At 43.6% G+C, this 142,155-nt stretch overlaps 13 protein-coding genes and 2 pseudogenes across 15 annotated transcripts in view; 8 read left to right on the top strand and 7 right to left on the bottom strand.

Annotated features, from left to right (window-relative positions):
* The window catches only part of LOC133887256 (phospholipase A(1) DAD1, chloroplastic-like), a 1,191-nt gene extending 91 nt beyond the window's left edge, over positions 1-1,100 (bottom strand). Inside the window, exon 1 of the mRNA XM_062327197.1 lies at positions 1-1,100. This exon is cut by the window's left edge and continues 91 nt beyond it. Within this exon, the coding sequence (XP_062183181.1) occupies positions 1-1,100 (1,100 nt within the window).
* Positions 1,101-4,603: 3,503 nt separating this feature from the next.
* LOC133887532 (structure-specific endonuclease subunit slx1-like) lies at positions 4,604-6,971 on the top strand. The gene is made up of 3 exons (XM_062327517.1): positions 4,604-4,888; positions 5,671-5,777; positions 6,335-6,971. The coding sequence occupies exons 1-3, from the start codon at positions 4,722-4,724 to the stop codon at positions 6,496-6,498; spliced, it is 438 nt and encodes a 145-aa protein (XP_062183501.1). The 5' UTR covers positions 4,604-4,721; the 3' UTR covers positions 6,499-6,971.
* A 10,419-nt stretch (positions 6,972-17,390) lies between these two features.
* Positions 17,391-19,782, bottom strand: LOC133887354 (ubiquitin-like protein 5). Its single transcript, XM_062327285.1, has 2 exons — positions 19,397-19,782; positions 17,391-17,562 (listed from the first exon to the last, which is right to left on the bottom strand). Exon 1 carries the CDS (start codon positions 19,653-19,655, stop codon positions 19,434-19,436), a length of 222 nt encoding a protein of 73 aa, XP_062183269.1. The 5' UTR covers positions 19,656-19,782; the 3' UTR covers positions 17,391-17,562; positions 19,397-19,433.
* Positions 19,783-22,093: 2,311 nt separating this feature from the next.
* On the top strand, positions 22,094-25,379 carry LOC133887255 (cyanidin 3-O-rutinoside 5-O-glucosyltransferase-like; annotated as a pseudogene).
* Positions 25,380-43,389: 18,010 nt separating this feature from the next.
* On the top strand, positions 43,390-45,111 carry LOC133887479 (cyanidin 3-O-rutinoside 5-O-glucosyltransferase-like). The gene has a single exon (XM_062327447.1). The coding sequence runs from the start codon at positions 43,461-43,463 to the stop codon at positions 44,904-44,906; it is 1,446 nt and encodes a 481-aa protein (XP_062183431.1). The 5' UTR covers positions 43,390-43,460; the 3' UTR covers positions 44,907-45,111.
* A 15,150-nt stretch (positions 45,112-60,261) lies between these two features.
* On the top strand, positions 60,262-64,519 carry LOC133886063 (uncharacterized). Of its 2 annotated transcripts, XM_062325795.1 has the most exons (5): positions 60,262-60,548; positions 60,835-61,424; positions 62,652-62,890; positions 63,847-63,970; positions 64,079-64,519. In XM_062325795.1, the coding sequence occupies exons 1-5, from the start codon at positions 60,409-60,411 to the stop codon at positions 64,408-64,410; spliced, it is 1,425 nt and encodes a 474-aa protein (XP_062181779.1). In that variant the 5' UTR covers positions 60,262-60,408; the 3' UTR covers positions 64,411-64,519. The 2 variants fall into 2 exon arrangements, with proteins under 2 accessions (XP_062181779.1, XP_062181778.1); XM_062325794.1 differs by having other exon boundaries at positions 63,847-64,519.
* Positions 64,520-72,273: 7,754 nt separating this feature from the next.
* Positions 72,274-76,499, top strand: LOC133887081 (L-galactono-1,4-lactone dehydrogenase 2, mitochondrial). The gene is made up of 6 exons (XM_062326996.1): positions 72,274-73,014; positions 73,493-73,743; positions 73,842-74,024; positions 74,634-75,036; positions 75,909-76,049; positions 76,231-76,499. The coding sequence occupies exons 1-6, from the start codon at positions 72,427-72,429 to the stop codon at positions 76,399-76,401; spliced, it is 1,737 nt and encodes a 578-aa protein (XP_062182980.1). The 5' UTR covers positions 72,274-72,426; the 3' UTR covers positions 76,402-76,499.
* A 5,872-nt stretch (positions 76,500-82,371) lies between these two features.
* Positions 82,372-86,407, top strand: LOC133886713 (DNA-directed RNA polymerase V subunit 5A-like; annotated as a pseudogene).
* A 192-nt stretch (positions 86,408-86,599) lies between these two features.
* Positions 86,600-89,043, bottom strand: LOC133886714 (two-component response regulator ORR9-like). The gene is made up of 5 exons (XM_062326508.1): positions 88,565-89,043; positions 88,383-88,471; positions 88,202-88,279; positions 88,023-88,093; positions 86,600-86,996 (listed from the first exon to the last, which is right to left on the bottom strand). The coding sequence occupies exons 1-5, from the start codon at positions 88,665-88,667 to the stop codon at positions 86,741-86,743; spliced, it is 597 nt and encodes a 198-aa protein (XP_062182492.1). The 5' UTR covers positions 88,668-89,043; the 3' UTR covers positions 86,600-86,740.
* Positions 89,044-95,313: 6,270 nt separating this feature from the next.
* Positions 95,314-97,602, bottom strand: LOC133886084 (cold shock domain-containing protein 3-like). The gene has a single exon (XM_062325810.1). It carries the CDS (start codon positions 96,942-96,944, stop codon positions 96,546-96,548), a length of 399 nt encoding a protein of 132 aa, XP_062181794.1. The 5' UTR covers positions 96,945-97,602; the 3' UTR covers positions 95,314-96,545.
* Positions 97,603-98,236: 634 nt separating this feature from the next.
* On the top strand, positions 98,237-99,065 carry LOC133886228 (uncharacterized). Its single transcript, XM_062325964.1, has 2 exons — positions 98,237-98,345; positions 98,509-99,065. The coding sequence occupies exons 1-2, from the start codon at positions 98,341-98,343 to the stop codon at positions 98,849-98,851; spliced, it is 348 nt and encodes a 115-aa protein (XP_062181948.1). The 5' UTR covers positions 98,237-98,340; the 3' UTR covers positions 98,852-99,065.
* A 1,250-nt stretch (positions 99,066-100,315) lies between these two features.
* Positions 100,316-103,466, top strand: LOC133887162 (cytochrome P450 90A4-like). Its single transcript, XM_062327105.1, has 7 exons — positions 100,316-101,120; positions 101,248-101,526; positions 102,221-102,307; positions 102,457-102,535; positions 102,622-102,728; positions 102,832-102,968; positions 103,114-103,466. The coding sequence occupies exons 1-7, from the start codon at positions 100,428-100,430 to the stop codon at positions 103,214-103,216; spliced, it is 1,485 nt and encodes a 494-aa protein (XP_062183089.1). The 5' UTR covers positions 100,316-100,427; the 3' UTR covers positions 103,217-103,466.
* Positions 103,467-111,026: 7,560 nt separating this feature from the next.
* LOC133887254 (uncharacterized) lies at positions 111,027-111,802 on the bottom strand. The gene is given in 2 exon segments (XM_062327196.1): positions 111,027-111,432; positions 111,434-111,802. Coding segments are annotated over 2 exon segments (531 nt in total). The 3' UTR covers positions 111,027-111,270.
* Positions 111,803-111,989: 187 nt separating this feature from the next.
* Positions 111,990-117,597, bottom strand: LOC133886812 (2-isopropylmalate synthase A-like). Its single transcript, XM_062326659.1, has 12 exons — positions 116,651-117,597; positions 115,819-116,032; positions 115,661-115,741; positions 115,436-115,525; positions 115,246-115,332; positions 114,808-114,908; positions 114,195-114,228; positions 114,018-114,092; positions 113,640-113,723; positions 113,421-113,555; positions 112,488-112,633; positions 111,990-112,367 (listed from the first exon to the last, which is right to left on the bottom strand). Exons 1-12 carry the CDS (start codon positions 117,367-117,369, stop codon positions 112,226-112,228), a joined length of 1,908 nt encoding a protein of 635 aa, XP_062182643.1. The 5' UTR covers positions 117,370-117,597; the 3' UTR covers positions 111,990-112,225.
* Positions 117,598-125,051: 7,454 nt separating this feature from the next.
* On the bottom strand, positions 125,052-130,151 carry LOC133887369 (protein STRICTOSIDINE SYNTHASE-LIKE 10-like). Of its 2 annotated transcripts, XM_062327302.1 has the most exons (4): positions 129,690-129,825; positions 127,782-128,148; positions 126,472-126,741; positions 125,052-125,906 (listed from the first exon to the last, which is right to left on the bottom strand). In XM_062327302.1, the coding sequence occupies exons 2-4, from the start codon at positions 128,042-128,044 to the stop codon at positions 125,330-125,332; spliced, it is 1,110 nt and encodes a 369-aa protein (XP_062183286.1). In that variant the 5' UTR covers positions 128,045-128,148; positions 129,690-129,825; the 3' UTR covers positions 125,052-125,329. The 2 variants fall into 2 exon arrangements, with proteins under 2 accessions (XP_062183286.1, XP_062183285.1); XM_062327301.1 differs by lacking the exon at positions 127,782-128,148 and having other exon boundaries at positions 129,690-130,151.
* Between the last annotated feature and the right edge of the window lie 12,004 nt (positions 130,152-142,155).

Here is a 142,155-nt window from a genome sequence, read left to right as displayed (position 1 = left end):
AGCTCGCGGCCCACGTCGCTGTACGCCCACCCCATCTTGGTGACCAGCCACCTCGGCACCCTGGGCTTCCTCTTCGCCGACCCGCCGTCTCGGCTGCTGCTGCTCCTGCTGCTGCAGTCGTCAACCGGGAACCCCGGCACCTTGGTCACGATGTCGTTCGAGTTCACGATGCGGAGCACCTTGCCGCCGCTCTCCTCCAGCCTGCGCCGGAACGCCGCGTTGCCCACGCGCGGGCAGCCGAACGACACGGCGGTGACCATAGGCGCGTCGTCCTCGCCGCATTGATGCACGATCGCTGTCGTGATCTCGTAGGCGGTGAGCACCGCGAGTGCGGCGCCGAGGCTGTGGCCGGTGACCGTGATGCTCAGCGGGGGCATGCCTTTGCCTCCGTATTCGCGGATGATTCTCTGCACCTCACCGCGCACCTGGTCCTGCAGGCTGCTGTGCGCTTCGCCTGGTCCGGTGAAGAGCCTCCAGAACCCGCTCTCCACCATCGGCTCCTCCTCCTCGCTGGCGTCATTGGACCGCGGTCCGGCTGCCGGCAAGCGGGTCAGAGTGGACTGGAAGTTGTCGACCCACTCGCTGCACGTCGTGGTGCCGCGGTACGCGATCACGACGTCGCGGCGGCCGAGCCGCTCGATCTCGTCCTCGTTGTCGCACACCGCTACGAAGCCAATGTAGCTCGAGCTGCACGACGACAGCCAGCCCGGCGCCGAGGCGGACGCCGCGTGGAGGAGGCAGGTGACCTGGTAGCCGGTCTCGGGGAGACCGGCGCGGCGCAGCAGGGAGCGGCTCGGGAACCGGCAGGATCCGTACGACGATGCGCGGCCGTCGAAGTCGAAGCTGGCGTACGCCGCGCGCACGAACCCGCCATACCGGACGAGCTCCCCGCGGAGCGCGCCGTCGAGCGGGCTCAGCAGGCCGTCCCAGACGCGGGCGCCCTGGAGGTCCGCCCACTTCGTGCCGATCCGCAGGGACGTCGAGTGCTTGGACGCCGGCGAGCAGGGCGCGAAGGAGCACCTGATGGTGCCGCAGCTGCCACGGGCACGGACGACGCTAGTAGGGTAGCAGGTGCGGGATCCAGAGATGGACGCCGCCATGCCTAGCTGGTCAGTTTGCTCCTTGGATCTCTTGACTTGGTTCTGACTTGTGAGCAGCAGAAGCTCCTCGTATATATATCAGGTGGAGGAACTTGGGAGCTGCGTCGTCGTGCGATTTGAAAACGGCGGGAAGCTGGCATGCAGGCACTGCGTGTCTTTTGTCGCTGCGCGTTCGGGAAAGGCAGCCGGGTGGGACGGATTATTTGATCTATTTATGTTTCTTATCTAATATCAATTCATCTATTGATTCTCTTATCTATCTTATAATTTTTTTACCTATTCTTCTGATATAAATCTGAACACAAATAAATAATTTTGATAGACTATAAATCCATAATAGATAGTGAATTTTTCCTTTCCCCGTGCGTTCTGCTTGATGTTTTTCAGGTAATGCAGTGTTCACCATCCTCGTCTTCAATTTCGGTTGCACCACGTACCACCCTGAAACCTGAACTCGAAAGTTGCGGCCAAACCTCCCAAATGCTATTCTTTTTTAGGCTGATCTCTGCTCTTAGATCGGAGGCATAATACTAGCATGTTTTTTGTTAGGGAAAATGTTTTACAGCAGAATGCAAGCTGTGAGTGTTAGTTCGGTCTTGGGTGTTGCATTTTGCACGTGAATGTACTGCAACTCCGGCAGCCATTTTTTTTTTCAGTTGATCGTTGCAAGCCAAAATTAACACTCCGACAAGTATTTTCGGGCTAAATATTCCATCTTACAATTTCTTTACGAAGAATGCCGGATATAAAAGTAAGTGAGACCAGACCAGTGATGGACGGCAATAAAAACACCTCCAACTGTTGGTGTAGGAGGGCGGTAAGCTAATGAGCAGAGTCAGGACGTGGGTGTCATACCGATTATGTTAGGAGCCGCCGGTGGTGAAAGGAGACAAAAATACAAGGGGGCATCCATAACGTCAATGTCCCATTCGTGATACAATGGTTGCAGGGGTAATGATGAAGGGGTTAGCCGACGCTAGACCAAAGGTCCATGGGTCTATGCCTGTTAGCCCCACCTCTCTTCATGCGCATAAAAAATCCATTTCCGCTAAGCATTGGAAGAGAAACAACGGGTAAAAAAAAAGGACAACTTTGTCATTCTGTGTCATGTGATATTTGTTTTCTGTTATTTTTGTGAAGAAAAACAATGAGCTAAGGCTGAGTGAAAATAGTGGCAAACGGAACCAATATATGCTTACGTTTTAATGGCAAAATTGCAATTGGAATTTTTTTTGGAAAATTCTAAATTGAGGCTCAAAGAAGTGGTCAATATGCATTTTTTTCAAAGATTATACATGAGTCGTGTAGCAATAATTAATTTCCTTAGTAATGGCACGACTTGGCAAGAACCAAGCATGGTCGTAGTTACTCACGGTGTAGAACTATAGACTATAGGAACATGATGTCATGTAAGATGCATTATACTTTGCATGTCCATTCCATCAGTTCAGTGTAGTTGCATCAAATGGATGAAGTTGCAAATATGGGTGTATTTTGTTTCGGCCTGATGTGAGCCAAACTTTGATTGCTTGATCAAATTTTGGCAACCTTAATTTTTGTTTGAAACTAAAATTGGTAAGGTTCCATCTCCTTACCTCTCTAGTTCAAGTTTTGAGTTACTATTGTCCAAAAAATGGGCACATTTCGCTGACACCAAATTTTAACTTGGTTTTCATATTTCACATGCTTGCTTGGTACATATGGTGCAAATTAAGCTGCAAATCGAATAGGCTCGATTTCCAAAATGCATATGCATATTGTCCTCTTCTGAAAACCTGATCATATCGGGCACGTGTTGCTGTGACACGCGTATGCATTTCCTCACAAGGCAATTAAGCACCTAATCATCCTGGACTGAGTGAGCTTGCATTCCGTAATTGGAAAGTCTATCCAGGACTGCACTGCCTAATCGCTCTCCCTGGCCCCTGCTGCCTAATTCTTCCATCGGCCTCTTTTCCTTTTCTGATGCATGGCCACAAACAGGTGCAGGGCTTAAGAGGCTATGCCTTGCATGGTCATTTTACACGTGCAGTTTAATCTAACCCGGCACGTGCGAATCATGACTATTTCATTGTTAGGCACGTTTTCCAATCACGTGCATAGGCTCAACGTGGTAATTTTTTTTTGCGAAAGGGGGATAATATTATATTAAAAAGACAGCACAGTACATCCCAAAATGCATACAACACCCTGAAAATGAAAGAAAATACAGAAGAAAAACAACACGGTCCTCCTCGCATTCATCCTCCACTTCAATGCCCTTCGCTGGTCCACCCGCACGGTCTGCCGCAGATGAGCAAGAACAGAGCAGCCCAGATTGACAAAAGCAGGGAGCACTCCCCACTCCACTCCTCCTTACGGTGTTGACGAAGAAGCTGCAATATCTAGTACCCCAAAACCTCCGCTCGGAGCACATCTTCACGCTGAACGAACAACAACACCTTCCTCACCCAATCCGAAAGAGACAATGGACCACTAGCACCTCCACCCTCAGCACCAAAGATGGAGACCCAGAAAAAGCTTCGACGCCACCGTACCACGTGCCAACGATCGAAAGACCAACAAACTGCAGCATATGGGATAAAGAACATCCCCCAATCGGATCCACAACACACACACAAACCTCCCGCAGCTGACCTTGGAGATCACGTCAGAGAAGGCATCATCACCGAAGCCAACTCAGAGAACCAAAAGCCCCCATGGTGTCGTCACCGATGGCTCCACCGAGAAAACCCAACTAGGAAACTATAACCTACCAACTACTCACTAGCTAACCTACGGCCTACTCCGGACGTCAATCCGCCGAAACCCCACTTCTCCAGAGCTGGAGAGGCCCCGGAGGAGGGGAGACGACAAGATCAACACCCGATTTGGAAATCAACCTTTTTTTGCCTGTCTATACCGTAGATGGGGAACGAGTTCTTTGGACACAACGTGGGAGTCCGAGATGGACAGCTCAACGTGGTAATTGGTAGTATTATCAACATAAAAAGAAAAGGATAATGGTTATGGGCTAATAGCTTATGCCACCCCGATGCCTTATTTCTTAGTGGTATTTTAGAGGAGAGAGATAGTAAAAAATTAGTGTTAAGAAATAAGCTTATAATGCATTGTGTCTATATATTGTTTCTTTAGATCTCCTAAAATAATTAATAGTTATATGTATTATGATCAAAACTATCATTTTGATCATATGAACACTTGTATTGCTTTACTGGAGATGAGGGGTGATCAGTACTTTGCCATGGATGTCGCAGGATTAGTTGTGGAGGGGAGAGAGCAAACTGCAGCAACCTAATACAATGTTTTACATCTTAGATGGCTCAAACAACTAGTTTAGTCTACAAGAAATAAGTTTGTTATCTCTTCTCTTCAAATAACTTGCCACGTTAACTTTTTATTTAGATAGACACATAGTTAATATTTAAGAAACCAGTCACTTGGAGCCCCGTGAGAGACCTCGTGGGCTGCTACGTATTAGGCCCGTGACTAAGCTCTGCCACGGCCGAAGGAAAAAAAAAATTGTTTCCCTTACGGCCCATTCAACCCCTGACATCATCAATTCCCCAAATCGAACTTCGTCCGTGGATGCGAGGCCTCCGCCCGCCGGCGAGGTGAGAGATGAGCCTCACGGCGGCCTTCCGGGCCGCGAAAACCCCCCGCACCCTTCGTTCCAAACCCGGCGAGGCCGCGAAGAAGAAGGCGGCGCCACCGTGGTGCGTCTACCTTATAGCCTCCTCCCGGATCCCTCGCACCTACGTTGGCGTCACCACCGACTTCCCTCGCCGGTGATTCCCTCATTCTCCCCTACCTCCCTGTTCCAGATTTGTCTCAGGTAGTTGTGGCGGCTAGGTTTATGTGTAGCATTAGGCGGAACCATCTGAAATTATTTAGCCACTGAAACCAACCACTAGGATTGTTCCTTGCAGAAAAAAAAACAAGGTTTGAGGAAGGCGGAATTGACCTGAGCTATTGCCTTACTTTGGTGGCAATTGTTGCAGAACACTGTGATTCGATTGTATTAGGACTGAAATTCTGCTGCTTTTGCATATTATTTGGGTACTGCTTACTGACTTTTAGTTGTTTTTGGGACAGCAAAAGGAAGCTCTGGTTAGTGTGCGGTTCCTTTGTTGAAGAAATTAAGAGTAGGCGCTAGACCCAAGATTCCTTCTAGTTAAATAAATATCTTGGACATGTGCAGTTGGAATGCATCTTCTAATCAAACTGTTATGTGCTTTTGTTTCTGCTTAGCTTCACCATGCACATTGCCGTGATGTATATTTTTGCCAGTGTGATCGATGCCAAAATTGGCTTACTCTTGCTGTATACCAGTAGGTTCTTTCATCACTGAATGGCATTGCTGTTGCCTTGAAATATTTGAGTTTTCTTCCTTGGGCATCTAGGGTATACATGTTTGAATACACAAAAGTTTATCCACATGTTTCTTGTTTGTATATATTAACAGTTAGCAATTGGAGGAAGTATGCTGTCGATAATGAATTTAAAAATCTTTAGTCACACCACATAGAAGTTGTATTTTTGTGTTAATGAAAGGAGCTTTCAATTGTAGCTTGCGACAACATAATGGCGAATTAAAAGGTGGTGCAAAAGCTGCCTGTGCTGGAAGGCCATGGAATCTCGCATGCCTTATTGAAGGCTTTGTTAGCAGAAGTGAAGGTTAGTAACTATAACTATCACATTTTTTACTGGATGTTACTAGAATCGGACGGTCACATACCATTCTTGAGTTTGTGTATACAACTTTCCTCTATACCTATTTAGTTCGGAATAAAAGTTACTAAGTTACTTTATATTGGAAGTTGGAACTAAGTTGTTACTCATCTTTTTTCTGTTAGCTCACACTTTCAGTTACACTATGAAGCTATGTTTATCTTACTATACTAAACAAAATGTCTGGTCGTCTGTCCTGATGTACAATTGAGTAGTTCACCAATCTTCTCCAGCTCTTTATTTTGTTTAGTATAATGGTAATTTGTTTAATGATTCTAGGTAACTAATCCTTCGCACCTAGCGTTCAATTTTTGTTTCCCTCCTTTTACACAGAAAAATGTTCATATTATCCAGCTGGAATGTTTGAATCCATAATGTTTCTGAATATAATATGCAGCTTAATGTACACTAGCATATGTGATTTCTGCATCAAAAAGGAAATTATCATTTCACTATTTGATTTTGAACCAATATGTCCTATTTATCAGATTATCTTTTTGCAGCCTGTGAGTTTGAATCGAGATGGAAGAACATCTCTCAGAAAATGGCACGGAAAAGGAATGAGCCTAGAATGAAGTCAGTGTTGCAGCATCGAGAAGCGGCGTTGAGCAGAGTGGAGACCCTTATGGATTGTAGCCACCTAAATATCAAATGGCACTCAAGTTGAGGTTGTTTATTCACACTGTTGTATGCAGAGGCATCTAATTGTGCAAAAAATCACCAATTAACCATAAATTATTTTAAAAAAGAATTCTCATGTCTTCCACTCATAGCAAAGAGAACACTTTGACTTGCTACCAATAAGATCAAGATGACTATTGTATTTTTTTTCTATAACACTAAGACGCCAGAAGAGGCAGCTGGGGCTTCAATTGTATGTTTTATTTCATTTGTATAGGCATTGTTTCACCAGGGTAGATAGTCTTCCAATACAGGAGCCATGTCTCGTGTGATGGACCTCTGTTTATATGTAAATGACACTTATGTACTGTAATCATTTGTATTTTCTTAGGGCATGCTTGCATAGAGGGATATAGTCAAATCCGTGTATTTCACGTGTGATTAGGAGGGAAAACAGATAACTTACTTGCCAATTCAAGGGGGTATTGGATCAAATCCGTGCCTATTCATTTCTCTTTATATTTTACCTTTTATAACCTTCAGTTAACTTCACACGAATGGAATTTGCATTCTTTTTTACTATGATGAAGATTTATGTCTATTTCAACAAAAGATGCTGAAAAGTATTCATTTCTAAAACATTTTCAGCATTTTGGTATTTCTTGTCATCTCTTTACTTTCGGTGTTTCTTAGACCTTTGTCGATTGCCATTTGAGAGAAAGGTAGAGCTAATTTTTTGTATGGTGCCATATGAACATGTAGGCCCCCGACTTTCACAACCTATTATTACTTCCACTAGACCACAAGCTACAATATAAGATTACTTCTTCTAGGTGATTCTCATAGCCTAAAGGAAAATTTACTTTGTTCTACAATTGAACTACTAGATGGGGCGTTGTCCATCAGAAATGGCATAGGATGATAGGAATAGTCCATATTAAGGAAAATTTACTTTGTTCTACAATTGAACTACTAGATGGGGCGTTGTCCATCAGAAATGGCATAGGATGATAGGAATAGTCCATATTATGTGTTCTGTCCCTTTATGTGTTCCACACTCCTCCATTTTCTTTCATTATTTTACTTCAGTTTTAGTTACTGCATGACCAGTTTCTGTTGATTGGTGTACATCTTCGTAAGCAAACAAATGATAACACTCCCTGGATCGAGGTAACTGCTTATTCAACCTTATAGAAGGATTGCATAATAGTAAAATAAAGGAATATCTAAATAATTCTGTTGATCACATTGTATGCAATTCAAACGGAAACCAGCCAGATTTCACAATTATAGAGAAATATTGGCAAAGTCCACTTGGGGAATTTTTTAGCCCTTTTAAAACTAATGTTTTAATAACAGCATGTGCAAAATTAAATTTTCAAGAAGTAGCCTATTTTGTCACGTTAAGATCCTTGGCGCGGCAAAACAACATGATCGCACCATGTGCAGTGGCGTGACTCAGGCCGCCACGCTGGTGGGAGCCGAGGCACTTTACATGTTGCGCCTATGCAGAAATTTTGGCTTGTTTCATCCTGAGGTAGAGCACCGTGCTCTCCCCTTCTTCTTCTTCCCATTCCTTTCCTCCTTCTCCCTGTCGAGTCCGAGCTTGAGCCCAAGAAGTTCCTCGTCATCACCACCGCTACCCCCTCAATCGTCCACCAAATCCTTTTATTTTTGGCATGAATCGAAGGGGATTTCATGGGGGATTGGCCTAAGAAGGTAACTCCTGAATTCACTCCATCTAGTTTTGGTTGATTTCATTGATTTTAGAGGAGCTAGGGTTTAGGTGTTAGATGTTGAAATATTGTTTAGGGCTAGATCGGAGGTCACATTACGTCATATGAGTGGACAATTATGAAGTGTAGATAAGGTCGCACGTTGTACTTATGGCATAAGGATCGAAATAATGTTAGTAGTGTTTTGGGTTAGTTTTGTGCAAAATTACGTAGTAAGAATATGTACAATTGGTAATGAATTTAGAAAGAAAATGTTGTATTACTAGTCTAAGCTTCCATTATTCTAATGTGGCTACCATTTTTGTAATTTGACGATTTTGTTGAATATGGTGTTATTGGTATAGGGATGTAAATGTTGTTTGATTCATTGGATGAATGGAAAGTGTTTGATGTTATCGTCCATTCGTTGTTTTCATGGTCATGTTGTTGTTAGCATGTGATGATGCGGCAAATGGTGCACTAAGATAAAGTGGCTATTCTTGCATCAATCACTCTGCTTATTCTTCTTGTAATCATCAGATGATGTATTCATCAAGGTAAAAAAAAGGTGCGGGTGATGATATTGAGGTTTCTTGCTTGTGCCACTTTGAGTGCACATATATGATACATATGATAACTTGTGCGGAGGCCTATGATGTTCTGAATGATGTCTATAGAGACCATCCGTGGTTACAGTTATTTTAAACATTGTTGTTGTGTTTTGAATTACCAGAGCTCAAACAATGTTGATTTTGTTTGATGGTTGCACAATTTTTAATGACTTGGTAATTATGCAGTTGCAGGGCATGGTGGAATTGGGAGGGATATGGCGTCGCCAAAAGTGGGTGCACCGTCTGAAAGAAATTAAATGTATCCAGGTGTATCTTGCAAGGATGCTCTCGTGCACGTGTGCGCCATCACGCACATCAGCCATGGCGGTGGTTAGAGCAGCACAAACTCGTGAGTGTATTCGAGTTCCGCACTCTCAGTTCGGTTGTGTGCGTGCATGTTAATTGACCGGAATTGCTGATAATTGGCATCAGAGGCTTGTGCTTGCCTTACGTGTGTCAGAGACGATGTCGAGGGAAGGACAAAGTTTGTCTCAACTGAGCGGGCAACATCTATTGCAAGGTGATCCATCCGCCATTTCGGAGATAAGGGGCAGGGTCATGCCGCCCCTATGCATCATGCAGGCATGCATGTACTTGTGAGATGATCCCATGAGATAGACCTCATGCACGCATGCATATACATCATGAGTGTACTTACAATAACAACTAATGCAATGTTCAGAGGTTCTCCATCGCTTGTATCTTGATCAGGAATTATAGTCTTGTTCAATTATCAAAAGACTCATCTAATTAATTAAGGATCAAGAGATCATTACAAGTTTATACTAAAAGATAAATATATTTTGCATCAAGCGGCGAAAACAAAGGAAAGAGACGATCGGCGGGAAACGCCTGCTTCCAAGTCATGCTAAATATATATTGTTGCCTCATTGATCGTCATATATAGTGCATGGATCAATCCCTATATGACATCGACATGTACGTAAAATATTACAACATCTGTTTATCGTTTCATCACATATATGTCCAGCGTGCGATAGCCCATAAACATGCGACGAGACTTGAGCAAAACTTAGATCCACGTTATAAATGCTTGTAATAAGAAATGTCATACATTTGTTATTGTGGGAAAGATCTACATGATAGATATCATACATTTATTACTATGAGCAAATTATAATAAATAATGATATCAAATCCACAAGATAGATATCATCGTTCATTATATGAAATATCATATATTTGTTACTGTACATAAGATCCACATGATAGATATCATACATTTGTTATTGTAGGCAAATTATAATGAATGATGGTATTAGATCCACATGATAGATATCATAATTCATTATATGAAATATCATATATTTGTTATTGTGGACGAATTTTTATATGAATAAGAAAAAAGATGTTTTAAGTTGATCATGGAACATGGATCCATTGTAAGAGGGAGAGTAGTGACGATGTCGTATCAGTAGCTCACCCGCACGAACTACATAGGTTGGGCAATGAAGATTTGTATCGCTCTTCAGGCCTTAAATGTGTGTGAAGCTGTGGAGCCTGGTGCTGCAGAGTACCATAAGGATCGGATGTCATTGTATGTCATCTACCAGTCCATGTCAGAGCAAGCGATATCTTCCCTCGTTGAGAAAGACACGACAAAGGTGGCATGGGAGGCCATCAAGACGACACACATGAGACACAATCGTGTGCATGAGGCCAACTTGCAGACCCTCGAGAAGGAGCTTGAGGGGCTGAAGATGGAGGAAGACGAGACCGTGGATGATACCATAGTAGGAGAAATTGATGTTGTTTGCATGTTTCTTCGTGCTGGCCCGACGCGCTACATGCAGCTTATCATCTCCATCAAACAGTGCATGGACTTGAAACCCTCACCATTGAAAATCTCGTTGGGCGGTACAAGGCCTATGATGAGCGCGCATGAATTAGTTTCGGTGACCCAAGGAAAATGAGCATTTTTTGCTCACGCACACACAGTGGGAAACTCCTTCCAGAGAGAAGAAAAGTAGAAAAGTGCCTAGTAGTAGCGCAAGAAACCAGTACCGTAGCGATGACCACGACAAAGCTGGTGGCAGCAGTGACAACGACGATGACAACACCAGCGAGCACAAGTCGGACAGGAAGAAAGATAAATGCTACCGCCGTAGAGTTTGTGGACATTTTGCCAAGAAGTGTCGCAAGCCAAGGAAGGACAAGACGCTCCTAGTGACGGCCGACGACAAGTCGTGTCTTCTGTGATAAAGTCTGGAGAATCAAGTCAAGATTAGGGGAAAATTCGCTAGCACTAATCTTGACTAGAGTTTGTTTTTATTAGTTGCATGCATGGTTGGTTGGTTAGTTTTTGCACGACCAAGCTGTGGTCATATGTAGTTAATTAGCTTTCTGTTTTAAGTAGAGCGCGGCACGCGTAGGACATGCGTGATGGCACACGTCATGGCGAGTGGCGTGCGATTAGGGAGACCTTAATGGCCACTACATTCTGTTGTGTCTTTAATTTAAATAGCTGAAGTAAAACAAAGAAAAGCTTTGGCGGTGGTTAGAGCAGCACAAACTCGTGTGTGTATTCGAGTTCTGAACTCCCAGTTCCCAGTTCGGATGTGCGCGTGCATGTTAATCGGCCAGGATTGCTGACAGCCCTAAAAAGAAAAGGATATGCGACTTTGGGCCGTGCATTATTTGTTGGAGACTATATCATCTGTAACCTTAACCTACATTCTACAAGATCATCGAATAAGATGGATCCACCCAGCCAATCACACCTAAGTGCTCACTTGTTAGAGACGGACTGGGAACTTTTAGTTAGAGGATGCAGAGAGGGTACTTGTAGCATCAAAGTTGATAGACATATAGGCAAGCCCGGTATAGGGATGGGCTGGAACGATTCGATTTATTTTAGTTAAACTCAATCAATTAATTAGTTATTTTAACTAAATCAAAATAACTAGTTAGTTAACGGATATCTATTGGTACTTCACGCTCACCTTTGGTCCAGTACAGTGTCGAGGCAGCAACTTTGCCAAACCTAGGGGAGAAAAGCCACCGTTGCCGAGGTTTAGCACGTTGTGTTTTGTTGAATCAGGTTTTAGGACTTTGAATTAAGTCATCAAAGAAAAATGAGGAAGAAAGGATGGAAAAAGGAAGGAATAAGGCATTATTTTATAAAGAAACCATAAAACTGGAATATCTCAAATGCAATGCTTTTAAACGCACTCATCCGTCAAAGGGAATCATCAGTTGCATCTAAAAAAGGATTTTATTTCTTTTTTAAACAAATGCATTTTGTATTTGGAAAAAATAGCCCTTATAGCACTCATTCCGAAGGGACTTGCAAGAGTTAGCTTTGGTAGCTGATGGTGATTATTGTTACAGCTGTTGTAAATAAAGCAGCTCGGCAATGCTATGCATGAATGAAATGTTGAAATTAACAAGTCCGATTTTATTTTTCTATCATTTACGCAACAAAGCCTACGAAGAACAGCCCATCAAATTTGCAGATATAATCTAATTGTCATATTTCTCATACTGGATCGCCAGATTTGCAGATGCTCGAGACGTTTAGAGTATAGGTTTGCATCTTTAACTGACAATCCATGCTCTAGATGTGTCAGTCTCTTGCAATCCTTCACTACATGATATAATCTAATTGTCTCAAATGAGCAACCCATCAAATGCAATGTATCCAGGCTGCTGTAATCAAAGCAATACAAATCCAACTTTGACGTGCCAGGATGCTTATCAAGGATGTCAGTAATGACGTGTTATGTCGTGCAGTTCGTCCTGCGGGGCTAAGAAGGCCATAAGCTGCTTGCCATGAATTTGTAGTGAAGGGTCGTAGGAGGCGGTGGTCAGATCATCTCTAACTATATTTTTTTTATTTTTTTATTTTACTTCTTGTTGATATTCTCTTTATTTTCTCTTATCTCCGACAGTTTCTCTTCGAAGGAATTCGTGAAGGAAAAAGAGAGAATCCTGTTCTGAAGGGAATAACTTTAGAAATCTCTTTGTGTCGGGAACCGTGAAGAAAAACTATTGGAACGTCGAAGGAAACGAAAATCCCTTCGTAAAGGGATTATGAGCCATAACGGAAAAATGTTAGAGATGATCTTAAAGTAAGTGTTGTAGTGGATACTCATTGATTCGGGATGAGCGTGGAGCACCAATATATATCCGTGAATCCACACTAATATAACTTAATTAATTAACTAGTTATTTTAATTTAATTAAAATAATTAGTTAGTTGATTAAATTGAATTAAAATAAATTTACGGATCGCTTCACGCACATTCGTTTATTGGCGTTGAGCCGCTGCCCCAGCAAGGTCAAGGCGAAAGGACATAGCATCAGGAAGTCTTGCAGTGGTCATCGGAGTGCATGGGGTCTCCCGGCCCATGGCTAGCGGTGCTCGTCTGATAGACATGATGCAAGATGATGCCCGCCGGAGTGGATCCGATAACATACCCACCTCTGGTTGACAATGGCTGGGAAGAAAACCAGTAACTTGTTTGTGAGCAGGCATAAGCTGTGAGGTACATTGAAAGATAATATTAGAGTAAATTTCATAAAACTATTATTATTTGTATCTGTATCAGTTTTGCAGAACTACAGCTATACACACCTCTAGTAACAAAAATACAAAATTTACACAAAACAACAACTATCTTGCTATGTTTCTCACCATACAAAGTTGTAATTTTGGGTTACTAGATGAGTAATGTAAGTTTTGTATTTTTTTAATCATTAGATCGATCCAAAACTAAATAAAAAGAACTAAAGATCCACTCACACCTAACTAAGCTTTTAAAAAATAACTGAATAGTGAACTAAAGATCCACTTGCATCCCTACTGCCTGCCCCTGTTCTGTTCCCCATCGTTGCTCCTCTTCTCCGTAGCGAGTTTCAGACTTTTCCGAGCGAATTTGACGTGATTTAGCCTATCTTGGCGCCCTAGACATGAAACTTTGGCCCGCACGTTATTTGCTGGAGACTAGCTAAGTCGTAACCGTAGCTTACCCAGGGCCGGTCCGGAGAGGGGGGGGGGGGGTTTCGAGTGGTGCGACCGCCCCGGACCCCTAAAATTTAAAGACCATATATGTATATGTATATTGTGTTTTATCGGTTCAAAAGTAAATTGAAAAAATTAGATCTGAGCGATTTATATTTAATAATATGGCCTCATTTTTAATCTCGCCTCGGGCCACCGAAATATCAGGGTCGAACCTGAGCTTACCAGACAAAAAAAGATGGATGCCACTAGCCGGTTGCGGCTAATGTTTCAGGAACGGGAGAACCTTTGCTGCTGTTCCTTTTCTTTATTTCTTAGATATATGGGGATGAGTCCCCGACTTCGATTAGTGAAGCAAAAGAAACGCTTACAACTCAGAGTCCACCTAGAACTCTGCCAACAGATGTAAGCTAGGATAACTCTACTACTAGAAAGTTTCTCAACAAGAGCCTCCGTGCTCCTGGTACTGGGTTTTCCCACATTGACCCTCAGGTGTTTGGGCTGCTTCTTCTTCATCTTCATTTTGCTATCGCCCCCGTTCCAACCTGCTTGCACTTCCGCCATCTTTCTTATCTATATCTATACTAATATAAAAAAGGACGAGTTTGACAAGAAAATTAGATCTCGGCCCTCCATCACCTCTGATTAAATGGTCGAGATGCAAAGTTGTTCCACCCTTAATTTGTGAAACTAATAAATTTCTGAATTATGTAAAGTAATCAATTTCCTTAGATCCCTAAAAACATGTCACGTGAATTAGAGACTAATTAACTCTCTCATCTAGATTTAGATTTGTTTCGCCGTAAAATCACATATGCATTTTTTTGTTGTTGACACACAATCATGATAAGATCCTCAAATTAGGACAGACATATATGGGAATTGCTTTCCATGTATTTCTGTGATATCAGAATATATTTTTATGAAAATCAATTCAATAGAAGAGATCAATTTTAGATGATTAGTGGGCTATGATTTACTTAATACAATGTGAATTTCCTTTGTATGACGGTGGTGCGACTTTATTGAAGGGTTAACTAATTTAAGAAATTTATATCCTGATGGTTTCATATGCTTAGTCAAACTTTTAATAAGGTGTCAATTTAATGTTGTTGAAGAATTGTTTAAAAAATGGCTGGATGTGACTACTATATATTAAGGAGGTGTGTTTGTTTCACCTAGTTTTTTTTTACAAAAAACATAAAACACAACCAAGTGTTTAAGCCCTGTCCAGCACTCGATTTATTGACGGCACGATCTGTCACCCGATTCACGCTCAGATGGTCTTCTCCAACTCCGGCGAGCCTCCGACATGGTTAGGGTTGGGATTGGGGTTCAGGGAGCAAGGCTTCTCCGATGAGGATATCTCAATCCCAGGCTTAGAGGGAAGGCAAGGGTGATAGGTGGGCCCGGTGGCAATGGTGGACGCAGGGGTGGGGGCAGGGAGGCGAGGCGATAGGGACACCGCCGACCGCGGGAGGCGGAGGACCGTTGGTTGGGCGATGCTGGAGTGGGGGCGTCATGGTGATGACCTGACAAAGCCGTGTTCATTGGGTTAGCGTGGCGTCTGGCGTGGATCCGGCGGCGGGGATGCTACCAGAGACAGGAGGAGGAAGGCGAGGCGGGGCGGGGGCGTCACACATTGGATGGGTGGGTCATCGATAGGAAAAGCATCGAGAGGAGGAAGAAGAGCCTAGGACCCAGTGGGAGGTAGAATAATGGCGTGGACCATTGGATTGAGATCCAACTGCTACAAAAATCGAGCGCTTAGGATTCCTGAAACACTCGGACACTATGTAGATGGACCCATTTTTATAGCAAATTTTAGTTGTAGCTCTTATATGGAATCAATTCCTTTATTTTCTGCATAGAGATGAAAAAAAACAAGTCCTCCTTGATCACATTTGATTTAGGATATGCATCAAATGAACAGTGACTCCTCTTTTTGGTTCAAGGGTTGATTGGTAACTACTTCAAGTGTAATGAGTTCTAGATCCCATTAAATATTCAGATTGGCTTATACTTCTATTATATTGTATTTTAACTTTACAATTATATTTTTTTAACAAGATCTATTCAATTGTTTTTTCACAAGTTCTAATGGTCAACCCAAATCCTGCTAGGCAATATATAGAAAGAGGTAACTCAACAATCCTAGGTGCTTGTGTATAGTGTGAGGTATTCTATATTCAATATTTCTTTGATATAGCATGTTCAATGGCAGCTGAGTATACTCTTCTAACAAATTTTCCTTTCATAAATCATTTGATATGCTGGCGGTTGAGATCCTATTTGGCAGAGCTCCCACCTTCCAGTTCCACATCAGATTTGAAGTTTGTAAGTTAAAGTAAAGTAGTTTGAGTTTCTATTTTTGTCTAAAATAGGAATAAGATTGCTCACACAAATACCATCAATGTACACATAGCTCCAGGTCTATAAATTTCTAAAGCTAGAAATAATTCTTGAAGCTGGAGGCACTACCAAACAGGTCCTGAGAGAAGTCTAAATCAAATGATTTATGCCAGGAAAATGATTGCTTTCCACACAATTTGGTCTCTATGGTTTCTACTTTGAGATAATAAACGAAACAATTTCTTAAGTTGTGTATCCTTCATGTGATTACCTAACATTTAGTTACTTTGATTGGTTCTTAAAATCTCTCCGTGCATGGCTAAATTGTGCTTCATTCACTAAAAATTAGTATCACATAATTTTTTTGGTTCACAATTTGTATTCAGAATTGAGCTTCTAGACATAGCTTTCATGTCCATGTTTGAAGTAATTTTACAATACTTTTATATCATTGTATATATATTATAACCATATTACATATGGAAAATTTAGTGTATGTAAGATCATCGCAAATTTTGATTGTCACCATCTGAGTGAACCAAGATATTATATTGTTCCTCGGTATAAATTATAATTCTTTTATATTTTTTCCAAAGCAACCAGTATGTAATATTCTGTGAGTTTTTTATTGCTTATAACAAAATTGAGGTCCTACATGGTTAAATCGAATACTTTGCTATGTTCAATTTCTTTAGATCACATGAGTTTCACGTGCATGATTACTAAGTGATGCTATAGATCCTCGCCGTTCCTTCTTAATCACCTCCCGATTTTCTGGTTTCTGTAACAAGGTCCAGTGATCAATCCAATGCCATGCTGCAAATAAAAGTCCAGTGATCAATCCAATGACAAGCTGCAAATAAAATCGCTGTAGGGTTCCTTGGCATCTTTTTCTCAAAACATGCAGCGTTCCTGGTTTTCCAGATTGACCAGATTACCTCTGCACATCCTACTATAACCAACATCTTGTGCTCCCCCCCCCCCCCCCCCTAAAAGCCATGTATCCAAACATCAAACAGATATTGCTGTACTACTGATACCAAATCTTTCCTGCTGTTCCTGGACTTGAAGAAGCTAGTGTTCCAACTTTGTTTCTTTCTAGTCTCATCTGCCTCTGGGGAGTAATATGCTTCCTTAGCCAAATGCGTGTCGAATGAAGTACAAAGCAGAAGCAGAATAAAGGACTTGACATAATTGCATGACATAGGATTGCGATTGTCACAACCAAAGTTAAGCACTATGTTAACTAAAGCCTACCGAGTAGCAGCACACCAAGTTTGCAGGTTGATCATATAGCAATATATGCAAGCTGTCAATAGTCATTGGTAGTTTGGCACAACCATGTAGTACTACATAGCTCAATAGAGTTGCTTATATATGAGCTTAATACACTGCGACTGGAATAGCACCAATGAGATCGTACCCATGACCAGATTATTCAGATCAACCTGCATTGCGATTGAACAATGATTAGTGGAGGCAAATAGAATATGTCGCAGAAAATCATAAACATAAATGTAGAAGTGAACTATTCTAGCAAAAAGAGCACAATTACACGACAGCATAAAATCTACAACAAATTCACTGCAGCGTTCTGGAATTCAAGCATCAACTAGATGGCCAGTAGTCTGAAGTGTTCAGATCCGTGGATGTCCACAGCACAACAATTTTGTGAACAAAAAAAGCAACCAGTGATCAAGTTTTAAATCCCAAACTCCAGCACATGATATGATGCGTTGCTCAGTCAAATGTGATCGCTAAACATGTCATCAAATGCTGACAGCCTGACATTCAAGCAAAGCCAGCCAGATTTCTTCTGTTAGAAAGACCAGGACATTATCACCACCATGTTCAAATAGGAATAAACTACTGGAACACGTGAGATGCTAGTCTGGTACATACCAAAAGGAGGCACACAACATAGGGTTGAGCCGTACCACCAGAATTGAAGGAACACAAGATGGTAGACGACTAGACGGTAGACCGATGTTGTAAGGCTCGTATCACCCTATCCAATTACTTATCCGCATTTCAATTAGTTCCAAGCCCCAACTCACAAAAAATGCCAAAATGGCAATTGATAATTCCTGACTTACAACTCAATAGGTGATAACCTAATGATGTAGCAAGCGATCGATCACAAAACACAACTAAAGAACAGGTGGAAACTAATCCAAATTATCAGGCCAGAATAGAATCATGTAAGCAGATTCTTTCGCTATAGTATTTCAAGTTTTATTTACATCTTATGCCATATAAATGAGCCATCTTTTAAAGTACCATATTGAACGAGGCATGATCGCTAATCAAGTTTTTCTGGGACAGGCTGCCAGGATCCCCCCCCCCCCCCCGAAACTAGCTAGACATGATTATATATTAATTGGTACTACTCAAACCATGGCTCTAAATTATCAGTTCATACGTGTCTTGGGTTAACTAATCTGCTTGCTTCACAAATCTAGCCATTTAGGCTATCAGATCACCAAACAGCAGAAGGTTTCTTGTGGCAAAACAATTGAAGCGGATAATATTCCAAGGAGCCAACAAACCAGAGAAACCCCCAACAAAGATTCACTCAAACCTCTCAAATTAATATTCATAACCTGCAAATTTTACACAATGGTTGGTCCTAGCAGAACATTCAGAAAAAACTGGGTAGATATTGTAGACCAAAATACCAAATTGTAAAGGTAAAAGCTTCAGCTAAACAATCAAGTATATATATCCTCAGCAATTGCTAAAGCACTATGCGGTCAAAATAAGCATGATGTGAATTGGATCACATCGACATTATGTGCCCATAAATAAGCACTGTCAGGGTTTTAAAAAGTTGCATGCACCAATCAATCAATTGAATTTTCACGATGGTTGAGAGTTTCAGGTATATCGAGAAGCAGCTATTGAATACAATCCCAGTGAAAAAAAAATGCACCATATGACCCTTTCTAAGTACCAGCAATAACACGCCCCCAAAAGCTGCAGAATCCACTAGCAACTTTGACACAACAAGTTACCTGCTTTTAATCACTAAACATTTCCATCCCTGTCCCCAAATGAAACCCTCCTAACCAGTAGGCCACCCTAACACATCGACTACAACATATCCACGCACAGGGACTAAATTAGAAGAAGGGAACTGAAATTAGTACGCAGCCACGTCTAAAATTAAACCCTCACTATAAGATGCTCGCGGTGATCAACCCAGGTTCTAGCGTACCCAACGGAAAACTAGGTCCGGCGAGCAGGAACGAAGAGGAGGAGTCAGAATCAAAGCGGAATTACCAGCAAGCAATCAGGGGCGAGTAGAGGCAGAGATCATCTAGTTGTAGTAGAGCTCGAGTCCCATGCCGTCGTGGATCTCGTAGTCCTTGAGGGTGATGTGGTCCTTGTAGATGTTGTACCACTTCTGGATGCGGATCTTCTCGGGCCTGGTCCCCGTCTGCGCCGCCACCAGCTTCTTGAGGTCGCCGATGGTGTCGTCCTCGTTGCACTTCACCCGCACCTTCTTCCCCAGCCGGTCGTTCAGCACCACCTCGATCATTTTCTCCTTCCTGGACTCCTCCCTGAATCCCTCCCTTCCAAAGATCAAACCCTAGCTTTCCCTCACCCCGGAGAAACTTCGGTTGGGAGTTTGGTAGCTCTTGTATTTATTTTATTATTTTTTAGGGAATATTTTTTTTTTTTTTGGTGGAAGGGAAGACTGCGCCACCCCCTTCTTTTCACAGAAACGGACGGTTGTCGTTCGCTGTACCTAACCGTTCATCCGAAAATTCACGGTTCAGATTCCACTGCAGCCCATATCACCAAGTCTCCGAAGAATCCGGTTAGGGATGACCAGAGATGGTCAAATAGGCCACTCGGATCAGCCCGTTACAGACCCGGCTATTGTAACGGGTCTTGTCATGCCGGCCCGTGTGCCTTCCCCTCGGTCCATGGCACGATCCGTCGGTCACCGTACCATACCGGGCCGGTCCGGGCACGATTGCGGCCTGATGGTATGGCCGGTCTGACGGGCACGATAGGCACGGCGGGCACGACAGGCACGGGTGGCCCAACGGCACACGGGTGGCCCGTTAGCACAGCCGGCCCGATAAAATAAAAAATAGCTATAAAAATAAAAAATAGCTATAAAATTAAAATATATATAGAAAATAGATAAAAATATGATAAAAAATATAGAAAATAGATAAAAAAATAGCTAAAAATTAAAAAATATATAGAAAATAGAAAATAGCTGCGCCCATGCGTATCGGGCCGGATCGTGCCTAGTTGGGCCGGCATGGGTCCATACCGTGCTAGCACGCCGTGCCACGTGCTCGGCCGAGGCACGGCTCGTGGCCTCGTGCCGTGCCGGCCTGGCCCGTCTCGGCTCGGGTCGTGCCTACAATGTCGTGCCTCAAGCCGGTCCAGTAGGCACAGCCCATTTGGACATATTTAGGGATAGCATTGGGTACCGTTACTTGGTACCCACGGGGTATTGAGCATTTTTCTTATTCACAGATCCGTTAACAAGAAATAAGTTCATGTCTATTCTTATAGTACTTAAACCCGTTTACACATGGGTCTCTCACCTCCTTATAATCTGTTACAAATCCGACCTACACAAATAAAATCCTAGTCACCCTAGTCAAATAACCTTTACCGCACAAATGAAACGGCCTTGCCGCCGCTTAGCCACTCACCCAATCGCCCTGGTTGCCCACGCCCAGTCGCCATTGCCAGTTCACCACTCGCCTGCTCCCGCCTCCCGTAGTTGGACTCCCGATCGCCGTTCTGGCCGTCACCCATCTCCTGGACCCCGGTCGTCGTCGCCGCCAGATCCTAACGGTCGCCATGACCTTATCCTCTCAGATCTAGCTGTGAATCGCGTGAGGAGAGAAGGGGTGTCCAACCGCTCGGTGATGTCTACAACGGCGACCGCTAGGGTTCCGGACGGGTGGCGGTGGAGCAAGGGCACACGGTCTTCATCGCCGGTGATGGACGACCATCTTCCTCTTCTTCTTCATCGTCGTGATTGATGTCCTCATGTCCGCTTGTTGGTTACCACCATCGTAAGTTATCCCTTTCTCATTGGCATCATGGCTTAATCACATTCTCAAGTGATATTGGGTGTAGGTAACTCGTCGGGTACTCGTTACCTGCACAAGTACGGATATATGGAGAAACTTCGATTGGGAGTTTGGTAGCTCTTATATTTATTTTATTATTTTTTTAGAGAATTTTTTTGTGGTGGAAGGGAAGAAAGACTGCGCCACCCCCTCTTCTTTTCACAGAAATGGGCGGTTGTCGTTCGCTGTATCTTACCCGTTCATCCGAAAATTCACGGTTTCAGATTCCACTGCAGCCCATCACCAAGTCTCCGAAGAATCCAGATAGGGATGGCATTGGGTACCATTACTTGCTACCCATGGGCATTGAGCATTTTTCTTACCCGCATATCTGTTAACGAGAAATAATATCATAGAGTGAAGAAAGTTCATGTCTATTCTTATATTACTTGAACTTGTTTACATATGAATCCATCACCTCTTACAGTCTGTTATAAATCCAGCCCACATAAATAAAACCCTAGTTACTCTAGTCAAATAACCCTTACCACACAAATAAAACGGCCTTACCGCCGTTTAGCCACTCGTCCAGTAGCCCCGGTTGCCCACGCCCAGTTGCCATTGCCAGTTCACCACTCGCCTACTCCTGCCTCCCGTAGTTGGACTCTCGGTCGCTGTTCTGGCCGTCAGCCATCTCCTAGGCCCCAGTCGTCACCGCCGCCAGATCCTGACGGCCGCCATCGCCTTATCCTCTCAGATCTAGCTGTGAATTGCATGAGGAGAGAAGGGGTGTCCAACCGCTCGGTGATGTCTACGGCGGCGACCGCTGGGGTTCTGGACGGGTGGCGATGGAGCAAGGGCACACAGTCTTCATCACCAGTGACGGACAACCATCTTCCTCTTCTTCTTTATCATCGTGATCGACATCCTCATGTCCGCTCTTTGGTTCACCACCACCGTAAGTTATCCCCTTCTCATTGGCATCACGGCTTAATCACATTCTCAGGTGATATTGGGTGTAGGTAACTCGTTAGGTACTCGTTACCCACATAGGTACGGATATAGGTAAATATTATACCCGTGTACATGTATAGATATTATAGCGGGTGTGTTTGTTTGAAACGGATACATGTATATAATAATATTACCAGGTAGATCTAGACCCATTGCCATCCCTAAATCCAGATAACCCTGGTAGCTGGCACGCACACATCAAAGCAATTGTCTTCTTTGATGAAACACGTCAGCACTGATGTCACAAGTTGACAAAGTCTAAACTTAGCAAGCAGCCTACCCCAGATACTTACCGAACACCACTTCCTCTTGTCTCTCCTTGATCCATGGCTGACGCGGACCATCACCACCAGGAACACGACGACGGTGGCCGTTGCGACAGCCATGATCGGAGCCATTCCTCGTGGTCGCGTACGGCCTCCAAGGCCACCTCAACCTAGATCGCGCCCTCGCCTGCTGCCTCACGCGCGTCCACAGCGGCCCCGCTCGTGCCACACTCTCTGTGACAATCTCCGTGCACGGGCGTATGTTCCCCTCGCTCGTCGCCTCCCCCGACGAAGAGGAGGCCTCCGACGGCCGCATCTCCTACGTCCCCTACTCCGATGGGTTCAGCTTCTGGACAAGGCCGAGCAGCTCCTGTCCCCCATCGTTCGCTACCTTGCATCCGTCGGGCAGCCCGTCACGTGCATCGTGTCGGCGCTCTCGTTGCCCGCGGCGAATGTCGTGGTTGAGCACGGGATCCCACTCGCCGTCTACTGGATCCAGGCAGCCACCGCGCTCGCCGCCTACTACCACTACTTCCACGGCTACGAGTAGCTCCACTACTACAGAAATAGGCTTATATGCCGGTCCATCACTGTCGATTTCTTACGAGCCGGCACGGTTCGTATCATGGACTGGTACTAAAAGGCCATTCAAAAAGAATCGGCAATGAAAATCCACTATCACTGCCGGCTCTAACTACGAGCATAACTGCCGGTTGGTGGTTAGAGCTGACAGTGATAGTGGATGATAACTTATTTTAAAAAATTCATAATTTTTCATACGAAGTCGGATGGGGACAAACTTTATATTAAAATTGTAGCACTCGATGAGATATACAACTTTGTAGTTGAAAACTTTTTCATTTGATGTCATTTAGATATCCAAATAATCGTTTGAAGTTTCAAACAGAAGCTGTCAAAAGGATTGCATATGCTAATATTATCACTATTACTTATGTGGTGGGATGGTGTGACTTGTGACTTGCGACAGCGCGGCCAAGGGGGTTCCTCGGGTGCAAAAAATATATTTATTTTAAATTTTTTCAGCCCCAAAAAATGGATTCGGCGCCCGACTATCACTGCCGGCTGAAGCCTTCAGCCGGCAGTTATAACCCCTTCATTGCCAGTTCCAAACCGGCAGTGATAGTCGGAGACTATCACTGTCTGTTGCCCACTGCTGGCTCCAAAACCAGCAGTGAAACCCCTTTATGGGCCTCACACATCGCCGGCGACCAAACGTTCGAGGTGAGCCTCCCCGGGCTACGCCCGCTCCGGATCCGTGACCTCCTGTCCTTCCTTGTGGGCGCCATAGGTAGCGAGCATTCTAAGGCCAGCGTCGAGTGGCTGCGAGCACTCTTCAAGCACATCGGCCATGAGAAACCGACGAAGGTGTTGGCGCGGAATTGGGTAACAACTCGCCAACACGGGTCCATCAAGGATACTTATCGCTTTTCGCAGTGACGCGCGACTTGTTTACAAGCAAACAAGCAAAGGTTTCGACCGGCAACCTTGGGGATTGTCGCCCGGATGATTTACGAGCAAATCGACAAAGAACTACCACCCGAACCATAGGGATTCGAAGTAGCAGCGAAGAACTAACCCTAAATTGCAGGAAAGTAAAGGAAAAACGAAAAATAGATGCGATTAAATGATAGATATGCAATCGGCCTCCACCCCTCGACTATTTATAAGGGGGGTATGGTCTTGACCCTAGGGAATCGAAGTAGGACTCTATTCCAACCCCAAACACGCCCTGTTCGGCCAAAATCGCAAAAGAGATCCGAACAAATCCACGAATCCACTTCGATTTAGTTTTGGACTGAACACGGGATGGTCCGGTGAGAACAAACTCTAGAACACCGGACCATCCGGTGAGTTCACTCGGCTAAAACTCTAAGACTCGTTATTACACACACCGGATATTTCAACGTCACATTTATACTCACCGGAGTATGTCACCGAACCAATATTTACATAGAGCAAATTTTTTGCAAAGTTTTCAGTTTGAACGCACCGAACGATCCGGCGATCATCAAAGACCTCACCGGATAATTTTCACCAGAGAACATTTTTTCAGCTAAGAATCTTCTTCTTCTCACCGGATAGTCCGGTGATACCCCAGAATCTCCACCGGATCATTTTTTCCAGAGAGCAAGTTTTTGGCGCAAATTGACCTTCTACACACCGGATAGTCTGGTATTTTCACTAGATCATTCGCTGGACTATTTTATACAGAGAGCATGATTCGTTGTACCAAATTCTCATCCCATTCTCCGGATAGTCCGGCGTTCAATGAGCCCCTCACCGGACTATTTTTTCCAGAAAGTATGTCTTCTGGCTGAAATCGAACTACAAGCACCGGATAGTCCGACGATGACACGGCATTGATCACCGGACTATCCGGTGTATAAAAAAAATCTGGCCATGCCATTTTTTGCTATCAACAGAAGGTTATCATGAACATGCTCGATCTGCTGGAAGCCACCGCGCTGCAAGCAATGCAGCAGCACCTGGACGTGTTCACGGCGGGACCGATGGTCGCTCGCCTGCGACAAACTGATGCAACTGAAGAAGATCGAGTATGCCACCTGTACAAGCACGACGACGAGGGCTACGTGCATGGAGTGGCTCAACACGCAGCCAGACAGGTCAGTGGTCTACATCTCACATGGGAGCATGCTGACTTACGACATGCAGCAGGTGGAAGAGATGTCGCGAGGTCTGCGCGAGTGTGTGCGGCCATACCTGTGGGTGGTTCGGAAGGACGGGCGCGACGAAGAGGTGGAGCCTGGAGTGTTGCTTGCTGGTGGACAATGGCAGCTCGGAGTAGTCTTGCAACTTGGGCTGGCCCGGCCCAAATATTGTGTCGTGCTTAGGTCTAGGGTCTTGGCACGGTGGGTGGCACAATCCGGCCCAAATATTGGGCTGTGGCTGGGCTAGCACAGCACAAAAATGACACGTAGGCATGGAAAAGGCCTTCAACACGGGAACAGCTCGACGGCACGTACAGAGCCTATCAACATAAACAGCTCGTCGCTCATATTTGAATGCGTACCAACATCGCTCTCATGCTGTCATCCATGCATGAGCATGCATATACGCATGCAACTAAGTGAAAGCAAAAGGATTGGGTACATGTAGAGGCTAGGTGCATGCAATGCAACTATGCCACTTCCTTTCACTTGCAGCATCCCAATATGATGAGCCTATATACTAGCAGTGCTAACATGATTAAAGACGGATGGGCCTGTATGCTAGCAAGGACTAGGAGCCCACAGAAACTCGATAGCAGCACCAACTAGAGGACCCAGAGATCACGAATACTATGGCCAATCTCGAGCTCGAAGACAAGGAATAATTATCTTTGTAATAGTATATTATACTCTTTTTCTTACCGGAAGAAACCTCACACTGGGGTGTAAGGTTTTTAACGAGGCAATGTACTAGCATGTATTTGCAATTAATAAAGTTCATGTTCCCCAATTACATCTTTTTCCCCAAATTATTCCTTTTTGAAAGTGCATCTAGCCCTTATATGTGATTTTGGTAATTAATAACAATACCTATGGACTAACAATAGTGTTGAGTTTGTTAGTAGGTTGTTCTATAGATAATGCATTGAGAGACATGCATAAGTTCTAGGTGAATGGGAGATTGAAAATGCATCAAGATGAATGAGCTCTTAAGTGATGTTCGGGTAAGTGATGATAATACTTATGGACTAACAATTATGTTAAGAATTGTTATTATGTTATTCCATAGGAGATGCATAAGTGATGAATCATGGATTTCCTGAGAAATGCCATGAGAACAAAAGAAATGCATCGTTATCATCGATATCTTAGTGATGCTCATAAGGAGAAGGAAAATCTCAATAAAATTGGCAATAAACTTGAAGACTAAGTTACTTATGGAGATCAAGTAACTAAAGGTATGACATTATCAATAGAGTTTTATGGACTAACCCGTGTGCTATGTGCTTAAGAATGAGTGGGGTTATGTTCTATATGAAGATTGAGAATATGCATAAAGGCTAGTAAGTTATGTGTGGATATCAAGTAACTTAAGGTACAAAAGTTGTCAATTAGGTTTTATGGACTAACCCATGTGTTTTGTGCTTGAGAGTGGGTTGGGGCTAGGATCCATAAGAAGGCATAAGTTGAATTGAAATCATATATGACAAGAGTGAAGAAAAAGAGTGAACTTCATATTTGATAAAATGAATTCCTTGGAGATGTCGAATACAAAATGGTTTTCTATGGTAAGACGGTGAAGGGCAAGCAAGACTCGGCTGCGATGGACCATCCAGTGGTGAAGGGCAAGTAAATGGCTTGGCGCTAAAGGACCAAGGCGGTGGTGAAGAGCGAGTGAAGGCTTTACGCTAATGGACCATGTGAGACCACGAGAATTTATGAGTGATTCACATCAATCATATGAAGAATCAAGAAGAGATGGAGTGAAAAATATATGAAAGTTGGCAACCCTCACGGTTTGAATGAAAGAAGCGATACTTGAAAGTTATTCAAATGCTCAAAGTGGTTCAAACGAGTTTTACATTTGAATTTGAGTATAGGTATGTCGCACTATTAAGAGGGATGCAATGTAGAGCTAATTGTCGTGTCTCAGTGCTCAAGAGTTTCTAACCAAACCCAAGTGAGAGTTCTTTTTAGAAATTCCGGTGCGAAAAGTGTGGAAGCGTACGAATTTGGTCCAATATGGTTGAGGTCATGAATTCAGTTGGGATGTGTAGCCCTCTGAATAAGCTTGCCATAGAGTCCATCAAAATTGGACTTCGGGATCAAAAGTTATCGCCGTTTTCAGGGGGTCGGCCGTGCTAAACTCGGATACTCCGGGTTGTTTGCAGTCTTCGGGTGAGGTTGCGAGCTGAGTGGTTTGGTACGGCCTTTTTGGTTTACCCAGATACTCTGGATTGACCCGGATACTCTGGGTTCTGGATACTTTGGGAGAGATTCCGAGATGGGGTCTCGGTTTGGGCTTTTTTAGTTTAACTCGAGACTCCTTGTTGACCTGGAGATTCTGGGTCAGTAAAAAAAATGTTGTAACAGCTAGTTTTTAGGGGTTGGGTATTTATACCCCCTCACCTCCATCCTTTGGAGCTGCTGCAAGGGCACGAAAGAGAACACATTTATAGTCAAAAGAACTCCTTCCCACTCTATTTTAGTGAGAGATTTGAGAAGAAAAGTGAGTTGGGTTGAGATATTGAAAGATTGGGTGCAAGTGAGCTAAAATCCATTCTTGAGCACTCGAGTTCATCGGCGAGAAGTTTGCAAAGCGTTTGTTACTCTTGGAGCTTTGAGCTCCTAGGCGGCTTGGCGTCACCGGCGAGCACCCAAGGTTGTGGTGTGCCGTGAGAAGTTTATGAAGGCTTCGATTTCGCCTCTGCAAGGGAAGAAATCAAGAGTGGAAGCCAAGCTCAAGTGTGACCGAGCTTGGAGAGAAAAATGGTTGAGGGAGACCCGACTCAAGTGTGACCGATCCACTCAACAGAGACGTAGGAACCTCTAGAGAAGGTGTCCGAACTTCGGGAAATAAATCACGTGTCTCCTCTCTTATTTTCATGTTCTTGTGTTCCTGCTTAATATTTGTGCATTTTGCTTGATCTACTTGCTCCTGTAAAATTGATTATAGGTTCTTCGTGGATCTACTTGGAATCATCACTTGGAACACATGACTTCATTTGGTTTGAGCTAGAACTCTTTAGCCGTACTTTAATTTCAATTTTGAGCACATTCTATACAGAACCCGGAGGTTCCGGATTTAACCCGGAGATTCCGGATATTGTACAATCTGCTCTCAACCTAGATACTCCGGGTTGACCCTGATACTCTGGTGAACAGTGTTTTTAAGGTTTTTCAATTAATATTTTCTTGCATATCTTTTGTAAGAATTGAATAATTTTTGTCACCCGAGGATTGTAATTTTCACACTTATTTAGGGTGATTGTGCACTAGTTGAGCCTAGCATATTTAGGATTTTAACTTGTGAAAAATCTGTTAGTTTATTTTCCGTTGCAAGTTTAGGCCAACGGTAAAAAGGGATGAATTTTTGCAAAAATATCTATTCACCCCCCCTCTATGCGACATCATTGTCCTTTCACTTTTCCCCTACTCTTAGCATTGTCTTTATTTATTCATTTTCATTTGCATCCACTTTCCTGTGCTTATCCAATTATATTATCCGGTCTTGTCCATCTGCTGACTGTTGCTATGCGGTAGTACTACTGTGCTACATTATCCACTACTGCTACGAGCGTGCAAGTTGAAATTGAGAGGGAAAAGGCTACAAAGAACTAGCAGTGCACTTCGCATGGGTCAAGAAAGCTAACATCGACTTGCCGAAAGCAACCAGCATACGTGTTGTGCGAACCATGTGGTGACCAGACGAGAGTGTCGTGGCTGGGCTGACACGGCATGGTGGTGGCACGGTGTGCCATGGGCCATGCTTGGGCCTGGCTATAAGCTTACCGTGTTGGCATGGCATGGCTCGGCGGGCTGAGCGGACCGAGCCTGCTCGGCACGAGGCACGAAGGGGCCATGCTGTGCCAGCCCGGCACGGCCCAAGTCCCAGGACTAGCTCAAAGGAGCAAGGGATGGTCTTGGAGTGGTAAGACCAGCTATAGGTGCTCTCTCACTCGTTGGTGGGGTGCTTCATGACGCACTTCGGGTGGAATTCTATGCTAGAAGCTACGGCACTAGGCATTTACCATTTAGAGTTGATATAATTGTTTATCTAGCATCTATATGGCATGTCAAGCTAATATAAAGCTCAATCTCGTAAATATCCATTAATTGATCCACATTTGATTTTAATTGAAACTTGAGATTCTTGGTACTTCTTTAGTGATCTATTTAATCTCAAGATTTTAATTTGACTCATTTTCTCATTCGGATCAAATCAACTATGACTTTTTTTATGTGTTTACTTGAAATAGTTGACTCAGTGAAGAATGCATTTGAAGTATGGTGCTTAATTTCTAAATCTTCTTCACATGCTTCTTTGAAAGAATGTTGATCTATGCCTTGTTGCAATTACCAACTTGAAATATCTCCATATACCATTGTTTTCTTACAATTGGTAGAATACAAATGGTAATCCTTGTTGATCATCTTTGTTTCAATTTTTTCTTCTAGTGACTTCTTTCTTTGTGAAAGACTTCCTTTTACTCTAAAAGGCAAAGAAATGGGTCTTTGTAAACTTGTTATCTCAATGCTTGAATCATTACCCATATACTTGCTTGAGATACGTTTTTGAGCATATTTGTAACTTATTCATTTCTCTATATGCTCAATATCTTCACTTCATTCATTTATTGAACTTTGTGAATGATCATTTGTTGATCTTTTGTCTTAGATATAATTTGGACAATATTTTGATTTTGTGCCTTTCTTTGGTATCTTCATGTCCTATATGCTATATTTGTCCAAATTGTATCTTTATTGGATCTTGAAAATGGTAAGAACACTTGCTAAATTTAATTATTAATATCTATAGCATGTTTGTTTTCTTTGATCCAACATATATAGTAAGCCTCTCTCAAGATCTCTAAATGGTTAAAAGGTGCATATAATTTTTATTTGACTTTAATTGATATATAGTTTCAATGCTTTCAATCTATCAATTGTTACGAATTTTAATTGGTATCAATTTCTTGTTAGTATGCACCATTTATCGAGGAGTTTACTCTATGTGGTCCGTTTTTGCTAACTTTTTTGGACCCAATGAGTTTAAGGACTATATTGTACTTAAATGAGTTTTAGGTACAATAGAGAAGCATTGGAAGCTTGGGTTAATTATAATAAAGGTTCTTCCAAGTAGAAGATCATTTCAATTGGATTTTCATGAAAGAGGTCTCTATCTTAATTGGTATTTATAAAGAAGATTGTCTTCTTCAATTTCAATTGGAATCAAAAGGAAGGGTCATATCAAAGTAATGCCAAGTAAGGATGAACAAGTCACCGAGATTAGGGAACTTGTTCTAAATTAATACAACATATACAAGATTCAACTTTGCATCATAGCATGAATATAACTTGCTTAAATTTGTCTTTCATACAAGTGCCTAAAAACCTCGGTATTGCGAGCAATTTGAAGTAGTATATTTTTGTGAGAACTCTGTAATCATGTTTATGATTCATCTAATCCCAAATATGCAAAAGAATTCATATCAATTGCTTGAGTTGCTCTTATATGCAATATTGATGAAAATAGCAAAATCTTTGCTTGAGATTTATTGTTTTCAAAGTGGACTATTAGAGGACAACTTTGAATGACTTTATTGAACATGTAAGCTTATGAGATGTTGATATTTTGTGATAAATGAGATATTCGTTAGAATATCAACTATTTTGCTATATTCAACTTGAAGCCTAATCCAAAACACAAGTGCATTCTCTTGAAGGTATCAAATTGATATGTTTTGGATATTAATTTTGGACTCATACTTGACTTGCCTTTAATTGAATTTGTTTCAATTGGAATCTTTTTGAATTGGTATGCCTTGGATTTTCAATTGGTATCTCCTGTAGATATTCAATTGATATCTTTTTGGAATTTTAAATTGGTATCTTTTGCAATTCTATTTAATATATTTTTAAATTGGTATCTCTTTGAAATCTCATTTGACATATCTTTAAACCCCTTTGACCTATTGTATAGCATGATATCCTCACATAGTTCATAATTGGATAAGTGTATTCGGTTTCGCTCAAATTATGAGAAATGCACATATCATGGGGAGCTCATATCACACATAGTCATGCACTAGCTTCCGATGATTCCTTTGTGGGATACGGCTAATGTGCTTTGAAAGAAAATTTCTCTTTTTTAGCAAGTCATCCATAATTCCTTCCAATTTGATGTCAATTGGGGAAGAATTCGTTTCGATGATTCCATTTTAGCATTGATGTCAATTGGAGGAGAATTTGGACTAGATGCTATATTTTGTAAGAGGGCTTTGCTTATGGGGGAGAATTTGTAATAGATGTCAATTGGGGGAGTTTCAAAAGCAAAACCATGCAACTCATTTTTTTTTGGAAGTTGTTTTGCTTTGCATTACATATTCACTTTTGATATATACATTGTCATGCTTGCTTCATATGTATAAAGGAAACTCCATCTAAAATTTGAGATAGACCATATATGCAATGATATTCAAGATTCATTCACACATGCATAGATTGTGAGCAAGTTTACTATATACATATATTGGTTTTTACTAATATCAAAAACTTTGTAGTGTTTGATGCTAGTAAAGCTAGTTTTGGTAACCTCAAATATCTTTGTGATATTTGATATTTCCAAAACTTGTTCTTAATATACATTTTATTTTCAGATTAGATGTATAGTAAAAACTTTAAATTTTAAAATATAACCATCTAGTGAGATTGTCATCAATTACCAAAATATGGGAGATTGAAAGTGTATCTAGCCCTTAAGTGTGGTTTTGATAATTAATGACAATACCTATGGACTAATAATATTGTTGAGAATTGTTAGTAGGTTGTTCCATAGGTGATACATTGAGAAGAGATATGCATCAAGATGAATGAACTCTAAGTGATGCTCGGGTAAGTAATGATGATACCTATAGACTAATAATATTGTTAAGAATTGTTAGTAAGTTGTTCCATAGGTGATGCATGGACAAGAGATATGTATCAAGATGAATGAGCTCTAAGTGATGCTCGGGTAAGTGATGAAAATATCTATGGACTAAAAATTATGTTGAGAGTTGTTATTAGGATTATTCAATAGGAGATGCATAAGAAATGAAGCATGGATTCGTTGAAGAATGCCATGAGATCGAAAGAAATGCATCGTTGTCATTGAGCTCTTAGTGATGCTCATGAAATAAATGAGAAGTTAAAGAAAATTAACAATAAGAAAAAAGACTAAGTTACTTGTGGAGATCAAGTAACTAAAGGTATGATATTGTCAATTAGGTTTTATGGACTAACTCATGTGCTTTGTTCTTGAGGGTGAGTTGGGGTTAGGTTCCATAAGAAGGCATGAGTTGAATTGAGATATTCAATATGCCAAGTCAGAAAAGCAAGATCAAGACAAGCTCAGCGGAAAACTATGTGCTTGATTATTGTGGTTCATTCCTAAGTGGTGAACCGAATGAAAATGATGAAAAGAGAGAAATCTTCCATGCTTGGTGCATGGGAAGCAATAAAGTAAACTTCATCAAGTTTTCAGAAGATCAAGTGAAGATCAAAATGGATACGAGGATGATCATCGTCATTAAGAGAAGAGGAGTTGATGATGAGCCTTGAAGAGCTATGAGAAGTATCGTGGCTTGCATGATGTGTTCGTCAAGTGCAACGAGATTGCTTAAGGCAAAGATATAACTAGAATAGGTTTTTCTAGTTTTGTCGATCTCAAGGAGTTTGGTGGGAGACCAGGTTATAGGATCGATAGCCGTACTATCAAGAGAGACTGCCACAAGCGTTGCTCGATTGTTGTGTCGAGTCCTCAAACCATGTGCTTAGTGTGGGATCGGATTGTGTTGAGAGTTCGCTTTAGAAGTCTGGTGCCGAAAGGGTGGAAGTGTCTGAATCGGTCTTCAAAGTGTTCCTATCTTTGATCAAAAGTGTTTGAGATCATGAATTCAGTAGGGATGTGTAGCCCTCTGAATAATCTTTCTGTAGAATCCAAAATCGTCAAAATTGGACTTCGGAACCAAAACTTATCGTTGTTTTCAGAGTGTCAACTGTGCTGAAATCGAAAGTTCTGATGTGTAAGGTCGGAAGTTCTGATGTCAGTCAAAAATTCTGATGTTTTAGGAATCTGGGCTCTCGGGTTTGGATAAAGTTTAATCGGAAGTTTTGATGTGTGAGTCGGAAGTTCCGATGTTGTTTGGACTGGTCCAAACATTTCTTTGGGGTTCTCGGGTCCGGATGGATTTTTGGATCGGAAGTTTCGATCTAAGCATCGAAAGTTCCGATGTGGTTTTTCTTAGATTTAGGTTGGTCCGTGTAGATCAAATCTGTTGTTTCGAACTGATCAGAAGTTCCGATATGGATATTGTCGGTGTATCAAGTAAAGGGGTACCCCGGCTAACATGCCCCATGAAGGGTGCAAACAGCCAGGGGATCATCTCCTAAAAACGCTAATCGGTCGATGAGCTACCCCGACCAGTGCAAGGCCTCCAGCGACCAATCTCACTACGCCTTCACACAAACCCATGACCAGCCCCCCTGGTCGCAAGACTGGATTGGACACTCGCCCGACGCTTCTCTTCACAAGGCACCGACCCCGACGGATAAGGTCGTGGGCGGTGCAAGGGGGCGTTGCCCCATCCCGTAGTAATAAAGGCTACGGAGTGAGACTCTACAGATGGGATGTTGTCAGCCATCCGGCAGGGCAAGTGGACGGGGACGGCGCAAGAGGCAACTGGACGAGGACGGTGCAGAGGCAAATGGACGGGGACGGCGCGGAGAGGCAAACGGACGGGGACAGTGCAGAAGGGCACCGTTCCATCTCGTCGCATTAAATGCAGCAAGATAAGGCTCTACGGGCTAAGCAAAGACGGCGCGCAGCAGCACGATATACAATGCCGTCAGAGCAAGTTGCATGTTTGGTACTCCGTAATGATGATTTGAGTTAGATATTAGAATGAGCAGAGGCCATCTGTATAGAGCCCGCATGTAAGTTCTCCCTCTCCCTACTATATAAAGGGATGAGGACCCTGTCTGTAACTAAGATAGATTAATTCTAGCAAACTGCTAAAACACCGTTGTAACCAAGTGAGATCTACTATAACACAAAACATAGGACGTAGGGTTGTTATCCTCCGGGAGACCCGAACCTGTATAACCCCTGGTGTCCCCGAATCCTTCATTGACACACAGACACACTCAATCCCTGAAACACCGTTCACGCACCCACTGTCCGACATACCCCGGAATCACTATCAGGGATTTACCCTCGACAGATATCGGAACATCCAATGTGTGCTGGGAATAGGTTGTAACGGCTAGTTTTCGACCGTTGGTTTCTTGAGATCGAAAGTTCCGATCTAGAGGATCATATGTTCCGATCTGTGCAATCTGAGTCCAACGGCTAGTTTTTCATAGTGGGGTATTTATACCCCTTAGTCTTATTTCGTGGGGCTGGTTGCTTAGAGGGCTTTGTGCTGCTCTTGTGAGATTTTTTGAACTTGGTGTTCCACCTTGAGTGCTTCCCTTCCCTCTTTAACAAGATTTGGTGAAAATCAAGGTGGCGTAGTGAGTAGAGAGGTGTGAGAGGGTGTGGTGCTTTGATAACCCACAGATTACCGCATAGGTTGCATGTGTTTGAGCACTCAGTGTTGATCGTGTGTGAGTTTGGGAGTTTGTTACTCTTGGAGACCACTGTCTCCTAGATAGCTCAGTGATGGATGGCCGGCGATCTCCTCAAGTGAAGATTGTGAGGAGGCCTGGAAGTGGTTGCGGAACTCACCATCTCTAGAGTGGAGGAAGAGTTGACCATAGTAGAGGCGAGGAGTGCATGTGTGCATTCTTGTGAGAAAAAGGGTTGAAAAAGACCCGGCTCAAGTGTGACCGAGTTTGCTCAATGAAGACGTAGGATATCGGTGGTGTCAGAGGGTGAACTCCTCAAGCGGGTATTCGGAGGGACCCCCTTTGAGATTCGGCTAGGGGGATGATTCTGAATCCGCTTCGTAGATGAAATTAATGGGAGTAAATGAGATGCAGGTGGAGGTGGAATGATCGGATGCAGGAAGTAGTAAATGCTTAGGGGATTTTTAGATAGGTTCGGGCCGCACTGAGCATAACACCCTACTCCTGTGTGTATGCTATAAATGTTCTGAGAATGTTTCTCTGAGTATCTGCTGGGTTACAAGAGTATTTGTCTGGTCTAGAGCTTCGGTGATCGTCAAGGCTTCTAGACTTGTCCTCTGCTGAACTTGACTTCCACTTCTACTCCACTTAACCCCCATTCTCCGGGGAGCCCGCCCCGCTTATATACCCGCCGGGGCGGTAGCGTGCCCAGAAAGGATGGCACGAGTTCCGAGGCGTCATAAATGGAAAGCAACCATCATGGGCTGCTACGCGAGGTAACAGGGAGGGTTGAAAATGCGTCCCCGTCCGGTCTTGTTCGTCATCATGCCGTTTTTCAACGGGCGCCGCAGGGAGGGCCCACCGGGCAGCCACTGAGCAACCCAGCGCGCCCGCCTGGTCAGAGCAGGCCTGACACAGCAGGGCGGCAGGCGGGGCACCTCGAGCTCTGCGACGTTATCTCGATGGGACCCGTGTATTAAATGTCCCCACGCCTCCCTGCCAGGCCGTGGCAGGGGATGACAGCAAGTGTGGGGGGAGCAGTTGGAAGTGACAGGCCACGCGCCCTCTTAAATGCAGTATCGGGCCTCTCACTAGTTGACACCTCACCGCTGGGCCCTTATGGGGGCCACCGGCGCAGGACTTCTCGGGCCCTCGGGGAACTGTGAGTGCTCGGGGGCTACTGTTCGCAGCCCCGAGCACTCTCTCCCGGATATGCCCTCTCTTGGTCCTCAGGGAACCGAGTGCTCAGGGGCCACTCGCGGCCCCGAGCACTCTCTCCCGGAACTAACTGTTCGGGTCCTCGGGGAATCGAGTGCTCGGGGGCCACTGTTCACAGCCCCAAGCACTCTCTCTCGAAACTTGGCTTTTCTTTATCATCGGGAAACTTGGGTGCTCGAGGGCCACTGCTCGCAGCCTCGAGCACCCTCTTCCCGGCACTTGGTCTTCTCTGGTTATCGGGGAACTCGGGTACTGGAGGACCACTGTTCATGGCCCCGAGCATCCTCTCCCGGAACTTGGTCTTCTCGAACCTCGGAAAGATAATCCCCGAGGGAGGGCGCCACGTGGCACTCTGCTGTTCTGGCTTCGGGACTCGGGGACCCCTGTTTCCTGTGTCACTGACAGGTGGATATCTGAACTTCGGTAACAAATCATTACTCTCCGTATTTCCTTACTCTTGTGTATTACTTTGATATCTATGCTTGTACACTTGTTTGTATGTGCAGAGAGTTAATTTCGTGATTCTGATATCTATTGTTTTGAGCTAATCGGAACTTTCGATTTTAGAAATCGGAACATCCAATGAATAGTAAAATCGACCTTTTGATGAACAGTACCGGAACTTTTGATGAACAGTGATTTCATAATTTCATATTAGAGTTATCTTGCTTGATTTGAATAATCTTTGTCTCACCCTAGGATTGTAAGCTTCATATTGGTTTAGGGTATTTGTACACTAGTTGAGCCTAGTATATTTAGATTTTTCACTTGTAAAAAATCCATTAGTTTATTTTCGCTGTAAGTTTAGATCAAATAGTAAAAGGCGTGAAGTTTTGTTAAAACGTCTATTCACCCCCATTTAGGCAACATCATTGTCCTTTCAGGATGTTCGCTCCATACTGTGAAGTCCATTAAAGGCCTTTCCAACAGTTTCTTCTGCAGACTTAGGATAGGTATGCACTGATAACTTTCTGAATCGCTGCATACTTCAGGACAACATGAGCAATGGTAATCTCGGCACTACCACCTCTAAAGTCTTCAATCTCAAAGGTTAGAAGAGTTGTTAAACATGCCATGTAAGTACTCAAACTAATTAAAGAGTCATCTATGCGCTGCTTAAATAAAAAGGAAACCAGATAAGGAGAAAGAATCCACCATTAAGAATAATCTGAATTCATTGTAAAAAGACCACAACATGACATTAAACACCCACCCATACCAGCAGTTTTTCCAAGCCAGAAGCACATTGCAGATATTCACACATCAATGCCCTCTGTGAACAATTAGCCATTTGAATACTCAACCAAACTTTCTTCAAACTTTTCATCTAGAATTGATTCTGTGTAGACAAGCACAATTTAATAAAAAAGAACATACACAACATACTAGATATTGAAATGGTACCCTTACCTCAATTTTATGACATGGCAACTACAAATATCAAAATTTCTGCAGTAGAAAGGTGTCTTTGACCGTGACCAACACAAACTTCTCTCTAGGTCAAAGACTCATAACAATACAATCATGTGCAGTCTTAGTCCAAACTCAACAGTCAAATTTCTCACTCTGCATCTCCAGATCTGCAAATGCTCAAGGCTTTCGGAGGACTATAACTTTACATCTTTCGGGTGGTAGAGTCTACCAACAGATGAAGCCGGCTTTCAATCTACTTAGTATGTACTAAAAAGTTAGAAACTAATGTCCTAATCGGGAGACTACTACTTACAAAAAGCAGACTCTTTATTACAATATCATAACTGTTGGTACAACAAAACTCACACTTTTCTTAGTTGCTATGTATCTCTTCTAAAGGCCTTCTCATGATCATACCTAAGAATCACACTCGTGGTACCTCACTCTTCTTCATGGTACTATCTTACTTCATGGTGTGGTATATTATATGGGAGGGGTTGCACCCCTATTTATAGGATTACAACACTGATGGATGCATGAAAAATGCCATCATCCTAACCATCCTACTAGAAATACTATATTCTAGAGTTATATACAAAATTATTCAAGTTTTAGATATTTTCTTACTTCACCACAAAGAAATTTCTCTACCATCTTCCTTGGTAAATATCCTTGTAGTCATAAAAACTCTCAAGAATTCTAGAATGTTCCAATTTTATCATGACAAAATACTTGCCATTTTCTAGGACCCTCCATGCAAACATCTTCGTCTCTTGTAATACCCATAAATCTTCCAGAGTATTCCAATTTGACCATGGCAAAATACTCCTTGCAAATATCTTCACCATGCTCTTTCCAAAAAAAATTAGAATACTCCATCTAGTATGATTTGCATTTTCTCAACATTTTCCTAGAAATTTAGCTATTATTTAGTGGTTTTGCTTCTTCATTTCGATTCAACTCAACTCAAAATTTAGGATTAAACCTGAATTGTTACAGGCAACCTTATATAGCTTTACACAAGTTTCAACACCCACTGAAATGAAATACTCCATCTGTCCACGAATGTAGAGTGTATCTTGTTTTGAAAAAAGCCAAACTCTATAAGTTTTCATTGGCAATTAGTCAAATTCTATTTATTTTAGTATACAAAAGTTGTTTCAATAGATATGTATTTCAAAGTACTTTTAATATGATATTGATTTTGTAGCAATTGACAACATATTGTAAGAAAAATTAATGGTCAAAGTTTACTTTTGATGACAACAATATACGCCCTACATTTATAGACGGAGGGAGTATTCCATGGCAGAGTACTCAAGTTTCACCATTTCAAGCGGATTTCCAATCGGCATTGTATGATACAATAAATATTAGATGCAGTGGTCAGTAGTTACAATATTCCATTAAAAAATTCACACTAGCCATGAGGCAACTGACAAACAAATAACCCGGTATTACAACCTTTACAAACCCTTCACATTGTACTCGATTGGTACAATGTCTTTGGTTGATTTTTTTTCACAGCGGAGGCTCACACGCACACAATTGCAAAGGAGTTGAGTGAGCGCCTCCGGGGGTGGGCGTCGGGGCTCGAACCTGGATCGCCCACCTGGGAGCTATCTCAAGGAACCACTCGGTTCGGTAGCCCCCTTATGTCTTTGGTTCATTAATGCATGTTTCTTCTAGTTGTTCAAACTTCAAACACCATCATCATGTTTGCACTTCATGCCAAACTAACGATTAATATTCAATTTAGAACAAAGAGACTTTCTTTGTTCTTCTATAAGATTCAAGCCCCCCCCCCCTTAATCACCCATGGAGACAAGATCTTCAACCTAACATAATCAACACTGGCAACTAAGGAAGGATGTTTCACCCTGCAAAAGAATATTCTAATTAAATTTATCAAGCATAAGTTTAGTGAAAATACAGTATGATGCTCATTCGCTAAAAAAGTTACACAAATACATTTATATTCTCAAACAAAGAAATGGTTATAACAGTTACAGCATCAACAGTTGTAAATGTAGCTCCCCACGCTGCTATGGAGGAGGGGCATGGGCTAGAGGAGGAGCAAGAGGAGGCATTCGGGCATAATTTCTTCAACGGTATCCCAGCCTCAGGCAAGACCGTCACGGGTTTGCCAGAGATGAGGAGTTTTTATATATATTTTTCTATTAAATATTTAAATAAATAGACTCATGTTGGTAAGATTTGCAAAAATAGACGCCTACCGCTATCTGAAAAGGCTGCAGCCCTTTCATAGGACGGTAAGGATGTCACGATGGCATCGTCACCCCTTACCACCCTCCCTCTCAGATGGTGGGTGGGGCCCACCCCAGCGCCCACCGCCCTAACCGCTCTCTCAGAGGACGGTTAGGGACCTCCCCCGTGCTCGACACCCTTACCACCCTCTCAGAGGGCGGTTATCCCCCTTACCCCCTCTCAGAGGGCCGTTAGGGGCCACCCCCACTCGCCCTCCACCCCTATATAAAGGCCAAAATTCAGGGAAAAACTTTATTTTAATCTGGAAAAAAAGAAAGAAAGAGGAGAGGAGAGGAGAGGAGGGAGAGAAGAGAAGAGGAGAGGAGAGTAAAGGGAGGCAGCGCGGCGAAGTCTTACTGTTTTTATCTGCGGATTTTGGATCTCGCTTTATGGTAATTTTTTTATACTTATATTTTTATTAGTAATTAAAGTACCACTAGATCTAGAGTTTAGCGGTATAACATTAGTTATATTAGATACGACCTAGGGTTTAGAAATGTAGGATATGCTGTATTTTGTAGTATATTGTAATATTAATTACGACATGGTAGGATAGCCATCAAATGCATAGTAGTATTTAGAGTATGGTAATTTTAAATATCTAGATTTTACAGAATAATGATGTAAGTAATAATTATACCTAATATGAAACTTTATTAAATAGACAGAGGATTAATTAGTTTAATTTGGTTAGTTTGCTTAGGGGCAATATTAAATAACCCTATTGTTAGGTGATCATCGGTGTTGGTAATTTTGTTAGAGTTTCGATAATCAGAAATATAGTTTTTCGGTATTAACATTGGATATATTTTTGGATGTTTCCACGGATGTCAGATAAATTATATTTTCAGATATATTATGGTGAAGGTCAAATTAGTTATGGTCCTAGCAGTGTAGATCTCTCTGGATTTCTGTATGTCGTTAAGGGACTTAGTAGAGCCAATGAGAGGACCATAGTGGGCGTGTGCAAGTGGCTGATGCACCATTTTTAACTGGATCCCCAGCAACATGAGCTTAAGCTGAGAGTTGTGCTAAGCTTTGCTAATCAAGGGTACTTTGGGAGCTCGTCCCGATCAATGCGACATCTACTTGGAGGCAGTATGTAGATATATCATGTGACCGTGGTCTCCCTCTTGTGCTGTTAGCTGATGCGTACTAGAAGGATCCAACAGAGTTTATCTCTGTGGAAGCAGTAGCAGGAACAAGTCAGGCAGTGGTGGATGAAGCAGACCCGGCAAATGTCAGGGACGAGCAAGATGTTGGGGATATACGTGAGATGCAACCGAGGGGTGTAGCCAATGAGGAGGAGCACATCCCTAGCATAATTGAAGAGATGGAGATAGAGGATCAAAAGCTGGAGGAAGCCATTACCGATGAGGATTCATCCGACGAGGAGGAAAATGCTCCTGTTCCTGCAGAGTGAAGGAATCAGGAATTTTCGAAGCTAGTGGTCAGTGAGGCTAGTCGAACACCGTGGGAATATCATGAGAACGAGGTGTCCCAGGGTGCGATGTACCCTAGTAAGGAGGCTGTTATTGATGCAGTTAAATTCTGGTCATTGTCTCTTCGGAGACAGTTCAAGGTTGTGAAGTCGAGTAAAAGGGAGTATGACGTCAAGTATTTGGTGCCTGATTGTCCTTGGCGAGTGCACGTATTTAGAGGGAAGTGGGTTGACTACTAGGAGTGCTTAATAGCCAGGGAGCATAATTGTTACATTGAGGAAATAGAGTTCTCCCACCGGAACCTGTCATCTGTTTTTGTTGCCAATGTTATGTATGGGGAGATTGTGGATAACCTGAAGTATGAGCCACGATCAATAATCTGTGCTATTGAGGAAAGGTTTCAGTACACAATAAACTAAGCCGAGGTATGGAAGGCGAAACAAAAGGCTATTGAGATGAGATTTTGGACATACGAAGATTTATATGACAATCTACTGCGTCAATTAACCACAATATGTGCAAGGAACCCTGGAAGTTACTATGACATCAAGCATTACCCTTCGACTAATGTGAAGTATAGCGGGAAGCGAGTATTGCAGCGTGCTTTCTTTGCATTTGCGGCAACCATCAAAGCATTTAGGCATTGTCGACCCATCATTTGCTTGGATGGGACATTCCTCACAGGGAAGTATAAAGGACAGATATTGTCTGCAATTGGGGTAGACAGGAACAACCAAGTCTTGCCACTAGGGTATGCCTTTGTGGAGAGTGAGAACGGGTACAACTGGTATTGGTTCTTTGAGCGGGTGAAGCATGCTATTGTTCTGGACCGGCCTGATATTTGTTTAATTCATGGTAAACATGCAGGGCTGTTGTAGGCTTTGTTGGATATGCAATATGGCAGTGTTCGATGGTGTGTTACAGTAAAGTGGTCTGACTTGAAGAGCAGGTGGTGCATGAGGTATATGGGTGCAAACTTTTACAGATAATTCAAAAACAAGGACTTGATGAATCTTTTCAAAAATTGTACAGTCACAACCAGCAGAGAAAGTTTAATGCCCTATGGGCAAGACTAGACGAACTAATCATAAAGCAGACATCTGAGTTAGAAGCCATAGGAGATGAACCGATTGCTCTTGGACCACTCCCAACAAATACTCCTCATATAGTAAGGAGGTCAGGGTCAGCTATTAGGAACTTTTCGCAGTGGATACAAAATGAACTAAGAGAGAAATGAGCTTTGATGTACGACATTGGATGGGCAAGGTATGGGATAATGACAATTAATCTTGTTGAGATCTACAACTGGGTCATGCGGGGTATGAGGTCCCTCCCACTTGTTGAAATTGTAGAAGGTATTATGCATGGGACTTGCAGATATTTTATTGATCGCTACGCAGCTGTTTCGAAAGCAATGGAAGATAATCGTATGTTGTATGGATCAATGCTATGTGAGTACATGGAGAAGGCTACAAAGAAGGCACATATGCAACGCGCCAATCAGGAGGGAACTGCGGAGCACAGGTTCAATGTCTTGTGCCGTGATAAGGGTCGTAGGGGTAGCAGACGTGAGCGCTATGTGCAAGAGTGCGTGCTTAGGATTGGAACATGCATCTGTACATGCTAGAAGCCACAATTGCTACATAGGCTGTGTACACACGTCATAGCTGCATGTGGGGAGCACAATATGCTACCCAGGTAATATGTTTCTAAGTACTTTATGAATGATCAGATACTGAATATATGAAACCATAAGCTGTATGGCTACGATATTATTGATACGTTTACAAGTAATTTAAGTCTATCACAAATCTATGTATCAGACTTTGAGAGGATGAAGAATACATCAGGATGTCGACAAATTCGACGGATTCGAAACGATATGGATGAATTCGAGATGGGTTCCAGAGTGAAGCGATGTAACAACTAGTTCAATAATTAAGGGTCGGCAACAGACCCTACTTGCTGGTACTGGTACTGATTAGAAAATGTGGGTAGGTAGAGGTCAGTGCTAACGTCACAAAGTAGTGGCTCTCCAAAAGAAATCCAGCGAATCTTAGATGCACTACTACCTGACAAGTAGATTACCCACTTCACCCGTTGAGTTGCGTGTAGGAAAATATAACTCCATTTGCATACACGTGATATATATTGATTATCTATTCTTTCCTCTGATATTTATTTATCTATTAATTTTTTTATATACTATATAATTTTTACTTAACTTTTAATATAAATAAATACAGTAGAATTATCATGTTTATTGCGTGTATATAAAACTTGGTAGACATCGAGCATCCACGCTCACATAATTTTCACCTTCTTGTGATATCATCCACACACACACTCTCAGCCACACCAAACACTCTCGTCTCTCTATGGCCGACGAGGAACGCCGCCAACAACACAACAGCGGCCACCATGAGGCCCATAAGGGCCACCGCAGCCACCATTTCCTGGTGGTGGCACACGGAATCCAAAGCCACGTGAACCCCGGACGCGCCCTTGTTCACCGTCTCACGCGGCTCAGCGTCGATGGCTCCATCCTCGCCACGCTCTCCGTGCCGATTCATACCCACCGCCGCATGTTCCCCTCACTGGATGGCGCCGAGGAGACCACCGACGGCGTCATCACATACGTCCCCCACTCTGATGGCCTCGACGACGGCTCCACGCCCAAGGACGCCGAGGGCACGGCGCGCAGGCGACGCGCGAGCGCCGAGAGCCTCTCCGCCGTTGTCACCCGCTTCGCGGCCCGTGGCCAGCCGGTGACGTGCATCATCTGCACGATGGTGCTTGGCCCGGTGCTCGACGTCGCACAGGAGCACGATATCCCTCTAGCCTTTTACTGGACCCAGCCGGCTATCGTTCTTGCCGCCTACTACCACTACTTCCATGGCCACGGCGAGCTCATCGCTTCCCATGCCGCCGACCTGGCGTACGAGGTGAGCTTGCCTGGGCTAAGCCGTCCTGTCCGGATACGGGACTTCCCGTCCGTGTTGGTCGACACGACAGGAAGCGAGCTGGCCAAGGCCATCAACGAAATGGTTCGAGAACTGTTCGAGCACAAGAACCAATGGCGGCCTAAGGTGCTCGTGAACACGTTCGACGAGTTGGAGGCGACCGTGCTCGCGGAGGTGAAGCGGCACTTGGACGTGTTTGCCGTTGGTCCCATGGTTGGGTCCTCGACGGAAGCGCGAATCCATCTGTTCAAGCACGACGACGCCGACAAAAAGAGGTACATGGAGTGGCTTGGAGCTCAGCCGGAGATGTCAGTGGTGTACGCCTCGTTTGGGAGCGTATCAAAGTACAGCAAGCAACAGATCGATGAGAGAGTTGCAGGGCTGCGGCAGTGTGGGCGGCCATACCTGTTGGTCGTGCGCAAGGATGGACTCGAGGAGGATGCAGGCCACTGCTTGGAGACTGTCCAAGACCAAGGGATGGTGGTGGAGTGGTGCAACCAATTGGAGGTCCTATCGCACCCAGCCGTGGGGTGCTTCGTCACGCATTGTGGGTGGAACTCAACAATGGAGGCCGTGGTGTCGGGCGTTCCAATTGTTGGTGTCCCAAACATGTTCGACCAGCCAACGAATGCATACTTGGTGGAGGAGGAGTGGGCGATTGGCACGAGAGGGGAGCGTAACAGCGACGGCGTTTTAACTGGCACGGAGTTGGCAAGGTGCATCGAGTTGGTCATGGGTGAAGGTGCCAAAGCAATGGCGGTAAGGGCAAGAGTAAAGGCTTTGAAAGGGATAGCGCAGGAGGTAGCAGATGAAGGCGGGCGTGCTGAGAGAAACCTTCGAGATTTCGTCACAGCAATCTAAGATCGTGATACAGTTGGTGGCGCGAACAATACCGTTCAGCGTGGCAAAATATAATACCCGATAATAATGATAATAATGTGATCTTCTAAACCGTTGCTCGGTTGGATGATTGGAATCGTGGATGCATAGATCTCGTTAAGACGAATCCGTTTTGCTATCTAATGTCGAGTTTTGATACTTAGTGAATTCGTGATGAATCCAATAAATTTAGACCGTTGGTTAATATAAAAACATTAAAGGATAAGGCTTGGTTGTATCGGCTCCTACTCGATCCCAGCTACACTCGCCTCGCCCTCATCTCCTCAGGGCCGATGCCGCCGCCTCCGGCAGCCGCCGCTAGAGTCGTCCCGGCCTCCCTCGTCGCCGCGTGCCTAGTCCCCCGTCGCCGCACGCCCGGCCGTCGATCGCCGGCCGGGGCACCGCCGGTCGGTGGTATGGGGGGAGCTGGGTGTAGGGCATGGTGGGGAGGAGGGAGCAGGGGGGCTGGCTGGCCGGTCCACCCGAGAAGAAGAGAAGGAAGGAAAAGAAAGGAAGATGGAAGAGAGGGAAGGAAAAGAAAGGAAGAAGGAAGAGAAAGAAAAAAAAGAAGAAGAAGAAGAAGGGAGGAGGAGGCAGTCTACAGGTTTGTCGGTTTTTTCTCTCCGGTTTGTGGTTCCACTTCAAATGTGACTCCTGTGTAGTCCTTAGATGCTTGTAGGAGCTGGAGTTTAGTCGTCCGCGTTGTCGGATAAATGTATTGTTGGTCCGGTTAGTGAGTAGTGCGTCAATTAAATTTAAGGACTAACCGGTGTTGGATGCGAGTGTATGTCTATAATGAAAGTTGTATTTCATGTTATAGGTGTTGTTTTTGGGTAAGCGGTTTAGGTGCTTTGGCTTTTTGGTGTCAGTGTCCGGCGAGGTTTAGCCGTATGTTGTGGCTTATTCTTCGGTCTTTGACTGAGTTTGGGGGGGGGGGGTCTTGCTCGGTGTCTAGCGAGCTAGTTGGTAGATGTCTTTTTGAAGCCTTCGGTTGTCGAGAACGCTGGGATTTGGGCGTTTAAACATGCGCCTTCTTTTACTTCGTCATTGCGACATCTTTGTGCTAATTGTGTGTTTGTTCAGGTGGTGCCGCCTCACATCGCGGCTAGTGCCCGTCTTCATCGTCGGTGAAGGCAAGTGAATGTAGCGAATGGCTACGCTTTATCATGTTATTTGATTACCTACATTCTTTTAACTTTCAATACATTTATTTAACCTGAATAATAGATTATGAGCTGGTTACTATGTTGTTTACCTTCCAGAAGTTTACTCGATTATTGATTTATGAAGTGCAGTAAGTATGACTTGCCATTTGCGGTTGTTCATTACTGTTTTATGCAATTTTTGAAGTCTCAAGCATGTTCTGGAGGTTATGTTGTTGGTTATGCATGAAGCATGTCATACATATACATTGGAAGTTTGTCGTCGTCTTCTAGCCATGACCGTACCGGTACAGCAACGTATGTTACCCGAGAATGGGTACGGTGCACACCCTTACGTTACCTGAGGAGGGGTAAGGACGAGGAAGAGTATGTCATGTGCATGGTTATGTATTCATATGAAGTTCATTGATTTATTCGCATCAAGGTCTTACTTACTTTAGTTGGCTTGTATATATGATGCGGCTATGAATGTTTATGCCAACAAAATATTAAAATAGTTAATGTTATTATTGGACTTGCTTAGCCATATTTGTTTATCTTGATGTAGATAGTCTGTTTCGTTACTAGTTTCTATCTAGAGATGATTGCTTATTCAACTGTGGCTAAATAACTCTTTAAAGCAAATTTACTTGCTAAGATTTTTGAATCTCACCCGTGTTTTCTTTCCAGGTTCTCTTTGATGTGTCAATCGTATGCGGGATGGGTAGCTGCACGTCGCCTGCGCGTTCACATTTTCTTTTGGGCTAAACTTGATGTGTTGTCTGATAATGACTATTTGCCATGTGATGTATATAGTGAGTCTGTAGTGGTTAAGTTGTATGATCGAGACTTGTTCCTTGTTTGCTAGGATCTTTATATTGCTAGTGTGATAATCTATAATCTGTTCTGTCTGTGTGTGTTTGTTGCCAATTATACCTCCACTTTCTGGAGAGGTGCTGCTGAAATTTTTCCTGTAAATTTCGGCTGATCTGAGTGATATTTCGGACTTGTTTTGATCCCCAGTGTGTTACACAAAATCAACGAAGTCATAGTAGAAAACTGAGCCTCGTCCATTCATGGAAGTAACTTCTTTTGGTGCTTTGTTGTGCCATAACTTCAATCCAGCAAAACTAAATTAGCTGGAAGATGTGTTCGTGGACTGGGCATATTTCTTCAGGGAATTAATCAAGGTTTATGAAGAAGGGTTTTTCTGTTGAGAGCTTGACAAATCCAAGACAGCACCACAGCGGGCATGTGGCCATCTGCCCACCTCCTGATCTCCTCAGGTTACAACCTTACATTACACGTTACTAGTGCGTCGTCGCCACGCCGGCCCGGTGCCTAGAGCACAAATAATTTCTTAGATCAATGTGATTATGTTTATGTGATTTAGAGCCTGGCGCCGACCGGTTATATCATGATTTACGATTAGATTATCATCTGTAATTCTATATCAGTTTGATTATATGATTTAGTTTTCAGTTTGTGGCTTTGCGTATTTGTTTATTCGTAGATTAAATGGAGAAACGAACATTGCATTCATTTTTTCAAGTAGCACAAGTACCTCTCGTAGGAACGAGCTCCCGTAGGAACGAGAACAGTGACCAGAGGAAGTGAATAGACGTCTCAATAAATTTTTTTTAAAATAGATGATTTTTTTCTATTTCTCACCCAACGCACCTCAAAACGTTCAAACGGAAACAAAAGAATTAGAGAGACAAAGCAATAAGACTAGTTCCATGACAACATGACTCCACAGATAGAATATGAACCATAGGTTCCATTCAAGACCATTCAATGTGTCTTTGTGCATAAAAACTCATAACTTTCAAAGAAACTAAAGAAGATGGATACCGGATAAGTTTATCCTCTAAGATGATAGTCTAGTAGTAAAGGGACTCAAGACCCGCCCAAATACATGAGTATGTGAGTGTTTAAGCTACCAGCATCAAGAAAAACAACCCTGCAAAGGTGAAAAATTGCAGCTCAAAGAAAAGATCTCCGAGCAAGGATCCTCTCCAAGTTGATGATCTAGAGGCAAGAGTACTCAAGACCCATGAGCATATACTCGTATGTGAGTTTTTATGCCTCTAGCAATAAGAAGAATGATCTCACAAGGTGCTGAAATTTCAGCCCAAAAACTAAAACAAAAATTAAAACCGAAAACCGAAAAACTTGCAAACTTGCAAGGCAACCAATAGAGGGAAACTAGAAGGAGGGGAATTCAAGCATATGCAAAAATATAAACTTAATTACTCAAAGAGGTCAGCCCTATTTTAGGCGAATTACAAAGATTTATCTTTCAAAACTCTCACCTATTACATAGGCTAAGACTCATCCTTCTCTCCTCTAAAACCCTAGCTCTAAGGCTCTCAAATGGGTGGTACAAGGGGGCTCAAGTGGCTGGTTCAAAGCTCTCTCTAGCCCTACCCCTCTATTTATAGGCCTAGAAATTTTGGCTCTTAAGTTTCGTAGCTTTTCCCCAATATACCCCTCTTTTGTAGTGCACTCCTACCTACCATCGAGGGTATTTTGGTCTATTTTCTTCTTCATTCATCGGACAGCCGCGGCGCCTTTACGACTTAGCTTCGCCTCGACGCAAGCTTTGCGATGGTGCCACATACTCCTCCAGTCTTCCCACGCTTTTGAGGTCAAAACCGCCTGCACACTTCTCAAAGCGTGACTCACCGCCTTGCTTACACCTTAAGCAAGCGCCTCGATATTGACGCGTGTACTCTGTCATGCGATCCTGACCGCCGGCAAGTATCTCCCTCTCCCGATCCTTCGGGCCGCCTTGTCACTTACACCAGCATTCCCTTCGCTTGACTTTGTCAATACGCCGTCTCCATCCGTCTTCAATGCTTTGCTTGACCTCCACGTGTTCAACTCGGATCACCCTTGACTCCGTCTGGCCTCCTTGATCGTTTGGCACCAAGCACTCCGCTTGGCCCCGATCATCCCGTCGTCGACCGCCAAGTTGCATCTATCACCTGCACACCATGAGACAAGCAAACACATATTTCCAACTCCAATTTCGATTAGTCCATAATCATTATGCTCAAATAAAATCTTAAATCAATTTAAATCACATCAAAACTCATGCAAAACCGAATATCATCAAACTAAATAAATGACAATATCAATCACTCATCATAAGAAAACTAAGATACATTTTAACTTGGTTTCTCACCTCTCATCAGGCCAATGAGGATGCAATTCCGCCAAAAAAAAGTCTTGGGTAGAGTTGGAACCCAAAGAAATCATCCTTGATCCAGGAAAACACAAACCTATTCAATGCAAGGCTACAACCTTACATTGCATGTTATTTGATGTTGTGCTACATTAAGAAGGATATTTTCAGAAGTATTATCAAAACGCTTCCAAGAGATGAAAATTCGAAGAATAATATTTCCTCTATAGTGGTATGTTGCATTTTCTCTCATGTTATCTTTTAAAATGTATGACTTTATATGAAAAAATAATTATAATTATATTTGATCTATTTGCCTTATGTTAGCACGTATAATTAAGACCCCCCCCCCCACCTCCTCCCCGGTTTGAATTCCTGGCTCCGCCTTTGAGTATGAGGGTAACTAAATTTAAGTTGATTTTGACGGTATTGGCTCAAAATATTGCTGCAAGCATACCTGTTTTAGACGTTCTAACAATAATCTAAGGTATCTGATAGATAGAGGGTTCTTCTGTAATTCGCTTTAATCTTGTGTTCACGTTCACTTAGAGTTTCAACCTTCTTTTGTTGAAATTTCCACATTAGGACTGTACTTTTTTAAATTAGTGAAACCGAAGGAGTTTTCATTTCTACTTGGTAAACTACATGTATCTATGATGTTAATGGTACCAGATAATTATGGTTGCGGGTCTGCGATGAGCAATTTATGGTAGCAGCTAATTATCGAAGTAGCGCAATGAGGATCTGATACCTCAAAATGTCTATTCAGTTCACGAATTCCACGTGTGCTAAACACCTCATTTGTAGTGGAAATTCCACTTGATGCAGTCTTCTCCGCTTCCTAAGTTGTGTGACCTTCGCATCTAAATAAATACTTTTACCGTCATCAATGTGCTTGAAGGACCTCTTGACTATTGCGGCTTACCCCGTGCTTGTCGTAGACCTTAACTTTTCCTTTCCAGCAGGTCAGAATCAGTCAGTCAGGAGGCAGTATTATTATCAAATTCCATGCACTCTTCTTGTTCCCTTGACCCTTGTTCAATCTCTTTCTGGACATATGCCTGCCCAGTAGTTCTTGCAGACTCTCAAGTCGAGAACATGTCTCGACATCTTCAGCAGCTCATACTTTCGGAATTTTTCACTCATGGAGAGTGTGTCCCCTTTTCACTCATGTTTTTTTCTCCAATGTGTCCCCTTTTCACCAGTGTTATCTGGACATCCGTGTCTAAATTTATTTGCCGAATCGGACACCCTGAATCCTAATCGGATTCCGACACTCGTGTCGAATTCCGAGTTGTATTTCGCGTGTCCAAATTTTCTTTGCCGAATCTAACACTCGAGTCTGAGTCGGATTCCGACACCCATATCCGTGTCGAGGTAACACTGCTTTTCACTCTCCAGACATGTTTCCTGCAGCCAGTTAATATGCTATTAGATTGTTTCTGATTTACTGGGCCTGTAAACAGTAATTATCCCTTTTGTATATGCAACGAAGAGTAGTCAGGTCTGGAACTTGTAAGACGATCAAATCGTTTACCGGTGATATTTCAGTGTACACGAACATTGTGGCGCCGGTCAGAGATTTTTTTTGGTCAGTTAGGTGATATTGCTTGTCACATTGTAGGTGTAATAGGGATCTGAATATTTTACACTGACCAGTTATTCCAATTTGTAAGTCACGACATCATTACAAATAGACCCACCAGCTGAGACCAGGTGATTGTTAATTAGTCTAAGCTTCTAGTTCCGGCAATCTCCACATACAGACAAATGCCCACACATAGTAGCCTATCACAAAGAAATATTTACTGTTTGACTTGCAGAAAAGCTATAACATACCCGAGAGTTTCTTGCCTCCCCCCCCCCCCCACTCAATTTTTTTCATCCACTTCATCTGAGCTGAGATCCACGCCCCCCACCCTCCCCACACTCGATTTTTTTCGTCCACCTAATCTGAGCTGAGATCTGCGCTGAGGAAGGTCTTCTCTACCTTTGATGAGCCTCTATCGTCGCTAGGGTTAAGGTTTGAGGGTTTTAGATTAGGATTTGGAGATTAGAGTTTGTAATGATAGTGTTATCTGCCTACTGTAACAAAGCTACTCCTTGAGGTATCAGATGGGGAACTAATCCCTCAACTAAGCCTCTTTGTTGTGCTCTTCTAACCATAGCAGCTAAGCCATCAGCAACAATATTTGAAACGAACCGACATAAGAGTTGTCCGTTATATTAATAAATGATGCTCGGTTGGAGAAGACTATACGAAGGTCAATGAAGCTAAAAATTACAATGAACACGAAGCGTCCTAGGTCGCGTTGTCCTCAGTTGATTGCCTGTGGTGTGCCCTGAAGTTTTTATTGGAGTTTCCTCTTGTTCTTCCGTCGTTGTTTAAACTCTGGTATTTCTTTCAATAAAATTGTTTCTATTCGATATAGTATTGTTTATCACTGATGACATCACTATATGTACGATAAAACTGATTCTGATATGTATGTAGTTTACATCCAATTTAGTCTTGTAAAATCAGGTGCGACACTGGGTTGCAGCTGCTTCGCGTGGCAAGACTCATCATCGTCGCTGGCGTCTGTGCCATTGCTTTCGATGCTAGTGTCACTGTCTTCCCCATCGTCGTCGTTGTGCCGATAGATGGTGTTGGGCGTCGATGAGCTGACGGAGAGGAGGCTGGGTGTGATGGGATCGCTGGCGACGGCGACACCGTCGCTGGGCACCGCAGCGGGCACTATGGAGCAGCCGTGACAGATGGTGTGGAGCTTGCAGATGCTCGCCTCCCACAGCCAACTGGCTGGGGTAGGGAGCTGGTTCGTCTTCCTCCCCGATGTTGTCATGTTGTCATAGTCACTTTTGAAGAGTGTGGCAACGTCAACACGACCGAGCTGCTAGGATGAGCCTGTGCATGATGGTGGAGCGGGGAAGACCAAGGCAGGCTGGGTTTGCTCGTTGGTTTTGCCTTGGATTGCGGGTTTTGGGTGAGGATGGACGTGAGTTGGACGCTACGAGGAGTTGTCGGGGTGTGGAGGCCGACGAGAGCTCGGGAGCACAATATTTGAAGGGACGGCGCATGCTCTGCACATGCACAGTCTATATCAATCGTTTATCTCTTCCATTTAATACTTATTAATTAATTCAATGATTCTCTCATCTAACGTATAATTTTTTTATATACTCTTTCAACACGAATCTTAACGCAAACAAACAGTCCTTATAAGCAATATGTATGCACGTTTTAATGAAATTTTCGTTTTCGTTGAGGAATTTTACATTTATACTATTCCTCCTGCTTCCGCTAAAGAATGGGGGACACTCACACGGGCGGGTTGAAAAGGCTCGCACTTTTGTTGGGCGCTGCAGAGTAGGCTGTTGTTTCCTTGGTTCATGGGCCAACAAGTAAATTTTCAATTCTCTCAATGGCAAGGAATCATTTGTCTTCCCAAGACCGGCAGCTAGTTGACCTTAGCTTCGGGGTTAGCCCTGTGCAAGATGGGCCCGACTAGAAGGCACCCGCATATTTTAGGCCCAACAAATACCCGGGTTTTGGGCCGTTCATAAAAAAATCCAACCGTCCAGGATGTCCACCCTTCTTCATGGGAAAAAAAATTCTATGCACCATGTTGTAGAAGCTTTCTTCTGCATCACTATCTGGATGGCCATCACTTGTCTCTAATATGGATCTCAAAGTGGATGAGATATACTCAACGCTAATTATATATGTCAAATAATAAGCATACAAAATAATTTTTTAATTGGACGAGATCTACCGTTTTGAGATCCACGTTGAGAACATATGGTAATCATCTAGGTAGTGTTGCAGGAGAAGGTGTCTGCAGTATTGCTGCATAGAAATTTTTTGCTCTTTCTCACCTCCTTCTTTCTCTCTCCTGACTCCCTTGTTGTCGTCCTTCAAACTTCTAACACTTGCAAGCCCCTCCATTGCGTCCTCACCCCCTCCCCGCCATCCTCCTACTATCACCGGTAGCTCCCAACACTGCCGCCGGCTGCCACACTAACCCATCGGGTTGAGTTGCCCCCACCACCAACCCCTCTCACCGCCCTCTTGCAGCCCCGATAGAGGCTGCTATGGTTAGGAGAGCACAACAAAGAGGCTTAGTTGAGGGATTAGTTCCCCATCTGATACCTCAAGGAGTAGCTTTGTTACAGTAGGCAGATGACACTATATTAGCATTCAAAGATGATTTGGAGATGACAAGGACAATCAAACTTATGTCATATACTTATGAACAGCTGACTGGTCTTAAAATTAATTTTCTCAAAAGTGATGTCATATATCTTGGTGAAGACAGTAACAGGGCAGCTCAACTAGCTCAAATGTTTGATTGCAATATTGGATATCTGCCAATCAAGTATCTAGGTGTCCTAGTTTCTTCAAGGAGATCGAGAATTTCACAGCTGCAGTATCTATTAGATAACCAACATATTTTTTTTAGATAATGGAAGTACAACTTCCGGCCTCTGTACCAATAAGATTGTAAGACGTCCAAGATGCACACAGTCATTTTAAAAAAAATAGGCACTCAAATTCGCGTCCAAGAGGACTCGAACTTGAGTGGTCTAGGCGTACATCCACACCCCCAACTAACTGAAGTGATGAGTAAATGGTTATTCAAAAGCATGAATGGTACAGGCATTTGGAATCAGATAGTTGAGGCCAAACACTTAAGAAGTAAATCATGTTTTTAGGTTAAGCACAAAGTGACTGATTCTCCATGTTGGTCAGATCTATTAGAGTTGATTCATGAAGGTTGCAGTTGGAAATTGGGGCAAGGCACTAGAATAAGATTTTTGGAAGATTCTTGGATTGAATCCAAACCTATTGCACTCCTTTATCCTGAATTATACCACATAGCTTTGAATCATTCCGATGTGATTTGACAGAAAATCAGATACAACAGCTATATCAGATAGTTCAAGCAGTGTCATAACAAGAGATAACTGATGAAGCAGACCGTATGTATTGGCAATGGGAGTCCAAGAAAAGATATACTGTCAGGTCAATGTACAAGAGGATGCATACCAATGTTTAAGTTCCTAGACCGGGAGAATGGAAATACAGGCTGCCTATGAAAATAAAATTCTTTCTCTGGTTGGTATCTTGAACTCTATTTTAACCAGGGGTAACTTGACTAGAAGGGGATGGCAAGGAGTTAACAGATGCCCAATGTGTGATCAACCAGAATCAATGAATCACCTCTTCTTTGAATGTCCTATTTCATCATGCATCTGGAGTATTTTGTGTCAATGTTTTGGCCGCCTTACCAAAACAAGATCTCTAATGGAATTCCTGGAAAGGGCTCCAACTCATTTACCAGGAAATGATCAGAATCATTGCATTGAGATGGCAGCGCTTTGTTGGTCCATTTAGACAACAAGAAATGCCATTGTGTTTGATAAGTTCAAACTAAATGACCCTACTGTGATCATATATAAAAGGGAAACCTCCAAATCACCCTGAACTTCGCGTTGATCTTCAATTTTCGTCCTGAACTATGAAACCAGATATTTTTCACCCTAAACTTTACAATACCATTTAAATAACATCCTAACCGGTTTTGGAGGGTGGTTTTGCCTGAGGCCATGTGGGTTTGCCATGCATTGGCACCGCTACTCCGATGCGCTCACAGACATGACTTTGTGATGCTTTGAGTGAAAGGAATCGGAGTTGGGGAAGGAGGAAAGAAAAGAGGGAGAGAGAATGATAGGTGGGGCAGGGTCTTTTTGTGTCTCCTTTTAATAAAAGGAGACACATGGGAGTTCCCTTGGTCGAAAAAAAATCTCACGATTCGTGCTTTGACAGCAAGTTGGAATCACATACACTAGCTCAGAATATTCATTTTCAGTAGCCTACTCAACAACAAAATGAGTACTGAGAGCATTTTCTGAAATCAGTACATGTGTCCCGTAATCCCTCACCGTCGCGACAGGTCGACCAAGCATTGTATAGACGCCACCTCCTCTCGGGAAACAAGGGAGAAACTAAGCTGACAGATTCTATCCTTGACGGATACTCTATCACCACGCAATGAAACGACGCCAGCTACGTCCGACGGTCTCGTACCAATGAAATTGAAACCTGACGGCCCCGAGGCGGTGGAAGAAATCCTCAAGGCTGATGAAGCAGTAACGCACCTGGTCTTGAGCACGAGAAGCCATAGATTGGATTGTGTCGTAGATAAAGTAGTTGGTTTGCATACCTTAGTTATTGATGCTTGAGTTTTTATAGAGAGGGGGATTGCTCGCCCACTTCAAGGGCGAGATTTGATCCGGGCAAAAAATCACCTGTTGGGCGGGTGATTTTTCTAAACACCGCCCGCCCAATGGGTGATCCATTCCCCGCTGGGTCCCACTAGGGCGGGCGTGCATCATAGCCCTCTTATCGTCTGCTGTGAGGGAGATTTTTTTTAAAATCACCCTCACAATGGGTGATTTTACTGGGCCACCGTGGCAGGCCGTGTAGATATTTCTCGCCCTTTCACTGGAAGATCAAAAATATCACCCTCTATGTGGTTAATCCATATGGATCGCCCATTCAATGGGTGATCTATATATAGATCGACTACTCAACGGGTTATTTTTAAGGATCAGGCTAACACCTGCACGTGCGTCCTAGTACCCAAGAGCCCGCACACCCTAATTAGGAAAGGACTAGATTAGGTGATTTCCTAATCAAGCAAGCCAGCCAAAGAAGGTATCCTGCATGCGGGAGCTCGGCCACGCCCACACCAACGCGGAGCGTGCGCGGCAGCGCCATTATCTGCACATATGAAGAAGCAATTCCTTGCCTAGGAAAAACTCATAGGTATGAAGTTAGATCTAGCATCCCCTCCCATCCGTCTCTTTTTGATGATCCATATTTTTTGGAGAAAAAATGTGAAGAAAATCAAGTCAGATCTGAACAGAAATATGCCTATGTGTTTCAAATCAGATTTGAATAGAAATGTGCCTTTATGTTTCACCTATTCTTCTAGAAAAAGTCAAAATATTGCAATTTATATGCATCATAGATTTACATGATATGAATCACACATGAATAAGATACGCATCCTATATTTTGGAGAAAAAGAAGCAATTTTTCATATATTGCACCATGTCATCGTAGATGAACGTGCTGATCAGTTACCATAGAACACATATTTCTTACCCGATAGCTGCACATATCACATAACTAATTTATGATGCATATATCACAAGAGTTTGAATACATGTAAAAACACATGATATGAATGTAGCTAAAAATGGAGTTTCAACTAGAAACATATAAGATGATCATAGAAATCTGCACGATAGCTTGGTCACACATGAGATCATTCTTTCTGATAGAATGTATGCATAATAAACATAGTACTGACCATTTGAGTACCTCGAGAGCAAGCAGATAAATGGTATGAGCAATTAACTCTATCATGTATTGATTCATTTTACTTTGTGCTACATTTGTCAACTTATGTGCTTATCATAAACAGATTAAGTTATATAGTTGCTTATCATAAACACATTTATCATAGTTTGGAAAAAAATGCTTATCTGAAATGGTTAAGTAGCCTAATTGAATCAATAAATTTGCCTGACAGTAAGTAAGTTTTTGGTTATCAATTCTAAAAAAATATGCTTTCCCTAAATTGTTAAATAGTCTAATTGAATCAATAGATTTGCTCATAGTTCACAAATTTTTGCTTATCAGTTCACAAAAATTAGACTTGGCAAAAATAGTTAAGTGGCATGATTGAATCACTAGATTTGCCTGACAGTGAGCATAAAAAATGATTCACCTTACATTTGGATGTTACCTTGCATGGAAGCACATTGGATCTCCAAAGAAAAAGTAGCATGCATAATTCAACATTTTTGTACCATTAGTTTATACAAAAATATGTAAATGTGTGTTCATGTGTCTTTCATCTATATATTTGTTTCAATTTTTCTGTAAGCACTAACAAAATTATTGATCTAAACCAACTACCACCTGATATTGATTTTGATTTCATTTGTGGAGCCAAGGAAGATACAGTTATAAATATCTAACTATTTTCTCTCAACCGGCTCCTGTTGAGCACCAACATGATCCTAGCATATCTGATGTAGCATGTTCAATTGGCTAGACTACATGTAATAAATTATTGGATGAAAAACCTATGGAGAAAAACTATCAGCTCTGTGTCCCACTAATGGTACTCCTAACTAACCCAACCTTCCTAATTCTCAAAAAACTATCCACTTTTCCTTAAAAAAAACTATAATACCTATAGATTAAGTAATATAACTGAACTGCATGCTGGCATATAATAATTTGCTTGAATATCTAACACAAAATGCTGAAAATGCGCACAAAATTTACCCTAATAACATTAATAGTTTAAAATTTTCCCTAGAAACATTAATAGTTTAACAAAGGTAAATCACTAGTTTGGAGCATGCACACATACTAGATCGTGAGCAAAAAAGAAAAAGAAAAACCAATTCGTGAACTAATCTACATCATCACAAACTATGGCAGTTTTTCATGTCTTATATTTTTGCCTATATCAGCTAAAGTTGCTTACGCATATAATATATATATCTGCCTATATGATGTAATTAGTCTGCCCACATACTACAATTAATCTGCTTACGTAATGTAATTAGTTTGTTTGAACACTGCATAAGATGAAACAACAGTGCATCATCAAAGGTTAAAAACATGCAGTGCATCGTTCTCTCCACCTAAACAAGCACATATGCTATGACAGTATGCCTTGGTGGATCATTCATTCAATCAGCTATATGACCAAATCACAAAAAAAAATGCAGATATTTAAAATGAACAAATTCACATAAGTTTAAAAAAGCTAATATTTGTAAAAGAAAAGGGTATGAATAAACAAAAAAGGACATGCAGTCCATATGTCATCAGCGTCAAATCCAATGCACAATTATATGGGTAAGGTAACAGAAAGTAGTATATTAACTAGGCATCTTTCCATAATCAAAAGTAAGAAACTCGTGCAGATTCCCCATATATCAAACCACAAATCAAATTTGTGAAAGGCATCAAACCATAATCAAAAGTAAGGAACTCGTGCAGATCCCCCCATATATCAAACCCCAAATCAAATTTGTGAAAGGCATCAGACCATAATCAAAAGTAAGGAACTCGTGTAGATCTCCCAATATATCAAACCCCAAATCAAATTTGTGACTGGCATCAGACCATAATCAAAAGTAAGGAACTCGTGCAGATCCGAATAGAATAGCACAAAATCGTGAGGAAAAAATAGTAGATCCTGAACTAAATTACATAAACAAATAAATCATCAGGGATATGAGCAAATAAATATGCACTCACCTTACTATCATCGTCTGATTTCTGCCTCTACCTCTCAGATCGAACGTCGACTTGATCTATTGCGCATGTGCTCAACTGCATCAACCACAGAACGACGAATACACATTCCTGTGCAACGTCCCACTTCCCACTGGATGAAACACCAAAAATCAAAATCAAATCCTATTTCAAATTGATTTAGGAAGGGGGTGGAATGAAATCGCGCGCCAACCGGAAAGAGAGATAGACGAACCTGGAGATAGAGAGGGGATGGCAGTGAAATGAACCGACTCGCCTTCATGCACGAAACCTCTGCTTCTGCTGAATCAAAGCACACCCACGGTGTCAAAAATAGCTCAAACTCCCAAATCCAAATTGATTTTGGGAGAAGGAAACCGAATCGAATACAATCACAGAACAACAACCTCACCTTCCATTGCGCCCCCTTCCTCTGCTTCCGATTTCCACTTCCCCCTGATTAGCTATTATTAGTGACGGATAATAACTATTATTAGTGATGGGTTCTGTACCCGTCACTCTTATCATATCATTAAAAAAATATTTTTTCATCCAAGCCATCTCAAACGCAGACCCATCCTATATGCCTTTACGTTTTTTTCACATTGTTTTCAAGTTTGCATTCTATAGGAATCGAACTCACGACCTCCTCACGTATGTAGTCATCTTACCACCTCTGCTATCACATAGTTGTGATAGAAACCGAATATTTTATTATTTTAATCTTTTTTGCCGAATGTCATTAGTGACGCATCATAATTATAATCTGTCACTAATGACTAATTTTGTCAAATTTCATCGAGGGTTATAATTTGATAGGTGACCCAAAGTACATTCGGTAAAACAGTTATAACTTTTGCATACGGACTCCAATTTTGACGTTTTTTTTTACTCTACGGATATCTACAGAAAAAGTTACATTCGTTCCTCCCCAACTTTATTGGATTCAGAAAATTTTTCGAGGCAAAAAATAGCTTAGAAGATTGAGTTCTCGCCCCCGAAAGTTTCTGTACCGTTTTTGAAACGTGCGTTTGTGTCCATAACCGCCACACCTTACATTAAACTTGAGCAGAAATGTACGATGGTTCCTATTCTAATACTGCTGAGGTAAGAAAAATAAAAAATATACAATGGTCACTAATAATTACTCCCTCCGTTTCGCAATGTTTGTCCACGCCCACCATTGCGTACAAACCAAGAAATACTGAAATCGAGTGAAAAAATACACTGAGATGACCATGCTACCCCTAATTAATGTAAGGATGAGAGCAAGTAACTCATTAGCGTTAGAGTAAATGCATGCATGCACTCAAGGGCATAACAGGAAAATGGATCATAAAGCATCCTCGGTTACCGCAATGGACAAATAATTTAAGACAGATACTCCCGAGGTCATGGACAAATATTGCGAAACGGAGGGAGTAGCATAGGATAACACGCTAACTCTATGGATGCAAAGCGGTGGCCCCATCGAGATTTCATGCGTGCCACCCGAGGAATGCATGCGCGCTTGGAGATAAGTCTTTACCTATTTTTAAATATCTACTTTCAATGGGTGAGAAGCGCCTATATCTGTAAATTTTAGAAATAACAATCTGGTTTTGCTAAATTAATTTTAAAATATATATAAATAAATAAATTTTGCTTGTAGTGGAGGTCGGCCCAGCAGGTTGGCGCACCCTAGAGAGACGCTAGTGCCGCCGCGCGCTCATCGCCCGCGATCGAGGGGGAGCAGATTCAAATCCTCTCACGCTCGATTCTTCTTCTCCTCCGAAGCCCTAACATCGCCACTCTTCTGCCCCAATGCACCGCCTGTCCGCTCCCTCGCGACTTCTCTTGTTCTACAGGGCCTCTGCTCCGCCGCGCTGGTGGCCACCAGCGCTTGCGCGACGAGACGCTCCAGTCATGGCGGCACCCAGTCCACTTGCCCATCGTGTACCACGGTGTGTTTTCTTGTTCTGATGCTAAAGCTTGCGCCTTTAGTATGTTGCTAAAGTTTTGGATCTGGATAGTGACGACCTTTGGGTTTTATTGCGAATTTTTAAACTTACTGTTCTTATGTTGATTTTGAAGGCATGTTATGTGACTTCCGAAATAGAGAAAAAGGGCGAAAATTAGAAATCGATTTCAGATAACTATAATATTACACCACGATTTCAAACCTGACTGATGATACAATCTTATTTGACTCAGATGCTAATATTGGCTTTTTATGCTCTTTGGTGACAGACTTCCTCATGGATCTCGGAACATGGCCATAAGCAGCAGAGTAAAAGGCGAGTTGGGTAAACCAGACAGGCGCCGGCTCATCCCTTCTGCCGTCGACCCTATCCATGCCTCCAATGATACCAGGATTTCCCTGGGCAAGCACTTTCCGGTCACCCAAGGCATGAATAATGAAGAGAATAGGGGCGCAATTGAGGAGTTCATTGGTCCTTATGGCTATGGCTGTCCTGCCAATGGTGAACATGCTGGGAGGAAAATTGTGCATGTCATTTATGGTGATGAAGATGCTTGTAGGATAACCGTTGAGGTCACCGATGGCAAACAAGATCCAAGGGAGGCAACTGAGGATGTCATTGCTTTGTGTAGTGATGGCCGTCCTGGCAACGACGAAGAAAATACGAGGGGCCAAAGTGCCAGCGAGGTCAGTGATGATGAAGAATGTTTGAGTTGGACAGCAGAGATGCCTACTTGTTACCCCCGAGACGGTGTTCCCCGTGCGCTTCCACTTTTATGGAGTAGCCACCGTGATGGTTCTATATACAGGGACAACTGTCATTGGAAAAAAGAATTTCGTATTGCGGACCGTAATGAGAGTAAGTGATCAACATCTCTTTTCCTATTTTTATCTTAGGACATTTGTCAAGCCATAGGGTTAACTAATATATTCTCTGATGAAAGGTTAATGTGCATTATCTTGTTTACTTTTATAAGGATAAAATACACCTTGTGTACCAATTAGCGGACAAGTTGCAGAAAGCCACATGTATAAGAAAAGATCTCACTTAACCTCAGTTATTCATGCCAATCACTCCATCGCCGACCTATTTTGCAGAGATGGTATAGAATAGCAGTCTAAGGAATTCCGGTGTAGCTGCTAGAGATGATGAAGAAGAAAGTAAGGCAACGACTAAATGGACAAGTTGGTTCTGTGAATCATTTTGTCATGAATAAATGGGGACACGAGACTTTTCAATAGGCAGTAGTTTTGTACAGCACAAATACGTTGGGAAAAGGTATTTACTTTTGGAAAAAAGTCCTTCTTAACTCCGCCAAAGTTTTTAGTTGTTTGGATAACCCTTAAACTATTGTTCGTCTCATTTTACCACCAAAACTACTAAATCCGTGTCACTTCACCCCTGACCTCACTTTAAGTTGAAATTTTGTACTATAATATGGCACTGTACCCTATGTTATGAATAGTTTCGTGATTTCTCATGATTATCTGCATACATTTTCATATCTCAGGGGCTAAATAGATGTCAGGTATGCTAACTGTTATGGGCATATCGGCCCAAGGCCCAGTTAGGGCAGCGGTGTGTGCCCGCGGCCATAGGCTGGCGCCCTAGGGTTGCAGAAGTGGCATAGAAATGATTCTTCCATAAATGTAAGGATAAAAGCTCCTCAATTATGAGGCAAGAATTGAAGAGGTTCTCGCGCGCCCAAACTGCCGCCGGCCATCCCTTGGTGCCCTCGGCCTCCTCCCCTCATAGGTCGGTCTATCCTAGGGCACCACGCCAATCCCTCCCCCTTAATCTGAGACTGTAGCACCAACCTACAAAAATATTCATGAAAAACATTTAAATGTTTTAGAACATAGGATATGATGCCGTCTATCTGCCGGCATGAAGTGAGCCGGATTTAGTAATTAGGTGGAGGGTAGGGGTGGGGGGATTAAAGTGGGATGGAAAATAATATGGGGTTATCCAGACAACTGATTAACTTGAGTAAAATGAACTATCTTCCTTCCTTTTACTAAACCATGCATGTATTTATCTACTGTTAATTTCCCATTTCAATTTAACATGTAATCTTTGATGAAGCTCGGTTGGAGGCAATGATGCTATCAGATCCCAGCAAACATTGCATTCTGAATGGTGAAACTTGCGTAAATCATAGACCATGTGCCATGTGGCAAATTTTCTCATTAAAGTTGGCCAAAATTCTCGTGGACGGCGGGTCAGTAGAGTTATATGGATACATTGCAGCGCGTGATAATCTGGATCAATTACTTAATTATGTTGTCAATATTAGCAGGGATGATCCCATCATTGTGGAACAGGTGCACATCAGTACCTACACTTATTTCAAATTACTTTATTCGTTTCACTATATAAGGCCAAACTTATCACATGCATAGAACAAATATGATTGGAGCATACATTTGTTAGTATATTACAACCACTTCATTTCTTTTACATCATTGAAGTTGGGATAGCGAGGAAATGTTGTAATAACTGTGCTCTTATTTATTTAATAGGCGTAGGCTCAGTTTGCATTGTTGACCTCCTTAATAGTTTGAAATAGGATTAGTCTATGGTTGTTGTGCCATGTATATTTATTATGTGACTGTTCACCTTTTCTTTTCTGAACCGAAACACAGGTTCCTACTGTGACTTTTCATTTTTAGAAAAGGGATATTATCTACAAGTAGAAGAAAGAATACACATGTCCAAAAGGGCAGCCAATATTTAGTGATATTTTTGTTTTATAGCTGCAAAAGATGACTTCAAGTGATTATTTTATCCAAAATTAGCAAAATGATATTGTGGATTGTATGAGCCCTATATAAAGTACTGTATTTCGAACTGATGATCATGTTGAGAACAGACCTAAGTTAATTATGGTACTAAGTGCAGGTGAGCATTACGTATTCCAAACAAAATCAAAAGAATAGTTTTGGACCCTTGGTTGCGGCTTAGTAATACAGAAAATTGATTTTCTATAGGCATACGATGATGCATATCATGAATGATCCCATGGCAACAGTCTTTTTCTTCTCTCTTTTCATTTCACACAAGCATATAAAATTAATATTTTGGTATTCGAAATTAACTCAAATTAATGCATTTTGTAATCATTCTGTTTGATACATGACAAAGATCTTAGCCATCAACTGTAAAAATATCCTGTTTGACTAGATAATGTTATAAGTGAAATGTCATAGGGGAAATATTTAGCTTTAGATATTTCTTATGTTGCTATACTAAGAGCCACTAAACAATAATAATTTTGTAGGGTTCCCTCATCGAAATGACTGGCCCTAAGCGAGGGATCGATTTGTCTAGCAATGTGCTAATTGAATATGACATCAGGATCAAGAGAGGAGATCGAGAAAAAGATGACCTGCAGCTGATAGATGGTACATCAATCATTAATGAACTGATCTCATCGCCTGAACCATTCACAAAACGCATTCATGGAAATTATGGCGCAGTTGACATGAATCAAATGTGTCTTTACTACGCAGTGGAAGCAACGGTAGAAGTCATCATATCAGAAGTGCAGAGTAGTTTCGATTTGTGTCTCAGCTGTTTTACCAGTGGGTTGCATGAGGAAATTCGACTCTTTGATGGCTCGATTGGTGAGTCATGTGGCTTAAGGAGGCATGTGGTTGCTGTTCAGATGGGTACCTCTATGGATTTGATGTTCAAGATAGGTTCAGGGTCTTACTGTTCCGCTGAACATTGTTGTTCCTTCAAAGCGGTGAATCATGGATGTGCCAGTCAACAAATAAAGATCGAGTTGGCCTCAATCTTGGTGAAGGTGACTTGGTCGACTTTGAATTTTTTCCTACTGTGATACGTCAGTCTGTCTTGTGCTTGCGTTTGGTTTGTCCTTGGTTGATTTTCTCAATGTGCTCGAGCTTAATTTGTTACCAACATATTTGTGTCAGAATTTTCTCTTCCTCTACTCTCTTAGTTTATTTTTTCGATTCGGTTCTGCAGTCTTGCATGCTCCACAGTCCATACTGACATTGTGCAACGTTGGGTCTGGTGCTTCATGGCAGCCGCAGCTCGAGTGTCTAGAAGAAAAGAACAATGTCGAAATAGTTGTGGGGTCGAAACGAGTAGCATATCAAAATTGTTACTGCAGATCCCTGTACTTGAGAACATAAATCTCGTCCAAATCATAGTCCTGGCATATGCATAGAGGTACCTCTATTGCTGTTCAGATGGGTACCTCTATAAGAGAACGTAGGTGAGCCTGGCGGCAATGCGAAGCTGGGTGACCGGGTCTGACCCTATTGTCGGCAAGGCGGGCAGCGGCCGTCGAGTACTGTCACTAAATCATCCGTGCAGGCTGCAGCCTTGCTTAGAGAACGTGCCTGGGCATTCATTTTATTGAGGAGGAAAGTATATTACAGTGACCCGAAGCCTCAACAGAGTAGCTGAGATGGTTGCTTAGCTTAATATTGTACGATAAAACAATGAGGACCGAGAGTAAACTACCGACAGCATATTAGCTTCTACTGAAGCTAGAACAACCACTGCTTTGTTGCCGGCCTGAACGCAGCAATGGCCCTCCTCCTGAATCTTCTGGCAGGTTCTGCAGGTTGCACTGCCGCACGATTGAATTTGAACAGCAGTTGATTCCTCTCCTTCCAAATCAGCCAGTTGGCCAGGAAGAAGTAGACGAAACCAAACCTCGTGACTATAAACGCAGCTGAACAAGTGTTCGTTAGTCTGGGTAGACTGTGAGCATAGAGGAGCACATGGTCTGCTGTTCTGCAGGCTGTGTCGTTGCAATCAGTCCGATGTCCAGCACCGCCCGTACAAAGAAAGGTAAGGGAGCCAGAAGAAGTTACGCCGAGCGGGATGCCGGTTTGGCCTTGGAAGAAAGAACGCCGACGAAATTGAGTATTGTTGGTGTCTGACCACCGCCCGCCATTTGAACTTGTCTGGCACCCCGTTGTGAAGGTTGATGAGCTCCACGCGATCCCTGATACGCAGATAGTCCAGTAATACCTGCACTGTCAGAGCGTCCTGAACTCGTCGCGACTGTCTGATCTTCTGTTGGGATCGCCTGAAAGAGTGCGGGTGGCAACTGTTGAATGGAGTTGCCGTCAAGCCACCGATCCGACCAGAAGAGCACCGATCGTCGCAGCTGTTCTGAGGCAGCAACTTTAAAAGTCTAATAAAGAAGTTGAAGTAGATTAAAAATGGTCAAATTAAGTTACCAATCTGATCAGGAATTCCCATTACAGTAGTTTGATTTTTTAGCATAGCAGTAGAGATATCATAATCACAATTCTTATTATTAAGTAATGCACAAAGAATTACAATACTTGAAGAGGAAATCCAAATGGCAAAAACTGCTTGGCTGACTTATCCTAATGCAAGAAGAAGGTCCTTTTCTTCTTCCAAGATGACGTGTATCAAGAATGCCAGAACAACAAATTCTCACTTCAATTAATACATCCATAGGGGCAATCATATCATATAATTACTAATTAGAGGTCCGTCAGGAGCTCCACGATGATCCTGGATGAGATGCACTGAGAAAATAGAGAAATACAACAAAATCTCAAAAAAAAAAAAAGCAAAACATCGGATCCTTAATTTTGTAGTCACAGTTAGATCTACGGCTAATATTGAACGGTTGAGGAAGTCCGACCCAAATCGCAACAATCTGTTCTTATGTGAGAGATCTATCGGCTTACGTGAGAGATATGAAGATAGATTTCAAACGTTCATCCGACTATTAAAAAAAAGATTTCATCCCTTGTTTCCAAAATAAAGAAGAGACAGAGAAGAGATATAAGAGGCTCCGCCAAGAGCTCCACGATGATCCTAGATGAGATGCACTAAAAAAAATAGAGAAATACAACAAAATCTCAAAAAAAAAAAAAAAGCAAAACATCCGATCCTTAATTGTGTAGTCACAGTTAGATCTACGGCTAATATTCAACGGTTGAGGAAGTCCAACCCAAATCACAACAATATGTTCTTACGTGAGAGATCTATCAGCTTACGTGAGAGATATGAAGATAGATTTCAAACGTTCATCCAACTATTCCAAAAAAAAAAAAAAGATTCTGTCCCTTGCTTCCAAAATAACGAAGAGATAGAGAAGAGATATAAGAGGCTCCGTCAGGAGCTCCACGATAATCGTGGATGAGATGCACTAAGAAAATAGAGAAATACAACAAAATCTCCACACAAAAAAAAAAGCAAAACATCCGATCCTTAATTTTGTAGTCACAGTTAGATCTACGGTTAATATTCAACGATTGAGGAAGTCCGATCCAAATCGCAATAATCTGTTCTTACGTGAGAGATCTATCAGCTTACGTGAGAGATATGAAGATAGATTTCAAACGTTCATCTGACTATTCAAAAAAAGAAAAGATTTCGTCCCTTGCTTCCAAAATAAAGAAGAGATAGAGAAGAGATGTATCTATATATAAGAAGAGTCTAGTGGAAAAACGAATTAGCATCATGGTATGTGACATCTATTAGAGTATATTAGAGTGTGAAAAACACTTGTATTCATTAACTGAGTGAATGTTTACATATATAGCAAGTGAATGGACGGGATATGCACCTGTTGGGGAAGTGGTAACCTAACGAGTGTCTTTACATTGATTAACTGCATAATGCAGTTATTGTCTAATTGATCACACTTCTACAATTTTGGAATGTTGGTTTGTAACACTCCCCCTGATCAATTATCTCGAATGTAAACTTCTTGTTAGAACTCTTTCAAAAATCCTGTAGGAAAAATATGAGGAGAAAATAATATATTGATATACTACTAAAACTTCTTTAAAACCCAATGAGAAAAGTAAGGAGAAAATGATAGCATATATTGGTTATTGCTTCATTAAGGCTCGTATGAGAAATCTAAATAGGAAAAAATTATTAGTGAGCTTAGATAAATATAACTATGATCTATGGATCATATTAAAACCTTCGAAAAACCTTTTAAAAAAATAGAAGGAATAAAGTAGATATACAGAAAGCAATGTGTGTACCCTACATCACTGTGGCTTGCATGCCATGGGAACAGATTATGAGATAGGCCCCAGCTTTCATATTAAAACTAATAAACAGTCACTACAAAGTCTTACAGAGATAAACTAGCAGCTAAACAAAGAAAGCAGGAAAGATAGCTGCCAACCCGACAAGACTAACATCAACGTATCTTCAGTTTCTAAAGACTGATGCCAACATCACGAGCACCTCATCAGCAACCATTCAGATTACATCAATTTTCAACCTCCGAGGATTTAGAACTTGGACACAGAAAAATCAAACATCATAACATAAACAAGCAACCTGCCCACCCGAACTCTTTTTTCACCCATCAGCAACGTCACGTTTGGGAAACAAGATTAATCTGCATCTGCACCTATCTATATGCCTTTGACAGTGGCTTTGGGATTATTTGGGCACGGGAATGTCTTCAAATCCCCATAAGTTAGCTTTCTTTAGTTGAAGATAATAACTTATCCAGAATTCATAGCCCATTTGAAAGATTGAAAGAAACATATTGCAAAACTTGGCAAGCTGCAAGCAAAAAGGCAAATCACTTCAGCTAAACAGCCGAGGTGGTGGAATGGCTGCGTCCACGCTTTACCGCGGTCTGCTCGATGGCGGGGTGGCCGGGAACGCCCTCCTCTGTGGACGGTTGCTCGACCGTGATGGTGGAGGAGCGGCCGCGGGTGTGCTCCGCTGAAGGAACCTGCTCGATGGCGGAGGTCTCCGAGTGGCCGCAGACGCGGTCCCACGCTTGCACCTGCTCCACTGCGGATATGGCGGGGTGAGCGCGGCCGTTCTTGGAGGGGCATGCTTCAGGCGCCTCCTCGTTCTTGGAGGGGCCGGAGTGCTCACGGGCAGGCTCCACCGTGGACACCTTCTCGACGGCGGAGGTCTCCGTGTGGCCGTGGGCGCACTCACAAGCGAGCGCCTGCTCTGCTTCGGAGGTGGGCGGGTAGCCGCAGGCGCGGGCGCTATCTGCCGCGGCCGCTTCCTCGACCAGGAAGGTCGGTACCTGCAAGCCAGAAGCGATTGATTTTCTTTCAAGAAAATAGAATGTTGAGCAAGAAAGGGGCAAGAACGGGAGGGGAGGGGAGCAAGAACAGAAGGGGAGGGGGAGCAAGAACGGGACAGGAGAGGGAGCAGAATAGGCGACGAGCTGGGTACCTGAACTAGCGCGGATTCTGCGGCGTGACCGCGGGCACCTGGTCAGCCGCGGAGTTGGCGGCGGAGTCACCGGCGTGGCTGTGGGCGCGCCCCGCCGCGGGAACCTGGTCGTCCGTGGAGGTCGAAGAGCGCTCACCAACGGGCAGTGCGGTGCGCACCGTTTCTTGGGTGAGGGGGCGCCATGGCTTGTGCTTTGAGAGGAGGAAGGGGAGGGAGGAGGGGCGCGAAGATACCCGTTTGACTCGTGTCTCTCTCCTTGGACCCCCTCTTCTCCGGTTAAAATGATTACGACGAGTCGACGACTACCAGGGGGCGACGCTGCGTAGGCGTGGCTTGTGGCACAAGGGCCGGCGAGTAAAAGGCCATCCATTTGGGCCCGATTAAAACCCTTCCGCACGTCGGGGCCAGCCGAAGGTTGCACCATTTAGCAGCATAGTGCTTCTTTATTCTCTCTTCACGAGTATTTGTAATTGATGCATGATGTGAGGAAACTATCGCTATAACAGGAGGTTGGTACTGAAAAGATAAAGCTTGTGCGAGGTAACTCTGATAATATCAAATAAGATGAGTAAAAGATAAATACATGACATAACATATTACTGTTGAAATTATGGTAAAACTGAATCATTTCTTTCAGTACAGAAAGTAGCAACAGAAAATCAAGGTATGACATCCAACAATAAAATTAAGAAACATGCAACTTCTATAAGAAAATCTAGATGACTTGACTTCTATACAAATAGACAGGCTTCTTTTGCTACCAATCCATATTTCGGCTTCTTTAGAACCCTGACTTCCAAAGCATCATGCAATCAAGTCATAAATTATCAAGGGGAAAAAACAGCAATGAGTGAATCAAATATGGACATTATATAGTACAACATATGGACTTCTCTTGGTGACCGGTATTTGTAGCTGGACCCATCGGAAAATTCTTTCTCAGACTTAGCATGTGTAGCAAGTACAACAATCAGTACAAGCTGGATTACCTAATTCGTGCTTCTTCTTTGAGTTCATTTCTTGAGCAAGAATAGTACCAATTGATGCCACATGCAAATCAGGTATGAGCTGCAAGCATTAAATGAAAAGCATGTCAGGATTAAAACAAATAGCAGAAAATAGGCAATTTCTTAATTCAATGACTCCAAAAGATGTAAAGCAATTTGAAAATGTAATGCAGACAAACATATTTTAAGAAAAAACAAGTTCATATAGTGAATTCGTTTATTCACTGAAGCCAATCAACAGGGCTGCAGGTGAAGCATGTGCAGAAATTTTTCGTATATGAACTATACACTAACTCAATCAAATGCTGCTCAAATATAACATTTATAGTGCCATTCCCCTGAAAAAGGCCATGTTACTATGACCAATACGCGATACCTACTCAATCCGATAGATTCAACAAACATACCGATTACAGCGCCTTCTGCTCCTGGGGAAGAACAAGTGACCTGGCAGTAAGCATAAACTCCTACAGTGTACCGGATCAATGTTCCTGCAAAACAACAGACACTTGAATACATACACCAAACCGAAGAGGGAGTGATGAAGTATACAAGGAATGATGAACTTGGATACATCGAGTTACTGGGGTGCAATGGGAAGTCGTACCTGAACGCAAGCTCCCCACGGGCTCCCGTCGGAGGCACTCTATCATTCAGCGTCCACCAGCTCCCACAACCTATCCTGTGCGAACCGTACCACAGGAGATCGAAACTTTCAGTAAACAGCCCTCAAATCAATCGCCGAGCAGGCGCCGATCGAACGAGCCTCCGAAAAAAATTCACGGGAAAATGAGGGGGACCTTGAAGAAGTTGACGACGTGGGCGTCGAGGAGCGGGCGGTGGCGACGGAGGATGGCAGCGAGGGCCTCCATCCACTCGCGGGTCCGCGCCGCCGTCTCACACTTGTAAGTGTTGCCGCTCGCTGGAGTCGCCACCATGGTGCTCCTCCCCAACACACCCAACCACCGAGGCCGAGGGCGAGCGCGAAATCCAGATCCAACACCACCGTCCATGAACTCGACGCGGCCCGCGTAGGCGTCTTTTCGCAACCGCACCAATGACTTCCGCGCCGCAGTCGAGAGCGGAGAGCGCACGGGCGAGCGGAGAGCGCATGGGAGGACGTAGCTGCAACCCGGTCATGGCCGACTGGAGCGGCGCACAAGCGGCGGCGCGGTCGTGGATGACTAGAGTGGCGCAAGGGCGGCGGTGCAGAAGAGAGTCTGGTGAAGGAGGAGAGGGGATCGTCAGAGGAGAAGGGTGATGGGATTGGGGGATCAAACGTGTTTCCGTCAGAGGAGAATGCGGGGGGAGCGAACAAACGAAGCGGAGGAGCGGAGGCGTTGTGTTCGGGAGTCAGGAGAGGAGCGGCGTGTTCGGGACTCGGAGAGGAGGAGAAACAATCGTGGCCCGTGAGGGTTGAATGAACCGGGCATTTTAGATCATTGGATTTGATGAAGCCATACGAGAAGAGGTCTAAGCGCTTTATTTTAAAGAAGCAGGATTTCTACGTGCATAAATTAGGATGGATAGAGGAAACATTATCTATGTGGGGGTAGAGGTTACGTGGATGTAGAAAAGAGTATAACTGATACATTATATAGAGGTATAGATTCGGATCAGAGACGATCGAATAGAGGTGGACAGGTGCCGGTCCGAATTTGATCGGTAACATAATTCGACTTGGAGACGGGTCTGGTCGTAGAGTAGTCCAAGTACATGCATGGGAACTGGAAGAAAAGAGGAGAGTACAAGAGATGTTTGACGCCTTGATCCTATTACAGGTAAAGATGGCGAAACTAGTGCTCGAGACATAGCGTTTCTTCGATGTGCCAGCCTGGAGCAAGGCGATTGTGAATCTGCCTGCAGCGAAGGTGGGCGCGAGACGGTGGAGCAGCGATCATTTAGGTGACACAGACAGAGGCAGCGAACAGGGAGAAGCAGCCGCTGCTACTACATTCCAGCAGAAGTTAGGAGCATCATTCGGTCTCGGGAGCTTTTTTATTTTTATATTTTGAAAATAAAAAATTATAAAAATAGACCACCATTTGAAAAAAATTAAAGAATTAGACTACTGTGGCTCTTACGACATGCCATATATTTAAAAAATAAACATATCACCCTTAAAAATAAAAAGTGATACGTTTTATGACTCTCAAAATTTAAAACACTGTCAAAATAGTCATGAATTTTTTTAAACAAAATGGTAGTGTAGAGGATACTATAATCTATCTCTCTAAAAAAATTCAACTCAAACAATTACATGTACAATGAGAAAAAAAAATCTTTTGTTTCTCATTGTACATATCATATTTTTTAAAATTTTAAGAGTAATGAAACATAATATTTTTTATTTAAAAACCTATCACAGATGGAAAGACGACAAGTTTATTTTTTAAAACGAATCGTCCGTCTTTTTTTGCAATTTTTCAGACGGACACATATTTTTGCAATTTTTATTTTCGAAATATAAAGATAAAAAATCCAGGTCCCGGTCGACATGTTGGCCTCCAATGGGCCACGAGCCCATCAACCGCAACTAATCGCTCCTCACGATCCGGTGCGGTGGCTGCTGCCGGCGCCGTCCGTCCCGCAAGGCCATCGCCACTGACTCCACGACGCTCTCCCCGCACCGCGCCACCGCCGCGCACTCGCCCAAAGAGACGATGCGGCACCTCCTCCTGTCCCGCCTCCTCCGCCGCAGCCCAGCCTCCCACCACCTCCCCCTCCTCCGCGCCCTCTCCTCGGGCCCGGTCTCCTCCGACGCCGACCTCCGCAAGTACGCCGGCTACGCAATCCTCTTCCTCGGCTGCGGCGCCGCCACCTACTACTCCTTTCCCTTCCCCTCGGACGCGCTCCACAAGAAGGCCGTCCCCTTCAAGTACGCGCCGCTCCCCGAGGACCTCCACGCCGTCTCCAACTGGAGCGCCACCCACGAGGTCCACACCCGCGTCCTCCTCCAGCCCGACTCCCTCCCGGCCCTCGAGGACGCCCTCGCCACCGCCCAGAAGGAGCGTCGCAAGCTACGGCCCCTCGGCTCGGGGCTGTCCCCCAATGGGCTCGCGCTCTCCCGGGCCGGCATGGTGAATCTCGCGCTCATGGACAAGGTGCTTGATGTTGACGTGAAGAGGAAGACCGTCACGGTGCAGGCGGGCATTCGGATTGCAGAACTTGTTGACGCGCTCCGGGAACATGGCCTCACGCTGCAGAACTTTGCGTCCATCAGGGAGCAGCAGGTCGGAGGCATCATTCAGGTCTGTTGCAAAAAAACATCAGTCTTGTTAATTCCAAGCTCCAAGGAGCCTCTTTTCTTAGTGCCTTTGATTAGTAATACTAACAATTTGAGACTACAATGATAATTGACTTGAGAAGTTAGCACAAATTTGTTTGAGGTTGGATTCACCACTTCAACGAAATGTTCCAAATTGTCCACAATCACTAGGGTGTTCAGATAGTAGTGACCTAATGCAATCACATAGCCTGTTAAGGGGATTGAAACATGGCTGAAGGTAGCAATAAATGAGTGTTCCAGAAGCCAACAGTCATTTAACCAGTAGTTTTGTAGGATTGTTCTGTATCTTTTTCTATACTGAAAAAAAACTCTTCTCATCCTAATGCTTGAGCCATCTAATCGTAGCCAGTCCCATTATTCCTTTGCAAATTGTATAAATGTAACTTACATACTGAGTTCAGGCCAAATTAACCTATAGTTCTATTCATGATTGTACGCAGGTTGGTGCCCATGGCACTGGTGCAAGATTGCCTCCAATCGACGAGCAAGTCATTAGCATGAAACTTGTTACCCCTGCCAAGGGGACAATAGAGTTATCAAGGGAAAAGGATCCTGAGTTATTTTATCTTGCTCGTTGTGGACTTGGTGGCCTAGGAGTCGTCGCAGAAGTTACTCTTCAATGTGTAGAAAGACACCAGCTTGTTGAACATACATTCGTTTCCAATGCAGATGAAATCAAGAAAAACCACAAGTACTATTTCCTTGAGTCAATCTTTATGTAGCTATTTAATTTTTTTGTCTATGCAGTTTTAACATCCTCGATTTTATTTCCTTTCTCCCCTTTTGCAGGAAATGGCTCTCTGAAAATAAACATATTAAGTACCTGTGGATTCCATATACTGACACAGTTGTTGTTGTCCAATGCAATCCTCCTTCAAAGTGGAAAACTCCAAAGTTGACATCAAACTATGGAAAGGATGAAGCTTTACAGCATGTTCGTGTCCTTTATCGTGAGTCGCTGAAGAAATATAGGTTCGGACACTTGTGATGATTCTCTACCTCAAATTCTAACACTGCCATGGTTTTTTGTATGCAAATTGCATCTTGCTCTTGCTAGGTTAAATGCTATTCTTTCACCGAAAAATCAGCTGAAAATTCCTCTGCTTGGAAGTTAGAAATTGAACTGATATTAGTAAATATTTTATTCTGGTGAACGTTGTATCCATTTAGACTTTAGCTCATTCCTATACAATTTCAGGCTGAGGCTGTCTTCTCGTTTTGAGATTTTCTTCCCTTTGTTGAGTCACATGTTGAAAAGAGAAGTTATGCTAGTCGGAGAGTTGTATAAGTCACAACTCATAAGTGATACAAGAACTGTAAGTCGGGGCTGCTAGTTAGGTAGTTAATATAAAACAATAGAATCTTCAAGCATTCATTCCTATCTTAAAGTAATATTTACGGAAAAATCAAATTATAGGTATATGGAGCCAATGGGAGTACTAAAATGGTGTTGGAGTCATTTGTAGATCTACTCAAATGTAGCCATTTTGAATTTATGTGACTGTGTACTGAACTTTCTAGCTTCACTCGCAATGGTATTTCTTTGGTTTTTAGCTTACGCCATTTTATATATTTTTTCAGAACTGAAGCAGAAAGTAATGATCCAGAAATAGATGCACTTTCATTTACTGAGTTGAGGGATAAGCTACTTGCCCTTGATCCTCTGGATAAAGATCATGTTACCAGAATTAACAAAGCGGAAGCAGAGTTTTGGAAGAAGTCTGAAGGCTATCGCATGGGTTGGAGTGATGAAATACTTGGGTTTGATTGTGGTGGGCAGCAGTGGGTTTCTGAAACCTGCTTCCCTGCAGGAACCCTAGCAAAGCCAAGTATGAAGGATCTGGATTATATAGAGGAGCTGCTGCAGTTGATTGAAAAGGAAGATATACCCGCACCTGCACCTATTGAGCAGCGTTGGACTGCCCGCAGCAAGAGTCCCATGAGCCCAGCATCAAGCTCTGAAGAAGATGATATATTTTCATGGGTAATTTTTTCTTATTCAACATTTTTTCTTGTATGTTTAATTTATGCTGCTGTTTCCACTTGTCATCACCCACCTAAATGCTTGTTTGCAACTTTGCATCTTATACTAATTTATTAGTTGCTGACTGCTGTACTGGATACTACCTCCGTTTCGCAATGTTTGTCCATGCCCACCATTACGTACAAACCAAGGAATACTGAAATCGAGTGAAAAAATGTATAGAGATGACCATGCTACCCCTAATCAATGCAAGGATGAGAGCAAATAACTCACCAACGTTCGAGTAAATGCATGCATGCATTCAGGGGTATAGCAGGAAAATAAACCATAAAGCATCTTTGGTTACCGCAATAAACAAACAATTTGAGACAGATACTCCCGAGGCCATTGACAAACACTGCGAAACGGAGGAAGTAACTTGGATCAAAAAGTGATGTTTGGCAATTCGTGTACAAATTGATGAGAAACATTGTTGTTTTGAACATTGTCATGTGAACATAGCAACGGTAAATACAGAATTCAGTAGTTCTTGTAATCTATAGGTGCTATTTCTGATAACTTCTGCTAAATATAATGGTGGAATGTGCTCTCTTGCTTCCATCTACTTTGCCAAATATATGGGGAAATCCATTCGCTGTACATGATTTTATAAAAAATGTTCCACTGTAATTGTTATTATCTCCCATTTTTCTAAGATATAAATCACAAACATTCTGAAATGACTACATGATACAACTCTTAACTGCTTTGGAGAGTTCTGCTACTCCATCTTTTTATAAATCTTTTGTCATGCTCGTCCTGTAAACACCTGGTTCACTTCTGTACCAGGTTTGAATTTACTGTCAGTGACCAACTTACTGGAATTTATGCAGGTTGGTATTATAATGTACTTGCCAACAGCAGATGCTCGTCAAAGGAAGGAAATTACAGAGGAGTTCTTCAATTACAGGAGTCTGGTGCAAACAAGTCTCTGGGATGATTATTCTGCATACGAGCACTGGGCTAAAATTGAGGTACACACCTTCTACACAAGCTGCAAGATAAGATATTATCTGTTCATTGCAGACATGATTGAAAATTGACATCAGTCTTTTGAGAGAACGTCCTCTTCACTTGCACAAACATCATTTTCTGAGCTGCTTCATTTGCAACAATTTCATACCCACTGATTATTTATTCTCCATTTCTCCCTAGGTTCCAAAGGACAAGAACGAACTTGCTGAACTCCAAACCAGGTTGAGGAAACGATTCCCTGTAGATGCGTATAACAGGGCACGCATGGAGCTGGACCCCAACAAGGTTCTCTCAAATGCAAAGCTAGAGAAGCTGTTCCCAGTGTTGGAACCTGTTCAACAGGCCAAGTAAGGGTGCGCTGACCAGCAGATCCATGGACATGCTGAAGACACAGAACTTGCCATTGTGTTTGGTTCTTTTTTTTTCTCCGGGGGGGGGGGGGGGGGGAGGGAGGGAGGGGATACTACCATCGGTCCATCTTAGCGCTGTTAGCGGTTTACAAACATGCAGGGTCATGTTCTTGGTTTCTTTGTAGAACCTGTATTTTTGGTGCCTCGGTAGAGATAAGTTTTGGATTTAACCATCTCTTGGTTCGCTTCTGAGGTGATACGTTTGTTGCGGGTGGCATATTCCTTATTCACACTTGAAACTGTGCTATCATGTTACTCTATGATCGTGTCAAGCGAAATGGTGATGAACATTTGGCAGTTGAAATAAAGGCCTGTGCAATCATGCTGCAGTTTTTTTCTTTAAGAACCTACTCTGCTGCTGTTTTTTTAGAACCAGTTGTGCTGCAGTTAGCTCTGCAGTCAACGCCTGTCGTAAATCCAAGCTTAATCAGCCTTTCTAAGACCGAATTCTATTTAGCTAATCTGGAGACATCGAGTAACATTCTGAAACTACCATGTTCTGTGATACTAATTTTAGAAAACCCTGGGTTTTGTGGCATTTGTGTCACTTAGGAACAACAAATCCTGCTCAGAGCAGAAAGTCGCAGATAAGTAGATACCGCTCTCGCCCAACTAGCTAGATTGAGAGCAGAGAACTCGATGTGGCCGTGTCAGTACAGAAACAGAATTGAAGCCGTGGGCTCCTCTTTCCACGGCACTTGCTTGCTTGGTTGCCGTGAGCCCGTCGGGTCATCGGTACTGAAATTTATCTTTTTTGTTTTTTATTAAAAAAAAATGAGCACCGAGTGAAGGACGTTCCGATTTCATTAAGCGGGTGAGGCGCTCGAACGCTGACCGATAGGGTGCGACCGTGCGCCCCTACCATTGCACCAACGAGAGCTTCTCATCTTTTTTGTTTTTTATTGTACAAGTTATATTTCTATCTAAATTTTTTTAAGGACCAGATGTTAGCATCTTCTACATCATATAATTTTTTATTGCTATTTTGATAGTATTTTGAATTTTGAGAGTATTAAAATGCAATTTTTTTTTATTTTTAACCTATCATCCGTTGAAAAGGGCCAGAGGTGATAGGAGAATAGATCTTTAAAATTTTAAAATAAACATATATATTTGTAATTTTTTGATTTAAAATATAAAATAGAAAAACCTCTCTCGTAATTATGCTGGAATGTGACCCATCCCCCACTTTCCATTTGTACAATTGTGCACCAGTGAGGTCTTGAAGTAAATTTCCTTCTAAATGAAGCGTAATTAGCAATTTAATAGCGGTTTCCAATCAGCTAATCTTGATGTAAAGAAGAATAAGAGGTACATGTCACGACTTTGGAGTCAACAACATCAATGTGCTACAGAAGTGCATTTACATGTCGTAGAGGAGATATTGGAGCTGTTACAAGGATCGGGGACGCTGTTCAAGGTATAGAGGGCCCTCGTACTCTTTGGTTATTTTATTTATTTTTTTGACGGTGAGATTGATTTCTACAGTTTTTATTAGAGGCACCGTCGAGTGAACCACTCCGTGCCAGCCTGCTGAAAATCAGGAAAATCCTATACATACCGCACGAGCATAGCACTCGAACACAACTAGCTCGGAACGGGAGCTCCGTGCTTCCTCCGTTATTGCCAACCGAGCTACGGCTCGGATGCAGATAGAAGTGATTTTGGTTATAGGGGATGATAGAAGTGATTTTGGTGGAGTCTAGGAATTCACACAACTTCATCAACACACAACTAGCCAATCAGCCGAAGCGGAGCAAGACCCTTATTGCACCCAACTCGGTTAGGATTGCTAACGGTGGCGTTCTATTCTGCAATGGTGGGTTCAGGGAGTGTCCTTCAGTATTAACTTCCGCATTCTCAAACACGGGTGCTATGATGTTATCTTGGCATGAAATGGCTAGAACAACATGATCCTATGGTTACATAATGGAAGAGTGAACACTCATATTTTGAGTACAAAGGATCTCTGATATCCCTCCGAGGAGTTCAACCAAGATTGCAACCTTGCACTGTTCTATAAGGAGGGTAATTGCAACAGCTGTTGAAGCGAAATGTAGTACATCACCTTGTCCATTTGAGTGAAAGCGACACTGATAATCCTTATCAGGAACTCATGCCAGCCGTGATACAAACTCTAATTCAGCATAACGCCAAAGTGTTTGAGGAACCGAAGCAGCTAGCCCCACATCGCTCTTGGGATCATCAAATTCCCCTATTGCCGGGTACAAAGCCTGTCGATGTTAGGCCGTACCACTACACACCTACTCAGAAGACAGAAATAGAGCAGCATGTGTCAGAGATGCTAAAAACAGGACTCATTAGACCGAGCTCGAGCCCGTTCTCATCGTCAATGCTATTGGTAAAGAAAAAGGGCGGGTCATGGCGTTTCTGTGTGGACTTCCGTCATCTCAATGCAATCATGGTAAAGAACAAGTACCCTCTCCCTGTTATCGATGAATTGCTTAATGAGTTGACTGGAGTGTGTTTGTTTACAAAGTTGGATCTCTGAGCCAGTTATCATCAGTTTCGCTTAGATGAGAAAGATGAATTCAAAATGACATTTTATACACATCATGGACACTTCGAGTTTAGAGTCATGCCTTACGGGCTTTGCAATGCGTTGGAAACGTTCCAAGGAGCGATGAATGAAATTCTAGGGCCACCGCTACGTGTTTGTGTTCTAGTTTTCATCAACGATGTCTTAATCTACAATCCATCACTGGCACAGCATGAACAGCATGTGGCAGCAGTGTTGTAGTTACTCAAGCTTCATGGTTTAAAGGCAAAACTGTCAAAGTGTTCCTTTGTGCTCCAAAAGATTTCATATCTTGGCCATGTCATTTCAGCAGAAGGGGAATCCCTGGGAGATAAAGATCATAGATGTGAGAGATCGGCCAACACCGATGAATACAAAGGAATTACATATATTCCTTGGATTGACAGGAAACTATCGCAAGTTTGTGCGGGATTATGGTCTCATCAGTAAACCACTCACGGATCTTCTGAAGAAACATTCTATTTTCGTATGGACTACAGTAGAAGACCATGCTTTTCAAGAGCTGAAATCATGCTTAACGTAGTCACCGGTCTTGGCCTTGCCGGATTTCACAAAACAATTCATCATTGAAATTCATGCCAACGATAAAAGGTATCAAGCAGATGAGCACACTCAACACATTCTGACAACATTGGCAGTGCCGAGCGGCTCTTATTTAGGCTTTATCTTTAGAGACGACATTCTTCACTGCAAGGGCCATGTATGGGTCGGTTCAGATAATACTACACATAATCACATCATCAGAGTCTTGCGTAACAGCGCATTGAGTGGTCATTCCGGTTTTATGCTACTTACCATCGAGTGAAGCATTTGTTCAACAATGTTCAGTCTGTCAACAAAGCAAAAATGGAGAGTGCCCCATGCTGGCCTCCTTCAACCATTGAACATCCTTGATCAAGGTGGTGCAGCTGGATTTCATCGAAGGACTTCTAGGTAACCTAATCATGATACCATTTTAGTGGTTGTTGACCACTTTTCTAAATATGCCCATTTCTTAGCACTTACTCATCCATTCACCACCTTGCAAATGGCCAAGCTTTAGATCGACCCATCTTCCGACTCCATGGGCTATCGCAGGCAATCATGTTAAACCGGGATCGCATCTTCACCAACTCTCTGGCAAGAACTATTCAAGCTCTCCCACACCCAACTTCGTCTCAGCTCTTCCTACCATCCTCAAACGGACTACCAAACCGAACATGTCAATCAGTGTTTTGAAGTGTATCTTCGATGTTCAATCCACTCTTGCTTGAACAATTGGTTTCACCAACTTCCTTATGCATAGTATTGGTACAATACCTCTTACCATATTGCCTTGAAGATGACAACATTTGAGGTCTTGTATGGCAGGAAGCCACGGGACTTTGGAGTAATTCAATTGGATGAAACATCAGTCCCTGATATCATATCATGGTTGAAAGAGCGCGAGGTCATGAATCAATTGCTTCAACAACAGCTGCACATAGCGCAATTACGCATGGAACAGCAGTCGGAGATCAAGTCTATCTGAAATTGCAACCGTACATCCAATCTTCAATGGCTCAACGACCCAATCAGAAGCTTTCATTCATATATTATGGCCCTTATCCTATGGAAGCTCGTATTGGCTCGGTTGCATACAAATTGAAGTTGCCGGCTGGCTCACTGATCCACCCAGTAGTGCATGTATCCCAATTGAAGAAGGCAGTGAGTCCAACTACATCTTTCAGCACCAATATTCCATTGCCAATGTTTGTTCTTTAGAATGCTAAGATACCAGAGCAATTCATTGATCGCAAACTCATCAAGTGCGGCAACACTACTGTTCCGTGTCCGTTGGTGCAATGGCAAGGCCTGCCGCCCAATCTAGCCACTTGGGAAGATCTCTCTACACTCCGGCGTCACTCTCTGGATTCACGGCCTTGGGGTCAAGCTGCCTTTTAAGGAGAGGGGAATGTCACGACTGAAGAGCTCGCGATAAGGAGCATTTTAGGAGGAGAAGGAAGCAGAGAAGGCGGGACCCACGTGTAAGAGGGACAACATAGGCGTGGTGAGGGGGAAAAGAGAGTGTATGCGTGGCATGAGTTGTATGGTCAGTCCGGAGAGTTTATAACCGGCCGACAAGGGAGTAGGGTTTGAAAAATCATTGGTTACCAATCGGTAACCGCGATTATCGACCTTACCGAGCTGCATCGACTTTATAAACTGACTGGTTTTCAAATTTGAATACAAAAAATTCAAAAAATCCTAAAAACACTAGAGACAATTCTAAGACTTTCTATGAAAAAAAATTCAAAAATAATGTCGTTTGCATCATATTCTATAGGGAGAAAGTTTGAAAAAAAGAAGAAAAAGTTGAAGCGTGCAGCTCGTTTATTAACTCACGTTAAGAAAAATCTTAACATGTAGACACATATTTTTCTTGTGTAGGGTGTATCTTAAGGGAATCTTTAAAATTGGTTTCATTTCATTTAGAGTTTTATTAATTTCTCCATGATTTTTACAAAGTTCACAAACATAAAGTAAATATGTTAAGAAATAACACTGTAATGAACTTTTTCATGTCTACCATTATTTTTCTACATAAAGCATAATATAAGTAAACTAATAAAAATGATTTCACTAATTTTTGAGATGTGATGGGTTAGTTATAAATTAATCTAGTTGTAGCATATTTACACAATCTTTGCATGTAACAATAACTATTTCATGAGAAAATGTATTTTTAAAAGATATAGGATCATGTAAGAAGACTAATAAAATTGGTTTCATGATTTTTTGATGAGCAAAGAGTAAACTATGTATTTAACTTGGTTTAGAAAATATATTTTCTCATAGAAAATATTCAACTTTTTTATAAGTATGTAGATCATGTTACAAGCAAACAAAAAAATTGTTTCACTTGATTTGAAGCTCAGATGAATTAATTATTGATTTTACAAGATTGAACTATTTTTTTAGTTTTTTTTAACTTCACTGAAATTAGAGAAACCCGATCGATAAATCGTTAAAACCGAACTGTTACCGACAAATTCGAACGGTTACTGACAATGCGGAAAATACGGAAAAATTGGTCAATAAATCATCAAATGCGCTCGGTAACCGGTGTAAACTGATCTGTTACCGTTCTATCGATTCAGTCTGAATTCTTATTGATCGAATAAATTTTAAGCGGATTCTCACCTAATTTTAAACAGTTTTCACGATAACCATGATTTTCGGAAAATCGTCAGGACCAGCTTTCGGTGCTAAAACGATTTTGTGAACCTTGCAAGGAAGACGCGAGACAAGCGTGAACTGACAATAGGAAGATTGTTCACGCCGTTAGTACAGTTGCTCGTTTTCCCCCTCCACCTAAAACCCCCAATACCGAAGAGCAGAGAACCCACCCCACACTCAACGAAGCGGAAAAAAATAAAATAAAAATGAATCAGTACGTCCCCTCCCAGCAATCGGCGCTCACCATTGACACGGCGGAGAGCACGACCGCCGCCGTCGCACGCGCACCCAGCGGCGCCCCCGCCGCGGCGGCCGCGGTCGACAGCTCCCTCGACGACGTCCCCGAGGTAGCCGGCTGCATATCGTCGATGATCGACCGCGGCGGCAGCGTGGAGAGCCACCGCCTGTTCCTGGCGCGGCGGACCGCGCTGGAGATGCTCCGCGACCGCGGGTACAGCGTGCCGGAGTCCGAGCTGGCCCGCACCCTCCCGGAGTTCCGCGCATGGTGGGCCGACAGGCCCGAGCTCGAACGCCTCGCCTTCTCCACCACCCTCGCATCCGACCTCTCCCACAAGGTAACATTTTTTTTCGGTTCCTTTCCTCATGATACCATCGGTGTGCTTTCGTATGTTCTTCCACAAGGGTTAAATTCTTGTGCTAGCTCGTGATTTGAACTACATGCTTGTCCCGGCCATCAGGTTATGCTCATAGCTAAGCACCCTCCCCAAATTTGTCGTTACTCATTATGTACGAGGATCCGATTGTGCAATATGAATGGTGGACGGAGTATTGCGGAATTGAAGAGTTAGGGAGAAAGGGGGTATCAGTTCTTTCCTGCCCTTTCTCCACTCATTTATCCTTGCTGTTTGTTGATGTTTGGTGGGGTTGTCTGTACTGTTTAGGAAGATTATTGTTCTTGTGGTTATGACTGCTAGGGATGGTACCATCCTGCAAATAGACTGCTTTTTTTATTATGTATCTAGAAAATTCCAGTGATTGCGTACATACATATAGTACGAGTGCTTTTATCTCTTATCCTTTTCATGCATAGTATTGTTTCTACCATTTGTTCTTATTGCAAGTGAGTAGTAGATACATCTTAACTATGTCTTACGCAGGTGAAAGTTGTGTTCTGTCCACCCGAGCCACAACTATCCGGGAGATTTATAATGGGACCAAAGAAGAGAACCTGTCTAGACTGATTCTGATATTGCAGAGCAAAATAATGTCTAAAGCTAGAGAATCTATCAAGGAGATATTCACATTTAAAGTTGACACATTCCAGGTAGTTTTGTGACTTTGTGTAATCTGTTGATGGCTCGTCACATTTTGTTTAATCTCTGTAAGTAAGGAACAACAGGGTTGTAGGTACAATACCCATCCCTTAAGTAAATAACAGCGAGTAACTTCTATTTACTTTCTGTGCAATGAGTAATTCTACTGGCTAGAACGGCTTATTGGTTAGCATCTGAAATTCACTTCATGTTTTTCTGCAAATTATGCTCTTAATATAAAATATTTATTCACAGCATCATAGAATTCATCATGTAAAGTTGATAATTTGCTGTTTTATGTTATATTAATATTCTACAGTCTACGTATTCAAATTGTTGTGCTTTTCCAATGGTAGATCACAGAATTACTGGTAAACATTACTAAGCATGTGCTGAAGCCCAAGCATGATGTGTTGACTGCGGAGGAGAAAACCAAGCTCTTGAAGAAGTACAATGTTGTGGATTCACAGGTATGTTTCTTTATTATTCTTTAATGCTACCTCATAATTTCTTACTCCCTCCGTCCATTTATGTAAGACGAATTTTTATTTTAAAAAGTCAAACTTTGTAAGTTTTGACGAACAATTCATCAAATTATACGTATGTTTAGTTTACAAAAGTTGTATCAAGAGATTCATATTTCAAAGTGCTTTTAATATGATGTTAATTTTATAGCAATTGACAATATATTGTAAGAGAAATTGAAGGTCAAAATCTACTTTTGAAGACTTTGTCATTCCAAAATACGCATTACATAGATGGACGGAGGGAGTACTGTTTTTTATCATACTGATACTGTAAGTCATGGTGCTATGTGAGTTATGTAGCCTTCTTTTGTTACATCTTGTGGAATGGAATTATTTCCTCCACAATACAACCTTATGCTGGCTGTTGGTTTCATGATACCTGTTGAGTTGCTGTAACACCATGATTTCTGTACTTGATTTTGTTTGCAACACCATTGTGGTTATCAGGGATACAGCAATCTCTTAGTGTGCTTGGATGTGATGATAGAGATAATTGATTACCATGAAATCTGCTAAACATCTGAGTGCTTGGATGTGATGATAGAGATAATTGATTACCATGAAACCTGCTAAACATCCAAGTGCCTTGGTCTCATAGACGTATCGTACTGATAATTTGCTGAATTGCCTCATCTTTTTGTTGTGATTTAAAATGTTGTTTTGTTGTGAGTCTACCGTTCTCATTAAAATGGAACTTGATGGTGTTTGAAACATATAGGGTATGTTTGGCAGAGCTCCAACTCCTTCATTCATGCAAGATCTGGAGTTTATAAGCTAAAATAAAGTGGTTTAAACATTTATTTTTAGTCTAATATGCGAACATGATGGCTCACTTAAACATCCACAATCTACTCCAGCTCCGGCTCCAAGAATTTTTGGAGCTGGAGCTTTGACAAACAGGGTAATAGTCCGCCCCTATTTTCTTAGTTATCTTTCAAGATTTGCTTTTATCGGGTTAATTTAAAGACATCAAATGGAATTGTCATTATCATATATTAGAAAACTTGTCTAATTGCTACATAAAATTTCTTTTACCGTCTATCCATGCAGGGGTTTTTTGTGAGTGAATTGCACAAAACTACAAGGATTGTACCTAGTAACACAAAACTACAAGTATTGTGCAACAATTTCACACAAAACCCGATTTTAATTTGATTCACCCAAAAAGTGGTCTTATATTTGTCCAAAAATTCTAGAATTTTTTTGTACGTATTCCATAATCCATGTGCAACCCATTTTAATAAAATCCCAACAATTGTAGAGTTTAAACTAAAATTCTCCAAAAAATGCTACTTTATAACTCCTAACAATTGTTAGGGTCTCAAATAAAATCCCAAAAAATTGGGAAAATTCATGAATATTTTTATTATATGATAGACTAATTTCTAAAATTATTTCCAGCACTAAGTTATATGGTGAAAAAGTGAGTTCCTTTGTAAGTATATAAATATAAATGGAGCATTCAAAAAGGAACTCACTTTTTCACCTTATAACCTAGGGTTGGTAATAATTTTAGAAATTAGTCCATCATTTAAGACAAATATTAGTGAATTTTCCTAGATTTTTTGGATTTTATTTGAAGCCCTAACAATTGTTAGGGGTTATAAAAGTAGCCTTTTTTAGAGAATTTTAGTTTATATTCTACATAGGTTTTTTGGGTGAATCCAATTAAAATGGGTTGCACATGGATTATGGAACACATATAAAAAGTTTTAGGATTTTTAGAGAGACATAAGAATATTTTTTGGATGAATTCAGTTAAAATTGGGTTTTGTGTGAAATTCAATGCTTGTAGTTTGTGTTATTAGGCATAATACTTGTAGTTTTGTATTACTAATGGCACAATACTTGTAGTTTTGTGTAATTCACTCTTTTTTTATTGATATCACAGGCTCTTTACAAAGTGGTATGCAAAGCCTCTAAATAAAAGTGTCCATGATATGCTTATTGTCTTTGTGGGGGATACTGCATTTTCTTTATTTTGGCTGGAGCATTCTTAACATGCTGAAGTGGAAAATCGCACTTGTTATTAGCTTTCTGTCCCTTTGAATTTTCTTTTGTTATCTACTCCAGCTTGTTATCAAGTATTTTTTATACCAATTTGCTGAAATTGGTGCATTTACCTTACAGTTGCCTCGCATGCTGGAGACTGATGCTGTTGCTCGCTACTATGGCCTTGGCAAGGGAACTGTCGTTAGAGTTACATATGACAGCGAGCTTACTGCAGACCATGTGACATACCGATGTATTTTCTGAGGGGTCCATGTGCTTCCAAGGATCAAGTTTGTTGTAAGCTGTTAGTGAAAACTATTTCGCAACTAATGTTAGCACCCTGGCATGTTGGATAAAGTTTGTCGTAAGCTGTTAGTAAAAATCACCTCGTTGCTAGCCTAGTATGATGTTCTATGTGAATGCTGTTTGGCAGAGTAAGCTGAGTCTGTTGGAAAACTTTAATTAGTTCCCGCATAAGTTCTCTGGCAATCAGTTTCAGATGGCTTGGAAAATTTGGCAAACGTGTGTGCAATGTCCTGTTACCACATCAGTCCTATAAAAATTAAAACGTTTTGTAGAGTCACTCAATTGGATTGAAGCTGTATTCGTTTACGGATTCCATTATATTTTGCAAATTAAGGCCTAACATCTATTTTACAAATCAGTAGGCCAAAAGCTAAGACAAAAAACCAAGGAAAAAAGGTTAACTGTCATATAATCAGTTTGCAATTAACTGTGCCTTAGTCTGATTGCCTGGGGCAAAATTTCGTCGTCTGCTGCCTTTCTCTTGCAGCTGTTGCTGCTATCACTGATGCTATTGTTTGTGGGGTTACTGCTTTCATCGCTATCGCAGTCGCTTTGCTGGTGCTGTTCCTGGTGATAGTGCTCCTTGCATCTGCTTTTCAGTATGTGAGGCTTCAGCTTGCTCATGTCTGATAGCCGTACTGGTTTTAGGAAAAACTCATCCGCTCCTTCCTCCAGGCATCTGATTCAGAATATCAAAATCAGAAATGAGTCAGGGATTTTTCCTATGATCATAAAGCATGACATCCCACTAAGAAACACTACTTTAAATAATATTACTTCTAGTGTTCTTATCTTTACATTTTTTTTCTATGTGAATCATATCTTTTGATATCTGAGGAGTGATGAGTTATTTATTTGACTTCAGTGCCCTCTCGTTCTCCCCCCTCTATTTGTGTATCTTGCAACTAGAAATAGAATAAACCCAGACAAACATGAGTGGTGCTAGTGAGTTGTCTGCATCAATAACTTGTTTCATAGATATTGCACTACGAAAAATCTAAGGCCTATTTGGTAGAGTTCTTTCTGATTTAAATTCTATGCGGAGAGTGGTTCTGTGACTGAAAGTGATTCTCGCTAGAATAAACTATATGAAGGAAGTGATTATGTGCGAAAAGTGAATCAGAGGAAACTGTTTTTTTCAATTCTTCAGCTTCTAGTTTATTTCAGAGAATCACTTCCACGGATTCCACTCAGTGAGCTAAAAACTGAAAGCTGTTGTTTGACAAAGCTTCTCTGATTCCAGTCGAAAAGCTGTTCTGTAAGCTCTGATTGATTTGCATATCATTCTATATCTTTTTAGTTATTTTACACTGAACGGTCCAAACATGTCGAGATAGATACTAGACGATTTGAGCTGTGTCACGTTGTTCCTCTATTATACAACACATGTGACGCCAAATCAATAAGGATTCGGAGAGATCTCCATATCCAGTTAAGTTATAATCCTTTTCATTTCTATGTCTCAATACAAAAGAAAACGCTGTTTTCTAAAAAAGTCTCTAATCATGAAGCAAATTTTCTGAGCAAGAACATGGAAACGACCATGAACCATCCAGATGTATTGCTCTTAAATGAAAAGGTTGTTTTCTTGCTTTAATTCTACTCAGGTACTCACTAATATTTCTCCACACTTAACTTTGATTTGTTCATCCAAAAATCAGGACGTGATCTGAACAATGGTGTATAGATCCATAGGAGTGCTCACCTATTGATCCTTGAAGGAATGTTCTCAGACGACATGATCACAACTGGGATATCTCTGAGAGATGATGATTCCTGAATGAACAAACACAAATATATATATCTTTAGGCCCTGTTGTCTTCCAGCGGATCAAGACATATCATACCAAGAAATTCTAGAGAAAAAAATAAAGAAAGTTATACCTTGATCTTCTTGAGCAGATCATATCCTGTCATGCCAGGCATGCAGTAGTCTGTGATGATCAGGTTCACCGCAACATCCTGGTTATTCATACATCGTCAAAACCAAAATACATCAAAAACCTTTCTTCAGACTAGGAACAAAACTACACATGATTTGACAAATAGGAAGCCATTTTCTTACCAGCTGGTCTGCATGAATAGAAACTGGACTGTCCTCGTCATGGAGCCCCAAGAACTGCAGAGCCTTGCTCCCGGAATCAACAGTGGTAACTACACAAACACACCAAACCTTCCATGAGATTCAGAGCCCCATAGCAACCAAGGTCTCAAGTTGCAAGCAAAAGAGGATCTGGTGATGATTACCTTGGAAAGAAGAGGTCTTGAGAAGCCTCTCGATGAGTTTCCTGTCTGGGAGACTATCATCCACAGCCAGGACATGGAATGGAGTCTCTGTGACCACTGCCATGGAGTCTCTGTTTGTGTTTTCCTGCTTGTGTTCTTGTGTCTGATGGGGAAGGAGGATGCTATGAGCAGAAGCCGAGAGGAAGAGTTGTAGAGGAAAGGCAGGTGGTGTGTGTGCTTGGCGTCAGAGGCTTGGCTTGCTTTTGCAATGGTGTGGGTGTGGTTGAGTTCATATATATACAAGCACATGAAAGGATTCCGGAAGATATGAGGAAAGAGGGAAAGTGGATAGAGAAAAGAGGTGTGATGACTATGAAAATCTCACCCCATGGAAAGCAAGATCCTGGGCAGATTTGCTCCAAATCTTGCCAGGAATTGACTCCACAATGGAATAGACCCGGCCAACAGCATCGTCAGCTCTCTGCATCCAAAGGGCCCACCATTTTCTTTTGTTCCCTCGCTCTTTTCCTACTACTGCAGTGTGCTGTCATGTACCTGAAGAAGGCTACCGGAGAGTATCAAGACTCAGGAGGCAATCAACAGCAGAGCAAGGAAGTGGAGACTGTCCCAGGCGCGCCGCAGCAACGAAGAGCCCAGCGCATGCGCAAGCCCAACACAAGTTATATGGGCCCTGAGTGGGTGACCAAATGAGCAGCCCGTAGTGGTTTGAAGAGGAAGGTTGTGAGCTGTTAAGATAGGAGGTGTGGCGTGTGTAAAGGATAAGAATTCAGTTAGAATAGAACCGGCTTGTCTGGCGAACCGGCTTGGCCGGCGGAGTGGCGGCGAGCTCTCAGTGAACTCGATACCCAACTTTACCAATTCATACACATATCAAAGCTAGATCGTAACATTTGGTAATCAGAGCCAGATTCATCCTCACCCTGGAGATCCCGGAGTATCTGCAGCGGCCTCAGTACAAAACGAGAGAACAGAGGAAGGCGATGGAAGCGGAGAAGCAGATGAGCGAAATTGTGAAGGCGTTGGCGGCGATCCAAGCGCAGAACGACTCCTTCAAGGTCTCGCTCGATCGCAACACTTCAGTGGTGGAGAACATCACGCAATGGAGGCCCCAAATTGATTCTCAGGTGCATGATCTGCAAGCCACTGTGGATGATTTACGCTTCAAGCTAGATCAGATCGTGTTGCATCAAGAGAATCAACAAGGCAAGAAGATGGATTCCTCTTGGATGGAGACGCCGGTTGCTGCTCATCTGGCAACGTCCTCTATTGAGGCGGCGCTCGGGCAAGATGGCCACGGCTCAGCACAATGCCACCGGAGGTCGGGACATGGGTATGGTTCTACCCTTGAACCGCCTCCGGTCACAGGTGTGAATCATACTCGACAACTTACTCCAATTCCATTTGGATCTGGGTTTTCTAATCATTCTGGATTGTATCCTGGTCACTCTGGTTGGAATGCTGCCTTACCCCAGTTAGAATTCCCTCAATTTGATGGTAGCAATCCTAAGATCTGGAAGAAGAGATGTGAATCTTACTTTGAAATATACAATATACCCATCCATATGTGGACTAGATTAGCTACTATGCATTTTGTAGGCTCAGCAGCTTTTTGGTTACAATCTGTTGAAGCAAGAGTTCAGGATGTTTCTTGGGTAGAATTGTGTAGTGTTGTTTGTAACCGTTTTGAGAGGGATCAGTATAACCATCTCATACGACAATTCTTTCATATGAAACAAACTGGATCCGTGCTAGAATACATAGAACAGTTTGATGGTTTAGTTCATCAATTATTGGCTCATGATCCCAATATACATGCTGCTTTTATCACCAATAGATTCATTGATGGTTTGAGGGAGGATATTAAAGCTGTTGTGTTAATTCAGCGTCCAGTGGATCTAGATACTGCTAGTTCCCTTGCCATTTTGCAGGAGGAGGTCACTTGGGATTTCTCTCGAAAGGAAATCAGAAAGGGGGATTCACTTGTTCACACTCGAAATTCCAACAGAATGAATATGGCAGTGTCCCTAAGTAATGCCAAGAACTCTCCAACCATCACTTCTGATGAGAAGAAGAATACTGAAGCTTCTAAAAATTTTCCATCTGAAGATAAAGCAGCAGCACTGAGAAATTACAGAAGAGCTAAAGGTCTATGTTATAAATGTGGACAGAAGTGGAATCCTAATCACAAATGTGCTTCAACTGTATCCCTACATGTGGTAGAAGAATTGTGGCAAGCATTACAAAACAATGAAGCTCATGAAGGGAGTAGTCCGGAATGTGAAAATTCTGAATCTGGGGATGATTTGATGCAGATTTCAGTACATGCTGTGAATGGGACTGAAGCTCCCAGGACCATAAGATTACTGGGCTCAATTCATGGGTTTCATACCATTATGCTTTTGGATTCTGGCAGTTCTCATAATTTCATAAGTGAGCATTTGGCCGTGAAGATCCCTAACTGGACAGCTCTATCAAATCCATTACGAGTTAGAGTAGCTAATGGGGAAGTTCTTTTGTGTACTCATCAGATTCCAGATTGTCAGGTATGGGTTCAAGGACATTGTTTCTTTGTCTCTTTGAAGATAATCCCTCTGAAATGCTATGATATTATATTGGGAATGGACTGGTTGGAGTTGCACAGCCCCATGGAGGTTCATTGGTCTAAAAAATGGTTATCCTTCTTTGACCAAGGGGTCAAAATTCAATTTCAAGGTGTTCAACCAAATCTGACTCAATGTGATCTATTGAGCAGTAAGCAAGTGGAGCAAATTATGCAAAGAGATGAAGTATGGTGTATGTTAGAACTGTATCAAGTTCAGGCCAGTGAAGGGAAAACATCTTGGCCCCTTGAGGTTCAACACTTGATAAAACAATTCCAGGAATTATTTGAGGAGCCTAAGGGTTTACCTCCCAAGAGATCTTGTACACACCTAATTCCTTTGATTTTTGGTGCACAACCTTTTAGGCTTAGACCTTATAGGTACAACCCAGCTCAAAAGGATGAGATTGAGAAACAAGTAAATGAGTTGCTGAAAAATGGGATGATCCAAACTAGTTCCAGCCCTTTTGCCTCACCTGTGTTATTAGTCAAAAAGAAAACTGGAGAGTGGAGATTATGTGTAGACTTTAGAAGGCTAAATGCCCTGACTATAAAGAACAAATATCCTTTACCAGTGATTGATGAAATTCTGGATGAGCTAGCAGGAGCAGTGTGGTTTTCTTCTTTGGATCTCAGGGCTGGATACCATCAAATATGTGTGGATGAGCAAGATCAGTACAAAACTGCCTTTCAAACTCATAATGGACACTATGAGTACAAGGTAATGCCATATGGACTCACTGGTGCACCAGCCACCTTCCAACATGTCATGAACACCATGCTGGCACCTTTTCTAAGAAAGTGTGTAGTAGTGTTTATAGATGACATTTTAATATATAGTAAGGATTGGGAAGCACATTTGAGGCACTTGAGAGCAGTATTCGAAGTACTCCAACAAAATCAGTTTAAGGTGAAGCTATCAAAATGTTCTTTTGCTCAGAAACAACTTTCTTATTTGGGACATATTATTAGTGAATCTGGTGTGGCAACTGATCCCAGCAAAATATCAGTGATTAAAGATTGGCCAACTCCAAATTCAGTGAAAGAGGTCAGAAGTTTCTTAGGCCTAGCTGGATATTATAGAAAATTTGTAAAAAATTTCGGCCTTCTGAGCAAACCACTGACCACTTTACTTAAAAAGGGTGAGCTGTTTATCTGGACTTCCCTACAGGATGAGGCATTTCAAGCTTTGAAACATGCCCTTATTACTGCACCAGTTTTAGCACTTCCTGATTTTCAGAAGACCTTTATAGTGGAAACAGATGCATCAGATAAAGCTATTGGTGCAGTGCTTCAACAAGATGGGCATCCAGTGGCTTTTGTCAGTAGAGCTTTGGGACCCAAGAATCAGGGATTATCCACTTATGAGAAGGAGTGCCTCGCTATATTGTTAGCCATTGAGCATTGGAGATCATATTTGCAACAAGGGGAATTTCTCATTAGAACTGATCAGAAAAGCTTAGTCAGTTTAGATGATCAAAGGCTATCTACTCCTTGGCAGCATAAGGCTCTTACCAAGATGATGGGATTGCAATACAAAATTTGTTACAAAAAGGGGCAATACAATAAGGCAGCTGATGCTCTATCTAGAGTACCCAGGACTATTCATTCTGAAGTTCTAGCTTTGTCTGAAATGCAACCTGCTTGGCTACAAGAAGTTGCAGATGGTTACCTGGTACATCCTAGTACTTCCCAGTTACTAGCATCTTTGACCATCAAAGGCACAATAGGACATTACACTCTAAAAAATGGTTTGATAAGATACAAGGGTAGAATTTGGGTAGCCAATTCTCCTATTCAGACCAAGATTATACAGGCTTTACATTCAAGCGCAGTGGGAGGACACTCTGGATTCCAGGTGACTTACAGACGTGTTAAAAATCTTTTTGCATGGCCCAGAATGAAAAATATGATCAGAACAATGGTGACTTCTTGCTCAATTTGTCAACAAGCCAAATCCGAGAGGGTCAGGTATCCTGGTCTCTTACAGCCTTTGGCTGTCCCTGATTATGCTTGGCAAGTGGTGTCAATGGATTTTATTGAGGGATTACCCAAATCAACTTCTTTCAATTGCATTATGGTAGTGGTAGATAAGTTTTCTCGGTATGCTCATTTTGTCCCTCTAGCTCATCCCTTTACAGCATTCAAAGTAGCCATGGTATATATGGATAATGTGTTTAAACTTCACGGTTTACCTCAAGCCATCATCTCTGATAGAGATAAGATATTTACTAGTTCCTTATGGCAAGAGTTGTTTAAATTGACTGGCACTGAGTTGAAAATGAGCACAGCCTACCACCCACAAACAGATGGGCAAACCGAGAGGGTTAATCAATGTTTAGAAGCTTACTTAAGGTGTTTTGTCAGTGCTTGCCCTTCAAAATGGAAACAGTGGTTATCTTTGGCTGAGTTTTGGTATAACACTACTTACCATTCCACTTTAGAAAAGACACCTTTTGAAGTCTTGTATGGTTTACAACCTAAACAGTTGGGCATTGATAGAATTGAGTCCTGTGCTATTCCTGATCTCAAGACTTGGTTGGCTGAGAGGAAAATGATGACTCAGCTCTTGCAACAGCAATTGGTTAGAGCACAACAACGTCAAAAATTTCAGGCTGACAAAAAGAGATCTGAGAGGTCTTTTGAAGTGGGAGAAACAGTTTTTCTCAAACTGCAACCTTATATCCAAACTTCAGTGGCCCCTAGAGCCAATCACAAGCTCTCATTCCGATATTTTGGTCCATTCAAAATCATTGCAAAGATTGGATCAGTGGCCTACAAATTACTGCTTCCTGCACACAGTGCTATTCATCCAGTTTTTCATGTATCACAATTGAAGAAAGCAGTGGGTTTCCCCCATCAGGTCAGTGCAGAAATTCCTGATTTCACTAACCAATTTCAGGTCCCTGTCCAAATCTTGCACAGGCGTATTTGTCAACAAGCTGATCAAGTGATTAACCAAGTTTTGGTGAAATGGTCTCATTGGCCTTCGTCCATGGCTACCTGGGAGGACGAAGAAAAGCTCAAGGAGTCCTTTCCTGCTGCACCGGCTTGGGGTCAAGCCGGTTCTAAAGGAGGGAGGGATGTCATGTACCTGAAGAAGGCTACCGGAGAGTATCAAGACTCAGGAGGCAATCAACAGCAGAGCAAGGAAGTGGAGACTGTCCCAGGCGCGCCGCAGCAACGAAGAGCCCAGCGCATGCGCAAGCCCAACACAAGTTATATGGGCCCTGAGTGGGTGACCAAATGAGCAGCCCGTAGTGGTTTGAAGAGGAAGGTTGTGAGCTGTTAAGATAGGAGGTGTGGCGTGTGTAAAGGATAAGAATTCAGTTAGAATAGAACCGGCTTGTCTGGCGAACCGGCTTGGCCGGCGGAGTGGCGGCGAGCTCTCAGTGAACTCGATACCCAACTTTACCAATTCATACACATATCAAAGCTAGATCGTAACATGTGCTACATGCTTTCATTAGTTTTCGGTTCTTGAGTTGTCCTTTTGTTGGCTGACCAGAAAGGATGAAAGATACGGAGCATTTTGGCGATTTGGTAACGCACAATTCTTCAGGTGTGGCCTCTCAGTTCGCTGCATCGATTTGTTGATAGTAAATTAGGATCTGCTGCCCTGTGACGTCTTGGTTCACAAACTACTTGCTCTAGCACGGATAATGCTACTTACTCTGCATGCAAAACTCACTCGGGAGTCGGGACATACATCTTGCTGTGTGCAAATCTGCAAGTATCTTGTTTAAGGACATTATGTGACTGATGCACGTGAATTCGTGTATGAATACTGACTGATACATGGCTCGCACTCCAATCAAATCTTCTTCCCTATCCTCATCCCGTCTCATCTCATCTTAATACATCTCTACCGTATAAAATACGAATTGATTTCCACGTCACTTTTTTCACTACTCTACTCCTATCTCCTCTCATCTAATAGAAATATCTAAAATTTAAATAATTTATCTACTTTTATTGTCCACGCTCATTCTGTAGCCTCTCATCTCGTTACTAGCTACAAATATAGGACATATGTTATTAATGAAAATAAATAAAGAAATTAGCGAATAATCTTTTCCTTTTTTCAAATCTCATTTGAAATAAAACTACGACATTGCTTCGAGAAATCAAAATACAACATTACTTCCAACATATTCGTTCAGCAACACTCTTATAACCCATCTAATGTTTGTGTTTTTTTACAATCCACGAATACTTAGCTAGCCATCTGCAGCTGAGCTGCCCACTGCTAAGGATCGCCAGTAGTAACTGAAAATGGCAGGCAGAAAAATCGTCGGATTTGGAGTTCCCGTGTTGGTAGCACAGCAACTCCGAAATCCAGCTGATTTCGACGATTTGCTCGGTTGTTTCCAACTCTCCCCTGCCAAATCTCCGAGATTGCAACGAGCTGTAGACTGTAGTGCTGCTGAGATATGGAAGGAAAAGCAGCAGCCACCCAAATCCGGGGCGCGGATTCTCGTGATACCTGGCGGGCGATACGAGACCCCGTCCGTCGCTTTCGATCGAGAGCCCACCCAGCGATTGTTTCCAGCAGCGGCAGCAGCTGCTGTCGCCGGATGCGATCGCTTCGGTCCTCCCCCGGATCCGCTACCGATCGCCGCGAAAGCGGCGTTTCCCTGTGCCGCAATACGCTCCCGATCCCCTCTCCACTTGCCCGGCCTCGCCTTCGCTTTCCGCGCAGCTGCATAGCAAATTAGGATCTGCTGCCCTGTGAAGTCTTGGTTCACAAACTACTAGCTCTAGCACGGATAATGCTACTTAGGCCCCGTTTTAGGTCGGTTTGTTTTTATTATGATTATAGATTCTAGCTCTAAAAGCAAAATCAATAACAAACAATTTCAATCTTAAAATTATTTCTCACTATTTACAAACTAAATTGTACTACGGAATCTCATAATTCATAATTTGATATAACTAAATTTCTCTATAAAATTCAAATTATGGCAATTTACAGTAAAAATAAACAGGCATTTACTCTGTAAATGTATGTATAAATGCAAGTCAGCAAGTATCTTGAATTTAAGGACATTATGTGACTAATACAAATCTGTCTACTTTTGAGAAAATTAATCAATCATATGTGTAAAAGTTGATGTAACTTTAATAATGTCTATCATCATTCGACCATACTCCCAACAGTCTGAAATAAACGCTATTTTTAATACTAATATTATCTTTAAAATACATTGACTATTACTTTTTATTATAATATATTAATAAAAAATACCAAGAGCCAACGTGGAAGTCGGATCCGAAGCGACGGTGGCCGCTTAGCTGTTGTTGGAGTACGGCTAGTATGTGCGTGCGTTAGGTGTGTGTAGTGTGAGTTCGTGTGTGTGAAGTGAGTGCGTGCGTTCATATTCATATACTACAGCTGTATTCAGTAGTGAAGAGTATAAAAAAAAAAAAAAAGCTGTTGTTGGAGTTGGGGCACTCGCGGGTAAAGTGACCGGACTCGCTACAGTTATAGCACCCGCCGCGTCCTCTGCCGTAGCCACCCCCGCCGCCGAAGCCGCGGTCGCCGCTGGGGAGCGCGCCGCCGCCGGGCGCGGTGACGTCGATGGCCTTTGCGCGGCCGTCGTCGCCGAAGCCGATGGCGAACTCGACGGTGTCGCCCGGGTTGAGGCTGCGGTAGCCGTCGGACTTGATGAAGGACTGGTGGACGAAGAGCTCCTCGCCGCCGTCGTCGGGGGTGATGAAGCCGAACCCCTTGGTGGGGTTGAACCACTTCACCGCCCCCCTCACCCTCTCCGACGACATCTCGCACCCCCACCGCCGCCGGCTGGACACCCGCAAAACTCTGGATCGGAGTGGAGGCCGATGCGGTGGGACGCGTTGTAATCTCCAAGATTGCAACGAGCTGCTGCTGAGATATGGACTGAAAAGCAGCAGCCACCCACATCCGGGGCGCGGATTCTTGCGACGCCTGGCGGGCGATACGAGAGCCCGCCCGTCGCTTTCGATCGAGAGCCCACCCAGCGATTGCTTCCAGCAGCGGCAGCAGCTGCTGTCGCCGGACGCGATCGCTTCGGTCCTCCCCCGGATCCGCTACCGATCGCCGCGAAAGCGGCGTTTCCCTGTACCGCGATACGCTCCCGATCCCCCATCTCCACTTGCCCGGTCGCCAGCGTCCCCTCGCCTTCGCTTTCGCTCCCAGTGCAACTGCGGTCTCATCGCTGGCTCGCCTCCGCTGGCGTTTTCTCTCCTGACCTGTTCCATGTGGATCTGGAAGCGATGCAAGATTCTGAATCATCGTGCATGGACTCGGATCTCCATTCTATGATCATCCTCATGATAGGCGCCACGTCACTGACAGATCGCAAACGGACTGCTGACGCTTGAAATCTGCATGGCTCCTGTGCCGCCACCTGTCTGAGCCGCGCGAGCACGCGCGAGAGGTCAGGTCAGGTCATCCGCTGTCCAAGCTGATCCATGCTGGGGAGTCAGCTTCTGGAGAGAGGAGAGGCTCAACAGATGTTGGCAGTGGTGGACTCGAAAAAAAATAACCATATGTTCTGCTACAGGTCTAAAGAATAGATTAGAGGGTGTCAAATGAACGGTTACATATTATAAATCACTGAAAAAAGAAATTTTAATTTGTGCCATATGCACCCTATGATACAAGTGGATCTGCCTTAGATGCAAGGTTGGGCAGATTGATTAATTATCGGGTTGGGTAGAGTAGGTTAGGGTTAGACTTTATCATTTGTGTTGAAGTATAAGTGAATTGTTCATATTTTTTATCAACTTAAGTTTTTAGTAAATTGTTTGATGCATGCAGCTCAATATGGTATCAGTGTCAGATGTCTCAAGTTTGAGTCCTGAAAGGTATAATTAAATAAAAAATTTACAATCAATTTATATTTTCACGTCTGAGAAAAAAAAAAACCCTACGTAAAAGAGTGTTGAAGTATAAATGAATTGTACATCTTTCTTGATCAATTTAATCTTTTGAGTGAATTAGTTGATGCATACATCTCAACAACCTGCATTGGGTGTAAACCTATGAGCTCAACCGGTGGGTTGGATCTAGACACGATTTGTAGGTTGCAATCTCCTCGGCTCAGCACCGCCTCAGCATCTACACGACATTGTTTGCTTGCCTCCCAATATTCTTCTTGCTTTCCTGCTTCGAGGGTTGGCTCCTCGAATTGTGATGCGGTAAGGCATTCTCCAAAATTGAAAGTGATGCTGGAACTACAGGACAGTGTATTCCATTCCAAATAGCATTTTAATTTTCGTTGATCTTGATTTCCTATGTTAAACTTGCGTTCTGCATCTTGGCCGAACTTGGATTTTCGCTTGGCTGTGGATCACCGAACAGCCCCAAGCAGGGAGAGCCGCATCATCTCCTCCAGCGCTCGCCGCCTTGCCTTGTGCCGTGCCGCCGCCGGCATCCTTGCATGCGCGGCCACCGCGTGTTCCTGTCCATCACCACCGCCGTGTGCCGTGACAGCGACTCCGCCTACAGCCCTGCGGGGAGCAACGCGGCGCTCTATACTTCTCCATCCGAATCCCGGTCACAGAGGATGCCCTTTCAGCTGTACTTCGTCCAGCCACGGCCGTCGCTGGCCGGTACCCAAACGCTGCCCGGTGCGCTCACACGCACTCGCCTCGCCTGCCGAGCTGTTGCCTGCCAGCCAGAGGCAACGTCGCTGAGGCGCTGAGCGCACCGAAAAGCGGCAGCCTGCCAGGAGGCAATGGCGGCAGGATCTAAGTAGGTATTTGTTTTGTTTTGGATCATCGTTTAGTTTATTTTTTCTTAATTTAGTAAGTGAGAGTGAATCGTAATTTATTTTTTTAAGTTTTAGTCAATACAATGACTTAAAATTATAATGACATCCCAAATGTCAGGTTGGTTTTGGGTTGGGTTTTAACCCGTTAGCAGGTCAAGTGTTAGGGAATTGGATATGAGAGGTATAATATTGATGAGATAAAAAATCACTAGAGGTAAAACTCTATTATAATAATACATGGTTACGTGTACAAGGATAACCCATACGTATATATGTTTAAGGAGTCGTATTCCACTAGTACTAGAATTTTATCTTTTGAGGTATTATGCAACATCTATGTACAGAGATACTATTGCAAGTTCTGCAGCATTGGTTGGTGCAGCACTACAACTATAAGCGTGCTTGTCGTTTCGCCGCTGTTTACCTTCATTTTCTATAACGCAATTGGTTGTCGAGAACAAAGCTAAGCCCAAGAAGAAAATCAGAAAGGACGAATGGAACAAGCAAACAGGTACAAGAAGAAGCGATTTTTTTTAGTGGAAGAAGCGAAATGTAGTAGCAAGCGGGAAACACAAGTATGGCAAAGCAACAGCAGGCCCAATCACTCCAGAGCAGGCCGGAGACTGAGAAATTTACCAACGGAGCCCAAGCTAAGCCCAGCTGAAGTTCCGTACGAAAATACAACCATTAAACACGGTAATATCAGTACAAAATTAAGTGATGCAGATGTGAATGTGTTATAAGAACTTCACTGAACGAATATGTCAGGAGCGAAGTCATAGTTTAATTTCATATAGGATCTGAAAAAAGAGAAGGATATTATCCGCTATTTTTTTTTCCTAATTTTTTATTTTAATTAATAAAATGTGTCTCATATTAGTAGCATGTAACCTGTATAGTGAGGTTGAACGACGAGGGTGGATGATAAAAGTAGATAAATTATTTAAATTTTAGAGATATTTATTAGATGCAAGAAGAGTGGAGAAAAAAATAATATAAGAAATAATTCGTATTTTATACGGTAAAGATTATTGGTTCGATCCTTTCTTTCATGAAGAATCACACATATGAATTGTCTCTCTTATGAACAAGTCCAGTAAAATTACAAGATTTCTACAAGATTTTATGAATTCAAGTTTTTTTTGAAATCGTAAAGATTCGATCACTGGTATATCCTCGCTTAATTTTTTTTGGCAGGGTTCGACCCTGACTGCCCCTACCGTGGCATACACTCCCCTTTTGGACCAAAGCAACAATGTTTTTTTATCCATGACCCAACACCCAACAACTTATATTAAACTCCAAAATCTCCAAATGATTTATATTTTGACAAAAGATCTTCAAATTTATTATCAACCATCTACAAATATAGGAGTACCCCAAAACATCCTCTCCTTCCTCTTGGTGTGTAGATTCCCTGGCGCGTCGCTCCTCAGTCTCACTCCCCGACAAGCGCACGCGCTCCACTCCCCGACCAACCAAAGCCAAGCCGCACACGGCCACGGCCATGGACGCGAGCGCGCTGCCGCTCCTCCTGGCCGCCGCCGTCGTGCTCGCCGCGGCGCTGAGATGGCTCCACGCCGGCCGGCTGAAGCAGGGGTCGGCGCGGCTGCCGCCGGGCAGCACGGGTCTGCCGCTGATCGGGGAGACGCTGCGGCTCGTCTCCGCGTACAAGACGCCCAACCCGGAGCCCTTCATCGACGAGCGCGTCTCCCGCCACGGCGGCGTCTTCACCACCCACGTCTTCGGCGAGCGCACCGTCTTCTCCGCCGACCCGGCCTTCAACCGCCGCCTCCTCGCCGCCGAGGGCCGCGACGTCGACTGCAGCTACCCGTCCTCCATCGCCACGCTGCTGGGCCCGCACTCCCTGCTCCTCACCCGGGGCCCCGCGCACAAGCGCCTCCACTCCCTCACCCTCAACCGCCTCGGCCGCCCCGCCTCGCCGCCGCTCCTCGCGCACATCGACCGCCTCGTCCTCGCCACCATGCGCCGGTGGGAGCCTGCCGCCACTGTCCTCCTCCTGGATGAGGCCAAGAGGATCACCTTCGACCTCACCGTCAAGCAGCTCGTCAGCATCGAGCCCGGGTCCTGGTCCGAGAGCCTCCGCCGCGAGTACGTCAAGCTCATCGGCGGATTCTTCTCCATCCCCTTCCCCTTCGCTTACCTCCTTCCTTTCACCACCTACGGCCAGGCCCTCAAGGTGCTCGCCCTTTTGCCTTCCTCTCCACTTTTTTCTTTTCCTCTGCACATTGCATTTGCCTTGTGACGAATTGCTGTGCTGTTGATGTATTTTTCACCACAAAATTGCACTATTTGATTCGATTTAGGCGAGGAAGAAAGTGGCCGGGGCGCTGCGGGAGGTGATAAGGAAGAAGATGGACGAGAAGGTGGAAAATGGTGGTGCGAATGGAGAGGATGAGGAGAAGAGGGAGAAGAAAGACATGGTGGAGGAGCTTCTTGAAGCAGAGGGTGGGAGCTTCTCCGTGGAGGAAATGGTGGACTTCTGCCTGTCTCTGCTGGTGGCTGGGTACGAGACGACGTCAGTGCTCATGACGCTTGCTGTGAAGTTCCTCACTGAGACACCCACTGCGCTGGCGCAGCTCAAGGTATGAATCATGAGAATTTGTTTGATAATTAGCAATTCGTTGCCTGAATGTTCAGTGGTAATAGGCAATCCTTGTGCACGTGTGGTAGTAGGTACTGTCAATACGTCAATTGAATTTCATAATATATTACTTATAATGGTGGGTAAGATTAACTTAACCTGTCATACATTAGTTCTTGTAGTCTTGTCAACAGAAAATCTGCTGCCGTCGGCTTGTGTTTTTAGGTAGAATTATAGTGCAGTTTTTTTTAAAAAAAATAAATCAGATAACAGTTTGTTCACTGCAAGATTATATTGTTCGTATTTGTTTGCTTCACTGTGAGCATCCTGCGATAGGACTGATGATGTTCCCTATTTATTTATCTGATTATAGTCTAAGAGTGAAGCTGGTGTGAATACAACCGCCGGCTTCTTCCCTGAATCTGTTTTCCTGTGGTGTATGTATGCTGAAAAGTTGTGTTAAGTGTTATTTCTTCTCCATTTTTGTACTAGGATTAGCGCCAAAGCTATCCAATAACAGCCAAAAGTGACAGCCGTTAGCTAGAACATCGTAAGGGGACTGAATCTGAATTTTGAACCACTTTAACAACCTTTATTTTCAGTAAATTAGGCTATCTGATTCTACCTCGTCGATCCAAATATTATCCTGCTTCAGTATATGCGCATTTGATTCCAGATATTTGCTGATTTTACAGGAAGAGCATGACAAAATCAGAGACATAAAAGGCAAAAACCAACCACTGGAATGGAGCGATTACAAGTCAATGCCATTTACGCAGTGTGTAATGACTCTGAGGCCCTATTTTCTTAAAATTACCTTCAAGCTATACCATGCCAAAAACACAATGCCTTTATATCACTTTTATTTTTATAAAATATATCTCTTGAAAAGAACATTTGAGCACAGTTTGATTGTTTTGCATTTTTGCAGGTGATAAATGAGACACTACGTATGGCTAACTTAATTAGTGGGGTATTCAGGCGAGCAAACACGGATATTCATTTTAAAGGTATTTCTACAGAAACTGACCTAAGTTTTCCGAACATGCTAATCAGGAAGACTCATTCGTTTACAACATTTTGTTTTATTCATTAGACTACATTATTCCAAAGGGCTGCAAAATATTTGCTTCATTCCGAGCTGTGCACCTTAACAATGAACACTATGAGAACGCTCGAACCTTTGACCCTTGGAGATGGCAGGTATTGCTACTGTTCTCATATTCTGTTATGTATTGGCTAATGAAAGTAAATATAGGCATGCAAAGTTGCAAATGCAAAATATTTTATGGTTTTCGTTTTGCAGAGCAAGAATAAACTTCAGAACACGGTTGGTGCCAATTTGTTTACTCCCTTTGGTGGTGGACCTCGGCTGTGCCCAGGCTATGAGCTTGCTCGGGTTGTTGTTTCTATTTTCCTCCACCATCTTGTAACGCGCTTTAGGTAAGACATCCTTATCTTTCAAGTTTCTACACTGTTTTTGCAGCCATAGGGTGTAGATAATCTTCAGATGAAATTTCAATGTGTGTGTGTTTCAAACTGGATGCCACTCTGATTCAATTGTGTCTCTTGACCAATGAATCTGCAGCTGGGAAGAAGCTGAGGAAGATAGGCTTGTCTTCTTTCCTACCACTCGAACTCTCAAAGGATACCCCATCAATCTCTGGCGGCGACCAGAGTCTAGTGGCTGACCTCATATCAGTTTCCAGCTACTCTTATCTTCAAAGCAAGATTAAGCATAGGTAAAGGAAGAGAAAAGCATGTCGCCCGTAGTTAGTATTTTTTTTCTCCGTCTTCGTCTATTTCCTTTATCTGTAACTCGGTACGCTGCAGCAGTCAGCAATCTCGTGTGTTGCTTGTAAAATGTTCCAAACTGCTATGCCCACTGGTTACAGAAAACATTTTGTCGTGTTTCTGGCTATCCTAAGATTTAGCAGTTTATATCGCTGTCCCAAATGATGTGATGCAGTACAATATCGACGAGATGCTGTTCTATCTGCAACGGGGAAAAGGCTATATGCCATCTCCTAGCTTACATTGTTTTTCTGGCAATCTTTGTCAAGTATATCACTATCACGAACTGTTGTTAGTCTGAAAAAATACGTGTATCTATCTGTCAGTGGGTGCAAGCAATGCAGAAATTTTATGCATTTTTTTTATCTGACTTGACAGGATTCATCCACGGGCAAGTTTTTCCTCCGTAACTAACTGTAGACTTTGAATAGCATGTGTATCACGTGCCTACAGTATGTAATCAGAACAATTGCATGCATTGTACGTCTGAGAGGACTCTGCAAATGCAGTAATCTGCCGAGCAAGCAGCCATTGCAGGCAGCAGGAACAGATCCGTGCTTCCCCTCTCGACGAGTCATCTCATGCCGACAACAACCTGTCCCTGCCTGCTGTTGCAACAGATGGACTGTACTTGTACGTGCAGTGCAGTGCAGTGCACGGTCGCTCATCTGCAACCATCACCGGCGTACGTGATAGTACCTACATTGATGCATGATAAGATCCCAGATCTTGAAACGAAATGCATGCATGGGGATCGATGGTGATGCACGTCAACTTTTGCTGTAGTCTGTTAGGCTGTCCCAGTCGTGAAAAGGAGAGGACATGCGAAAGAAGGGCACTGTCCTGTCGGAGCAATCATGCAGTCGATCCCTTCGCCATGTTCTTCTCGCGATCTGCTTTCAAGGGATGATGCTTCGTGAAGGCATCCGTGCTGTGCATGCATGCAACATAGACATCCATATCCAATGGCACCCACAGACCAACTTTCAGAATCCTCAGGAGCTAGCTTTTAGCCCTGTGCTCCTGTGTATCTTAGCTTATCTACGAGTCAGTGCTGTAACACGAACAGCATTGTGACCTGTTGAACTGAGAGGGAACGACAACACAGCTCTCACTTGCTTGGCGACTGGCACTTCCATGTTCCATCTATTCGAATCCCTGCAAAAGGCATCGCAACTGTTTCCTTAGTCATGAGATCATGCATACATGCAACTTACCTGAAGAAGCTGCATCGCAAAAGGCAATGGGCCAACCAGTCCATAGTTTTATCTCAGAAGAGAATTTCTTACGTCCTGTGTACCTGTGGATGCACCATCTTGCCGTGATCCACTTCACTGCACAATGCTGTGCTCGATGGCTGCTGCTCATCAGGCAACATGCATAGCCTCTGCAACCACAAAATAGTTGATCGATCACATAGGTCCCAACAAGCAACAGCTCTCGCATGCATATCATTCATGGTTACCGACGCATGATTCCAAACCAACTGGTCCGGTATACTCGTCAACCCTCTGCGTCAGATTCATACGTAGGAACGGATGTATGATGATAATGACTTTAGTCGAATCAGGAAGCATCCACAACGAGCCAAAATAAAAAAAGTTAACTAAGCGAATGCATCAGAGAGTACGAAAAAGTAAACTGAGGGAGCCGACCAGAACTAAGAATAAGACGGTTGCTACATTTCAACCTCATGTTTTTTTATTATTTTTACACGTCCACTGTAAGCTGTTGAATGGGTATTCAACTCCTTATAACTCTTTATAACCATCTTCAACCTCCTGATGACTCATTCATGCTCGTGATCCCCCACCCCTCAATCGAGTTCGCGTTGACCTCCACCCCTACCCCACCCATCTCCGACGGCATCGTCTGCTACCGTAGCCCCTGGCGCGCCATGACACCCCTACCCCACCCAGGCCCACCAGCAGTCCACCGTCTCCCATAGCCAGTGGCATGCCCACCGCACCGTCTCCTCTTTCAGGCTGACATGCTTCCTTAGACATTACTTTAAGCCCAGAAAGCACACCGACGACCCCAAAAACCCCCCTCTCTGAACCCTAAATCTCACTGACTGTCGTCTCCTGATTCACAAGTAAATTACAAACGTCGGCTCAATGGTAGGTGCTGAAATTTAGGAAACGTGTGAGAATAATCAAAAGTAATTACAAGCGTCAGCTCAACGGCAGGTGCTCGCTCATGATAATCGTCAATTTTTAGAAACAGTCTACCTTTTCCCCTTGTTTAAGGGAAATACAGAACGGGAAACTTTTCTATGAAATTGATGAGAACTAACATCGAGCAGGCTTGAACCTGGGCGTTACGGGCGTAACAACACGCATTGACCTCAGGTGGCGTGGGCATAACAACACACTGACCAACTGCACTAGGGGCAGCTTCTGAGCCTACCTTTTTTCATGCATGAACCGACTAGTTTTGTAGTACAGCATACATGCTCTCTGCACGCAGATCAGAAGCATGTGTTCGTCATCTCCAGGTGCGCTGCATGTTCCTCCTCCGCCTGGGTGGGCAGCTTGAAGTGGTATGTCCTTACAGGTGGAAACGTATCGGATACAAATTGAATAGTCTAGTTTTCATATTGTTATCCATATTTTAATACAAATATAAATTCAAATATCTTTAAATATGAATACAAATTGAATTGTTTGAATATGAATCTACATCTGAATACGTACTAGATTCAGTTTTATGTGAATATTCTATAACTTCAATGACAAATTATGAAATGGTAAACTTATTTGACACAAGCATGAGAGCAATTTAACATAAGGAACTGTATTTTTATTGGATTGATCTACCTTACAGTAAAGAACCACTTTTACTATAATACCATGACTTTAGATAATTTTAGACCGTTAGATGGGAGATAAAAGATCCAGATTTATTGCTACAGTATATGTGGTACAATACTAAACATTAAAATAATATGTAGGATTAAAAGAATTTAATAAGATAACAAGATAAAAGAATATAATTTTATGTTACTCATATTTATCTTCCATAAAAGTATTTCTACATATTCGGATACAGATATTATCCATATCTATATTTATTTTTGAGAAAACGGATTCAGATATATCCATATTCATATCTGTGAAACGAATTTGAATATATCCGTATATGTATCTGTCTATCAATCAGATACGGATTTTTCTTACCACATTAATGTTTAACAGAATACAAATATCGGATAATACGGATATCTGCTATCCATTCTACACCGCTACATGTCGCCTGCCTCGTAACCCTCCTACAGCCACTGTACCTTTTCTCCCTCGCCTCGCCCACCCCCACCGTCAGAGGCTGTTGGGAAAACCAGAGCTCAGAACTCACGCGTGTAGAACACAAGATTTTTGTGTTGCAAAGCTGCCCCGTTTTCTAGCTTGTACTGCTGAATTTAAAGGACTCCTTGTACAGGACGTGGCCTGAATGGCCTCCTAGACTTGCGCCATGAACTAACGTGCTAACACGCACGCCGATGGCGTCACTACGACCTGCTCCCGTGCGAACGACATGGGCATCGAGCTGAAAACATATAGACGTACGTCAGGATCACACATATGTGCGCACGCCGCGCCCAACGCTGAAATAGAACAGCACCACAGCTTGTCGTGACTCCGCGCGCGACACTAACATAACTAAACTAACATGTATGCACATCTAACTAAAGCCTAAATGTGAACGCATCACGTTTCTAGCCACACACATACTCATGCAAACACGTCTAACACATTATGTGATTAGAACTATCCTACATGCAAGACTCAAAATACATATAAGTCAAGATTAATGCTAACAAATCCCCCTTTAATCTTCACTTGCTTTCTCAGTGCTTCATCACCAGAGACACGGCTCATTATCGGCCATCGTGAGTAGTGTCTCTTCCTTCCTTGGCTTGCAGCACTCTTTGGCAAAATACCCACGAACTCACAGTTGTAGCATTTACCATTCTTTCTGTCTGACTTGAGCTCGATGGTGTCGTCATCGTCGTTATGGCCGCCACCACGGCCATTGTGAGGAGCGCCTCTTCCTTCCTTGGCTTGCAGCACTCTTTGGTAAAATGCCCACGAACTCACAGTTGTAGCATTTATCTTTCTTCCCGTCCGACTTGAGCTTCATGGTGTTGTCGTCGTCGCTAGCTTTGTCACATCTCCCGCCATGGTCACGATTCCTTTTTGCGCCGCTGATTGACCCTTCTCTACCTTTTTTCTTTTTGGCAAGAGTCTCCCACTGCGTGCGCGTGAGCAACAAATGCTCATTCTCCTTTGTATTGCCGAAACTAATTCAGATGTGCTCATCGTAGGCCTTGTACCGCTTGATGAGGTCTTCAATGGAGAGGTTGTTCAAGTTCATGCACTGTCAATGGAGATGACGAGTTGCATGTAGCCCGCTAGGGCAGCACGGAGAAACCTGTGTACAACACAATTTCTCCCATCATGGTGTGCTGTGTCGCCTAATGCACAGATGCCGATGACGACTGACGTACCCGACCAACGAAGTCATCCACAGTCTCGCCTTTCTCCATCTTCAACCCCTCAAACTCCTTCTTGGGGTCTGCAAGTTAGCATCACGCACACGGTCATGTCTATATGCGCCGTTTGATTGCCTCCCATGCCACCTTTGTTGTGTCCTTCCCGGCAAGGGAAGGCATCGCTTGCTCTGGTACGGACTGGTAGATGACATACAATGCTATCCAATTCTTCTGATACTTCGTGACACCCGGCTCCACTGCTTTCTAGTTCCCACACATTCTGGGCCTAAAGAGCCACACGCATCTTCATTGCCCAAACCGTGTAATTCGTATGGGTGAGATATGGGTACAACATCATCATCGCGCTCTCCCTCTTCACCACCGTTGCGCAGATGGGTCAGCTTGTAGCAGACGTCTCTCGTCAGATGATGGAGACAAACTCCTTGCTTCCCTCGGCATCCTCTCCTTGGCTCTTAATACCAAATGTTGAGAAAACCCAAGCTCAAAACTCACACAAACACATAGAACAGTAGTTTTTTGTGCTGCAAAGCTGCCGTATTTTCTAGCTTATATTGCTGAATTTAAAGGACTCCGTGTACAGAATATGACCTGAATAGCCTCTAGACCGGTGCCATGAACAAACGTGTGAACTCAAGCATGGACAAATGGCGCCACTACGACCTTCTCCCGCACGAACGACGCGCGCGTCGAGCTAAACATATATGGACCTACGTCAGGATCACGCAGATGTGCACAAACAACGTCCATCGAATCAAAACAACACCACGCCTTACAGTGACCCCACACGCATGATGCTAACAGAACTAAACTAACATGTATGAACATCTAACTAAAGACTAAATATGAACACATCACATTTGTAACTATACACATACTCGTAAAAACACATCTAACACATGACGTGATTAAAACATCTATCCTATATGCAAGACTCAAAATACATACAGGTAAATATTAGTGCTAACAGAGGCAGACCCGCGACGGCGTTCGCCGAGGCCGACACGCCGCCGAAGCCACGGTTCCTGTACCATGCGGTGTTGGACCCGGCCCGAGTTGTTGACGCGAAGGAGAGCAATAAGTGCGGACGCCGAATGGTTCGCGCGCGCGGCTTGGTTGGCTAGTAGCCTCCACGTCCGCGCTGGGCGTGGTCGAAGTCGAACCGTGGGAAAAACTCGTGGGGTGCAGAGCGCATGCGCATAGCGGGTCCTGTTCCGGACTCGGAGTCGTTGACACGCCGGAGAGCAAAGTGCGGAGGCCAAAAGATCGGCGGATCCGCCGTCCGTTCGCGCGGCTGCGGTGCTTGGCTAGTCTCGGCGTCTGCGTTGGGCGTCGTCGAACGGTGGTAAAACTCGTGGGCTGCAGAGCGCATGCGCGTAGGGGGTCCTGTCGCCGGCGCGGGGCCCGGGATCCCGGTCATCTCGTGCGGCAGACGGAAGCCTTCTGGCAGTCGCCCCACCTCCATCCCGCCATGCGTGTCTGACGAAGAAGAAACAGATGCAGTCGGCTGCTCTTCGCCATCGCCATCGTCGCTGTCGTCTTCCTCCTCCGTGTCGGACTCCGTTTCCGCAGCAGCCGGCAGCGCGGAGCGGCAGAGCGGGCAGAGGCGGCTGACACAGAGCCAGCGGAAGATGCAGTACTCGTGGAAGTCGTGCGAGCATGGCATCGTCCTGAGCGTGTCGCCCGCCTCGTAACCCTCAAAGCACACCGCGCACCCTTTCCCCCTCGCCTCGCTCTCGCCCACCGTCGTCTCCGGCAGACCAGCGATGGCCACGCCCGAGGCCGGTACGGCGCCGAAACCGCCATCTCCATACGCATCGTCGTCCTCGCTGATGTAGCCGTGGAAGGGCCTGGAGGCTTCCCTTGGAACCGCGTTTGTGGCCAAGAGAAGCAAGCCCTCCAAGTCATCGTAGAACTCCTGCGTGTCGTCATGCTGCGACGACTGGGGCAGCACGAGGTCCGGAGAGGCGTTGTCGTCGCCGTCCATCGTCCCTGCCCCGAAGCAAAGCTGGTGCGCGTGGAGACTAGAAACCGACAGGTTGGATACGTGTGTAATAATTGTACAAAGTTATTTATAAATAGGATTTGGAGTTGTATTAGTGATATATGATGGGTTTAAAGTAGAACTCATGTAATATAGTCTTTTTATAAATATAAGAGAAGAGTAGTTGTTGTAACTATGACAGTATAATGATATATTCGAGAGGGCGATAGCGGTTCTGCCAAACTCTAGAGGTCGGTTTCAGAATCATGAGAAGGAACATCCGATCCGACCTAAATTCAGAAAGAGCCTGACGAGGAAATCAAACTATTACTGAAATTGACAAACGATAACTTCTTCTGCGTAGCATTGGTCCATCACACGACTCTTACCTGAAATCAGGCTATTTTAATTTCATTTTCCAAGTCAACCAACCATGCATTCACAGTCTGATAATAGTAACCTCAAAAAACAGTCTGATAACATGACAGAAAGCAGCATTGAAGCCAACAGGCTAGTAATAAGCACAAGGACACGGCAGCATCACCAGAACCCAACACAAAGCGTAGAGTCCTCTCGAGCCAGCTCAGTGCGACAACAGAAGCAAACGCCGCCCAGCAGGCCCCTTCCATCCATGAACTTGATTGAAAACATCATTCACCACAAATCCTTCTTCTGTAACTTCTTTTATGTGCAGACTTCACTTCGCACAATGGAGTGTCATTGATCTTTCAGTAAGACTGTAATCAAATCAGATACAAACGTCTATAGCTTATTCTGTATTTTATCATATATTTTTTCTTAAAGTCATAGTCGAATAGTGTCAGATAATTATTTCTTCATCTTATATCATATCTTACCATAAGCTTTCAGTTAGTCGGATAGATGAAAATTTTTCACTTCATTTGCATCTCCATATAATACATTAAATAATACAGGGGTGCAATCAAAGTAAGCATACAAAGAAATGATTGTTGAGATATAAAAACAAGGAAATTCAATATTACCTGTTTATGTATGTATGACAATCTACCTATAGGTCTGTTTGGCAGAGCTCACAGAGTGAAATTAAATTACATGTTTATGTATGTATCATATTTTTTTTATCCGGAGTCAGACACGAATAATATTAGATAATTATTATTACATCTCATATTTGCTTCATAAACCTTTTATCTATCCGGAGGACAGAAAATATACTTGCTGTTTTCACCCCTACCTTTCAACTTGGCTTCTTGCCATGAGCTAGCTACCTTTTTGTGGGACTCAAACAAAAGGAGGCAACCTTCGCCGTTCCAATGCAAAGAGAGAAGGTAGCAACGTTCTGCTATCCCCATCTCTGCAGTATGACTACCTTGTTTAATTTCAAGCAAAATTATGGAACTAACTAGAGGCAGGTAACAAGCAATGGGAAATGGTCCAGAGGTGCCAATATCCTCTTCAAAGGTATATAGATGGAACTATTCGATCATCAAGAAGAAGCTAGCAGATGCGCTCGGTTCTTCTTCGCCATCATCATCGTGATCATCCGCCTCCTCCTCCTCCTCCGTTTCCGAGTCAGCCGGCAGCACGAAGCGGCAGAGCGGGCAGAGGCGGCTGACACGGAGCCAGCCGAAGATGCAGCCGCTCGTGGAAGTCGTGCGAGCAGGGCATCGTCTTGAGCGTGCCGCCCGCCTCGTAACCCTCAAGGCACGCCGCGCACTCTTCCCCGCTCGCCTCGCTCTCGCCCGCCGTCGTCTCCGGCAGACCAGCGATGGCCACGCCCGAGGCCGGCACGGCGCCGAACCCGCCATCATCCACTCGGGTATCGCCGCCGCCGTCGCGGTACCACAGAACACCATCTCGCACGCTCAACGCCAACAGAAAGGTGGGCGCCGTGTTTCGGCAGGTCAGCGCGAGCCAAGCGCGCCAAGACATCGAGGAATTCTTGGGGGTCGAGGACGCTGGCTGGGGCAGCACGGAGTCCGGATGCGATTGTTCGGCGGCCATCATCGAGGCGTTGCCGTAGAAGCGCAGGTGTTGCCGTACATGATCGCCCCGATGCGAAGCTAGCGCGCAGAGAGGATGATGGGGGATTTGCTCAGTTACTACTTATTTACATTGGTGTTTTGATAAATATCACCTCTCTCACTGACACACGAAACCAACTATATCAATAACATATGAATCAAGATGACCATAAATCCAACAAACGATTTATTATTATTGCCTTATTGAGAGAGTACAGCTATAAGATACTACAAATTCACTGGATAGGCTCAAAACTTCTTGCCTGTTCTTAAGCTCAAGGGACGATCTTCCAAAAGAACAACACGTTTTTCACACTGACAAAGGGGAAACACAATTTTAACCAGCCCGTTACTGACCTGAAATGTCACGCTCACCCGATATGAGAACCAAAAGGAACGTCAAGGCTCATTCCGTGGTTTGAACAATTGTGCTCTCAGGTACTTCGCTGCTGGCTTTTACAGCACCAGCAAAACTGCACATCTTGTTTAGGGCACTCAGGTAGGCTCGGACACTGGACACAACAATGTCCATTGCTGCCCCGCTCCCACTGAAGTCAACAAGCATAGAGATGAGTCAAGAGAGAAGAATGAAATAACAGAGTGCATGAACACATAGTTGGAAAAGGTCCCCTCAAATGAAATGAAAAGAGATTTGAAAGGACTATAACCTGAAGCTGCGATTGAAAGAGTGACCCGTCAAAGCATGTTTGGTGTTGTTGCTCACATCTCCAGTGACAGCCACTCGAGTTGTTGCAATTGCATCAATGCCTTCTGTGACTGAAGTCATACTATATTCTCGGAGAACAGTTGGAATCTACAGATTCTAAGTTAAGTCTCATGTAACACGATATTTCTGATTTTTATCAAATGATAGTCAATGCGGCATTAGGTCCAATCCTGGCTTTACCAATTAGTCCACTTGTGTTTTTTGGCTGCTCCAAATCGATAGGAGCCAAATAATGTTATGCTAATGGAATTGGAATGACACTCAATGCACTTATTCTTGCATATTTAAGTTAGATAAGTGCATATCATTTTGGATACACCAGTCATTTTCCAGTTAACATGGGCACCACAAGAAAGTAAACTCAATATTTATGAATATACCCAATTTTTCACGATGAAGCTGGAAGGTCAGTCAAGAATATTTCTTTCCCATGTCACATTGCATAATACCACAATATTAAAATTGGCCTACGTACCTTATCAAGCAGTACAAGTGCACAACTGACACTCATTTCTCAAGCAGCTAACCATTAAATGTCCTCAGACTCGGTATTTTGATAAATCATTGTGATGTTAACAAGCTACAAGTCATGACACTAGATACAGGTAATTCCACTTTTAGTATCAAAATATTGTATCTATTATCTTCAAAGTCAATCTACTTGGGATCAATTTCATGTTTATCCTTGAGAAATGTAACATTTTCTATACTTGATTATCATGATGGTAACAGCTAGTCAGCTACAGGCCATGTCACAACATACAGCTTAGTAGTATAATTACTACAGTAAACAATATTATTCCATATTGGCATATTCTATCCCTGGTAAACGTAGTGTACTAGTGCAAGAAAGATCAATATGGTAAGAATTAACCTGGATTATTTGGTCAACAGCCTTGTATGCTGCATCAACTGGACCTGTTCCAACTGAACATCCTATTTTCTCCTCTCCATCAGGAGCTATCAGTTTGACAGTTGCTGTAGATAAACCAAGTGTTCCACATGTTGCCTGCAAACGGGTGCATAATATTTCAATCCTAACAGATCAGCTTTTCCATCAACCAAAACACAGTTAATTGCAGCTCAATTATACCTGTACATCAGCAAGGGACCAAATAACCTTAGGCTGAAATATCTCATCCGACAATAATGCTTCAATGTCTTCGTCAGTTATACGCTACAAAACAGTGAAACTAACTGGTGAACTTCCATAGTGCATGCATTGTGCATGTCTGAAGTTAGAGGTACATATTATAATAATAAAAATATGAATAAACCAAGGATTCAAACAAGCAGCTCTCCAAGGGAATATAATGGTTCGGTGAACAAATATAGAAAGAAAAGTTGTCATGGCAAAAGAAAACAAAGGTGAAAGTTATCAGTCAACACCCGCAATTTCTAGAATGACAAGAATAAAATGATAGAAAGAATCACTGAAGCAATAGAGCAAGTACTCCAGAAAAAGTATCACCTTTTTCTTCTCTGCAACCTCTTTGTAGCGTTTAAAGAAATCCTCAAATTCTTTGTCACTGATTTCATATCCAAGCTACAGTTTGGACAACGAAGATGTCACTTAAAAATAGTAAGAACTGAAAAAGAAGACCTCTAGTTGTAACTAGAAAGCAAAATAAAATTATCCAAGCTGTACCTCCACTAGCTTAGATCTCACAGCATGCCTTCCACTGAAAAACAAGACAAGAAACAAAACTATGGATGAGATTCTCAAATTTGAATTAATTTATGAATTGATGCCCATCTAAATGTATTTGAGCAGAATTGCAATATCAAATTCAGCTAATCTAGAAGAGTATAGATGACAAGTATATCAAACCCCCAATTAGACAAGACTACGCATGACAAATATAGATTAATAAAATATGAAACATTTGAGCGGAGGTTTCCTTCATCTTAAATGGTCCAGGTTCCACCTCAAGAATACAGTAAGTCATAGTAGTAAGTACAAAATTAAGTTGCGACCAAAGAGGCAGAGGAGTATAATAGTTCACATCGCAACCTTTTTTAACTACCAATTGTTTTTTACCCTACATGTACACATGTCTCCAGTACTTTATACCTGTTTAGAAGACAAAACATATAAATATTAAAAGTTTTAAGCATTTGGGGCTCATTAGCTGGAACATGTACCCATGCTAAAACAGTAGAAATGGAAAGTTCATGAGAGAAGAAAAATATCCAAAAGAGACATCACAACAGAAATTTGAAAAAAGTGAACTAAAGGGGGAAAGTATGTTGCATGATACCTCAGTTTCCCAAGAACAATACCAAACTCATTTGCACGTGTTAGACCAATATCATCAGGCGATATTATTTCATAAGTTCCTTTGTATTTAAGCATCCCATCCTACAAAGACAAAATGAAAGAAAATGAACATAAAGAGCTATCCCATTCTAGAACAAATACGGTTCGAATAAAAATCATATATCAGTGAGAACATTATCAGTGATCAAAATCAGCACAATCTCAGAATGCACATGCAATGTGGAACCATGATTAATCCATCGTAAATGATAAAGTGATTCCTGAGCACACGAAAACTGATTAACTGATGCCCAGAATTTTTTTCAGAATTCAGAAATATTGGTGAGTAGCAAACGGTAATTGAGAACCAAGGAAATGAAATGGAGCAATGTTGTGAAACTAAAAAGTACCAATCCACCACAACTGCAAATTTGTTTACCTGATGAATTCCACTTTCATGAGCAAAGGCATTGGCGCCAACAATAGCTTTATGTGGTTGCACGTGAAGTCCACTGTGCTCTTGTACCTAGAATATAATCAGATCATTTTGCACCAGAAACTTTCAGTGATTTGAAAAATGCAAAAGAGACCAAACCAACACAAACAAGACAAGGAACAATTATTTGTACCATTTTGCTTGTCATAGTAATATGCTGGGAATTGATTCCAGTATATAGACCACCTAAGAGTTCTCCACGACATTTAATTGCCATGACAACCTGAAAAGGAGTCAGAAAATATTAGACATGTAGCAACGCCATACCAGAGTACAGACCAAAGGCAGATTCCTTTTCTAACTCTTAAGTGAATTTGGAAATTCACCCGCATATAATATGACTGGTATATGATCTCACCTCCTCCAAGGATGCATTTCCGGCTCTTTCACCAATACCATTAATAGTCACCTCTAACTGTTGTGCTCCTGCACGAGCACCCTAAAGGTAAGTCAAATTAGTAACACGATTATACCAGTGATAATGAATCATAGACGCAAATAAGGAAAAGGAAGTACCGCTAATGTGTTGGCAGTTGCAAGACCAAGGTCATTCTGGCAATGGGTGGAAATTATAGCATTTTCAATTCCAGGAGTGTTTGCTTTAATGTCAGCAATTAAGCTCCCAAATTCGTAAGGAAGAGTGTATCCAACAGTGTCCGGGATATTGAGAGTTGTTGCTCCAGCCTTTATGACTTCCTCTAGTATATGATACAGAAACTCTCTATTTGACCTGGATGGCAAAGTGAAACCTGTCATGCCACAGACTTATGCAAATCGGAAAAGAGGATCATTTGTTTATAAATACTAAAAAAAAAAATCCCAGCATGAGCTAAAACTTTGGCATTCTTTTCACACCAATACGTCAGCCTAGTAGAAAAACATAATTTAAAAGCAACAATAGGCTTACAGGTTATGGGTGCAAACTTAAAGTTGAACATGGCTTAAAAATTTCAGCAGGCGCCAACTATTACCATGTTTTGAGTTGATAATAAAACTTGTTCTAGAATGTAGATAATATTCACCATCATTTTCCCATCAGCATAGGCCTAAAGCTATTCAAAATAGGACGCACTACTTTCCAAACTATATAAAAAAATATGTACTTTATAAAAATCATGCACCACATCGCCAAAAAAATTAACTCTGTTTCACTAAATTTGGACCTCTTTGATGCATACTAGGTAACTGGTTATTTTTTCGAACTCGCAGTGAGTCTGGCAGTTTCAAACCAGATTACACTTCCTAGGTACCAAAAAATCGTACCTTAGTTACAGCTAAGATTCAAAAGGTTGAGCTAAATATTAACCAAATTTGCAACTAAAACTGTTTTCAAAGTGTGAAGTAATACCTGCCGGCGTCCTCAGGACTGAATTCGACATCAGGGCACCCGAGGCTGCGGGCGTACGCCACCATCTCCCTGGCAATCGCGACGACCTGCTCGGGCGTCTTCCTCAGCTTGTGCTGCATGTGGATCTCGCTCGTCGCGATGAACGTGTGTATCCGCGGCCGCCGCGCGTGCCGGACGGCCTCCCAGGCGGCGTCGATGTCCCGCTTGTTGCAGCGCGAGAGTCCGCAGATGACCGGCACGTGCCCGTCCTCCCCGACGGGGGTGTTCCCGACCTCGACGGCGATGGACCGCACGGCGTCGAGGTCGTCGGGGGAGGACGCCGGGAAGCCGGCCTCGATGATGTCGACGCCGAGGCGGGCGAGCTGGCGCGCGATGACGAGCTTCTCGGCGCTGGTCATGGTGGCGCCCGGGGACTGCTCGCCGTCGCGGAGCGTGGTGTCGAAGATGCGGACGTAGCTGGGGTCGTCGATGCGGCTGGGGACGTACTCGGGCCGCCGCGGCAGCTGGGACGCCCGGATGGGGCGGGCGAGCGCGCGGAGGCGGCGGTGACGGCGGGCGCTAGGGTTCGCGCCGACGGCGGCGGCGGCGAGGCCATGGGCGAAGCGGGGGGCGGCGCGGAAGGAGAGTGTTGGGGATGGGGATGGCAGGCGGTTGGCAATGGGGGCGGGAGTTTTGGTGGAGCAGTAGGGTTTAGCGGGGGAGAGGAGGGAGGAGGCCATGGTCGTCGGGGTTCGCTCAGGGTGGTCGGCTCAGGGGCGGCGGGGGTTTAGGGGACGGTACCGGTGGAATCTAGAGGAGTCCTACAAGGCAAAGCAGCGGTGGATGAGTCAGACACCGTCCTGTATGTATCTTGATCTGATCTGGACGGTGAGCTTTCATAGGCGGCACGGAGCGCGCCGGCTTCAGAAGGCGCCGCCGCGAGCATGCGAGAGTGGGGGTCAGCCTGGCCCACAAGATTCAACAGAGTAACCAGCTCATATTGCACTTGTGGGGCTTGGAATCGGCTCACCAGGGTAATTTCTGGATTTGCCACTCTTAACAGGTGCAAATTTTTCGCTGAGGTTGACATGTGGGCCATCCTGAGTCTATAAAACTGGGTCCGGTGGCAAATTGCCTGCCACTCGGTGTTAAAAGTGGCAAATCCTGAAATGCCCCCACCTGCAGGGGCCATCGCACCCGAGCTGCAGGTCATCCCAGCCTAGGCTTCCTAGGCTGACTGGCCAACAGAACAAAGTATTTTATTTTGGATCATCTCTTCTTCCCTTTAGGCCATCTCCAACGGAGTCCCTAAATCTGAAAATTCCAGTGCTACAGTACTTTGCGGTCTACTGTAGCACTGGAAATGCATCTCCAACAGATCCTCTATCCAGTGATACAGTACTGCTACAGTGTTAAGGATAAGGGATGCTGTAATAGTGATAGGGGATGCTGTAATAGTATTTTGAGGATGAAAATTTGAGGTAGCTATTGGAGATGGTCTTAGGGAATTAACTCTTCTTTCTACCCTACGGGATGATGCATTCACAAATGTTATCATACCAGATTTCCTCTTTTAGATACCACCCGGGTCCATCAGACTCCACTCCACTGCACCATGCTGATCCGACCTCCATTGCGCAGCAATCAAGGCCGACATTGCTCCCCGCCGTGCTCTGCTCTGCTCTGCTCCGCCGCGCCCACATCGTCTCCCCTGGGTAGCCGCCCACACGCACCGCGAGTGTGCTGCCCCGCTTGGTCGCGCTCCGGTCAGCCCACCACGTCGTGTTGTCACATGCATCGCCGACCCCCCGCCTCCTGCTGCTCGGCCATGAGCACACCACAGCGCAGCCCACCTGCGTCGCTGCTCCACCCACCTTCAGGCTAGGCTAAGCAAACAGCTCCTACAGGAGGTGATAATCTACTATCTAGTGGGGGAAAGGAAATTATGATCAAGGATGTGGCTCAGGCTATTCCGGTTTATGTCACAGGGGTGTTCAAACTTCCTGATTCGGTGTTAGATGATCTCACAAAGCTAACTCAGAATTTTTGGTGAGGTGTGGAGAATAGCAAGTGGAAAACCCATTGAATAGCATGGGAAAAACTAACTAAATCAAAGAATAGAGGAGGTATGGGCTTTCGAGATAAGAAGTTGTTCAATCAAGCCTTGCTTGCCCAACATGCGTGGAGACTTATACAAATGCCGGATAGTCTATGTGTGAAGGTGCTAAAGGCATGATATTATCCAAATGGTTGCCTGGAAGGTACTGTTTTTGCGGGAAATGCTTTGTCTTCCTAGCGTGTAATTGAATATGGCCTAGAACTTCTAAAGCAAGGTCTGATATGGCGGGTTGGAGACGAAAAGCAAATTAGAATATGGAGAGATTCTTGGATTCCGAGAGATAATTCACGCAGAGTCGTAAGCACTCAAGGTAGCTGCAGAATTAAACGTGTATCAGACCTCCTGGATGAAGATGGTGCATGGGACATATAGAAACTTAACCAAATCTTCTTGCCGATTGATGTAAATGCCATTGTAAAAATTAAGACAACACCAAGGAGTGGTGAGGATTTTTTGGCATGGCACCCTGAACAGAATGGTTTATTCACAGTTAAAAATGCTTATAGGTTGGCTATGGACATTCAATTTCGGGAAGCAGGTGGTGAGACAACTAGTGGGCGCCCAGATGGCCATAGCCCGATATAGGATTATATTTGGAAATGCCCCATTCCACAAAAGGTACACATTTTGCAAGAGCTGCCATGAATAGTTTGGCAACTCGAGATAATAAACGATGACGTCGTCTGGAACCAGGTGGAACTGAAAAAGAAGATGTCTATCATGTCCTATATCGCTACCCAAATGCCCAAACCTTGTGGAATGCCATGTGGGAAGTATGATGTCTGTCGTTGATTGAAAAGTTACAAATTGAAGGTATGCAATGGTTGTTACATCTTTTAGAGAATATATCGGTTACAGAACACATGATGTTGCTTTGGCTTGTTTGGTATGCACGGAATGAGGTGGTTCACTACAAACCAGTCCCACCGGTTGAGGCTTCTCGGTGTTTCTTGGCAAGTTATGTGCAATCCTTGTTAATAATCAAGCAATAGCCGCATAAGGACGTAGCTAAAGGCAGGCAGGTTGTCGGCTACTCATTGGAGGAGGTGCGATTGAAAGGACAATGATGTCACCTAGAGGGGGGGTGACTAGGCGTTTTTACAAAAATTCAACCATTTCTACCGTTGGTCTAAACTTGCAGCGGAATATAAACTAACGAATTTTTCACAAGAGAAAAACCTAAATATGCTAGGCTCAACTAGTGCACAATCACCCTAAATAAGTGTGAAAATTACAATCCTAAGGTGACAAAAATTACTCAATTCTAGCAAGAGATAGGCAATAAAACTTAAATTGAAAAAGGCTGAAAACACTGTTCATATACCTAAAATTACTGTTCGGATACTCCAGTGTGTACAGGTCCGGAAACTCGTTTGAACCACTTTGAGCATTTGAAAACTTTCAAGTACCGCTTCTTTTTCTTTCAAACCTTGAGGGTTGCCAACTTCTATATATTCTTCACTCCATCTCTTCTTGATTCTTCATATGATTGATGTGAATTATCCATAGCTTCCCATAGCCTCGCACGGTCCATCGGCGCAAAGCCTTCACTCGCTCTTCACCACCGCCTTGGTCCTTCGGCGCCAAGCCATTTTCTTGCCCTTCACCACGGATGGTCCATCGCAGCTGAGTCTTGCTTGCTCTTCACCGTCTTACCATAGAAAACCACTTTGTATTCGACATCTTCAAGGAATTCACTTTTTCATATATGGAGTCCACTCTTGTTCTTCACTCTTGGCATATATGATTTCAATTCAACTCATGCCTTCTTATGGATCCTAACCCTAACTCACTCTCAAGCACAAAAGCACATGGGTTAGTCCATAAAACATAAATGACAACATTTATACCTTAAGTTACTTGATCTCCACAAGTAACTTATTAGCCTTCATGCATATTGTCAATCTTCATATAGAACCTAACCCCACTCATTATTAAACACATAGCACACGGGTTAGTCCATAAAACTCTATTGACAAGCATACCTTTAGTTACTTGATCTCCACAAGTAACTTAGCCTTCAAGCTTATTGCTAATCTTATTGAGCTTTTTCTTCTTCTTATGAGCATCACTAAAATCTCAATGGCTTTTGATGCAATTCTTTGAACTCATGGTATTTCTCAAAGAATCTATGCTTCATCATTTATGCATCTTCTATGGAATAACCTAATAGCAATTCTCAATATGATTGTTAGTCCACAGTCATTATCATCACTTACCCGAGCATCACCTAGAGCTCATTCATCTTGATGCATTTTCAATCTCCTCATTTACCTAGAGATCATGCATATCTCTCATCCATGCATCACCTATGGAATAACCTACTAACAAACTCCACACCATTGTTAGTCCATATGTATTGTCATTAATTACCAAAACCATACATAGAGGCTAGATGTACTTTCAGCGATGGCTATAGTGGGACACAATTTCTAAATCTCCAGTGATGAAGAGTTGGTCTTTACCCCCTCCCGGTTGGCATAAACTAAATGTTGATGGGTCTTTTGCCATACAGAATGGGAGGGCGGGGATTGGTATGGTGCTATGGGACAGCTATGGTCGGGCAGTCATCACATCATGCAGGCCACTGGTACATTGCTTAGATGCTTTGGAGGAGGAATTAATTGCTTGCAAGGAAGGTCTTGAGTTGGCATTACAACACACAATAACACTGATAAATGTGGAGTCTGATTGCATTACAGTGATCCATCTGGCTAAAGCTTGAGAGGAGGACATATCAGTCCTTGCTCATATAGTTAAGGAGATGAGGGTTTTGCTCACCAGCAAAAGGGAGTTGGTGTTCAAAAAGATAGATCGATGCCAAAACAAGGTTAGTCATGAGCTAGCGAATAAAGCCCGTATTCATGGTATGACCATGATTGGAGTAAAGCAAGATGATAATGTTGTATCTCGTCTAATTCATGATGAATGTTTGAACTCTGGTGTTGATTAATATATCCCCTTTCCCTCGCAAAAAAAAAGTAGTGTAGCAATTCAACGATAGCAAATAGTGGTGTAATCGGATTGGATACAGACGGATATAGCTCATCCTGTATCATATCACATTTTTTTTCTTAGAGCCAAAGTCGGACACGGATAGTGCCGGATAATTATTTTCTCATCATGTATCATATCCTATATTTTTTTCTCGGAGTCAAAGCCGGAGCAGATTGTGATGTAAGCTTTTGGTTAGTTGGATAGATGAAAATTTTCACTTCATTTGTATCCCCACACAACATATTAAACAATATAGGGGTGCAATCAAAATGAGCACACAGAGAGTGATTGCTAAGATGTAAAAATAAGTGCATTCAATATTATCTGTCTATAAATGTGTGACAATCTAACTATATATTATCATATTTTTAAGTAAAATCACAATAGGCTTTCTAGTAATACCTAACATTTCGGATACTTTGAACGGATACCAGTCATCATGTATCCTATCTTATTTTTCTTTCTCGGATTCGAAGTTAGACACGGATAGTGTCGGATAGCCATTGTTGCATCCCATATTTAATTCGAAAGCCTTCGGTCGATCGGACGGGCAGGTGGGAAATATCCATCCCGTATTCACCACTAGTAGGAAATTTGCACACATTGTATCTCCTACAACAAGTTTCACTTGGGATAGTAAAGTTCTTAGTATATTACTAACCAATTTTACAAATCTAGCAACAAAGTGGTTCTTACTCTTCTTAGAGTCAGCTTGGTAGATCTGAAAAATCTTCATCATATATCTTACACGATCAAACGATCTACAATCAAAGTTGGTCTCCCGTCCCCCCTTCTCAATTATTTGGAAACTGCCAATCATTTTGGAAACCTGCAATTAACAGGCGGTCATCATTAAAAAGTAGGATGCAACTAAAGAATACACGTGCATGCTATAGTCATATAGCGTGCACACATTTTTTTTTGGCAAAAAAATGTCTAGGCAAACTTTCTCTTTTCTATTTTAGTAATATCTTGTACTGCACGAGCGTGATGTAAACTGCACCGATTCTTCCTCTGTTCAGCTCTCACCTGTTCACGATATAAAAGCAATTTTGTTAAAAATTGCAAGCAGTCATAGAGGATTCAAAAAGCAATTTAGAAACTGTGTGAAAGCAAAATCAAATCAATTTGCTACATGTTTGCAAGCAAAACTCAAAGCAATTGATATGCTTCTCTTGGTTTTAGAGAGCAAATTGTCTCAATTTAAAAAAGCATATCAGTAAGACACAAAATAGAGAATTTGTTTAATTTTACAAGTAAATATGTACCAACTCATAAAGTAAGTTTGTTTTATTTAGAAGCAAATTAACCCATACTGATTCATAGGACAAATTTGTATCAATTTACAAGCAAACATTCGTACTACCTCAAATAGGAAGTTCGTATACAAACTCAGAAAATAAATTTGCTTTTACTTTACAAGTAAATACATATGAAAAAAGAGTAACTTTGCTCCAATTTACAAATGTAAATCCATAAAAAAAAAAAATCAGAAAGCAGATTTTTTTCTTTTTACGAGCAAATCCATACCAAATCGAAGAGCAAATTTGTTTAAACCGAAAAGCAAATCTAGCGAGGTCGTGGTCAAGAACGAGATCATTGCTTCAAACAGGTGGCACTGAAGCCTAGAGCTATAGAGGCAGCACTGGCAGGCTGGGAGGGGTACCAGTTGCGTCGAACAAAGCACATGCATCTCACTGGGATCAGCTCCATACCTCCATAAGACCATCACTGCAAAGGTACACACAAACCATCACAAAATTCTTGATCTCTCCCTCAAAAAAACCGTAATCTCTTCGAGACCACCCACCTTCATAGTTGAGCCCATTGGGCGAGAGTGGCAAGTCGAGGTCAAGGTGGATTCAGGACTGGGGTCAAATCCCCTCCTTAGGATGGCATGCCTCCCGATGCCGTAGGCCTGTATCCCTAGACTTGCTGCATGCTAGATCCCCACACCTCCATCCACCAACACTGTGCCAAAAACTTCTGATTCGCCGTCATCATCATCTAGATCTAGAGATGCTGCCAACACGACGGGAGGGCACATGGACCAGCATAACCACCGCCACACCGCTGTCAAAGGCTAATTCTCACTTCACCGGCAACAGGAATCACCGGCAAAGGATTCCTATTGGGTGTGGTGGTGGCGGCGTTTCTGTTGGGGAAAGAAGAAAAATGAGAGAAAGAGAGAGACAGGGGAGCGGGGAAAAAGGCAAGGAGTGCAGAGAGCGAGGAGAGAGACATGTCATACCCCCAGGTGGCACCGCGTGCGTACGTCTGCCTCTATCCAAAACTTATCGATTAGGATCAGACGGGTACAAATAGTGTGCATGCGATGAGTCAAACGCATGCACGCTCGAAATTTAGACATTATCTAAAAAGTATTAATCCACTATTATTTTCTTTCAAATATATCTAATAATTAGAATTAATCTATATCTTCTATAATAATTAGATATATAATGCAAGAGTTATGCATGAGCTTTTGATATCTGTCGTTCATAAGTCTTAATCACACAGCTCAAATTTGTACTTGAACCCCACTAATTATGAAATGTAATCAACTTCATTGATCCCCTACTCCCAGGCAACAACCAATCACCTCTCATACCTCGCATGTTCGCATCCAACTCCGAGCCCGCTTCGTCATACTGTGCGTTGGAGGTTAGCTCAACCTCCTACCCTTTCCTTTCCTTTTTGTGACATTTTCTTTCCCTGTGTAAAGATGAATATGTTTTCGCTATCTTAAATTGAGAAGCTTTAGGGATGCATCTTAGTTTTTTATTTTTAATTATTTTTTGTCTAAAAATTTATGGCCCCATCATAATACTATTGATTTCACGTGTGTGCAACACGTGCGTGGTTGCTAGTGTCCTAAGGTTTCCATCGTGTGCCATAATATTTTGCCAAACCTACCTAAGTTTAGGTGATCAAAACGAGCACCATAATTTGGCAAGTAAGAAGAAATCTTGCCACACTTTTCTAAGTTTCTGACATGTGGAACAATAGCAGTAGAAAAGAAATATTGTCACAACTATGATTGCAAATCAAACGATTTCTTAAGTTAGTCAAATCTACCTAAACTAGATGTGACAAAATGTAACAACATATGACTATGAACCAAACGAACCCTTCATATATTACCAACCGTTCAACTAATTTTGTGAACATTGATATGTTTAGTTAGGCGAAATGCGCTGAAGTACTTCCACTACACAAGTAAATGATTCCTCGCAATTTACGAAGTCCCCTATTGCAAACAGTTAAAAAATCGTGTAGAGTCACAATTAAACAGCTTTATTCAACTAGATGAAGTAGCAAAACCCGTTGCTTTTTATATTTATTCCAACTATGGTGCTATGAGAGGTTATACAAAACTTTTGGTTCACGTTGACTAGCTTAATTTTGATCGCACTGCATTTTCGTGTCTCATGCCTAGCACAGCCGGCAGTGAGAAAACAAATAGCACTGAATAAACTCGAGCTGTTCGATAAGACCAATTTTGCTACCATACCTATGGCGTAAACCTTTTTTCTAGAATAATATACCCGCAACGCATACTTAATTTTATCCTCTATTTCTTTCTACAAACTGTGTACTCCGAGAAAAGGTGAACTAACAGAGCCTATAAATAACCTCCCGTTCCTTTCTTCCACTTCGCTGACAGACCTGAACGCCTTCTGTGCAGCGCCATGAACACTGACAGCTTCTATTGTTCTCCCATCCTCGCTCAATCTCAGCGCTATCACTTGCCGACCAAGCTGATTCAAGAGCGATGAGACGCGCTGAACATGGCGTCTTGGCAACTTGAGCATCAACCTCCTCAGCCAAGGGTAAGAAATGGACCACTCGGCGATCTTCCCTCTCTTGGCATGGAGGCCGACCCAAAATCCTCCTCTAGGGCTCATCTTGATGTTATCTGGAAACCAGGACAGCTGCGTGACTTGTTCGAGTGTTGAGGCCTTTTGCGTCTTGATCCAATACCTTAGAATTTTGCCGGTTGTGGTTTCTGCAAGGAGCAGGTAGGTGCCGTCTCTGCTCATAGCCAAGCCATTGGGGAAAGCTAGACCATCAGCCAAGACTTCAACCTGGTTCTTCTTCGGGTCATATTTCAGCAATCTGCCAGTGCTGTCGCCGGATATGACTATGCTCAAGAACTCCCTACAAATGATTTTCACCTCGTCAAAATAGTGCTTTCACTCCATGAAAAGCGGGTTTATTCATTATTAAGAAACCATCAAAGCCAATAACAATCTATATCTACTCGCAACTACACACGTGTGTAAAACATGTGGAATCAATTCAATATATAATAATATACTGAAGGTAAATATTAGATATTTAAATATAAAAGATAAATAATGATAGATTAAATTTATTTTTTATTGGGCATCTAAATATAAATGGTAAATATTGTGAGATTAAATGTATTTTTGAAAAAATGAATGGAGATAATCTTTACACGGTAATCGTTTGATAAATTTGGATGGACGGTAGAGATTGTCTATTTCTGTTACAACTCGTACATTTTATATAAATGAACGAGTTATAGTAGATTCAAACTATCTCCACCGTCCACCCGAGTTAATCGAATGTTCACCATATAAAGTTAGGTTTCATTCCTCTTTCAAAAAATACTTTTAATCTCTATGCCCACTAATAAGGAATTGATTTCACATGTGTCAAACAATAGTTGTGAAATGAAAATCTGCTGATGTGTGCTTACCTTCTCTGAAACCTTGTACTGGTCTCGGTGAAGTAGATGGCTCCGGTTTCATGGTCGATCTCGACGCCGTTGGCGAAGCTGAACGAACGGCTCGCTTGCCACTCCGGTACAAGCGGTCTGGACACATTGTCCCCTGGGCTGACCACTCTCAGACCATGGTACGCGTCTGCGACGTACAGCTCCCCTGTCTCGTCGTTGAACTTGAGGCCCAATGGACGCCCACACGCGTGCTCCCGGCCTGGGTCCTGAGAGCCTCTGCAACTGCCCAACCTGCACTTGTAATTTCAGTCGTCAACTCATCACATCCTTAAAAAAATAGTCAATCATCAATGAGCTGCAGTTGCGTTGGCTCAAATAATCGAGTAGTAGCCACATCATGTTTATTAATCAGATATCTATTTACATCATTGACCAGTCAAAGATATCATATTGCTTAGTATACCTTATTCATGATATATATACTTATTTTTAGGCTTTCGGCAAAAGAGTAATACTTGAAAACAAAAGTAAATTTCGTAAAACTACATTATGATTGTGAAAACTATAGGAAAACTAAAATTTCAAAAGCTATCTAATAGAACTGCACTTTTCTTGTTTTTTTTTAATCACAGAACTATATTTTTGAGAGTCAATTTTACATAACTACATTTTATTGTCATATCGAATCGCAAAACTACACTTTTATTGACAATTGGTCTCACAAAACTATACTTTCGAAAATGTAGTTTTGTAAAATGGAATGATAATATAAATGCAGTTTTGCAATAAAAATCTTTAAATAGTGTAGTTTTGCGATATGAAATGACAAATAAAGTGTAGTTCTGTGAAATAGCTTTTTAAAAATATAGTTTTGTGATATAAAAAGACAAAAAAGTATAATTCTATGAAATAGTTTTAGAAAAGTGTAATTTCGTAATAATTTTCACAATCGTAATAGTAGCATATTTTGTGATATTTACTCTAAAATAAATTGCACCAGAAGCTATCAGATTTCTAAGGCTTAGCACTCTCAGCTTAGGACCCGTCACTCCAAATTTGCAGATTAAGTCATGAACCTGCTTAATTGCATCCTAGTGACAGGAAAAACAAATGGCATGGTATGTTCTGTTCTGTCCTGTCCAAAGGATGGTGTGTCAAATCCCATGAACTTTTCAGTCATTTTCAGCAGAGAAGATGGCACGATCAGTGTTACATTCACCATTGGTAAGACATCTAGACGGCCCAAACCATATCTTTGAACAATTGGATTGCATCGATCACACGGAGCTCAACAGAGAGCTAGCATGATGGATGAAGATGAGCACACTTACAGCTCCGGCGCAGAGCAGGAGTGCTCCACCCACCGCCGCTCCTCCGGCCGCCACTCCAAGACCCGGCCGTCCGACACGCCCGTGTACGGCCCCTCGCCGCCCCCGCCGAACACGATGCTCTCCGGCCCCGCGGCGCCGTCGAGCGGGACCAGCTCGACGTTGCCATCTCCTATCTCCAGCAGCCCCACGTCGCTGCGCGAGCCGAGCGAGAGGAGGATCGGAGCCGCGACCAAGGCGGCGAGCACGAACAGCTCGGCGCGCATCGGAGAGAAAGCAGGCAGGCAGGCTAGCAGCAGAGCAAATTTGCACTGTCGCAACGCAGGCTGCAGACTTATTTAGGTGAGCTGCCACTGGAACGTGCCCCCAACTACAAGTGCGCAGATCAAGTACGGGATTGGGTTAATAAAATTCTTGATTTGTCATAATCCATTCTAAGTCACCAACTTAGTTTTTCATCTCTTAATTGTTATTGTCGTCGTAACAGAGATGACGACCGTAACATTCTCATCCCGTGTGTGCCAATTCCGTTACGATGGATAGCCTACAGGGATAAAAAAAAATTAAGTTGATGGTATAATAGGGACTATGATTTTTTATGACAAATCGAGAATTCCGTTAACATTGGAAATTATCTCTTCTCTACGGCACATCGAAGTGGTGACACACGATGGCATGACACAATGCTGAGCTATTAGAGCGTGTTTGGTTTCAGGCTTAAGTAAACCAAACCAAATTTTGGCTTAATCTAAAAATTTGGCTGTTGTTTGATTTAGAGCCAAAATTTAGTTGATCCATAAAAATTTAGCTATAAATAGTCGACACCGCCCACCAGTTTTAGCTGGGCTGACAACCATCCCATAGATGATGTGTTAGCAGCCCATTACTTGCACGTAATTCGAAATATTTGATTATCAAACTTCAAATACTAATATCTATTAAATTATGTATCTGATTTGTAATTTATTTGTACCATGTTATTTCTTATAATTTTATCTACAAAATAAGATCCCATACTATGTTTCAATAAGAAAAAAATTGATAACACGTAGACCCTACCTGCCATATTTACAGTTATAATAAGATTTGACATAGCTATCATTCAATAACATTTTTTTAGCACTGTACACGTTTTGGTTTTGCCCATGAATTGACAATGCCAAATTTTGGTGTCGCGTCCGTCCGAGTGCTGATCCGTAGATGCTATGTTGCTGTCTCACGGCTGCAACTGCAAGCCTGCTACTGCACATCTTATTTAGACCCGGCACCAGTCAAGATAAATGGTGGTGTACCATATACCCCAATTTTATTCAGCAGAGTTGCACCGCACAGAGAGAAGTGATGGATGCACAGTATTATTCGAGATACGTGGTACTCCAACAATACTGTGCTCAACTATCTGTGCGATAAGAGCCACCACACATCGTGCGAAGGGTAGGGTGAGAAGAGCTGTAAGCAACTTTTATGACACTTTAGAGTTTATTTGATAGAGTTTCAATTTTAATAATTTTTCTAGTCAGTTATTTCTAATTATAGAAATTTTTAAAACTAAGCTATGAATAAATTGAGTCTTTTGTTTAGATATCTTATTTTTATTTTAAACTAAAAATATATATTTAAATTACTTAATTTTATCTACAAACTCTAAATCATATATGAACTCTAAATCATATATGGATCTTGAAGTAGAGCTCTGCAAATATAATATTACACCGGTAGGAGCATGGATGTTGCACCCACCTTGACATTCCAATCAATTCAACAAAGGTACAAGTGGAGGTCCAATACTGTACTTGGACCTGCATCGCGTCATGCAATTCGAGTGCAGAACAGAGAGCAGCTTGGAACTGAATTGCGCGCAGGGGTGCAGAACCGATCAGAGCTCAGAGGGGAAAAAAAAAGTCAACTTACAGTTCCGGCGCGGAGGAGAACGAGTGCTCGACCCAACGGCGCTCGCTCGGCAGCCACCTGAGGACTCGCCCGTCCGACACGCCCGTGTACGGGCCATCGCCGCTCGCGTCGAAAGCCACGCTCTCCGGCCCCGCCGCGCCGCCGTCCACGGGGATCAGCTCGAGGCTGTCGCCGCTTACCTCCAGCACCGCCACGTCGCGCTGCGAGTCCAGGGACAGCACCGCCGCCGCCGCCGCAGCGACGGCGGCCGCGAGCACGACCATCGGCTTGATCACCTTCATCGATCGATGTGCGAGTTGGATGGAGTACCTGCCGCAATGGAACACTGGGTTCGCGGCGATGCTGCCGTGCTATATATGTATATGGACGTATGGTCGCCTGGCATCCACAGGAACTCGCCGAGGGCTATCGCTTCGGCGAGAAAACCTGGAGACCCGGGGCCCTACGACGTCGTACCCGATTCCATGTCTCGTTTCGTGTATGGTTCCGAACTTGGAACGCGCGGTGAGTCCGGACAATTTGGCGGCGGCGCAGTCGTCGTTTCCGCCGGAAGCGCGGGCAGGAAGCAGGCAGAGGAAGGCCTGCTGTTTTCGTGCAGATCCAGGAGCCGGGGAAACAGGCAGCCCACAAACGGAAGGAGAGACATGCGGCTCTGCACATGGGTTGGGCCGATGCGTAGGTATGCGTCACCTATATCTACGTGGGCTCCTTTTCACGAAGTGGCGGGCCGTCCTATCATTCCCGATTTTTTATTTTCTAATTTAGCAGGAACGTTTCAAAAATTAAAAAATAGGTCCATGTCGCTTGTTTAGTGGGTGAGATATAAATCTCTCCCCTTTAGAGGCGACATTTGAACAAGCGATAAATGATACGTCAGCCAAGTGGCTGTATAGATATTTTTCTCACCCTTTGAGAAATATTTCTCGCCTACTAACAGGAGAGGAATATTTGTCTCCCTCTAGGGGTGAGAAATATTTCTCTTCTACTCGTATGGTGAGAAATATTTCTCTTCTACTCGTATGGTGAGAAATATTTCTCTTACTCTAGAGAGAAGGATGTTTTTCATAAAATTTGTATTTCCGACCTCAAAGATAGCAATTGTGATGTGAAACGAGATGTTTTTTAAAATTTGTGTAGAAGCAATTCATTGGAGAGTAGGTTTCGGCATTTTTATTGGTAGATAGATGTGGATATAAAACGTCTATGGTTAATATGAAGACTATAATATATGATTTAGGATAGTATAATGTCAGGAATAGAACAAAGAATCTACTGTGTGTAGTGGGGATATTTCACATGCCGCTTCACGCTCCTTCTCTTCTTGGTGATGCAAGAGAGCCTGACGCATTTGAAGTTCATCATCGTGCCTCTTTAATTCCTCCACCCGGAGGTGGCGTTCCTCGTCTCGCCTTTAAAAGTCATCATCCCGCTGCTTGCATTCCTATTCTCTCTACCGACATTCGTCATTCCGCATCCAACGTGTCTCCTACCTCTAGCATGCTTTCTTCATCCTAAGGACGTACTCCCTTTTGGTTTTGGCCTCTCTAATCCATCCCCTGTTATATGACAACCTCACTATGTTGATCCATTGCTTAAAACCACAAGGTTGTTATTGATAAATAACTATGTAAGAAATCAGTAAAGAAGACACCATATTAGTAATGGCTGCTTAACACACGTCACTAATGTCCTATTAGTGATTGATCCAATAAGGATGTGTCACTAATGTGCCTTCTGATTGGGAACATATATAGACTCGTTACTAATGAGTGGTCATTAATGATAGGTCATAATATGACCTGTCACTGATGATAATAGTGACGAGTTAAATTATGATCTATCACTAATGACTAGGTCATCAATGACGGGTCATGTTAGGTCAGTCATTAGTGACGGGTCAAGTTGTGATCCATCAATAATGATAAGATCATCAGTGACGGATCGTCCTAAGCAAGTTATTAGTGACGGATCAAGTTGTGATCCGTCACTAATGATAAGGTCATCATGATAAGTCGTCCTAAGCCAGTCATTAGTGGTGAGTCAAGTTGTGACCTATCACTAATGACTATATCAATAGTGACAGGTCGTCTTAGGCTAATCATTAGTAGCAGGTCACAACTTGACTCATCATTAATGATCGACTCATCAGTGACGGGTCATCCTATGTCAATCATTAGTGACAAATCAACTTGTAATCCATCACTAATGACAGTATTCACAAATATTTTTATTTTTAATTTATTTTTCTCACCATAGCAGCACTAGAATAGGAATCATTGTACATTTTTGGTCAAATTTGATGTAAGGTGTGGTGGCTATGGACATAAACGCATGTTTCAAAAACGGTGTAGAAACTTTCGGAGGCGAGAACTTAATCTTACAAGCCATTTTTTGTCTCAAAAAATGCTCTGAATCTGACAAAGTGAGGGAGGAACGAATGTAACTTTTTCTTTAGATGTCCGTAGAGTCAAAAAATATTAAAATCGGAGTCTGTATGCAAAAGTTATGCCTGTTTTACAGAATTCACTCCGAGTCACCTATCAAATTATAACCATCAACGGAATTTAGCAAGATTAGTCATTAGTGACGGGTCATGGTTATGACGCATTACTAATGACCTTTGGTATTAGTCGTTAGTGATGTAAGGTTAAAAGGATAAAATATCTGGTTTCTATCGCCACTACGTGATAGCATGAGGTTGCGTTTTCGATTCTCATGGAACGCAAACTTGAAAACAATGTGAAAAAATATAGCTTGTGAGGCATATAGGATGAGCCTGCGTTGGGATGGCTCGGTGAAAATATTTTTTTTGACTTTTTTCTCCAAAAAATATAAAAAATATTCATCAGTCACTATTGACTGAACATTAGCGAGGACCCTTGGACCAGGCGACCTATCACTTGGGGCTGGTCGGCTTGGGTGGACGAGACCGTTAGTTGTGTTGGCGTTGAGGCCGATCAGCCTTGGTGGCCGAGGCCTCCACTAGGTTAGCCTGGTATTGGGGCCAGGCGGCCAAGAGGTGGAGATCGGCCGACCTCATGCCATCCTATCGTTCGGCTATGGGTTTCCATAGTTGAATGGCTGAGGTGTCCGTCTCGTCATTCGGTCATGGGTTTTCTTGGACGAATGACTAAAATTTGCCAGAGTCGTTTAGCTGTTTGGTCGAGGGTTTTGCCGACCGAACGGCTAAAAACCCTTGGCTGACCTTGCTGAGACTATCGGTTGCCCGAATTGTCTATGAAAGGCCTATTTTCGTCCAAATATTTTGTGGTGCCCATTTATTCATATTTTTCTTGTCTTTTCTACATAATAAGTTGACACACCAAAACTATTAGAAAAGTGAGCAATAGTGTGACGGAAATGCACATAACAAAGTATTTATTCTATTTATTTATCGATATTCGGAGGTGAAATATGGTGTTTAAGGTGCATCAAGAGTCCACAACCACCCCTGGCCGTTGGCCCCATTGCCCCCTTGCCTCTCTCCCCGCAAAGGCCATGAGTTTTCGTTGTCCCCTCTTTGTGTTGTTGCAATTGAGAATTATTAGGGTGAGTGCTGTAGGTAGATGAAGAGTGCTTTTATAGTGAAAATGTGCAATACGGGTCACATCTGTTATCCTGCAAAGCCTACATACAAAGGCTAACATTGATTGATTCATCACTGAGTAATTAAATGGAAGGGACTGATCAAATAAATACTTGGCAGTACAATAAAGCCCAATCACAATTTATTGCAACAGGTTTACAACATGACAAATAGGAAAATCAATACGAGACCGGCAAAGCTAGCGCTAGGACGTTTGATATATCGAACGTTATAACTGTTTATCGTAACATGGAAGACTTACATCTGTAATATTTAAAATCAACATTCGTAACATAAAAAAAATACACCAAAAAAGCACATAGATTTGGAAAAAAAATATCTATTTAAGTTAATTCCTATATTTCGAGATGCAACATAAAAAAATAACTTCTGCAGCAAAATTCTATAACGTCTGAAGCATTCAATTTGAATGAAACATTAAAGACGCGAAAATATAGGAATTAACTTAAATGGATAATTTTTTCGGATTCATGTCTGTACACAAGAGATTTCAGGATGCAACATTCTCGAAGAACTTCTACAACAAATTTTCATAACGTCTGAAACATTAAATTTGAATGTCTGAAACATTAGAGATATATAGAAATTAACTTGAATGGATAATTTTTCGGATCTGGATCTATACGTAAGAGATTCTCGGAATACAACGTATGAAAATAACTACCGCAACAAATTTCCATAACGTCTAAAACATTAAATTTAAACGTCTGAAACATTAAAGATGCGAAAATATTTTTAGACCTGCCCAATAATATTATGAGCTGAGCGGACCGTCCATCCGATACATTAGACGTGTGAAGAGGAGCATATCCGATACGAGATAGGCAAAATCTCATCTACTCCTACGGTACATGTTAGAAGTTTCCCATAGTAGCAGTGGAAAAAAATGTAATGGAAAAATAGGAAAACAAATTCTCGGCTAACCGATCCAAACAGACATTTCTAATACCGAGTAATTTATGTTTTGAGAGCCCTGTCATCTTGGATTACTTGCTTTCCATGTTTCAGCTGAAAAATGCTTGACTTTCTACTTTTCCGTTTACTACCAATTGAAAATATGTAGTGTTACAATCCCCTTCTAAAAGCATTTGCACCAGCCTTCATGGCCCATTTGATACCAGCCTTTTCTTTTAGAAAATGTTTGAGATCAACCTATGCACGAAGATATGAATCCCTTCTCCATTTTTTACTTCCAATAATTATGTACTACTACTACCCTAAGCACTGAGCTTTGCTGCTCCTACAAGCCTAACAAAATAAAAGGGGCGTCTAGTGTACTGTCCGGCCGGGCAGAACGAGTGTTGAGTGTTGGCACAAAAGGAGGAAAAATCTCAGCAAAGCATAGCAGCCGCAGGCTAGCTACGAAGGAAAAGTCATGGCATGTGCAGTGGCGGATCCTGAAAATTTGAGAAGAGTGTATCTATATCACATACTATATGCACTATATCATAATTTCAATAAAATTAAGGTGTAAATTAGGCAAAATATAATATAAATTGTTCAAATAAGAGTAACAGTTGATTTTATATAACATGTACACATGCATACGACTTTGAAACGGACGGTGTTTCATAAGCAAGCCAACTATTGTAAAGAGCACAACCAAAAGAGAAATGTTCTCTAGATTGTAGCAATCAACCCTATGTCCATCAGAAATGTAATGCTCTATAAGTCGTAACTTAGTTTTTCGGGTTAGTCGTTTGGTTTTTTTTTTCAATAGATCAGAATAAATGAATTAAAATGTAACAGTTTTTCATTAAAACAAAATAAATAAAATAGAGTGAATCAGCATCGACCAAGCCAACCTGAGCCAGAGCCCATCCGGCCTTTTCCCATTGGCCCATGCCACCCTTTTTTCCAACCCTAGCAGCCATCCGCTATAGCGCCATGTGCTACAGTGTCATGTGCTACAGTGTCATGTGCTATAGTGCCAAACAGTAGAAATAAGAGAAAAAGACGAGAGAAGGAAAAGAAAAGGATTTCTCGCGGGAATTTGATATGCCCTTGTTGTGATTGTGCTAGGTGAGATGCCCAATCCTAATCCTCCGTTTTGATGTGAATTGTGGTTTATATCACGTTCTTAGGGGGTCTCAGTTGGGGGAATCATCGAATTCCGGTTTTGAGCGCGTGCTGATTTTTTTTACAGATTGTACAGCGTTTGTTCAACATGGAATTAGGGCAAGTTAATGGCCTAATTCTTTTGGAAAATATAATAGAAAGTTATATAGGACTACAATATCTTTCTTTTGGCCAAGAATAATGATTTTAGCCCCTGTGGTTTGGGAGGAAACGAGCTTACAAGTTTACTGAAATTTTCTGACGAGGTTCTGGATAGTAGTAGATTGAACTTGTTTTGGGCCATCTAGATGGCAGAATCGTAAGGAAAAATGTGAAGTAAAGTTGTAGATAATAGTTTTTTCTCGCTCTTGGCGAAATATGAGAATTTTTGGATAAGTAAATTAATTGCTATAAAAGTGTGAAGAGGACTGTCAGCCTTTTTGGACAGTTTTGGTGCGCTGTTTTCAACGATGAATTAGGCCACCTACTGACCTGATAAAAAAATGGTTTCTCCACTAAAGTTGTAGATCTTTTTATGTAATTTCTTAATATGTACTTATTTGCTGTCATATCCCTTGTAGGGAAAAAAAGATAAGAAAAAGCAAGCAGTGTTGCTGCAATCGAACGAATGCGATCTTTGTTGTTTTTTATGTATGTTGGTTTGGGGCGTAGGAACACTTTACGTACTGTTCGTATATATTCATATGAGTATGTATGCTGAGTGTATGATGTGGTAACATGTGGTAGTACTCTAGATCGTGCCTTTCGTTGCTTTTGTTGGAGGCAAGTAAATGTAACGGTGGTTTTGCTATACCTCCGCCTTAATAAAAGTTCAAAACCATGATTCATTAAATAAGACATGAATCATTGATGAATTTGATGAAGTAAAGCTTGCTTTATGTTGTTGATATTAATGAAAAATTGATTTATTTGGTATATGTGGACAACTGAAGCATTGAGGTAATGTGGTATTTGTAGTTATTCATATGCACTCATCTGTATTGCATTGCATATGAAGAAAATGTCACCGTTTGTTGGTCACAACTTGTACCGGTGCGCACCGTACGTTGCCCGAGGAGGGGCTACGGTATAGCTTTACACTTTGTTAGGTGTAAAGGCAGTGTGTCGGTGTATTTAGAACCAGGGGTCCCTAAGTCCCGAGGCCAGGCCGGCCATCCCCCACCTATCACCACCCTGCGAGATAGGTAGAACCGAAGGGCTCGGGAGAGAGTGCTCGGGGCTGCACGTGGCAGCCCCCGAGGACTCGGTGCCCTGAAGGTCCCACCGAAGGGCTCGGGAGAGAGTGCTCGGGGCTGCACGTGGCAGCCCCCGAGGACTCGGTGCCCCGAAGGTCCCACCGAAGGGCTCGGGAGAGAGTGCTCGGGGCTGCACGTGGCAGCCCCCGAGGACTCGGTGCCCCGAAGGTCCCACCGAAGGGCTCGGGAGAGAGTGCTCGGGGCTGCACGTGGCAGCCCCCGAGGACTCGGTGCCCCGAAGGTCCCACCGAAGTGCTCGGGAGAGAGTGCTCGGGGCTGCACGTGGCGGCCCCCGAGGACTCGGTGCCCCGAAGGTCCCACCGAAGTGCTCGGGAGAGAGTGCTCGGGGCTGCACGTGGCGGCCCCCGAGGACTCGGTGCCCCGAAGGTCCCACCGAAGTGCTCGGGAGAGAGTGCTCGGGGCTGCACGTGGCGGCCCCCGAGGACTCGGTGCCCCGAAGGTCCCACCGAAGTGCTCGGGAGAGAGTGCTCGGGGCTGCACGTGGCAGCCCCCGAGGACTCGGTGCCCCGAAGGTCCCACCGAAGTGCTCGGGAGAGAGTGCTCGGGGCTGCACGTGGCAGCCCCCGAGGACTCGGAGCCCCGAAGGTCCCACCGAAGTGCTCGGGAGAGAGTGCTCGGGGCTGCACGTGGCAGCCCCCGAGGACTCGGTGCCCCGAAGGTCCCACCGAAGTGCTCGGGAGAGAGTGCTCGGGGCTGCACGTGGCAGCCCCCGAGGACTCGGTGCCCCGAAGGTCCCACCGAAGTGCTCGGGAGAGAGTGCTCGGGGCTGCACGTGGCAGCCCCCGAGGACTCGGTGCCCCGAAGGTCCCACCGAAGTGCTCGGGAGAGAGTGCTCGGGGCTGCACGTGGCAGCCCCCGAGGACTCGGTGCCCCGAAGGTCCCACCGAAGTGCTCGGGAGAGAGTGCTCGGGGCTGCACGTGGCAGCCCCCGAGGACTCGGTTCCCCGAAGGTTCGCGCAAGATCATTCAAAGACCCGAAGGGTCCCGTCGTCAGGGTGTCATCCAGTCAAAGGCCCGAGGCCGCATTTAATAGGCACGCGTGGTCCGACATTCTGACATCCTGACATTCTCGGTTGCCCACGCCCCAGTGTCAGACCCTGCCATGCACTGGCAGGGGGGCGTGGGTCCATTAAATGCACGGGTCCCGTCCCGTTTCATCCAGGTGCCTCGGGATAACGTTGCCAGAATCGAAGCGCTCGGCCTGCCACCCTGCCCTGGCAGGAGAGCGAGACAGGGTGGGCGCACCGGGCACCTCTGAGGCTGCCCGGTGGGCCCCTTTTATGGCGCCCGGAGGCTTCCACAGCGGCTAGTGGTCGAATACGCGCCGCATTTCTCCACCGCCCCTGTCATTTCGCCAAGATGAAATGATTACGCCTTTCTCCGTGGCACCTAAGCATTCGCGTCCCCTCTTTCCCATTCAGGATATGTTGAGGTCGGCGCACCTATAAAAGGAAAGGATGGAGAACACTAAGGTAAGGTCGAAAAACAAGAGAACAACAGCCCCCGACCACAAGACAACCAAGAGACCAGATAGCCAACAATCTCCGGTGAGCCAGGCGAAAGATAGATCGACGGACACTCGAACCAGCTCAAGTTAAGTTAGAGCATAAGAGCCTCCAGCTCTTTGTAAACAGTTCTCCTCTTAGAACCAGATATGTCCTTGAAGAATCCCCTTCAAGGATAAATATAGCACTCATACAGGAGTAGGGTGTTACGCCTCCGTGCGGCCCGAACCTGTCTAAAAACCCGGTGTACCCGCCAGCCATCGCATTTATTTCCGTTCCCGCTCATTTCCCACACAAGCTTTTCCAGGATCATCCCCCCGGCCGAATCTCTAAAAAGGGGTCTCTCGGGATCCCTGCGACAGGAGTTCACTCTCCGACAGCTGGCGCGCCAGGTAGGGGGGAATATCCCTGGATTGTTTGTTTCACTTTTTTCTCCACAGGAAAAGATGGTAGGTGGGCACCGTTTCCAGCGTTCCGGCTCCACTTCCAGTAACGGAACGCTGCCCCGCGAAGAAAGCCCTGTCGCTGCTGCGTACCCGCGGCAGCCGCCATCCACGCGTGCGGCTTTTCCCGCCCAAGGGGATCAAGGCGCTGGGCCCATCAGCGCCGCCGCCGCTGCCAACGTACTTTCCGACCCCCAGCAGGTGGTCGGGACCCCGGCCGCCAGGTCTGCCTCTGGACCACGTCGGGTGCCGCCTCGGTGCAGGCTCGCTTTCAGTGAGGCCAGCCCAGGGAGCGCGTTGCTTGCAGCACAAGCTCTCCTCAGACACCCGCCCATTCAGGCCACGCCAAACACTCCGGAAGGCCGGTGGATGCAAGACGTCGTCGCTTTGGTCGGCACTGCTCGTCGCCAGGTGCAGGCCGGGAGTCCTCGCACCACTTCTCAGCACGGTGCCGCCAGAGCCGGCTCCTCAGCGGGCAACACCCGCACGGGCCGAGGGGTCTCCAGGCGGAGTGCCGTCCCCCTGGCCATGTCCGGAGCCCGGGACCTTCGTTTGCACCTTGACGAGCGGAGGGGCCACGAAGATGCTCGAGTCACTCTCGAACGTCAGCGGGAGACCCGGCAGGGGGTTGGGGCAGAGGACCAGGCTTCCTCTCTCCCGGCCCATGACCACCGGGGATCCCCGGCTCGCCGCTTCTCGCCACCAAGAACCCCCGCTCGTGCTGCGGGGTACGGCACCGGTTGCCGTGCCTTCACCACCGAGCTCCGCCGGGTGAGGTGGCCTTCCAAGTTCCGCCCCGAGCTGCCGGAGAAGTACGACGGGTCCATCGACCCCGTCGAGTTCCTCCAGATCTACACGACAGCCGTCCAAGCGGCCGGAGGCAGCGAAAAGGTGATGGTAAACTATTTTCATGTTGCCTTGAGGGGTTCCGCCCGCTCTTGGCTTATGATCTTACCCCCAGGATCTATCAGCTCCTGGGATGACCTGTGCCACCAATTCGTGGCCAACTTTCAGGGCACGTTCGCACGTCCCGGTCTGGAGTGCGACCTCCACGCCGTCCAACAGCAGGAAGGGGAGACGCTACGGCGATTTATACAGCGTTTCAGCCAGGTTCGCAACACTATTCCGCGAGTGGCCCCCCATGCTGTTATTGTTGCTTTTCGGCAGGGCGTCCGTGATGAGCGGATGCTCGAGAAGCTAGGTACGCACGAGATCGAGACCCCTGCGGAGCTTTTCGCACTGGCCGATAAGTGCGCCAAGGCTGCGGAGGCCAGGGCATGGCATGCTCCTCGCCCCGTTTCCGACCAGCCAAGTTCTTCCCGCTCTGATAGGCGGGAAAAGAAAAAGAGAAGGAAGCGCGAGGCCGCTCCCGTTGAGCCAGCCCAAGTCCCCGCTCACAGGGAGCCGCAAGAGCCCGATCGCCGGCAAGAGCGTCAGCCGGGTGCCGATCGGCGCCCCGTCAGGGCCCCTGCTCGGGCTCCTCCTCGGGCCTCTGCGCCCGCGAGGGCCCCGGCACCGGCTAGGGCGTCAGCTCCAGCAAGAGCCCCTGCCCCTGGCCGAGCTCCTATTCCAGCGAGGGTCCCCGCTCCCGCGGGGCCCGAGCCAGGTAAATGGTGTCCCATACACCTGACCAGATGGCACGACCTCACGGAGTGTCGTACGGTCAAAGGACTCGTGGAGCAGCGCCAGAGGGAGCGCGACGAGTCCCACGGAGGAGGCAATGCCGAGGTCGTCCCCAACAACACCGAGCTCGGCTTCCAGGAGCCCGAACATGCGGTCGCCTTCATCGACGGGGGCGCTTACACACCCTGCTCGCGCCGTGGCATCAAGGTCATGCGGCGCGAAGTGTGCTCGGCAACCCCGAGTGAGGAGGCCACAAGACCCCTGAGGTGGTCGGATGCTCCGATCACGTTCAGCATGGCAGATCACCCCGTCAGCACCGCAGCCGTGGGACGGCTACCTCTGGTTGTGTCTCCCACTATCTGCAATGTTAAGGTCGGCAGAGTGCTGATCGACGGTGGTGCCGGCCTCAACCTCCTTTCCAAGGAGGCTTTTGAGAAGCTGCAAGTATCTTCCCGACGCCTAAAGCCGTCACTCCCTTTCTGTGGAGTAACTCCCGGGCACTCCCTACCCCTCGGGCAGGTTGAGTTGCCTGTCACATTTGGGAGCCGGGACAACTTCCGCACGGAGTGCGTCCTCTTCGATGTTGCGGAGCTCCCTCTCCCCTACAACGCCATCCTCGGGCGTCCGGCGCTTGCCAAGTTCATGATGGCCGTGCATTATGCATACCTTACGGTTAAGATGCCCGGCCCCGCAGGCTCTATCTCTGTGGTCGCCGACTCCCGCGGCGCCGTCTCCTGCGCCGAACAATCATACATGGCTCTGGTCTCAGCACAGGCCGAGGTTGATGGCTCTTCAGGGGGCCCGGGACCCTCTTCATCCAGACCCCGACTCGCCGCCGACACCTCTGTTCCAACGAAGGAGGTCCAGGTGGGCGAAGGCGCTACCCAGGTTGTCCGAATCGGCAGCGACCTGGGCAGCAAATAGGAAAGCGCGCTCGTCGCCTTCCTCCGGGCTAACGTGGACGTGTTTGCCTGGCAACCGTCCGACATGCCCGGGATCCCTAGGGAGGTGATCGAGCATCACTTGGCTGTGCGTCCGGACGCCCGCCCGGTGAAGCAGAAGGTCCGGCGGCAGGCGCCAGAGCGCCAGGAGTTTATCCGCGAGCAGGTCCGCAAGCTCCTCGACGCCGGATTCATCCGAGAAGTCCTCCACCCCGACTGGCTAGCAAATCCGGTCATCGTCCCGAAGGCCAACGGCAAGCTTCGCATGTGCGTGGACTACACCGACCTTAACAAGGCTTGTCCTAAAGATCCCTTCCCCTTACCTCGCATTGATCAAATCGTAGATTCAACTGCGGGATGTGATCTTTTGTGCTTCCTATATGCAAACTCTGGGTATCACCAGATTCGCATGGCCGTAGGGGACGAGGAAAAAACTGCTTTTACTACCCCGGTGGGGACTTATTGCTACATATCAATGCCTTTCGGCCTGCGCAACGCTGGATCATCCTTCCAGCGCGCCATTCGTATCACTCTTAACTCGCAGGTTGGCCGCAACGTCGAGGCCTACATCGACGATCTCGTGGTCAAATCCCGAGATCGCGCCACCCTGCTTGAGGACCTTGCCGAGACTTTCAACAGTCTCCGCTCTACCCGCCTCAAGCTCAACCCGGAGAAGTGTGTCTTCGGAGTCCCGGCGGGCAAGCTCCTTGGTTTCTTGGTCTCTGGCCGAGGAATCGAGGTCAATCCGGAGAAGATCCGGGCCATCGAGCAGATGCGACCCCCGGTTCGACTCAAGGAAGTCCAGCGCCTCGCCGGCTGCATGGCCGCCCTCGGGCGCTTCATCTCCAAGCTCGGGGAACGAGGGCTCCCCCTCTTCAAGCTTCTGAAAAAATCCGGTCATTTTAACTGGACGCCGGAGGCCGAGCAGGCCTTCCGCGACTTAAAGAAGTACCTTACTTCGCCACCCGTGTTGGTGGCTCCTCCTCAAGGTGAGCCCCTGCTGCTTTACGTT

Source organism: Phragmites australis, chromosome 12 (assembly GCF_958298935.1).
Source record: "Phragmites australis chromosome 12, lpPhrAust1.1, whole genome shotgun sequence".
NCBI classification, from domain to species: Eukaryota; Viridiplantae; Streptophyta; class Magnoliopsida; order Poales; family Poaceae; genus Phragmites; species Phragmites australis.
Note: the sequence above shows the minus strand (reverse complement) of the source record. Positions and strands in the feature narration are given on the sequence as shown.

Excerpts from the sequence above, each read along its gene's own strand:
- LOC133886084 (XM_062325810.1), bottom strand. The coding sequence starts at position 96,944 with ATGTCGTCGGAGAGGGTGAGGGGGGCGGTGAAGTGGTTCAACCCCACC.
- LOC133887162 (XM_062327105.1), top strand. The coding sequence starts at position 100,428 with ATGGACGCGAGCGCGCTGCCGCTCCTCCTGGCCGCCGCCGTCGTGCTC. Across the intron at positions 102,536-102,621 it reads CACGGATATTCATTTTAAAG|ACTACATTATTCCAAAGGGC; the intron begins GTATTTCTACAG and ends TTTATTCATTAG. Across the intron at positions 102,969-103,113 it reads CATCTTGTAACGCGCTTTAG|CTGGGAAGAAGCTGAGGAAG; the intron begins GTAAGACATCCT and ends ATGAATCTGCAG.
- LOC133886812 (XM_062326659.1), bottom strand. The coding sequence starts at position 117,369 with ATGGCCTCCTCCCTCCTCTCCCCCGCTAAACCCTACTGCTCCACCAAA. Across the intron at positions 114,229-114,807 it reads ATTGTTCTTGGGAAACTGAG|TGGAAGGCATGCTGTGAGAT; the intron begins GTATCATGCAAC and ends CTTGTTTTTCAG. Across the intron at positions 113,724-114,017 it reads AGGTTGCAGAGAAGAAAAAG|CGTATAACTGACGAAGACAT; the intron begins GTGATACTTTTT and ends ACTGTTTTGTAG.
- LOC133887354 (XM_062327285.1), bottom strand. The coding sequence starts at position 19,655 with ATGATCGAGGTGGTGCTGAACGACCGGCTGGGGAAGAAGGTGCGGGTG.
- LOC133887081 (XM_062326996.1), top strand. The coding sequence starts at position 72,427 with ATGCGGCACCTCCTCCTGTCCCGCCTCCTCCGCCGCAGCCCAGCCTCC. Across the intron at positions 73,744-73,841 it reads GAAATCAAGAAAAACCACAA|GAAATGGCTCTCTGAAAATA; the intron begins GTACTATTTCCT and ends CCCCTTTTGCAG. Across the intron at positions 74,025-74,633 it reads GAGTCGCTGAAGAAATATAG|AACTGAAGCAGAAAGTAATG; the intron begins GTTCGGACACTT and ends ATATTTTTTCAG.
- LOC133886714 (XM_062326508.1), bottom strand. The coding sequence starts at position 88,667 with ATGGCAGTGGTCACAGAGACTCCATTCCATGTCCTGGCTGTGGATGAT. Across the intron at positions 88,472-88,564 it reads CAAGACCTCTTCTTTCCAAG|TTACCACTGTTGATTCCGGG; the intron begins GTAATCATCACC and ends GTGTTTGTGTAG. Across the intron at positions 88,280-88,382 it reads CTATTCATGCAGACCAGCTG|GATGTTGCGGTGAACCTGAT; the intron begins GTAAGAAAATGG and ends ATGAATAACCAG.
- LOC133887369 (XM_062327301.1), bottom strand. The coding sequence starts at position 129,970 with ATGAAGGTGATCAAGCCGATGGTCGTGCTCGCGGCCGCCGTCGCTGCG. Across the intron at positions 126,742-129,689 it reads TTCTCCTCCGCGCCGGAACT|GTTGGGCAGTTGCAGAGGCT; the intron begins GTAAGTTGACTT and ends TTACAAGTGCAG. Across the intron at positions 125,907-126,471 it reads AGTACAAGGTTTCAGAGAAG|GGAGTTCTTGAGCATAGTCA; the intron begins GTAAGCACACAT and ends AATCATTTGTAG.
- LOC133887532 (XM_062327517.1), top strand. The coding sequence starts at position 4,722 with ATGAGCCTCACGGCGGCCTTCCGGGCCGCGAAAACCCCCCGCACCCTT. Across the intron at positions 4,889-5,670 it reads ACCACCGACTTCCCTCGCCG|CTTGCGACAACATAATGGCG; the intron begins GTGATTCCCTCA and ends TTTCAATTGTAG. Across the intron at positions 5,778-6,334 it reads CTTTGTTAGCAGAAGTGAAG|CCTGTGAGTTTGAATCGAGA; the intron begins GTTAGTAACTAT and ends ATCTTTTTGCAG.
- LOC133886063 (XM_062325794.1), top strand. The coding sequence starts at position 60,409 with ATGCACCGCCTGTCCGCTCCCTCGCGACTTCTCTTGTTCTACAGGGCC. Across the intron at positions 60,549-60,834 it reads CTTGCCCATCGTGTACCACG|ACTTCCTCATGGATCTCGGA; the intron begins GTGTGTTTTCTT and ends CTTTGGTGACAG. Across the intron at positions 62,891-63,846 it reads ATCCCATCATTGTGGAACAG|GGTTCCCTCATCGAAATGAC; the intron begins GTGCACATCAGT and ends ATAATTTTGTAG.
- LOC133887479 (XM_062327447.1), top strand. The coding sequence starts at position 43,461 with ATGGCCGACGAGGAACGCCGCCAACAACACAACAGCGGCCACCATGAG.